We start from the raw sequence: 144,179 nt of genomic DNA on the forward strand, positions 1-144,179 counted from the left end.
AGTGAATATAAAGGACTTTCACCGTCACATGGGGGGTTACAGTGAGGATTGCCACACTGCAAAAAAAAAAAACTATTAAATTTGACTTCTTGAGCAGTCATACATGGTGAGTTGTTCCTTTTATACTTTTAATTTGAGGTGTCACAGCAGAATAAAAAAAAATGCACATTAATGCAACCATAGCTTTTCAGATATAGTGTACAGACCATGACTCTTTAGTGTACTGCTAACTAAAGATAGCTCCATGATACAGGATACTTACACATAAGTGGATGAGTTACAGTTTGACTAGACCCCCTTGCTGTAACAGATAATCTGTTCATCAGTGTACAGCTGCCGAATATGAGAGCTGTAAATCAAACACAAATGTGTTTTCATTTATGAATATGCTTAACAAAACATTTACAGATGTCATATTTATATTTACAATGTAAAGACAGTACCTCTGAATTGTACACTAAAATTGGCATTTCTATGATCCCTGAGTTAATACTTCCATTAATGCTTATAACTGTGACATATTAAATAGCTGACTTGCTTAAACTGAACATAACACAGCTGCATCTGTAAGAATCCTTCCTTTCTGAAATATCTGAGTGATTTTGTTAAGTTCCTCAAACATTTAAAAAGAAGATACCTGCAACTGCAACATGAAAGTAGTTTTATAGGGTTAAAGGCAAATTTCTGGAACAGGTGCTGAAACAATAATAAATTATCACTAATCTGATGCTTGTACTGTCTAGAGCTGCTGGAAACAGCACTTCAGATGACAAAAACACATTGCTGAAATATCCCAAGTCTGTTTGTTTGGGAATGTAGATATTAAGCAGATTCCTAAGAAATAAACACACACACACACACACACACACACACACACACACACACACACACACACACACACACACACACACACACACACACACACACATACTTTTAAAAGAAGTAAAATAAGTTTGTGTAAAAGCAGCCCTATAACAAGTAGAAAAAGATGGCATACATTTAATCCAGACCATAGTGTTATGTTTCTTGGCGATTCAGGAGATTCTTGGTTAATCTGGTTGAATCTACAAATGTAAAATGAGCTTTTAAAGTTAATACTACAGAATTATAGAAAGTAGACTACAAGAGAACAGTATGACTCATTTTATCAACAGTCTCTAATAACTGAATAAATGCATAAATAATCTTATCTACGAGTCCACACAGTCACTTTGCAACAAACGGTATGTAATATAGAGGGCTATGATCAGGTCCCAGATCATAACCACGTTATTATGTCTTTCAGATATGGATTCCAAGGAATTCACCCCGACAGCGAATCTCAAGAGGTGAAAATCGACATCCATGTTGTGAACAAATAATATTGGGTTATATTCCATGAGACTCGATCATAACTCTTTGTAATCCATGGAGTCTTATCTACTCCATGTACTACCTGTTACAAAAGAAAAAAACACGATGCAGTTTACCGGTTTTAAATGCCAGTAAAGCACTTAGTGATTGCTGTTGCATAGACAGTAAGTAAGGAAAAAGTTAGCAACAGTTTTTAAATAACGCCCTAATTTAAATAAGTTACTTACAGACTAAAGTCTGTAATCTTCTGTCGACATAGGAGCAAAGATATTCATGGACTGAAGGAACGTCACTTCCCTCATACCTGACCATCACAGCGCTTAGGGGGATGTAACAAATGTTACACACCTCTAAAAGTGATGTCATGGTCAGATTTTGCAATGCAGTAGAGCACAGCAGGTTTATCTTTTTTCCAATTTTGGAGTGTAATTTTGGTGCTCCATGCACATCAGTTACTTCCTCTGAGTCCTAGAAAATGCAGGTAGTGTCATTCAGCAAGCACCCTGCAGCCTGTTCATTTCATAAACTCAGGTACAGCTCTAAACATTGAAATTGCCAGATAAAGAATGGGCATATTAGATAATTACATCTTTAAAGCATTAAGCTTTTAAGACAAAAAACGTAAGATGACTTTCTGTAGCAAGCAGCAGATCCAAGCACAGGACCTGATCTGGATTATGTATTTCATACTAAAATCCTGTTGGAATAAAACCCTTTATTTCATAAAAAATAGCAGTGTGAGTGAAAACAAAAATGACACATATTGACAGCTTCTAGTAACTTTGTGCTGATAAACCAGTCCTGAGTAGAAAGTAATACCCAATTAAGCAACTTCAATTTCCAGGCTACTGCTTTAGTGTTTATTTTAACACATGCAAGGATTACCATTTAAGAGCCAACACTGGCCTCTAGTGTTTTTATTCCAAAGCAGCTGTGGGGTGTAGTCTAATCTGTGTTGATCTTGGTCAGGAATTTTTACAGTTTTTTCAAACCAGCCTTTTCCATTCAGCATGCCACAAGTCTTTTCTTAGCATATGTAGGCATTACCCAGTAGTTCCTGCCTGCTGCGCTCTGTTAACCCCACTTACTGGCATGAAATTAACAGCATAACAGAAGGCAAGGAACATATGTGTCCAAACATTAGCTTCCAACTGCTTGAAGAGACAGTGTCACCTGTTGTGTGTGATTTCCCTCCAGTTTTTTTTTTCTTTCCTTATCAAAAACTTCATCTAGTGTCATGGCAAGAAGCACACTTTTGAATTTGATGACTATTATTAGTTTTACTTACCTACAAAAAAATAAAAAAACAAACCATTTTGAAAAACAATGTATAAAGTATAACTTGTCACTAATTTCGCACTGCATCCCTAATGACAGAGCTGAGTACAGCAACAAAATTGTGATATATCCACCTCCATAAGCTTTTATTGTAATCCATCCTCCCCTGATTCATTAAATAAAATATGCATTATTTCTTAGTTTATATAACAAAAACAAGTGAGCTTGAAAGTAATGTCCCATCATTCAAAGTGATGTGCTCTTGATTTTTATTTAGTTTTATCTTATCCTGTGCTCTACTACCATCTGGTACAGAAATGTGAATTTTACAGTGCAGTTTGTATATTCCTGTAAATAATGCTAAATACAAGTGAAAGCATTTCAAAATAACAAAGTTTTTTCCTTTTTATCAGTTTCAAAAAAATCAAAGATCTTCTAAGAAGTTTGGCACAGCTGCATATGAATCTTTAAAATAGCTGTTAAAAGAAGTATATGAGATCTTTAGAAGCATAAACTTCATATTTAGCTGTGTTCTGTTTTACATTCCCTGGGATTCATGAACAGTCGTGTAGGCTTTGCCTGAACCATACATGAGGTTTACGTAGTAGTAAGATGAGCAGCAGAGCTAATCGCATATGCATGCTGCTCATAAATCAAACATGAATACAAGCACTTTTCAGTGGCCAGGAACAGCGCTGGCAGCCAGGAAACTGTGCTGAGTAGAATGAGCAGACACAGTAATCAAACAGGCTTGTCTATGGGTAAACCTAAGTGTGCTCGCATGGACAGCACAAAGAGCTACAGAAGGGAAATAACGCATGTTGTACACAGCAGGTAAAGTGTACTGTGCACATAACTGAAACATGTAGATACAAAAATAAGGAAGAGGGCATGTGAAATGGCAAAGGCAACTATAATACATGGGTCACCAGACAGGAAAATTGTACTGAGGACAATGCGCACAGAAATCAAAGAGCTGTATACAGAAAGATGTAAGAGGGGAAGGTAAATGTTCCAGTTCTAGTAAGATAATTGATGTGAAGGTGCTTATGTCACTAAGACACATTTGTAATAATAACATTTTGCAATGCACATATCAGAATAAATAATGGTAGTCACTATCCTGAGAAAATGTTGGTAAATAAAAGCAGAAATGATATTATAGGGTGTGACATTTACACAAAATCACATTGTAACAGAGGGGAATTACATGACATATGAATGTCATTCACATCCTGAGATGAGAGGATAGTGCACACATAATAGGATAGCTGCATAGTGTGCATTATGTCCATATAACATGTAGAAGAATAGGAATGGCTCAGAAGCCACAATCACCTTTTTCAAGAATTTAACCCATGCCGTCAGTGTCAACACTGACCTGTGTATTTACTATGTATGCCAGAGAAAGAGAGCTAACACGTGTACAAGGAGGATCACCCTGGAAGAGAATCATGCACCTCAATATATTAATAGTTATGTGTTCCATATGTAGGTGTGTGTAGTGTTACTTAACCATACTAACTACTTCTTTACTACTTTGACTTCTGACACCCTGACTAAGTTCAGCTTCTTTTTCATTTTTTTTTTCCTTAATAATCTCTCTGTACATGTTTTCATGTATACTTCATGAATGTCATGTTCTACAATACTTTGTCATTCCATTTTTTTTTGTACCCACATCATCAGTATCAAAAAAAAATATTTTTATCTTAGTATTTATTTATATTGTGTACATGACATGTTAATGGTTTTTTAACTTAGTATCATTAAAATAAAAAAGCGGAGCTTATCTCCCAGACCTCTACTGAAAATGGACATATATCCAGCTAGACTAGCCCGGTCAACAAATGTAAAATAAAATAAATAAATAAATAAATAAAATAAATAAATGTGGGAGCAGAGTGAGACATACATAATAGCATTGCATAACACATCCCTGTCTAACACAGTTATTGTGCTGATAGATGCACACCCCACACCATGAAGCAATGTATTCTCCAGAGTTGTGTATTGTCAGCATCTGCCCCAGGAGGTAGCAATGGGTATTGTAACAAACAAATGAAATTAATGTTTGAATTAAGAAAGGATACCTGATAATGAATGTCATATCAGCATGTCAGACTGATGGCAATTAAATCAGTACACTCATGTGGACACATATGTGATCAATCCTGTATCAATGTTCCATGATCAAGTACAGCTTCTCTGTGTGTCTGTACGGGTCTATATTAGAATATTGAAAGATGTAAACACCGAATGTTTAAATGTCGAACTGTATTCAGCGAAAGCTGAAAACAACGAACATACAGAACAGCAAATTTTTTCCTAGGGAAAAAATTTGCTGTTCCAAAACACATACACGCAACACAAGCACACCAAACAAACAGCAATCCACACACATACACCTAAAATCTTATACCTAACCCTACACTAAACTATACACACACCACTAACTATCCACTTACCTTAACCTAAACCCTAACTCTAAGGTCCGTCACTATCGCACACTCACCTCACCCGCACCCTAACCCTAACTCACCTACCCCGCCCTAACCCTCACGTCCATACAATTGCACACTTACCTGACCTGTGCCCTAACCCTAACTCACCTAACCCAACCTAACCCTCACATCTACACAATCGCACACATACCTAACCCGCGCCCTAACCCTAACTCACCTAATCCACTCTAACCCTCACGTCCACATAATCGCACACATACCTAACCCGCACCCTAACCCTAACTAACCTAACCCACACTCAATCGCACACTTACCTGAACCCAACCTGTAACTTTCCACCACAGTGCTGAAAATACCGAAGCAACAGAAATGGACAACCAAATTCTTTCCCTAGGAAAAAATTCGGTCTTCTGTTGCTTCGATATTTTCAGCTTTCGCTGAATACAGTTCGACATTTAAACATTCGGTGTTTACATCTTTCGATATTCTAATATAGACCCTGTCTGTACACATAGCACCCAAAACTGGAACACACACGCACATTTACACCTCAGTACTCAATGTATATGCTAATGTAGTACCCTAACCACTACATTGGCAGAACTAATGTGTAATTTCAGGAAATCCAAAGCTACATTCTCATGTGTTTGTGTAGCATTTCAAGAGATAACACAAACATGATATAATGGTGATATAATGGTTGTTGTGTGATATTCCCACAGAATAAATCCCTATGCTAGAATTGAACATCAAGCTGTACAACACCTGCAAATAAAAAGATAGCTATTAATCACATTCACCAGAGTGGAAATGTTATCACAGCAGCTGAACTCCACTTATGTGAAGTCACTCAATCAGCTGTACTTTATCTGGCCATAAATGTTGCCTGCTAAAAGTTGATGGAGGAGGCCTCTGTCCCTCTATACATAAAAAGTATAACTGGGGGAATATTTTCAATGCAGAACAGTTAAGGACACAAACACTTATAGTCACTCAATGCTGGTTTGGAACACCTGCCTTAGCATTGAGAAAAATCAGCACCATAATGGGATCAATGAATGTGCTCTGGCATAACTGCATCATCAGTTGTCATATATGTGGTTATGTGAAAGCATTACATCATGAGTATGAATCAAGGAATATGTGTCTGTAATTCCTTAGAAAGAATCTTGCTGTATGTCAGACAACATAGTTTGATGCTAGATGTACCCAAACACACCTGTAACCCTCTGCTATTGTCACTGTAATGGTAGAACAACCATTAGGTCCAGTGTGGGTATAACCCCATAGTGGAACACATGCCTTACGTAGACAGCAACATACAGTACATTGTCTCATGTCCTCAGTCCTGAGGAGGTGTTTCACTACAACTGTGATGTAATGATGGCACAGTGGTGCAGCAATAGCATTGTCACCTCACAGCAAGAGGTTCTCCAGTTTGATTATCTGTTGGGGTGTCTTCTGTGTGGAATCTGCATGTCCTCCCTGCATTCATGTGAGTTTCCTCTGGGTGCTCCATTTTCCTCTCAAGTTGTAAAGACATGCATCTGGAGCATTTCTCCCTGGGCCTCTGCTGAAAACTGGTTTTGTTCCAAGTCAGACTTTCCCAGTAAACAAATGTTAAATAAAAATAAATAATGACAATCTATTCAAATGACAGCATCAGTCTTCAATACAGTCTTTCCAAATGAAATGTAGAGTAAACTCATGTAACAAGAAACATCTACACCTGGAGATAGCACATTTAAGTGACAACACTGTTAAAATGTGCATGGACTGTAAGCAGTGATATCGGGATTGTAACTCTATATTTAACATCACAAGGCAAATAAAGTTTTGCTGAAAAACAAGGGCAACTATGGATTTATTTTATTGCTCTGGCATTGCACATTTCAATGGATGACATCACCATCATGTATTACCTTCATGTTTCTGCTAAAATGTGGTTGCACAGCACAAGCACACTGTATAGATATACATCATATATGTATTTGCAGCCTGTTCTGTACGGTAAGAGGAATAAATACACAACCACAAATGACAGCCATTCTTATATTCAGACTTCCTACCTATATATTTAAACAACCTATATAAAATTGTATTGTATGCACATGCCACAGAAGAAATATGAGTATGTCTGAGCCATACTGCATTTTTAAAAGGATAACATCAGCTGTGTCATGCAAAGGAGATGTGTGCGCAAAAATGACTTTTACATCTATGTGGAATTCTAAATGTTGTCAATACTAAGAGGTGTAATGCATGCAATGGTATCCATTTACATTCGCAATAACACAAACTCAGGGGAGTCTCAGAACTCCATACGTATTGACTGACACGATCTACACACAAGTCTATTATATGCAGGCACCACAGAAAAGGTCTGATGTTTGTGTTGTGAGGATGCATTATTGACATGATGACCTCATCAGGGTGTTGCAGACAGTATGCATTTGTGAAAAAAGGGACATAGGACTGATCTCACAATGTAAATGTTTCTCATGAGTTAGAGTCAAATGAGCACACATGCTGAATGAATCCTCCAGTAATGCAATGGACCCACCGCCACACATCCAATTTGATTGTTGTGGGATTAGAACCTCTACCTGTATAGGTTATACAACCTAGAAGGCACAGTATTTAATGCAAGCACCATCACAAAATTCTAGTGCATACAGTGTGGTAGTGCAGCTTTATAGAGGATGGCATCAGCATTGTATTGCTGAGACGATGATGTTGGGAGAAGGGTGGGGCACTAATGTGGACACACCCTGTGGTGTAAAATTAATGCCAAGCTACTATTTTAATAAGGCCATCATTTGTTAAGATCATATTTACACAACTCCATGCACACACAAAAGTTGACTCCCATAAGATTAGAACCCTCTACTTATGCAATCAAGAAGGCACAGTAAATAACGCAAGCACTACCTCAGAAGTCTGATTTAAACACTGTGAGAGTCTGACATTAGTGTGGTTTAGCAGAGAAGATGATATTGGGATAATAGTCTGAACTTGATCTGGACTTACCCTGCAGTTTAAAATTAACTCTAGGCTACTACTGTATTATAGACATCAGTATTTCAGTTCAAATTTCACAATGCTATACACACAAGTTGACTGTCATGAGATTAAAACACCCTACCTTTCTAGCCATGCAATCTAGAGGACAGAACACTTAACCAAAGCACCACTGCAGAAGTCTGATTTATAGACTGTGAGATTGCACTTTATACAGAATGACATCAGTTTAATTTAGCAGAGAAGATAATGTTGCAAGAAGGGTCTGAAACTGATGTGGACTCATGCAGCAGATTAAAATTAACTCCAGGCTACTAGTGAATTGTGGTCAGCAGTAGTTCAGGTCATATTTGCACAATGATATACACACACAAGAGTGGTGTGAGAGTAGAACTCCCTACCTATTTAGCTATGCAATCTACAGGACACAGTACTTAATGCAAGCACTACCATAGAGGTTTAGTTTATGCAGTGTGAGATTGCACTTTATACAGGATGACATCAATGTGATTTAGCAGAGAAGATGATGTTGCGAGAAGGGTCTGAAATTAATGTGGACTCACCCTGTAGTTTAAAATTAACTCCAGGTTGCTACTGTATTGTGGATAGTAGTAATTCAGGTCATTGTAGCAGAGCACCATATATACACGCACAAGTTGATCACTGTGAGATTAAAACTCCTTACCTATCTAGCTATGTAGTCTAGAGAACAGAGTACTTAACACAAGCACCACTGTAGAATTCTGTCTCTACAGTCTGACAATGCAGTCTAGATAGGATTCATATCTCATTCTGTTTTGTGCAAATCCATATTTGCTGAAATGATGGAGTAAAGTCAATATTATGCTCAGTAATCCAGACATACTGCTGACTTATGTTATCTATGATGTCATTAATGTACACTGCAAAACTGACAGTGACATGTAACTACCTGTCTTGTGTATATGAGATATTCACTTATGAAACACATAATGGACAATGAATCATTCATGGATCATCAGATTATAAGGATGGTATATAAACAAAAATGAATGTTACTGATATTAGCTATGGTATGCGCTCATGCATGGGCAATGTGGCCTGCCAATACCAAGCAATATTTAATGTTCCAATGCAGGAGGGGGAAAACATGATGATTTCTGTACATCAATGTTGCATGTGGTTGTATATCATTTGTAAGTGTTAATGCTACAGTGCAGAACCAACTGCCCAGAATAAAGTGGTCAATTAACCACACAGTTCATTGCATTTCACATAGGTACATTACACAGTTTCCATGTAATGAAGTAATATTATCCAGTAGCAATGCTTATTTTTGTTCCAAATCACTTCCAAATGTGCAATGGTGAGAAGCTGATTTGTACAAAGGTTGGCAAAATGTTAGCCCATGGCATGATGATACTTTATTGTGTTGAAATAGAACTCTGAAGTACAAAACTAACTCACGCAACCCACACACAAGGTCTCAACCTGGTCAGTGGCATTAATACAGCTTGTTGGCAGGATAGATTTGTGTCCCGTCTCCTCCATCTGTGGAATAGACTTCCTCTCCGTGTCAAGCAGAGTACCTCACTAGCCCTCTTTAAGAGGAACCTGGACGATTGGATTGAAAACAGAAAATATACCCCTGGGATCTCACCTGTGCCTCTTCTGGACAGGGAAAACAGGTGCTGGCTTTGTGGGAACATGGGTGAAATTCTTGCCTAGGCTTATAAGGGCCTCCATAGCATTCTATGAACCTATGAACTAGTGTTTAGTGATGTTCAGTAGTGTTGTGCATGTTTTATTATATCTTTCCATGTTAGTTCCAAAGCTTAATTCAAAAAGGAAATGTTCTGCTTGCCTTCCTCATTTGTGTGATGGTACAATGTAAGCAAACACAGTTCTTTGCTGCAGGAAACAGTGAAACACTATATTTGGTGTGCCTGGGTGTACAATGAGGTGTAAGGAAAACACTCACTGCATTATGCTATAACACCTGAAGTGCCATTTAGCATGATGTACTACAGTTGTACATTGCCAGACATTGCACAAATGCTGAGCACTACAACTGATAAAACAGAAGTGGCTTAGAGAGATATAGGCAACTCATTTACAGGAAAGACTCATAAAAACAAGCAGTATGAGTTTCACCTAATGATGGATATGAACCATTGTCAAGAAGAAAAGTTATGCGGAAATCACATGTTTGAAGGGGCAGTGCTACCCTGTGCAGGAATGACAGACAGACAATGCCATAACATTACATTTAAATCCATCAGCCTAATGAATAGTCAACAGTACAAAGGGATGAAGGAGAAGGGATGAAGGTAGACACAGATATAGAGAGACACATATGAAAGGGTGCTGTCATTGGTTGCTAATGTACACCTTAATGGTGTGTCCTCAGTATTAATCAGTCAGGCTCTATATCAGTGAAGGCTGTGGTGATGAAGAAGCTGTATGACAGGTAAAAACTAATGCTGACATGAGTAGAGTAAGGGTGGGTTAATATTTTGTCCCTGTGTACATGGATGTGTTTGCAAAGCTTTTTGCAATAGTATTCAAAATCTGTTCATGAAAGTTTGTTAATGGATAAAAATTAAGATGGATGCCATTAAACATATCATAGAAGTATAAATTCACAGTAAGAAATAATTTACATACATCTGGACTTGAACTATTCATGCTATGGCCAAAGAGCAAACTTCAGACAAGTGATTTATATCAACACTCCACAGATTAAGCTGCACTTTGCTACATCCAGTAGTCAAAGAAATGTTTGAATAACTGTGGCAAAGTATTGCCTTTACATTGCCTTTACTCTGTCTTCCAATAGCACATCATGTTTAAGCACCTTTGCATGAGGATAACCGGAGTACTGCAGGTGATGGCAATAACTAACCAGGTTCATTTCTGATTTGAGCTTTGGAGCTAACATTGAAAGGTATAACAAAACCTGCAGAGCATACATATGCAACGTCTGAAGATAAAACTAATCTGTTGTAAATGTAATCAGAATCACATTATTTCCTCTGTGATTATTTGTGCAAAGATTGCCAAAGAGCACCAATGAACACCACTAAACTCAGGTACTTCACAGTCTGAGTTGAATACATCAAAGTCTGCACGCACATGTGCTAACACTTTGCCAACATCCACACAAATAACAAATATAGTTTACAGCATTGCACTTTAGGAAGTAACTTGGAACAAAATTAAGTATTTCTACTGAGTGATATTACTTTATTACCTGGAAATTGTATAACATGCTCATGTGAAATGCAGTGAACTGTGTGGTTAATTGACCACTTCATTCTGGACAGTTGGGTGTGTACTGCAGCACTGACACTTGATATACCACCACATACATCCCTCACTCACAAAAAGCATCATTTTATCCCTCCTGCATTGGAATATTAAGTATTGCTTGGTATTGACAGTCCACATTGTCCATGCATGACCACATACCATTGCGAATATCAGTACCATTTATTACCATCATCATAACCTGATGCTCCATGAATGATTCATTGTCCAGCCTGTGTTTCACAAGTGTTTGTGTCTCATATACACGAGACAGGTAGGAACATGCCACACTCAGTTCTGCAGTATACACTTAAGTCAGCAGTAAGTATGTATGTATAATTGATCATAACATTGATCTTATTCCTTCATATCAACAAATATGAATTGGCGCAAATCCTTCAACATCACAATAACTTCTCTAACACAGACTAAGAAGCTAATACTATCTTCACTGCACTTTCACAGCTTAGATTTCTCTGGTGGTGTTTGTGTTAAGTACTGCATCCTCTAGATCAGTGTTTTTCAACCACCAGTCCTCGGACCGGGTCCAGTCTATCAGAAATTTCCTGCTGGTTTGTGAAACAGGAGACTTATTTTTTAATTTTTTTAAGGGCTTTCTTCTTTAAGAGGAGCATCTTTTGCATCTGGTCACACAATGCCTGTCACGTCTGTGCGACCGGCTGTTTACATCTTCATCTTCCACGTACAGAATTTGAATGCCAGAAGGCTTTTGAAATGTGGACCACGAACAGACAAGTGAAAAAGCAGGTCTGTGTGTGTGTGTGTGTGTGTGTGTGTGTGTGTGTGTGTGTGTGTGTGTGTGTGTGTGTGTGTGTGTATCTGTGTGTGTTTGTTTGTTTAAGTGGTAGGTGGATAGGTATGTGTGTATGCAAGAAGTAAGTAGGTGTGTGTGTGTGTGTGTGTGTGTGTGTGTGTGTGTGTGTGTGTGTGTGTGTGTGTGTGTGTATGTGTTTGTAAGAAGTAGGTAGGTAGGAATGTGTGTGTGTGTGTGTGTGTGTGTGTGTGTGTGTGTGTGTGTGTGTGTGTGTGTGTGTGTGTGTGTGTGTGTGTGTGTGTGTGTGTAAAAAGAGGGAAGGAGGTGTCTCTCAACTGTCCAGATTTCACAGAATGTCCACATTTTTACCTCTTATTTTTAGTCTGTTCCTCATAAAATTTGTGCTTTTTTGGGTTTATTGTGGCAAATTCGTGAGGACAGGAATTTGAGTTTCAGACTTCATATAGGTCATAAAATTCACAATAACATAATACCTTTTATTCTAACAACTTTATAAGTTTGTGACACCAATATTTAAAATTTGTCCCTATTTCAGGAGCTTTGTCCCACCATTATTTTTGGCTATGCCTGGAATGTTTGTGCTAAGAGGTTGAGAGGTATGGTGTGTGTGTGTGTGTGTGTGTGTGTGTGTGTGTGTGTGTGTGTGTGTGTGTGTGTGTGTGTGTGTGTGTGTGTGTGAGTGTATTGAGTTGTGGAAATATGACCTTAACTGCTGCTGTCCACAAAATGGTAGTAGCCTGGAGTTAATTCTACACTGCAGGGTGAGTCCACATCAATGCCAGACCCATCTTCCACCATCATCTTCTCTGCAACACCACACTGATGTCATCCTTGTGCAAAGTGCACTCTCACACTCTGAAAGCCAGATTTCTACAGTGGTGATTGTGTTAAATACTGTGCCCTCTAGATTTCACAGCTAGATATGTAGGAGGTTCTAGTCTCACAGCAATGCGTGTGTATGTATGTAGAGTTGTACAAATATGACCTTAACTACTGTCATCTACAAAACAGCAATAGCCTGGAGTTAATTTTACACTGTAGACTGAGTCCACTTCAACGTCAGACCCTTCTTCCACCATCATCATCTTTGCAACACTACACTGATGTTATCCTGTGTAAACTGACTCACACTAAAAAAGTCAGACTTCTGCACTGCTGCTTGTATTAAGGACTGTGTCCTCTAGATTGCATAGCTTGATAGGTAGGAGGTTCTATTCTCATAGCAGTCAACAGGTGTGTGTGTGTGTGTGTGTGTGTGTGTGTGTGTGTGTGTGTGTGTGTGTGTGTGTGTGTGAGATTCACTAGACAATCTCGAAATACTGAAATGTCGAATTTCAGTATTTTGAGGCTGTATAGTCGAAAATCCACATACCCGAAAACACACAACCGCGAAAACCAAAATCACGACCATACACAAGCACACACCACCACACAAACACACATACACCTACCTAACTGCACTACAAGAAACACAACACACATAAATACAACATAACATGTAAACACACCTACCCTACCTATAAAAAGGGGGGCAAGCCCTCCTGCACTCCCCATGTGGAGGGCAAGCCCCCCACACCCCCCTACTTATATATACTAACTCTAAGATCACACTAAACACACAAACACACAAAACTCACCACTGCACACACTTGCACACACAAAAATCCCTACCCAATACCCTTACATAAACACCACTTATCTGAATCCTCAGCTAAATCTTCAAATCACACCGCATATCATGAATGTGACACCACATCAGCAGATTTGACATTTCCGCATTTGATATAGTGCAGTTTTGCATAACTGCACTTTTGACTATTCAGTCTCGAAATACTGAAATTCGACATTTCAGTATTTCCAGATTGTCTAGTGAAACTCTGTGTGTATGTGTTTGTATGTGTGTGTGTGTGTGTGTGTGTGTGTGTGTGTGTGTGTGTGTGTGTGTGTGTGTGTGTGTGTGTGTATGTGTGTGTGGAGATGTGTAAATATGACCTTAATTACTTCTATCCACAATACAGTAGTAGCCTGGAGTTAATTTTACATTGCAGGGTGAGTCGAGATCAATGTCAGATTCTGCAGTGGTGCTTGCATTAAGTACTGTGTCCTCCACATTGCCTAGCCAGATAGGTAAGGTGTTCTACTCTCACACAATCAATGTGTGTGTGTATTAGAGTTGCACAAATATTGCCTCAACTACTGCTAGCTACAAAACAGTAGTAGCCTGGAGTTAATTTTACACTGTAGGGTGAGTCCACATCAATCTCAGATCCTTCTCCCACCATCATCTTCTCTGCAACACCTCATTGATGTCATCCTATATAAAGTGCACTCTCACACTATCAAAGTCAGATTTCTGTGGTGGTGCCTGCATTAAGTACTGTGTCTTCCAGATTGCATAGATAGATAGGTAGGAGGTTTTAATCTCCCAACATTCAACTGGTGTATGTGTATGGAGTTATGCAAATATGACCGTATTTACTTCTGTTCAGAATACAGTAGTAGCATGGAGTTAATTCTACAGTGTAGGGTAAGTCCACATCAATTTCTGACCCTTTTCTCACCATCATCTTCTCTGTGACACCAGTCTGATGTCATCCTGTATAAAGTGAACTCTCACACTATGAAAGTCAGACTTCTGTGGTGGTGCTTGCATAAAATGCTGTGCCCTCTAAACTGCCTAGCTATATAGGTAGGAGGTTCTCATCTCCCAGCACTCAACTTGTATGTGTGTGCATGGAATTTAGGTATGACCCTAGCTACTTCTGTCCACCATACGGTAGTAACCTGGAGTTAATTTTACAGTTTAAGTTGAGTCCACATCACTTTCATACCATTCTTCCACAGTGATCCTGTATACAGAGCACACTTTCACTATCAAAGTCAGAATTCTACGGCAGCACATGTGTTATGTACTGTGTTCTCTAGATGGCAGAAAGTTCTATTCTCAAAACAGTCAACTTGTCTCTTTGATGGTGGGTATATTGCATCACTGGAGGATTAAATCAACAGCTGTGATCGATTGACTTACACTTGTGAGAAAGATTTACATGGTTAGATCAATCCCGCATGCCCTTTTCAGTCTGTCTACAAACGCATACTGTCTGCAACACACTGGTGATGTCACCATTTCAAGAATGCAGTCTCACACTACTAAAGTTAGATCACTGTTCTGGTGCATTTGTATTGCACACTGGTTGGTAGATTATGCCAGTCAATGTGTTGGGGGGTTCAAATACTGCAGTGAGACTCTCCTGATTTTGTGTGAGTGAATGCAAGTAAATTCAGAAGTATCTTACACCTCTTAATATTGACTACATTTAGAATTGTACATAGGTGTAGAAGTAATTTTTGCACACACATCTCCTTTGCATGATACAGCTTACGTCATCCTTTCAAAGATGCAGTGTGGCTCAGATGCAATCAGATATATCCTGCGTTGTGTGTGTATGATACACTTGTTTGTAGATTGTTCCAGTACATAGGTAGGGAGTTCAAATACAGGAATGACTAGTATCTGTGAGTGTGTGCTTCTTCCTCTTACTGTGCAGAACAGGCTGCAAATACATGATGTATAGCTATACAGTGTGCTTGTACTGTACAACTCTTTAGTGGAAATATAAAGGTAATACACAAAGCTGAAGTCATATATGGAAATGTGCAGTGTTATAGTCATCAAGTAAATATGTATTTGCACTTATGTTTCAACAAACATCTATTATCCTGTGATATTAGCTATATACTTCAAATCCAAACATCATTGTTTACAGTCAGTATGCATGTTTTTGACTGTGCTGTCAACCATATGTGCTATCTTTATGTGTACATGTTGTTTCTTGTTACAAGGGTATATTCTACATTTCCTTTGGAAAGGCTGTATTGAAGACTAATGCTATCATTTGAATAGATTGTTGTTCCATCACAGTCGTAGTGAGACACTTCCTCGAGACTGAGGATATGAGATGATATAATGTATGTTGTTGCCTAAGTAAGACATGTGTTCCAATATGGAATTATATCCGCATTGGACATAATTGTTTTTTACCATTACAATGACAACAGCAGGGGGCTACAGGTGTGTTTGGGTATATCTAGCATCAGGCAATGCTATCTGGCATACTGCAAGAATCTTTCTAAGTAATTACAGGGACACATATTCCTTGATTCATATGCATGATGTAATGCTTTCTCATGACCACAAATGTTACATTTCACAATGCACGTATACCATGGCACATACACTGATTCCACTCTATTGCTAATTTTATCAACTGTTAGGCAAGTGTTACAAGCCAGTATTCAGTGACTTTATACATTTGTGTCCTTAACTGTGCTGTAGGAAAGACATCCACCCTAAAAGACTTTGCACATATAGAATGGCAGAGGCCTTCTCCATCAATGTTTAGCAGATAAAAATTATGGACAAATAAAGTGTAGCTGATTGAATGACTCCACATAAGTGGACTTCAACAGCCATGATAACAGTTCCACTGTAATGCATGTGATTAATTGCTGTCTTGTTATTTGGAGTTGTGCAGCTTGATGTTCAGTTCTAGCACAGGGAGTCATTTTGTGTAAAAACTCTCACATTACACAACAACATTATATGACATCAGTCTTATCCTTTGATGTGTTACATGAACATGTGAATGTAGCTTTAGATTTCCTGAAAGTACACATTTCTTCAGCCAGTGTAATGGTGAGAGAGTTGCCTTGCCACATGCATTGAGTACTGCAGTGTACACAAGTATGTTGCAGTTCTTGGGTGGGATGAATACAGACATACAGAGAAGCCATCCTTAAACACAGAGCATTGATATAGGACTGATCACCACTGTGTATACATGATTATTCCCATTTAATTGTCATCAGTCCAATATGCTGATATAACATTCATTCTCAGGGATCCTTTCTTAATTCACACATTAATTTAATTTGTTTGTCACAATACCCAGTACCACCTCCTGTAGCAGATGCCAACAATGCACAGCTCTAGGAAGTACATTGCATCATGGTGTGGGGTTAGCATCTGTTCTTCTGTGTCAAGCTGGAGTGCCTTACAAAAGGGTTTTACAGGGCATAAGTAACATGTCCTATGCAGACCACCTCAAGGCCCTATCCTTGTATTCTGTCTCCTACAATTTGTTGAGGGGAGATCTATGTCTGGCATACAATGCATTGTGAGACCCCACTCAGATGGACCTCCTGCATATCTGCAAAACAAACAGCACCAGGATTACCCATTATAAAGACTTAAACCTTGACTGTGATATAAATAGGACCTGCTGGAGAGACAGGTATGCATTCCAGAGACTACCCCTTCTCTGAATCAGGCTCATCATCCATGTGAAGTAGAGTTTCTCCCAACCTAATTCAAGTGTAACTTGGACAACTGAATGGGGAACAGGAAATTCATCCCTGATTTGACACCTATATCTCTAATGGACACAGGAAGCCTGTAAATGATTCATCTCCCAAGCTCCTGCTTATACTTATCAAGGTTATGAGAACTTGTCAAAGGTTTGGGATGCATAGCTCAGCTTTAAAAAGCCCTGGTAAACACCTATGAACACTCTGCTCCCACAGTTGTAACACCACACACATCACAATATGCAATGCATAACCAAGTCTAACTCCTCATCTAATTTCAGTAAGAAACAAAGTAAACAGTCTAAACAAAATGCAAGTAAACAGACCTAAATGGCATCAGGGTTCCAAAAAGATTTCTGGAAAATCCCAGAACCGTGGGCAGTCAAGTAAGTGAGAATGACTATTAAAGAAACATTGTTATCCTCCTCCCTCACCCCCCTGATACCCCCTTTTGCCTTCCAGGAAGTCTGAATATCCTCCTTTCTCTTTGGCAGCAGATAAATTCAGAAAATGGGTTGTGAAGATCATTCATCAAGGTTGCAGATAGCAATGGGAGGAAATTTCTCCTTTCCGGGATATAATTCCTCATCCTCCTGACCATACTCTTTTATTTCCATCTGTCCTTCATCACATGCTGTCCCAGGGAGTGACAGAACCAATTCTTCCTTCCATGGGTGGGAAAGTGGTTTTATTCAAGGGTGTTTTTAGTTCCAAAAAAAATAAAATGCTTGGAGACAAGTTCTAGATCTTTCTTTCCTGAATCTGTTTGTGACAGTGCCCAAATTCAGAATTATGTCACTTCACAATATGTTACCTTTCTTTCCTCATTCAAGTTTCCTAGTAACACCAGGTTTAAAATATGCTTATAATTACATCCATATTCATCCAGATTTCAGGCTTTTCTTAAGGTTTTGTGTGTCTGGATCACACTATCAGTTCTCTGCCTTACGCTTTGAACTATCCACTGCACCAAAAGTGTTCACAAGGTGTTTAGCTCCAGTTATAGCACATTGCAGGCTACAGGGTATCCACAATTGTCTATATTTAGATGACTTACCTATCTTTGCAGAGTCTTTTTCAAACTGTCAGGAATCTCTCTCTCTCTCTCTCTCTCTGTCTCTCTCTCTCTCTCTGTCCATTAGTAAGAGATTTCCTACATAAGCACAGATCCCAAGACAGCAGTTAAAAGTCTTTCTTCACTCCTTCTTACAGGATTGTGTTTCTTGGATATCAACTAGACACCACAGTTCAAAGAGTGTTTCTTCCACCGGAAAAAAATAGAAGTATATCAAGATCTATTTCTAGGGTTTTCCACTCAGAGTTCACCACTGCGAGGGAGTACCTCAGGATTTTCAGTCTCACGGCTTCTATGATTATCATGTTACCCTTGGCAAGACTCTATATGAGAAAGATGCAATGGTATCTGAAGTCTCTTTGGCCCAGAACTAATACCTTTTGTCTTTTAAAATTACAGTGTTGGGGTTTGTCAAAAGATAAATCACTTGGGGGAAACAAAAGATATCCCTAAACCCAGGTGTCCCCTTCTCCCCTTCTGTTCCAAAGCAGTCAGTCACCCCAGATGCCTCAGAAGTTGCTTAGGGAAAAGTGCATGCATGTGAACTAGCAAGAACAGATGCAAGCAGTACCAAGCATGCAAATATAAAAGAGATGCTTGCCGTGATCAAGACACTTATCTTTTGTGGTTCATCAACAAGCCAGGGGGTTGCCAGGTCTTACTCCCTTTGCTGGCTAGTCATTTTAGCTTGAGATATAGCTTCACAGCATAATCTCACCCTACAGTCATCCTACATTCCATCAGAGCAAAACTGTGTGTTAGACAAGTTGAGCAGGACAAGGGCAGAGCCTCATGAATGGAAACTAGATATGGTGGTCTTCCGAGATTTAATCCATCTGTGGAGAGTTCCTCAAGTAGACCTCTTTGCCTCACCTCTTTGCCTTCTGAATAATCAGCTGGCAAGATTCTGCTCCAGGACTCCTTGCAGGAAAGCCTGGAAGACAGATGCCTTTTCTTTTCTTTTCTTTGGTCAGGAATTTTACTGTATGCTTTTCCACCCTTTCCACTAATATCCAGTGTAATTCTGAAGATTCAGAAGGAATCCCCCAAGATCATTGCGGTGACTCCATACTGGCCCAGGCAACTGTGGTTTTTCCTTCTTTTGGAAATGGATAGGGCAATTACCACAAGATTCCTCACAGACTTGATATACTCACACAAGAACAGGAGTGTTTGATACACTTCAACACCAGTCAACATCAATTGACTGTCTAGATGTTACACTTTTAATTATTTTTAGGTAGCTCATTACTGAGGATGTGCAGCAGATACTAATGAAGGTGGGAAAACCTACTACTAGAAAATCATATATCAGCAAAGGGAAAAGGTTTTCCAGCCAGTGCCAACAACATAATCAGCAGCTATTCAGGGCTAATTGTTCTCTGGTTTGACAATATTTGTGTGAGTTAGGCATTTGGCATAAGAGGCCTCCAAAAAAAAATGGTGGTCCCTCCTTGGGATCTTAATTTTGTGTTACAGAAGCTAACACTTGCTGCATTTGAACCAACTAATCTGGCTTACTTCAGTTTCATAACATGGAAAACAGATTTACTTATTGCTCTGACCTCTGCAAAAAGAGTATATGAGTTGCAAGCTCATTTTCCACATGGACAGAGTTTCTTTGAGAACTAATCCTCCTTTTATGGTTAAAGTGGTATCCAAGATTACTTTAAGCCAAACTAGCCATCTCCCCATTTTCTTTTCTAAACCCAAAAAATGAGGGAGAAAGGATACTGCATACCTTGGATGTCCACTTACATCTCAGGTATTATCTCAACAGAAATAAATCTTTCAAAACTTTGGATCAATTGTTCATTTGTTGTGAAGGTACAATGAAGGGGCAACCAGTGTCAAAACAGACCATTTCCAAATGGTTGTCTAAGGCTGTTACCTTTTGATATACTCACCACAACAAAACTATTCCAGATAGGGTCAAGGGCCATTCTACCAGGGCCTTTTTGTCATCTAAGGATTTTTGGAAAGGGTTGGATTCTAGATATATTCTAGAAGCAACAACTTTGTCCTCTGTACATACTTTTAAAAGCACTAAAAGCTTGATTCCTTCTCTCAGTCCAGATCTGGCTTTGCAAGGACCATTCCCCAGGGGCTCTTGGACTCTTCTTCTACCTTCCAAATGTAGCCATCTAGGGTAACCTCCCCTTATAGCTAAGGCTACTGCACTAGTGACCAATATGATGAACATAATATAGTTGTATAAGTAAACTTACAGCAGTAGTAGATGGTCAAATCATCTCTGCTGCCCTTGTTTTCTGAGTATGTTGTTTATGCCAGGATCCGGTTATTTAGTTTTTTGTTCTTCCTAGTATTGTCCTTTCATGGCTCAGCCTCTGTCTTTCTGTTGGCAGGAAAGCTCTAAAGGACTGGCACCCAAACCTATTTTTTAGACAGCTCAGCTCAAGCTGCACGACAGTTTTGGCTCATGTAAGGTGCCTGAAGCTTTGGAAGATGACCAGTAATTATATTCTTGACTCCTTGGTAGGATATATTCCATATATCTAATGCTACTGCAGGTGTCATCATTTGAACATCTATTGTTAAGTAATTTTTTTCTTACACAATTGTACTTTCCTCTATGCAGCCGATGAATAGGTTAGGAAATATGAGGGAAAAAGATGTCCACATTGTTGTGCTCATCATTTACCAAGAAAAGGTAGGATTATAGTAGAAAACATTTGCTCTGCAATAATCAAAAGAAGGGTGTTAAATCCCACATCATATAATTGAGATCTGTTCAACCAATAATCTGAAGCTTCTAAACTTCTTCAAATGGTAGTCTAACTTACTTCATATCCACCATTCTTCTTCAAGCTGTACTTCTTGGATCAAATTCAAAACTTGCATTGTATGATGCAACCTTGACCTAGCCAAATGAAGTAAAAGTTTGAGATAGAAGGTTAAGAAAGAGGAGAAGTGCTCAGTTAATGAACCATTTCCCAATACAATCAGTCAACCTAGGGGTTTAGGATCATTTTTCTGATTTTGTGGATAAAAATGGTCCCCATATTGTCAATTCAAGGCTTCTTTATGATGTGGCTATGTCTCAAAGACCCACACTATCCCCTTTGTCTACCCGAGACACCACTGATTAGTTATGGATTTATTGATGTTTGATTACCAGGAAAGTCCAACTAGGTAGGTTCCCATTTTCAACAGAATCCCAGGAGAAAAGCTCCAGAATATTACAAAAACATTTTAAGAACAGTAATATTACAAGCTTCAAAAATAATACAAAAACATCTACAGTTTAAATAATTATACCAAATTAGGCATACTGTGACAACATTTGTTAAAATTAGGTAAACTTATATGACAATAATTCAATATTTTAAGAAAAATTTAGTCAGTTTAGAGAAATTAAAGGTAAGCTGGTATAATATGAACATCATTTTGTAAAGATTTTAAACCTGCTCATTCATTTTATAAAAGATTATCTCTGCCTCAAATACATAATTGAATAGTTCTTTTAAAATAATATTTTCAAAAAATGACACTGCGTTATAACATGGTGGTTGAAAACATACTTTGTTGAAAAAACAGATGTAGATGCAAAATATGTTTCTAGATTGCATTCTACAAAATCATTTAATGTCCTTTACCCATTGATAATAAGATGTTGCACTAGTCTATTATCAACTAATAGTGAGCCAAAGTTTAGCATCCCTTTTTCATATCTCCCCGATGGAGGGGACCTGGGGAAGGTATAAACAAAGGAACAGGTCAAGAAATGTCCCTTCTTTTCCAGGAGATGATGGCTCAACAGAAACAAAAGAATGATATGATACACAACATTTCTAGTAATCAATTAAGTGTGGTTGAAATAAATTTGTTAAATAATGACCTAAATGTTGTACTAACAAGTACAAAATTCTTAAATGATGCATAGCAATATATCAGTTCTTCAGCCCTGCTGCTCAGTTGTCTCCAAATCAGTCAACCATTTTCCCCTTCATTTAAGAACTGGCCCTGTTCAGTGTACTAGAATCTCACTCAACATTCTGCAAGTTTTTATTTTTTTCTCTTTTCACTTGTACAGCTTAGTGCAGAAGCTCCTCTCCCTAGCCCCAGCTGGTCAATTTGTTGCTTCTGTTGAGATCAAGATGCAAACTCATTCATTCTCCTGCCAAGGCAAGAGCCCTGTCAGCTCATTCAGATGTGTGAATCTGGTGTAAGAGAGTAAGCTAGCTTGCCTTTTCAGATGAGTCCCCCTTCCTATCCTGACCTTTCTGTTGTGACTCAAACTCTGCCTAATGCTGCTGCTTGGACTGCACTTGCATCCTGCCATGCATGATCAGTATATCCACATCCATGCTACCATACATGATCACTATGTCCACATGCATTCTACATGCATGATCACTATGTCCACATGCATGATCAGTATGTTACAGCTCTGCAGTACAGGGTCCGTGGTCCAGTAACTGATGCCATCTGCAATACCCCAGCCAACAATCCTTTTCTTGGTGTGATCACTATGTTTCTCCCTCAGGATAAACAAGATGGCATTAGTCACATAATGCCAACCCTACCTCTCCGTGGCACTTCCCATGTTGCTAAGCAAACATGGGTCGTGTAAACCTTAGCAGGGCTTTGTCCCTGTATGCCACAGAGCCAGTACAGCATCATGTAAGCCTTTACTGAGCCCAGGATTAGAATATAATAAAGCTTCTCCTATTTAATAAAGCATCTCCTCTAATTAGACACAGTCTTAAGATATTTAGCAAAACAAATTGATGGGGTTAAAGAAGTTCATTCTCACAAGAAATTAAAAATGTCTATAACAGTTTTAACTTTTATTAAGATTAGGTAGGGGAGGTGTGTTTCTTGTTTTCAGTATTGTACCTGAATCGGCCATCTTTGAAACATTTTTCTTAAATTTCAAATCCTGTCAAGTAAAAACAAGGCCAATGAAATGTTAACATTAGAAAGAAATGTAAACAAATAGAGGGAAGTATTTCTAACATGCATTTTATTGATTATGGGTTAAACTTTCCTTAAGTGTATGATAAAGCATAATTTAACTGGAAACATAAAAATGAATTGGATATATACACATGGGAAAAGTCTAAACACCTTTTCATGGATTTCCAGCTTTTCAGTTATCTACGACCTTATGCTTGAGTGCATAAAATAAATAGGGACACTGATTTATGGATAAATTCCTTTTCCGTGAGATGAAATTTCGACAATTATAGCAATGATTGCTAAGTGTAATTTGCAGTCATTATTGTTGTTCAATTACAATGATTTTATTCCATAAATATATAAGCAAACTTAAAACAGATTTTAAGTACAGAACAAACTGACATTTTAAAAAGCAATAAATATAAGTAAAAGTGCAAGTTACAGCAAATGGAAGTTCTGATCAAAAATGCCAAGTTCCATTGAAGGGTAGTACTTTCCATTACTAAGACAATCCAAATTCTAGGTCTTATGGCACTTTTCCTCAGAAAAAAAGATGCCTTTGAATATGAAGCTTTGAAGGAATGTTTTGCTTGAACATGACATTTTCAACAGAGAATAATGCAGAATGCATATGAAGAATACAGGAATATTGCAGCACATAATCTGAATTACAGCAGTGTATTCAATTGTGCAAAAGACACCAGGATAATGATCTGGAGTATAAGATGGATTTGTTTATAACTTTTTGGTACCTCACTGGCCTCAGATGAGGTGGTAAGGTAGTGAGCTTCAGCGTCGCTGTCATATTGCTGGTTCAAGGCTTCTTTCATATTAACCTCAGCCTGCTAAATCCAGTCACTCTGACAGGTGTGTAAACAAATAAACAAATAAGATGAATAGAAATTACACCCTAATCTACATTGGTATCTTTCCACATGGAATTAATTATGCATGTGTGTTTATGTAGCGCAGCCATGCTTGCATTGCGATTATGTGTTAAAACTGTGCAGTGTTCATTTCCAGAAATCATATGTATGAAACATTGTGAGGGTGGATTGCAGTATGTCACTAGGACACAAAAAACTGACACTTGTACATGCTGGCTGTGCACTGCAAGTACAGACAGTACAACAGAGTGCTGCAGCAAGAGACGAATATCAACATGAGACTGCAGACGATTTCTTACAATAACAAGTATTTGCAACAGACAGTTTTACAAATGATCATACAGCCAGTAATATACAGTCAAACAGCACATTGTTAGTGAAAGTAGTCAAATGCTGATTACAAGACATGTTCAATAACTTAGTCCACAGGTATACTTCTGTTACTAACAGATTACACATAGCATTTTACCTATAACTGTTAGCTTTTGTGCAAATCTTGCCAACACCATGGAATTATAACAATGGTATGGTACTGTTCAAAAAACAGACTGTATGCACAACATATAACATGTTGTATTTGTCAGCCCAAGTTATGCAATGCCTGATATACATTAACTACATTCAGTGATAACAGTGTGCATGAAAAGATTCACAAGACATGTATATCATGCAAGCAATATCACTAGCACTGTGCCTACAATGTATAAAACATGTACATGCTACACACGTCTATGCAGGGACTGTCAGAAGATAACAATATAGACTGTGATATCTTGCCTTATTTGTTTATTTGCTTGTTTATTTATGTATTTTAAAAATGACAGGTGTTACTGAAATGTTCAAATTCTGTTTCTGTTCCTCTTTCCTGCCAACATTCTCATGTCATTCTCATGTACATTTTCATATTCACTTTTCTATGCCTTCCTAGCACTGCCCTTTAAATCTACAATCTTGGCGCTCACCTTGCATATGCAGACAGTAATGACAAAGTGACTTTTTTTAAGTCAGATTTTCTTGCTATTCCACCTAGCATAGGTATATTGCATGTCATGCCACTTACTGAACAGGTGAGGTGAATAAGAAAAGCAAATTATACTATGTGTCTGTGGGCACATTGTCAACAAACTGTGACTTCTTTCAATATGCACAAACTTTGATATCCTTTAGAAGGCAGGATGTAAGTGTCCACAACACAGTAACAGCTACAAGTCAACATGACTTCACCTTTCATTTCAGAAGACTGTGCCACAGCTGCAAAAATGTGGTTTATGGGAAACACAGGACCACAATGATACAGATTTATATCAATAAGAGGACAGGCAGACAAATGGAGCTGGCTTCCCAATTGGGATAATACATCCATACATAGCACATCAGTTCCACTTACTTTGATGTGGATCTGTATGTGTGTGTGTGTGTGTGTGTGTGTGTGTGTGTGTGTGTGTGTGTGTGTGTGTGTGTGTGTGTATGTGCATACATTACCAGCCATTTACAGAGGAGCATCCATAGCCATAGTTATTTTCTTAAGCTATCACATTGCATCTTCTTTTACATTAACATTCAACTTTGCTGAGCCTGATTTCTTTTTCTAATGATGATATAACTGAAGTAGAAAAGTCAAAGGGTCGGATTCATAAACATACCACAATATGTACATGGCAAAGGGCTGGCTGCATGACCATGCCTAATGTTAATGAATCATTCCGGGGAGAGAAACATACACTAATTAGCCATGTGCTGTCTACCTGGAACTGCTGCCAGGAAGCTATCTACACAGCCAAGCAACTCAAGAAAGTGCTCAGCCATGTAGATCAGCTTGGCCATCTCCACCATGTTGCATTATTAAATTCTGTCAGAAAGTCATTTTCAGCTGCAAACACAAACACGGCAGGGAGGATAACTGGAGACCAGGTCTTAATGTACAAGTGACATAACAGCAGCATCATCAAAATGGGGAACTGGGGGTAGAGGAAACTATTTGAAAATATGGAGAAAAATGTTTAGAAGTGCTGGAGGGAATACAAACTCTATTGTATTGGCAGGAACTGTGCCAGGCAGTGATTGAAGGCGGATTCCACTGCCTACATGAGTAGCAGGGTACTACCATGGCTTTCAGATCAGCCATGATCTGCACATCACAGTAGTACCTGCGATTCAGAAAACATACAAATTGGCTCAACATTGCTAAAGTTCCTAAATTACATAGGTGAATGAATCACTGAAAGGTCCACACTAGGGCCATAGTGAATTCCCAGGAAAGCCATCTCATTTGAGCTTCCATAGAATACTTAGGTTTTATCTTTTCCACTAGCAACTATCTGTTTTTTGAGCAGGACATTACATAAGCAGCATCCTTTGCCAACACCATAGTACACAGGTATCAGTTTTATTCCTGACTTGTTTCTTCACTATACTCATATGACATTATTGAAAATATTATATTTAAGTCAAATCTTCATGTGCAAAGCCACACCTAAGCATTTTCAGATCTTATTTAAACCCTTCATGGACATTCTACCATGACTGATTTGTTGTTAGATTTCTTTTTTTAAAACAGTTTGATTGATTTTGCTTATAATGAAAACAATCACATAGACATATATAAGATAATTTACATTATAGAGTTACAAATTGATAACATGTATTTATAGCATTTAAAAATGAATATACGAATAACAAAGCAAACAAACTAAAGTATGTACATAGACATCCAGTATTTATACATTAACATACACTATAACCTTTCTTTTGTAACTTGTTCACATGAATGACAAGGAAAGTCATTGTTTCCATCGTATTTTGTAAGTTAACCCATAAATGATGTTCATATGTTTTTCTAGATGTTCTAGAGGTTATGGTTTTTATCTGTAAATGACTAACTTCTTTTAATAAATGTTTTTAATAAATTAATAAACTCAGAGAATGTAGGAGGATGTTTTGAAATCAAATTTTTTGTTATGATTTTTCTAGCCACTGCCAGTATAGTCCATAATAATGAGTATTTGGTTTTCCTATCACATTCTGGAACAGGTGTATTAAATATGATCAATGATTTATTCAATATGAAGTTGCCTGAAAAAAGTGCTTGTAAAAAGTCATTTACTTTATTCCAAAAGATATTTAAGGTTAGACAGTCAAAAAACATATGTGCCCAGTTAATATTTACATTAGAATTGCATCTATTACAGATGTTCAGTTTTTTTATTAATTGTGTCCATTATTTGTGGTGTATAAAAGGATCTGTTCATGAATCTCCATGTGTAAATCTTCCATTTCAGAGAAAATGATGTTTTCTCAGCTGATTGTAGCATATTAACCTTATCTTGCTCACCTGGAGAATTATGAGCAATTAAACTATAATAACTCCAGTAGTTATGTGTGCAAGAAAATGTTTCTTCTCTTAAAAGTCTATAAATAAAGGAGAGACTACCTGAATATGTATGCTGGTGTAATAATGTTGATTGAAGAAATTGTAATAATATCTTGGTGTCATGTTTGCTAGTTGGTGAAGCTAGTTTCAGCTTATTATCAATATATAGCATAAGTGTTTGCATATCTAACCATGAGGAATTATTAAGTGTATATTCCTGTATAATATGATCCATTGAACTAGTCTTGTATTCATAAGTTAGCTGGAACCAGTATTTGAGTTCATTGTTTTTCAGTTGAGAAATTTTGTTAATATCTGAAGTAACAAAAGTCTCTTGTGTATATGTTATAGTGAATAACAAAAAAGTAGTCTTTATATTTAACATGTTTATATATAAAGTTTCTAAAGTTGATTATAATATTATGTATGTAACTGGCAGTATGATTAGGATTAGTATGTGTGATAAAATATTCTTTTAAGATCCATATAAAAGGTGTGTTTATGAATTCTAGTTGATATGTTGCTGGTCTCGTTATAAGTTCCATGGCTGATACTTCCCATAAAGATTTCCATTTAGCTAAACAGGTTATATCTAAGAGCTGAGAAATTGATCTGATTATAGCAGAAATCGAACAGAGATTTAGATCTGGGAAAGCTATTTTGTGACCAAACTAATCTTAGTATTAAAGTGTTTAGTTTATTTATAAACCTTTTTGAGGGTAGAATTTGAATGGATTGTATTATGTATAAGGTTTTAGGTAGAATTTTCATTTTTATAATGGTTGGTCTTTCCTCAGTAGTAAATATTATTGTATTCCATTTTGAAAATAATTTTTGGATATTTTGTAAACATTTGTTATAGTTTAATTGAATTATTGATTTAATGTCTTTGGCAAGAATGATTCCAAGATATGTGATTTAATCTGTGTTAATGTGATATGTATTATTTCCTATCATCCTTTTTTTATTTTTTATTATTAGGATATATGGGTAGACTTTTTGTTTTATTGTCATTGAATGATAGACTGGACATCATTTGAAATGTTTTAATTGATTCATATAATGACATGAATGAGGAGTCATTTACCTTTGTGGTGATAAGAACATAATCCGCAAACAGCTGGATTTTGGCTATATTGTCTTTACCCATTTCTAAACCCTCTCTTTATTGTTTCTTATTTCATTTGCCCAGGGTTTCATGATCAAAGTAAATAGTAGAGGAGAGAGAGGACATCCTTGTTTGGTGCCTTTTGTAATATATATTTTATTGGAAATATATGACCCTATTTTGATATATGCATAGGTTTCTTCATATAAATGTTTTAGAAGATTAATAAAATTATGTGAAAAATGTAAGCATTCCAAAAGAGTAAATAGATAGATCCAGTTAATAGAATCAAAGGCCACATTAATATTAAGACTAATTAATGATAAGTTCCTTTTCTTCCTTTGTGAGAAGTCTATAATTGATAGGGTTTGTTTTATATTAGCAAAAATACTTCTGTTAGTTATAAATCCTGTCTGGTCTTCATCTATTAAGTGGGGTAAGAATTTCTTCAATCTTTCTGATAATATATTCATAAACATCTTATAATCGATATTCAGTAAAGATATTGGTCTGTATGAGGAACAGAATTTTGGGTCTTTATTTGATTTTAAAATAGGGGATATAAATATACATTTCCAGGATGGGGGTGTAATATTTTCATTTTGGGTTGAATTATATACTTTGTGTAGTAAGGAAATAGCCCTTTTAGGCATTATCTTATATATTTCAGGAATAATTCCATCATTACCTGGAGCTTTGTTTAGTTTAAGCTTCCTTACTTGACTTTGTATATCTGATAAGTAATTTGTTTATCAATAACTTCTATTTGTTGTTTGTTTAGTTTATTACATATATTCTTGTTAATATAATCTCTTATGTTATCTTGTGTTTGAATTTGTTGTGTGGATTGATTAATTTCATGAAAGTGACATATAAACTCTTCTAATATATCTTGTATACTGTGTACTTCTCTTTTCTTTTTTGCAGAATGTATTTCTTTAATATAATTATATTTATTTAATCTTTAGGTCTTATTCTTAAGTTTGATAGATGTTTAGGATTTACAGAATAAGCAAGAAACCTATATTCTTCTACTGTTATCTTTGTTTTATGATGTAGGATTGATCTATATTCCTCATTTAGTTTGTGTATCTCATCCCTTATATTTTTTGAAGACAGGTTGTCTTTATTATTTGTGTATAGTGAGCCCAGTTTATCCTGTATTATTCTTATATCTTTATCCCATATTTTTATCTTATTATGAAACCATTTGTTTATTTGTCCATATAAATATGCTTTTAGGGCATTCCAAATAAATATATCATGTGTGAATGATGCTGAGTTTTTATTAATGAAGTTTTGTGTCTCTTCTGTTATGAATAATTGAAAATCCTTAAGTTGTGTGAGATATACTGGAATCTTTTTAATTTGGGCACTATGGGTGTTATTAATATTAAGTTCAAATATGATAGTGTTATGGTCCAAGATTGGGCAAGATATAATTTTGCTATTGGTCAGGTTATTCATTATCTGTGTGGAAAGAAATATTCTATCACTTCTAGAATATGTTTTGTATCTATTAGAATAGAATGTGTATTGTAATGAGTTATGATCCACAAAATGATATATATTTAAAATGGTTGCAACTTTAAAAAGAGAGAAAGCAAGAAGTCAACTCTTAATTGTTTGTCTTAATCTTTGTTAAAAAGTATATTTTTTGTCTGTGTAACTATGCTTGTAATCCTTTTATCTTAATTTGATTTGAGGCCATTGTACATTATGTAAATAGTTCATTTACCTTTTTCTTGTTTGATTTATAAAAGTTATTAATTGTTGTTTTAAAAAACATTTGAATAAAATTATTTGAAAAAAAATGAGATATGTCTTTGAGTAGGTATAAGTCTATGAAATTTATAAGTTGTTTAGCTTGTGCTGTAATTTTTCTTTTTCCTGAAGCAGTTGTATCTTTAGTGTCTAAGATACAGTTGTAGTCACCTGCCATAATGATATGTCCCTCAGATAGTGAAACTATTTGATTCAATATGTGTCTAATAGTATTAGTACCAATACCAGATAACCAATAGTTGTTTATTAATGTATATAGTTTCTTACCCATCTCAAGTGCAGCCAAGCAAAGCAAACCTTTATTGTCTTGGTATGTTTTGATTATTATGGGTAATGGCAATGTTTTGTTCCACAATATTGCTACACCTCTTTTTTGTTTTTTGTACACTCTGAGCTTACTATATTTGTGTATTTATTTGTATCTAGAAACTTAATAGTATCTTTTGTTAAATGGGTTTCTTGTAAGAATACTATATAAGGTTTATGAAAAGCTAGATATTTAAATAAATTACTTCTTTTATACGGATTGTTCAAACCATTTATGTTAAGAGACATACCTTTCAACATAGTCATTTTATGTAATTGTACCTGAAAGATGTGTTAATAACATATCAATATAATATGTATAATGTGAAAATTTCCACAAAAAATGAATTTGTTCCTAGTAAAAATATTAAATCTCATGTCTTCAGAAAAAAATGTATTCCTTGAGCTTTATTCTCTATATTTTCTGTAAATAAGCTACTCTGGATGTCAAAAAACTCTTTTTAAAAAAAAATATTACATACACTAGATAAAAACAAACACCCCAATACTCCCCACCTGGAGTTATAACCTCCTAATCCCAATGACATCTGTCACTGAGATCAACCCCTAAACTGTAACAACAAACTCCACTAATAACATACTTTATATACTTTAAGTTAGAAACATTAAGATAACCAAATTCTTATGAAAGCATTAATTGTCCTAATATAGTATTATCTGGAAGGTTTATACGTTCATAGATATCATATCTAGTAAGAAATCTGTGTAACCTAATAGATTCAAAATATGATTGACATTCCAAAATAAGGCAAATGCCTAACAGATTATTTAAAAGGACTAAGTAATTTAGCCCACTGCCTTAATATTAACATAGATAACAGAGGTTGTTTGTATAAACAACATTTCTATTAGTTTATCAGATATAATACGTTATCCAGGACACGATGTTATTGTTCAAACCAGGATTTGTTTAAAAGTAATTCTATTTTGTATTAACATGTTTGTAACTCTCGTTATATCTCTTCCCTTTATTTAACTTATATACATTAACATGAGAGGGAAGAGAGAGAGAAAAGACAGAGAGAAAAAATAAAGTAAAACAAGGCTAACGTAGTTAGGATCCCTTGTAAATTGTTATATTTAGAATGACTGTTTAGAAGATGTAAATGTAATTATAAACATTATGCCATTTAAATAAACATTGTATAATCCCCAAATGGGATGTAGTCACTATAAACACATGTATATACAATCGCTTTCACTAGTGCCAGAATAAGATATCTATTTGCAAAGTTCTTTTTAGTATACCACTTTTGTTATTCAATTCTTTGCAATGCAAACAAACATTCTGAAATGACATGCATAACCTTACTTATGACACTTAAATATAAAGATTGCACAAATTTGTGAAGATATTAACTTTGAGTATGGTAACCATAATCATAGTATGCAGTGATATATATATATATATATATATATATATATATATATATATATATATATAAATGAATGAAGAAATAAGAGGATAAACGTTCTCCAGAGGTATGAATGCACTCCCAGTTAAAACCACAACTGTGGTTAGTTGAACAATTATCGTAAAATACTGGTAGAGCAAACCAAGGCACAAAGTCAATTAAAATATCATAAAAAACGTTTTATTTGTGTGAGCACTTTCACGGATTAAACCTGCCGCTTCATCAAACATTCTAAAAGCATTTTGACTGTTACATTTTAAATAATTCTCTTGCCAATGGCAACACATTAACAATCATTGTTTAATTAAACTATTAAAGAGACATGCCACATTTGACAAGCATACTGTTTGTGTCTTTCAGCTTTTCCCGGTTAGGGGTCGCCACAGCGGAACTCCAGTCCGCTAATGATTGGCAGTAGAGTTTTTATGTGCTGGCTTGCAGGGCCTAATGCACAACCTTCAATGAAGGAACGCCTGTTCATGCATGTCGCCACACAGAAGACGCTCTAACTGAGAATCGAATGGGCAACGTCTAACTGTGAGGTGACAATGCTACCGCAGCACCACCACAAGCATATATATATATATATATATATATATATATATATATATATATATATATATATATATATACTAAAACATAAATAAACTTATGTACATAAAAATATAGGAATATACAATAACAAAACACTTCATAAGAACCTAACATATAAACCATATATTCTTTTATTTAAGCCTACTATTTTTTAAACCTCCTGTTCTTAAAATAGGCTTGATGCATATTTTATCATTCAGCCCTCTACCTTTATTACCCCTCATTCTAATGATCCATCTTAGTTCAGTGGATTCCACCTTATTCTCTATGTCACCCCCACGAACATTGTCATAGATTACCTCCAAAACCATAAATTTAAAATTATGCGATGTATCATTTAGTACAATATGTTTAGCCAAAGCATTAGTGCATATAGAATTGTTTATACAATAAATATGTTCTCTTATTCTGTCATGAAGGCGACGATCTGTTTTACCTATATAGAAACTATTACAGGTCTGGCATATAACTAAATATACTAGATGAGTGGTGTTACAATCAGCTCGGACCTGGAAATGAAGAAGTTTTCCTGTATCAGGATGTAAAAACTCACTCGAACTATCAATGAACTTACACCAGTTGCAGTTTTTACAAGGGAGAGTACCATTTACTTGATTTAAATCAGTATGCGTAGCTTCTTTGGGGAAGCATAATAATCTTTTCCGATACTTTTTATTTTTATATGTAAACCTAGATTTTTCACCCACTATGGAGGCTACTTCTAAGTCAGTAGTTAGTATAGACCAATTATTTTTTACAACTTTCTCTATACTACGGATGTTTCCTGAATGTGTAAGAGGCATCATAAGCCGATGTTCATCTCTGTCAATCTGCGAAGAATTTCCTCTTAGTCTATCTGAAAAATACGGTTTCCCCTCATTACTACGCAACTCTACTACCTTGTTTAAAACAGTGTCAACTTGTCTTTGGCTATAACCTCTTTGATTAAATCGCATTGAAAGAGAAAGAGTTTCTTTATTAAAGTCTGCATCACTAACCTGGATGCACGAAGGCCTTGGCTTTTAATAATATTGCGATAAATATATGGTGGATGCATACTTTTTCTATGTAAAGAGAATTCTTTAAAATGTAACAGTCAAAATGGTTTTAGAATGTCTGATGAAGTGGCAGGTTTAAGCCGTGAAAGCGATCACACAAATAAAATGTTTTTATGATATTTTCATTGACTTTGTGTCTTGGTTTGCTCTACCAGTATTTTACGATAATATATAAATGAATGTTACCATCAGTATTTACACTTGTAGGGTCTAAAAATAAAGCACATAGATATTTACATTTTAATACTCCCACAGTTCTCTCATAAGCATCTCCTCTCTCACCTCTTTTCTTTTTACATTTTCTTCCTTTATCTGTTCTGTAATCCTTTCTTCAAGTCACAAAAGATGAAGATATTATGTTATTGTAATATGTAATCTTGTCATCGACCATATAAATGATCATTTTAAGTAAATAACAGTTGATGTAAAACAAAAAAGACTGCTAAACCAAGTTACAATCAAAATACAGTTCTGCACTTCCTGGAAATGTTCGTCACATGGTGATGACATCATCCAGCTGCTTCACATCGTCGAGGATGTTCAGAGAGAGAAGAGATGATTCCGCAAACTGTAGAAAGTTTTCCAAATGAATAATTAGCTCGTGAGAGCACTGCACGAGGTAAGGAGAATGTTCAAAGTTGTCTTCCTTATTTTTTCGGTGGGAAACAGCCGAATTTTAGTAAAAAAAAAAAAAAACGTTTTTATACATGTGAATCAGCATATATCTGTTTCCCATACTCAAAACTGCAAAACTGTCATCAATAAAAAAGTTTTCAAACAAAGCAGCATGAAAGTAATGTTGCAACTTTTCCTACTGCTCTATTTTGTCATTTAAAAGCACTATGTTTATTTTTAACTATATATATTCCCTAGAGTTTAGATTTATATATAATATGCACGGCTTTTCTTCAAATTAAACACAATCTGTTTAAACGTCTTGGGCTGCAGGTGCACCCCCCCACCCTCCAAACTTGAATAAGTACTATTGCTGAAGTGCAATTCCAGTGAAAATATTACAAAGGCTTCTCTACAAGCACAGCTTTTCTTCAAATTAAATGCAATCTGTTTAAACATCTTGGGCTGCAGGTGCACCTCCCCACCCTCCAAACTTGAATAAGTACTATTGCTGAAGTGCAATTCCAGTGAAAATATTACAAAGGCTTCTCTGCAAGCATGGCTTTTCTTCAAATTCAACGCAATCTGTTTAAACATCTTGGGCTGCAGGTGCACCCCCGCCCCCACCCTCCAAACTTGAATAATTACTATTGCTGAAGTGCAATTCCAGTGAAAATATTACAAAGGCTTCTCTACAAGCACGGCTTTTCTTCAAATTAAATGCAATCTGTTTAAGCATCTTGGGCTGCAGGTGCACCTCCCCACCCTCCAAACTTGAATAAGTACTATTGCTGAAGTGCAATTCTAGTGAAAATATTACAAAGGCTTCTCTGCAAGCACGGCTTTTCTTCAAATTAAATGTAATGCATGTCTTAACTTTCAACATAAAGACTTAATGGTAATGCCTTTATATACTGAGTTTTTTTTGTTTAAAGCATGCACACTTGCAGAGGCCTGTCTAGCTAGCCCAGTTTTCCTAACTCCAATCCTGTAAGACCCCATTTCAGACTCTAGTTGATGACACACTGCTGGGTTCTGTACCTCTCTCTGAGTAGCAAGGCAAAATTTTTAATTTTTATCTATGGTTTTTACATCCAACTGTGCTTTTTTTCCCCAGTTTCATCTGTGACCAGTCAATATTAGGCTATTTTTGTATGGAAATAGCTATCCATTTCCAAACTAAACTGCACTACCCCAGCATTAGTAACACCAGAAATAATTAACTTGTGCTAGTTTAATTCCCCACTTAAACTGTACTGCCATTTACTTAACTGCAGTTCATCTATTCTCTTGGTACTCTCTCCATATCACTTACCTACAATTTGAGTCAATTGATTGTTTGTTTTTGTTTGAATTGCCCATCTTCCAGAATCTAGTTGAGAGACCTGTCAATCACTCCCACAGGACTCCTCCTGCAATTAGTCCCTACCCTCCTCCCCCACTAGGAATGCATAGGACAGAAGTTATATAAAGGCCTATATTCTCTGTCATCTGATTGTTTTCCAGCCCACAACCCCTCCTAAGAGCAGCTAACAGGTCTCTGCCCGCTTCGCTCCCCACCCTGCCCCCAATTTCCACCCACCCTCGGTGGTCCTACCTTTATTAGAATAAACCTCTCTCATCATTTTTACCACCAACCACAACACTACTCCAAACTCTAAATCCACCATATTCCCACTACTACCCCTCCTCTTCTGCTAACATGAATAAGCATACCATACTTATACTCTTTGCATACCCTCTCCTTGCATATCTTACATCTTACCAAAACTCCATTATACCCCCACTCAACCACTTCCGCTGTACAACTATTCACTCCATCACTCATGACTCACCCTCATTCTGCTCCTCCCCCACCAATTCAAGAACCATCCCTATGCATCCCCTACATATTCTGTCAACTAAAATACTAAAGCTAAATGCATCCCTACAAGTTAACAAAATGACCCTCCCACCACATCTGTTACCGACTGCACCCAATCATAAAGTTTCCCTAAAATGCAAACTCTTTCACAAACTGATAAAACTAATAACCTCATGCATATCAAAACTTGCCCTCAGTGGAGACATCTACCCCAACCCTGGCCCCTCTATCTGCAACCCCACTTCTAATAATCAGACTAACAACCACATCTCCCAAATCCCATCCAGTAGAAAACCAATTGACCTCCTTCTGCTAAGCCTAAATATCAGAAGTATAGCCAACAAAGTCCACGAACTCCATGCCACCATAGACTTATACTTCCCAGATATAATCATCCCGACAGAAACCTGACTAAAACCCCACATTACCAGTGAGCAAATCCTCCCTAATGGTTACAACACGCTAAGACTAGACCGACTAAACAAGAAAGGAGGTGGTATAGCTATAATATTTAAACAGCATCTAAACATCCAGATTCTAAACTCATCAGCTTCCCAAATTGCCAATGAAGAAATAACATATACCAACCTGAAAATAAACCAAAATAAAACCATCAACATAATAGGATGCTACTTCCCACCTGGCCAAAATATCCCTCCACTAGAAAACCTCCTCAGCTGGACTACCACCATCTCCCTCAAGAGACCATAATTTTAGGTGACTTCACTATTGATTGGCAATCCTGTTGCAGCAACCATCCAACCCAGCATCTAAACCTTCAAGGCTTCACCCAACTAGTCTAGTCAGCAACCAGAATAAATAAAAACACCAACAAGCACACTACCCTGGATTGGATACTAGTCAGCAAGATTCCCCAGTCCTATATAGCAGGCTGCCTATCAGATAGCCTCAGTGATCATTCCCCAACACTCCTACTCAAAAAACACCTATACCAAGTTAAACCTGTCATCTACCATCAAATACATAAAAAAACTACACTTTAACCCGATCACATTCATCTCATCCCTCAAAGAATGTAACTGTCACCCTCTAAATGACCTCAGCCTAGATGACGCGTTCCAATTTATCAATACTACCTTCTTAAGCATCCTAAATAACCATGCCCCCATAAGACTTACCAGAACTAAAGCCCAACCCTCCCCATGGCTACAGAAAACCACTAGGTCAGAAATGAAAAACCGAGATAAAGCCTGGGAACACTGGCACAAAACCAAAACCTGCTCAGCTAGACAGAAATTCCTAGAACTACGCAATAGAGTCAAAAAGCTAATAAAGGAGGACAAAATCCAATACTACCAGTCTGCCCTCAACTCCTCCCAACACAACCCCAAACAATTCTGGACCTCCATAAACTCCATCCTCCACCCAGGTAAAATCAATACCCCTACACCTAACATTCCTCACTCCTCAGAAAATATTGCTACCTCATTCAACACACACTTCACATAAACCGTACTATCACTAGCTAGACAACACAACCCCCTCCCCTACACCCCACACCTTCACCCAGTAATCTCCCCACACTCTTCTAATTTTCTCCCATTCCAACCTCCAACATAAGAAGACTCTTAACTAAACTTAAACCCACAAAATTAGCAGAAGACAACCTCCCAAGTGAATTCCTACAAATTGCAGCTGATGCCCTAGCCTACCCAGTATCCATCTTGATTAACCGATCTCTGTCAGAATGCTACATCCCTACACTATGGAAAATATCACACATCATTCCCCTTCACAAAGGCAGCCCCTCCACAAAACTAACCAACTACCACCCCATAGTGATTCTATCTCCACTCTCCAAAATACTAGAGAGATGCATTCACTCTCAAATCTCAGACTACCTCCTTACTAACAACCTCCTTTCTAATACTCAACATGGTTTCCGACCAAACCATAGCACCACCACTGCCTTACTCTCTTTTACTAACACTATCCTTCACCATAAAAACAATGGCCATCTCTCCTCTGCTACTTTCCTAGACCTATCTAAAGCATTTGACATGGTCCAACACAAACAACTCCTCTCTGTACTCAATAACCTATCCTTTTCTCAATCAGTCACCAACTGGTTTCAAAGTTACCTGTCTGACCACCAGCAATCTGTTGTATGGCAAAATGACATATCTCCCCAACTACCTGTCTCTATTGGTGTTCCCCAAGGATCCATCCTTGGACCCCTACTCTTCTCTATTTTCACTAATAATCTAGCCTCTGCCACCAAACATGGCACACTCACACAATTTGCAGATGACTCAACCATCATCTGCTCAGTCCAGTCCCTACCCGAACTGCAAAAGGTCACACAGGATGCCTTTTCCTCTGTTGAAACTTGGCTATCCGATGGCCAGTTAATACTCAACCCAAACAAAACTAAACTTCTCATCTTCAAACCCACCAAACATACTCAAAACAACTCTCACTTTAACATCACAGCAAAAGACAACACCACTATCCACCCAACAGATCACACCAAATTGCTAGGAGTTGAAATGACAACAATCTCAAATTTGACATTCACATATCCATGACCATAAACAAAGTCCACCAAAAACTAGGAGCCTTATACAGAAATAAGCAACTCCTCACCAAAGCAGCTGGGATTTCAGTTGCAAATTTGCACCTTATCTCCACCCTACTTTATGCCTCTCCAATATATACCAACCTAAGGCAATGTGATCTAAATAAACTTGAGACCTGCTACAACAAAATTGCCAAATTCACCACCGGGGCATCCTACCGTAGTCACCACTGTCTCTCACTTACTGAACTAGGCTGGCTAGAACTCCCTCACCTCCTTCAATGGCATCAACTCGCACTCACCCACAAACTGGTTAATCATGCTCTAAAGGTCCCATTTCTCCAGTATCTACTCCAACCCTATCTCACCACCAGACCACTACGATCCAGCAACAAAAATCAATTACAGGTTACTAGAGCCAATAACACTGCTGGAGAAGCACTATTCTCCAGCGCTATAGCCAAATTATGGAACACCCTCCCCCCACAATAACCTCTCTACCATCATGCTCCCACTTCAAAGCTTTACTTAAAGCGCACCTAAAAACATGCTGGCTATGCCCTTGTAACTCTCCCCTCTAACTTCTCCCACTCCATCTACCCTCTACCTCTCTTTCACCCCACAAACTACCTTTGATTACAGCAAGCTCTGATACTTCCATGCCTATCTACTTATTATATGGCAGTAACTTCTTATTGTAACAATTGTTAATATCTGCTATGACTTCATGGATAGAACAGATGCTAGTTATCTACTGAATGTACTATGTTCTTCATCTGTAACTGTTTGTAATATTTTAATTGCTAGGATTCTTCATCTGTAACTATGTCTGTAATATTTTAATTTGTGGAGTTTTTCTCCCCAGGCCTCCACTGAAAATGGGCCTGCATCCAGTCGGACATTCCCAGTCAACAAATGTAAATAAATAAATAATAAATAATAATAAAATAATAAGTCTTGTAATACAAACACATATAACATCTCCCAGCTTCTCAGAGCTAATGTATGCGTTGGCATTTAAACTCACCGATACTACATTACCTTCCCAACATTTATCTATCCTGAACAAATGTATATCATGTACATATTTAATAATTACATTGTGGATTCTTGTTCTACTCTGAAGGTATAACACAGTTTATGCTCAGTGCTGACCAGTACTATATGATTAGAAGTGAGATGGAAACTGTTATATGAATATGTTATTCTCTATGACTTAAAGTGCAATTAGAAGAGAGAAGAAGGCTTTGAATATGTTATGCATTGTTATTACTTTGATTTAGAGAGACTTATGTATAATATGCTACCTATACAGGAAATTATATGTATATTAAAAAAAAAAAAATTTTTTTTTCTTTTTTCCCTCCCATCTCCCCTACCCTCCCTTTTTCTTTACTTTATATTTTCCAATGTATCCCTTCATTTTATCTTACATAGAATATTAAATATTTATATCTGTATATATTATAGCTGTGTGAAATTAAAGTGTAATATACAGCTAAGTAGTATCCTATACTATGAAGCAGATACCGAGGTCATGCATTTTTATATGGTATGCTTACTTATGTAAAATGAGTACTTAAAGTGTAATATGTCGATGGTAGATTAAGTATGTTGTATTATATCAAATTAAGTTATGAATGAAACACTATATATATGCAACATATGAAAAGCAGCGTAAATCTTACCTTGTATTTATAACATATCAGAACAGACTTGTTAATAAAAGCATAGTCCACAATAATAGTTTGTTTTATAAATAGTCTGTATTTCTCATTTATTCTTTAGCCTCTTTTGTTTTTCAGTAGATTTCCATGTAGTTTTAGGAGCCATTCTTTTAAGAGAGGGTTAGCCCACTCCATCTCTTCTATTTTTTCCAGTAATTTGTGTTTTTTTAACATATGTCACAGCAGAATCAAGATCCTCAAACAATGAAGGTCCATCAGGAAGAAAAATCTTCAGCCTTGCTGGAAACAAGAGGTGAGTTTTAATCTGTACCTTTTTCAGTTCTTTAATTAGAGGTAAAAAAACCTTTCTTTTGGTAATTACCATTGTTGAATAGCCATTATCGAAGTGAATGATATTTGTATTTGTATTTATGTATTGTACATTGTATTTTAAATGTGATTTTGACCAGGCTGTTTTTAGAATTAAGTCTTTATCTGAAGATGATAGGAATTTTACTATGACACATCTAGGCTGTTTCCTGTTGGTACTGTTTCCTGATGTGAGAGACCGATGTGCACTCTCTATATCAAAAGATAAAGCCTCTGGTAAATCTAGAAATTTTGGCAGCCATGAGTTAAGGAAACCTGACATATTGTTTCCTTCTATATTTTCCTGAAGACCAAAAATGCTTATATTATTCTGGCGTGATCTATTCTCTAGATCATCCAGTTTATGTTGTAATGAAGTATTTTGTTTAAGCAAAAATTCTATGTTGTTTTCATTTTCTAGAAATCTTTCATCAAAGTCTGTTAATGATTCCTCAATACTAGTAATTTGAAGTTTTTGCTGTTTTAGATCTTCATGAAGCATATCCGTCTGCTTGGTAGCTTTTTCTTTAAAGTTGTCTATTTTACAGTTGTGAGGTCTTGAATAGTTTTTATTAAAGTCTGTTGTCCTTTTTTATACTGGAGTCCTGGTTCTTTGCCTTAGTATAACTCATGTTTAAAATCTCCCAGAAGTGAAGTATTTGTTCAGATGAAGGTTTTGACTGGAAATTATAACCAATTTCGATTTATAAGTAGATATCCCTGAAGAGAATGTTGAATACTATCAAATTCTGCAAAAATAAATCCACTTTTTCTTGATATGAAGCAAATTTCCAGTGAATATATAGTTTCCTTAGTGGAGCTTGTGAAATCTGTTGCTACACCATGACCATGCTAGCCACACCCCCCCCCCGTTATCAGATTTCTCGACAGCTTGTCATTTCATTATTGATTATTGCTCCAAGGAGGCTGAAGCCTTCCGTTGTTTCTAACTCTTATTCATGAAGAATAAATGTATTAATTTTACCACTTGACAGGACCTTTGTTTTCTTCATGTTACTGTGCAAACTCATGAGATATTTCGGATTGTTTTTCACTTTCAGCCATTAACCAAAAAACAGGAAACAGAAAACCCAAACTGGTAAAAACGTTAAAACACAAACAGAGTTCCCCAACACAAATTTATTACGGTCAATTCACCGTAATAAATTTGTGTTGGGGAACTCCTTTCGTGTTTTGACATTTTTACCACTTTCAGCCATTAATATGGCATTGTCAACACAGGGCAAGTAGTTGCAAATTCTGCCTCCAGAGTTTACATCTCAATATTCTTCATGCAGTTCTGCTTCTGTATTGATTTGTTTTGCATCTAAGGTAAACAGGTATGAGGAAATTATGCAGCCTTGCCATACAACTTTACCAATTCTAGTCATTCTGGTTTCTTCTTGTTCTGCTGAAACTGTTGCTTCCTGATTGATTGATTGATTGTGCATGAGCACTGTCAGGTGTTCTGATACACCCATGCTTTACGGTGTGGTCTAGAGTTTTTTCATGATTTATGCAGTCAACGACATTGCTGTAATGGGTGAAACATAAGTAGACATCCTTCGGACACCACAATGATGTCTTCTCTTTCTTGCTGTTTCCTGAATACTGTTTATATTTCTGGTAGTTCATGTTCTATGTATGATTGTATTGCAGTCTCTACATAAGCTTAAGAAAATAATTGCTGACATTTGGGATCAGAGTTATTGTGGTGCCCTCCCTCTCTTTTTCTCTGCTTATAGTTCTCACCCTTTCTCCTCTTAAGCCCCCCTCCCCCTGGGATTTCAGTGACCGTGAGTTAATACTTATTATGGAGATTTAAAGTGACAGGGCACTTTTTAGACAGCATGTGTTGTTACTTTCGTTATTGAATTACGTGAGGGGTAAGTCAGGATTTTACATTGTCATTGTTGTAATAGTTGGCGATTTAGATTGTCAGCCTTGTAACTATTCAGTGTTATGGTTTTGACATTTCATAAGTCAGTCTACTGCCATTTCAATCTTATAAGGTAGACTCATATCATAATAATCAGCAGCAGCCTCCTTTTTTCCCATTTTTTTCTACATGGGGTCAGGGTATTGTGTTACCTGTCACCAACTCTCTTGATTCAGTGCCACACTCCTGCCTTCTTCAACATTCATGCCTTACTGTGGCAGATCTTCTTTCATGCAATCTACCCATCTCTTTGCTGTACTGCTCTCTTTGATCTTTTCTGCAATTGAAGCTACTTTGGCTTCTGCTCTTATGTCCTTATTTCTTCGTCTGTCCCACATTGTGTATCCTACCACCCTTCTCAGGCACTTCATTTCCATCACTCCTAGCTTCTTCAACTGTTCTGCCTTTACTGCCCTGGTTTCTGTACCATACAGTAGTACTGGTCACACCACTGTCACACCACTGTCTTGTACACCTTACTTTCCAGCTTTTTTGGCATTCTTCTGTCATAGACTACACCTGACACTCTATACCAGTTGTCTGCAGCCCCTCTGATTCTAGTTTCATTCAGACCTCCCTTTTCCTCAACCACCCCTCCCAGATACTTGAAGCGGTTTACCTGTTCTGCTATCTTCCCTTCTATCTCTATTCTCAGCTTCTTTTGATTTTCTCAGTTTGCTACCTTTATCACTGCCTTATCTGTATATGCCGCGGTGGTGCAGCAGTAGTGTTGTTGCCTCAATTCTCAGCTGGAAGGCGGGGAGTGCCTTCTGTCTGGAGTCTGCATGTCCTCCCCGTGGTTGGGTGGCATTTGAAAGACATGCGTAAATGGGCGCGCCTTCGTTGAAGGTTGGACATTGAGCTAGCACCTCGGCATTCATGAAAATCTACTGCCAATCATTAGCGGACCGGAGTTCTGCTGTGGCGACCCCTAACCAGGAAAAGCCAAAAGACAAACAACAACAACAACATCACTGTCTTATCTGTGCTTAGTTTCATTCTATGAGCCTTCTCTTTTGCATTCCATTCTCCTATCCTTTGCTGAAGTTCTAGTTCAGAGTCTACCTGTACTGCCACATCATCTGCATACATCAGCTTTCTTGATATGTCCCCTCTAACCTGTTTGCTAATGTAGCCCATCACCAGTATGAACAGCAGTGGGCTCAGAGATGAACCCTGGTGTACACCCACTCCCACTGGGAACTCCCTCTGTGAGGCCGAACACTGTTCATACTTGAGTCATCAGGTCCTTGTACATAGCCTGCACTAATTCACTAATGTTTCTAGGACTTCAAACCACCACAGTACTGCCCAGATCAGCTTTTTTGGGACCTTGTCATATGCTTTCTCCAAGTCTAGGAATGCCCAGTTGGACTCTCTCCTCATCTGTAGCTTCTTCTCAAGTATCTGTCTCACTGCAAACATCGGGTCAGTTGTGCTGCATCCTGATTTGAATCATAACTTCTCATCTCCCATCTTGCATTCTACTACTCTGCATATCCATTTATCAATCACCCTCTCCAGAAATTTCATGCAATGTGATAGGAGTTTGATGCCTCTGTACTGCCCACAGTTGTGGATGTCCCCTTTGTTCTTGTACACTGGCAAGAGTATGTTTACTCTCCAGTCATCTGGGATACGCCTTTCTCTCCACACTGTTATTAGTACCCTCAAGAGCCATTTCTCCCCTATTTCACCCAGCATCTTTATCATATCTGCTGTGACCTCATCTGAGCCTGCTGCTTTCCCCTGACTTCATTTTCCTTAGTACTATTCTTACTTCTTCTAGGGTGGGGCTCCTCTTCTTCTCTCATCATAGGCTGTTTCTGGGGCAGTACAGCCTCTGTGGGGTTTTCTTCATTTAGAAGCTGCTGGAAATACTCCTTCCATCTGCCTTTGGAGTCCTGTGGACTGGTCAGCAGCTTGTTGCTGGCATCCCTTATGAAAGGTGTCTGACTGTCTTCTTTATCTTTCTGTCTTTGCCTTGCAACCTGATATAGTTTCTTTGTGCCACTTACTGAGTCACTTTCCAGAAGTTGGTAGAGTGCCTCTGATGCCCTATTCTTTGCTACTGCAACTTCTTTCTTAGCTTCTTTGTTAGCCGACCAGTAGTCCTTCCTAGCCTGGTCAGTCTTACCTATCTCTCACTTCCTCCTGGACTCCTTCTTTCTTTTGATGACTTTCTGGATTTCTGCATTCCACCACCAACTTTCCTTATGTACCTTATTTCCATACCTGGCTTGGCCACATATCTTTTCTGTAGTCCTAACACATGCTGTTTTTAGGTGCCGCCATTCTTGTTCAGCTCCACCTATTTCCTCCTCTTCTTGGGGTGCTAGAGCCCTGAGTAATTCCTTGAACTGTTGTACTTTCTCTCCAGTCAACTTCCAGATCTTCAGCCTGGTCTCAACTTTCTCTGACCACTGCTTGCAGCTGATTGTGGCAACCAGTGGTTTATGCTGTGGGCCAATTGTTTCACTGGGGATGACTTTGCAATCATGGATTCTACCCCAGTGCCTTTTTCTTATTAGGAGGAAGTCTACCTGAGTTGCATGTTTGTTACTCTTGTATGTGATCTTGAGACTGTCTCTCTTTCTGAACCATGTGTTGGCTACTATCAAGCCATTTGCCAGACAGAAGTCTAGAATGGCTTCTCCTTCTTTATTCCTGTTGTCCCACCCATGTGGACCCAGGCAGTTCTCGTAGCCTGTTCTGTCTGTACCGATATGTGCATTCAAGTCACGCATTATCAACATCAATTCATGTTGTCCTTCTTTATCTAGTAGGTCCTGCAAGTGCTGTCTGAATGCACTCTTTTCTTCACTGTCACAACGCTGCTGTGGGACATAGGCTGAGATTACTGCCCTATCATTACACTGGAGTCTGATTGCCATGAGTCGGAAGTTAATTGTGATGATATCCCTCACTGCCTTCTGAAGCCTCTCTCTCTCATGACAATTCCCACACCATTTCTAGCCTGTCCCCCTCCTGAGTAGCAGAGTCTGGATCCCAAGCTAAGTGCCTTTGCTGCACTGCCATTCCATCTCATCTCTTGGACACATAGGATGTCCAGCCTCCTCCGTATCATCATGTCATCCACTTCTAAGCTGTATGCTGTCAGTGAACCTACATTAAGCATAGCAATTCTTAGTTTATGTTTGGCACATTGGTTGGTTTTACATCCAGCTTTCGCTCAACAGAGCTATCCCAGGTAATCCAGGCTGGGCAACTAGACACTGGACAGCCAATAGCTTATTGGCCCAGGGCTGCTGGGCTTTATGGTGGGCACACACTGGCCAACAGGGACACATATACCCCTCCCACCATTAGCAAGAGTCTTTGCCATAGGTCAGAGTAGGCCGGGTCCTCAACCCACTTATCACTGGCAACTACCCATGCCCATTTTGGCGACATTAGTCATCATGACCGAATCACCTAGAGCCATATATTTTTTTTATACCTAAGGTAAGAAGAAGAAGAAGAAGGTAGACCCATGTATGTATATATATATATATATATATATATATATATATATATATATATATATATATATATATATATATATAATATATATCGGTCTAGGGCACATGCACGACTAGCATATGTCCGAATCACAAAACATTGAACACACATACACGAAAGCACTTAACATTGAAAAGCGCTTCCGTGTGTGTGTAGTTCAAAATAAATCTACATTTCTGTAGGGGGGCTTTGCCTTCCTGCACCCACCACACCCCCCCTACTTTATTATTCTCACTACGAGATCACACTACAGTGGGGAAAAGGGAATTTTCCCTTACCCACACTGTAGTCCGATCTACAAAACAGGCACACATACATGGAAGCGCTTGTCGATGTTAAGTGCTTTCGTGTATGTGTGTTTGATGTTTTGTGATTCGGATATATGCTAGTCGAGCATGTTTCTGGATCCCATATATATGTGTGTGTGTGTGTGTGTGTGTGTGTGTGTGTGTGTGTGTGTGTGTGTGTGTGTGTGTGTGTGTGTGTGTGTGTGTGTGTGTGTGTGTGTGTGTGTGTGTGTGTGTGTGTGTGTGTGTGTGTATGTATGTGTGTGTATTTTGCTGCCAATGTTATCTGCCCCCCTGGTGTCTCTAAACTGCAAGGATCTGTTCCTCAGGTTGCATGACTACTTCCTCTTTTAATAGCAGTCCATTGTCTGCTGGAATTATCACTCTCGTCTTTCTTGATTACTGATATAATGCTTGGGCCATCATGCTATAAAATCTACACCCCAGGTTTTTATGCCATCTAAATTTGTGTGTTTCATGCAGCATTATTATGTTTCCTTCCTCTTTCCTTAGTACATTATTTATAATCCCTCTTTTTACTGGGTTTGTTATCCCTAAATATTCCACAAAATTATATTCAGTACATCTTTTACCACATTTTGCTCCTCTTGGTTGTCTTTTCTATGTTGGTCTTATTCCTGACTTACTTTTTCCTTTTCACTTCTTTCCACATTTTGTATTTCTATTCCCAGTCGTATAACTTCTGCTACTTGTTCTTCTTTTCTTAACTGTTTTTTTTTTTTTTTATTTCTATCTGAAGCTTGCCCATTGATGCAGTTCACATAACAGAAAAAGCAATTTGTACAACTGAACATTGACTGAAACTTTTCTGGTTTCTTTGATTTATCCATTTCACCTCTCCGCAAACTATTTACAAAAAAGTGATCTTCCAAGGGTTAGGATCACGTGCTGTTTCTGCATGCTGGCAAACATTTCACAGGACTGGTCACTGAGAGTGGGAGCAATTCCATTGCTCTAGAGACTCCCTTCTGTCCATCTCTCCCTCCCCACCTCCCTCCTTTTTCATGTTTTCCTTTCTCTTGTTTAACTCTTAATTACTGACATTACTGATGTTTTCTTCTTTCCACAGAATTCTATCCATCCTACCTTTGTTAGCTTTTACAGTTTGTTTCAAAGAAGTATTTCACTTCCTATGTTTTTCCTTGCCTTGTTATACCCTGTATTATTCTCTATGTCCTGATTTGCTGCTATCTCTCGACAAACTCCTTATTTTCTTTTGTCTCTTACTTCTTGCTCCTGTGTAGAGTGGGGCCCCCCAACCTTTATTTCAGCTTGGCCTGCATTATGTGTCCATGTTGTACTAATCCTTCCCTTTTCTGTCTTTCACCCCCTTATCTCCCTTTGTAAACATTCTTTCACTTCTCTTAACTTGTTCTTGTTTTATACATTTGCTGCATATGGGCTGTCTCTTATTGTTCCACCAAGGGTTCTTCTTATTCTAGAACCCCTCCCAATGCATGAGTGCATATGCATCCATTGATTACATTTTTAGCTTGCTCCTTTGCTTGATATATCCTCAGGTTGACTAGTGGAGCCTTTATGATGCTACTGTTTCAACATTTTATGGCATCTTCAATGTTACTTTCAAAATGTACTTTACTGCCTACAAACGTGTAAAGCAGACTGGATACACATATTTTATGATTGTTGGTGTAGATGTTTGTCTTTTGTCTTTTTCCCGGTAAGGGGTCGCCACAACGGAACTCCGGTCCGCTAATGATTGGCAGTAGATTTTTACGAAATGCCGAGGTGCCAGCTCGACGCCCAACCTTCAATGAAGGCACGCCCATTTACGCACGCATGTCTTTCGATTTTATGATTGTATTAAAATTAAAAAGTATTGGGAAGATATTGATAATTGCTTACAAGCCATATTCACAGATACATTGACATTAACTAAATCTTTAATTTTACTGAATAGTAATGAAGAAACTGAAATGATTAAAAAAGATCTATACTTATTATGAACTGAGCCCCGGTTGCTAGGAAGTACATCACTAGAAAATGGAAATCCATTTCTGAACCATCCTTTGAAGAATTTTTAAAAGTATTGAATGAAACAGCAACAATGGAAGTCAAAGTCAAGGAACTAAGGATTACTCTTAAAACACGGTCTAACAACCCATGGAAGTAGATATTATCTCTTACTGAGACATTAAAAATGAACTCAGACTCTACTTGAAGGAAGAAATTAGAGGAAGAAAAATGTTTGTTCAAACATCACACAAAATTGGTTTCATTTATAAACTAACTTCAGGCCAAATGTAAATAATGTATATAGTTTGCTATTCTGTTTGTACTAATAGATAACTATCAATTAAGTCATTTATTACATTTGAAGAAAGTACCTTCTTTGAAGGTTGTGCATCAGGGCCGGCAAATCGGCACATAAAAATCTACTGCCAATCATTAGCGGACAGGAGTTCCGCTGTGACGACTCCTAACCGGGAAAAGCCGAAAGACACAACAACATTATATTTGAAGAAAATTCAATAAAAAATTTAAAAACAAAAAAAATCTACTTTACTTCCCTCTACCTCATATGTACAGAGAAATCCTTTAAGTAGTATGTTTATTAATTTACTATGTTGCCTGTTACATTGTATCAGTTTTTTATTCAGTTACACAAGTATCACTCATCATTTCTAAACAAATTCTGAATTAATTCCCACCCAGTCTCCTTTTAACAAAGTAATTCATTAAACAGTGTAAAATTTATTTTGCTTGTGTGTGCCATCTGTTACATTATTACAGTTTTCTTTTTACCAGCTGAATAGAGTTCAGACAAGATTCAACTTCTGTGAACATGGTCTTCTGTGGTGGCTGTAGTCAATAATTTTCTACTTTGTGTCCATCCTGAAAAGGATCACTTAAACAATTTTGCTTCTCAGATACCTCAACTGTTTATTTCATTTACCTTTGCGATACTCCTTCAGTGTTTATGTTTCTCACTTCCCTTTCTCTTTCTGAAAATATTTCCTGGAGAGTTGCTCTCCTTCATGCTTTTAATCAATGGAAATAACTTTTTAAGTGTTAATTCCTCTTGTCATTTCTTTAGTTGGAGTTTGTGGCTCACACTTTCTCCTTCTCCCTTGCAATTGTCTGCCTGCCATTTCAGTTCAAGGCCTGTGTGGTCAAATCTGGATGGTCAAATATCATCAGTCCAATGGGAAAAAAGACTTTCAGTGTTGGTGGATATAGTAATTGGAATCAAAGAGCCTTCAACCTATATTTTCTTTGCACTGATATGAACGCAGCTTGTTTTCTAGTAGGGATGAGAAGTCATGGTCAGCATATATTCATATATCCACAAATGTAGGCTTGCTTCCTGGTCATAAGATTATGGGATCACAGAAAGTTGCTAGGCTATTGGCCCTGAGCCCCTTATAAGCCTATCCAAGAGTTTGGGCCATGTTTAGCCGAGTCAGCACCCAATGGCCCTGTCCAACAGGGACACAGGTGGAATGCCAGGGGTGTATTTTCTGTTTCCCATCCAGTTATCCAGGTTGCACTTAAAAGGGATAATGAAGTACTCTGCTTGATATGGAGAGGGAGTCTATTCCACACATGGGGGAGTCTCTAAGACACAGATCTGTCCCTCCAACAAGTCCTATTGATGTCACAGACCAGGTTGCGGTTGCGCATGTGGGTTACTTGAGTGGAGCTTGCTGATATGCAGTAGTCCCATCAAGGAGTGGTCTGAGGTTGCTTTGTATGCCTGACAGAGGTCACCTCTGAGAAGTCTGTATGAAACCAAGTAGAGGGACAGGGCATTTAGCCTGTCAGTGTAGGACAGATGCTTGAGACCCTGGATTCTTCTTCTGATGAACCTCTATGGTCTCTCCAGCTGCTGTACGTGCTTTGTGAGGTACATGCCAAAAGGGGCATAATAATGGGCCTTATAAGGGATAAAATACAGGGATATTATGACCTCCTTGGCCCTGGATGAGATCCCCTTACTTATAAGGTGGGCCATATAGAAAGCTTTCCATACAACGGAAGCAACATGGTAGTCAAAAGTCAGGCTGCTATCAACCTGGGTGCCTAAACCCCTCATGACTGATTGTGTGCTTAGGACTTTGTTATTAATGTGATAACTATCCCCAAAGGGGATGATGATGCATTTTTTGGTATTCAGCTTGAGGCCATGTTTCTGACATGAGTCATTTGTTTGGACAAGACTGTCTTGGAGGATGTCCACATCACTAGGGGAATTGATGATAGCACCCAGCTTGTAATCATCTGCAAACTCAGTCAGCCATAACCCATTGGTTTTGGCCTGCATGTCAGAAAAGTATATCCCAGATAACAGAGGCCCCAAGACCGATCCCTGGGGTATGCTGCTCATTACGGGTCTACTACTTGATGTTTTGAGGTGGCTTCCCCTATTTTGACTACATGGGTTCTATCACTCAGCAAGTTTGCTACCCATCTGGTAACATATGGATTGATGCTTAGATGAGAGAGTTTATCTATTATGCCCAAGTGGGGAATAGTGTCAAAGGCTTTAGCCAGGTCAGGGTAGACAGTGTGCACCATCTTCCCCTCGTCCATGGCTTTGGTGACTGTCTCAAAGAAATCGACCAAATTTAACAGACATGACCTCCCCTTGATGAAGCCAAACTGTGTGTGATCGAGGTTGCCAATGTCCTTGTTAATGAGGTCCATGGTGATCTATTCCATAGCCTTGCAGATCAAGCTAGTTCAGCTGATGGGTCTATAATTTCCAAGATCGGTGGATGCTCCACCTTTGTGCAAAGGGATGACAGTGGCTGTCCTCCACTCAGCTGGGATGAAGCCGGTACTCAGACTTTGGTTGAATAGGGCACCTAATGGTGCTGCAAGTTCCTGCTTGAGTTCATGTAGGATACAGCTTGGGATGTTATTGGGTCCCATGGAGGCTGTATTTTTTGCCTTTGAGAGGGCAGTGATGACCTGTTCTCCATAGCTGTGCAAGGAATCTGTCTTTAAGTTCATCTGTTGCAAACAAAACTAATGCTGCCCTACACACTTTTCTACCAGCTTTCTATATTTATCTCCTGCTCTGGGATATTTGTCCATTGCATCAGCTACTGTGCCATACATTGTTTATATTCCTTGCCTTCTTTACATTATGACTTGCCTGTAAACCTTCCATTTTTCCTACATGATCTGTCTTTATGCTTGATTAGGTTCACCTCGAATAACTCATCCTTTGAATTTATGGTATCTGGCTTCACTTTTAACATTTTGTTTTCATGAATCATTCTCTGATGGAAGTCAGAATGCTCATACAATACATCTTTGACCTCCATTACAGTTCCTTTTTTATATTCTTTTAATTTTTTTGTCTATTTATTTATTTATTTATTTATTTTACTTCTAGGAATATGCCCATTAATGTTACTTCTCCTTTTATCTTTTCCCTGTTGTATCACTGAGGCTGAGGTGGTCACCATTGCCACTGCTGTACCATTCAGGCTGAGGCAATCACTAGCCCCTGCTATATCAATGAGGTTGATGCAGTCACCATTGCCACTGCTGTACCACTGAGGTTGAGGTGGTCACCATTTGCCACTGCTGTACCATTGAGGCTGGGACAGTCACCATTGCCACTGCAATATCAATAAAGCTGAGTTGGTCACCAGTGCCACTGTTGTATTATTGATGCAGAGGCAGTTGCAATTGCCAGAGTTACCTCCAATTTCTGTATGTCAGGTGACTCTCCCTCCTTTTTTATTTGCCTTTTTTAGACATTCACCAGCTGCAGTTTTGATTCTCCTATCAGTTTCACATTCTTCCTCAGTTAATACATTTTATTTGTTGAATTATTCAGTTAGATTTTTTGCAGAGAGGATGAGGAAGTGATAAGAGAGACACTATTTATTCACTGCACACTATACCAGAAGTCCTTTCCACCTTTTGTGGAGATCCACAACATGTTTCAACACAGATCCTTTAGCTTTTTGTAACACTCTGGTTCAAGTTCAGAATTTTCTCTTTTGGTCTAATATGTTCTAATTTGATTTCCCTAGATGCATCACTTCCGTACTTCTTTGTCTTATCTTGCAATACACTGGAAATTTCAATAAATGTGTACAACTGCCTGTTTCTCCTCTGGCTTTAGCTTCTCTACATTACTGAGCAATACTCAAAGTGTCATTAACCATTAGACTTTTTTTCAAACTTTTTTTGTACAGACCTTTTACTTTCTTTAATTACAGCTTTCTTGATGCCTTCCCCAAAACTGTTCTGGTTCTCTATCATTAATATCTGACACACTGAATCAATTTCACAGAGAATCTCTGAACTCTTTATATTTTCAATGTCATATGTTCTTAAGTGCCTTGCTGGCATACTGTTTTTTTTTTATTATTATTATTTTGGTAGTTTGGGATATGAACAGCAGTCAGATCCAGGTTTTGTGTTAATTGGTTTTATTAAACTTATGTTGTTAAAAGAAGGTTTTTTTAATGACCATGTTGTTATTCTATGACAGACTCTCCAGCTTCATGTCTATTACTGGGTTATATGTTCCAGTTGCTGATGTCTTGCTTGCACAATCAGTCAGTTTCAGCTAGGCACTTGCTCATTGAACCAAACTGCCTGATCTTCTTGTGCCTGTTGCTGGTGCACATATCTGAATGATAGTTATGCTAATCAGAGTCTCAGCTCTGATTACTGTCTCATCTATCACCTTAAGCCATTCCCCGATCTTGCTCTCATCAGCACTAAACTGAAGCAAAACAAAATATGGAATTCATTGAACACAAGGTCCATTTCTGTATTTCTTAACTTTAACCTGAGAAGTAAAAAACCTACAACTTAACCAGACATGAAATTGTGTAGCTCTTCAGCTTTCAGCACAAAAGCAGTAACAGCATTTATTTTTGTATGGAAATGAATGTCAGTAGTTCACTAACATATGATCATATCTGCCGAGCATGCCACCTAACACCTTGCACCCAGGGAAGCTGCCCCTTCACCGCACTCCAGCTGCTATTCTAATGTTAATGAATATATATGATAGCAGAGAAGTAGCTTGGTGCCCTGAGAAGTCCCCAAGCTGTTGCCCTCTAGCAAAAAAAAAAAAAAAAAACTCTCCAAAATTAAAGAGTAAAAATGAAAGAGGCAGTCAAAAGGAGTGCTCATTACAACACCCCTGCAATAACAGGCTACAGTGCTTACCACACTTTTCGGCCACCAAACCAGGAACGAAACACTAAAGGTGGAGGAGTGTCCATATTCACCAAGGATATTCACACCACCAGGTTAGTTGCCCAACACAATGCATCTGAAATTCTCCAGGTGCAACTAAGACTAGGTAAGACTGCAATCCAAATTGCAGCTTGCTACAGATCCCCCACCATGCCCCAAGATTCTCACTACACCTTTTTAAACATACTGGAAAATATTAATATACAACCAAGCAATCTAATACTGGGTGATTTCAACTACCCTGCCATTAACTGGGAAAACTACTCGTGTACCAACATCTTTGCCCAATGGTTCTTGGAATTCATAAATTCCAATGCCCTGGATCAACTAATCCATAGTCCCACCAGGGGCACCAGTATCCTAGACCTGGTCATTACCAACATGGGAAATCGATGCTTCACACCTATGGTCGCCCCCTCATTGGTCAGGTCAGACCATAAGCTAATCACCCTTAACGTCCACATCTCACCCCCCAGTAAGGAAACCTCTATAAAAAACTTCTCCAAAGACAACTTCATTCTACTCAAGTCAGAAGTTACAAACTTCATGACATCCATGCAGACGGGAACTGAAAGTTCAACTACTGAGTCCTACACTAAGGCACTGTACGAGCACATCCACTCATGCATGAATCGTGTCATCCCAAATAGAACCAAGATGCTCTCCTCCAAAAAAAGGAAGCCAATCTGGTGGTCCTCTGCCATAAACAAACTTTACAACAAAAGGAAAAAACTGTTGCAGAAAAGAGGAAAATACCAGGATGCAAAAAAACTCCCTTACCAGCCTCAGTAAGAAGCTGAGATCCCCCATAAAATCCTCCAAAGCTAGTTACGAAAATAAAATTGCCAAAGATTCCAAAGACAACCACAAGGCATTCTATAACTATGTCAAGAATCTAAATGGCAATGCTCAAATATGTTCTGAGCTACAACAGAATGGCATTAAATATACTGATCCCAAGGATATTGCCAATATCCTGACAGATCGATTCAGTGCCAAATTCACCCCCCTCTCACCCCCTAAATGGCCCACCTCAATACCAGAAGATTGCCAAATTCCAGTAATAATGACCACACAGGTAAAAAATGCACTCTCCAAAGCTAAGAATACAGCATCCATGGGACCAGATGACATCCCGGGCTGTGTACTACATGAACTACAAAATGAATTGGCACCTCACCTAAATGTCATATTTAATCATACCCTCACTTCAGGCTTCATGCCCACTGAGTGGCACACAGCTACAGTTATCCCACTCCACAAGGAGGGATCCATCTTGGATCCCGGAAACTACTGCCCCATCAGTCTGAGGAGCCTGATCTGCAAGGCCATGGAACATATTATCATGGAACTTATAAACAAAGACATTGGCAACCTTAAAACACTGGACCCCACCCAGTTTGGGTTCGTGAAGGGCTGATCTTGTCTCCTGAACCTGATTGACTTCTTCGAATCAGTCTCCAGAGCCGTGGATGAGGGTAAGGCAGTCCACAAAGCCTATCTGGACCTTGCCAAGGCCTTTGACACCATCCCCCACTCTGGAATCATAGATAAACTTACTAAGCTGGGCATTAATCCCTATGTCACTTGATGGGTTGCCAACTGGCTTACTGACAGAACCCACACTGTAAAAGTAGCTGATTCCAAATCCAGCTCCAGACAATTTACAAGTGGAGTACCTCAGGGTTTAGTCCTGGGACCTCTCTTGTTTGGCATCTACTTCTCTGAAGTACAGGCCAACACTAAGGGACTCTGGCTAACAAAGTTCGCAGATGACTGCAAACAGGGAGCCATTATTGAATGACCAAATGATGTGGATACTCTACAAAATGGTCTTACAGAAACAGATGCTTGGTGCCAGAGCCATGGGCTCAAGCTCAATGCCAAGAAATGCATAGTTATCTCCTTTGGGAAAAAACATGTACCCATGAATTACCACATAAGTCGCAGTACACTAAACACCGAAAGTGTGATAAGAGACTTAGGGACACAGGTGGACAGTGGACTCACCTTCAATAACCACATCACCACAACAGTCAGGAAATCCTTCTATGTGGCACACCTCATCACTAAGGGCTTTTCATCCAGAAAAAAGGAGGTCATTGTCCCACTGTACTCATCCCTTATTAGACCCATTATAGAATACAATGCCCCATTTGGTATGTACCTCTCAAGACATCTGCAACAACTGGAAAGGCCACAGAAATACCTCACTAAAAGAATCACAGGCCTAAAGCAGATGCCCTATGCTGACCACCTTAAAAACCTCCAGCTATACTCTGTCGCATATCGTCTACTACAAGGCGATCTCTGTTTAACATACAAGGCCATGTCAAACCCAGAGCTGTTGGACATGCTACACTTAAAGAAATCCCAATCCCTCAGAGCCACACACTCCAGGGATCCAAACCTTGTCATCACAATAAACAAAACACGCTGGAGGGATAGGTTCCTGACCCAGAGACTCCCTAGACTCTGGAATAGACTGCCCATATATGTCAAGTAGAACGCCTCTTTGGCCCTCTTCAAAAGGAACCTTGATGATTGGATGAGAGAAAGGAAATTCACCCAGGGATCATGTCAGTCGCCCTGCTAGACAGGGGTCCAGGGAAGTAAATAGTGTGGGAAGAAATAGCCAGGGAATTGTTATGGCTAGGCTTGTATAGGCCCTAGGGCTGATAGCCTAGTACCAACCTATGAACTATAAGATTGTTTATAATTGGCAGTTTATGTTTTTGCTAATATTTTAACTCAACTTTTAGACCACATATTCTAATGATTTTTGGTTGGTGACAGCAAATATACACAATCTGTTCACGGTCATTCCACAAGAACTGGTAATATTCTGATTTAGGAATGTTTTAGTTGCCTCAGAAGTTGTATCAGTCACTGAAATTATTTTACATTGTTAGATTGAGATGGTTTTAACTAACAACTGTCTTAAGGATGAGTTTTATAAACAATCTTCTGATCTTGCAATAGGTATTGCTTCAGCCCTCATATTTGCAAACTTCATTCTTGCATATTGGGAAAATGCTTTTGTTCTGAACAGTCATTTTTAAAGAATATTTGTATATATTTATTTACATTATCAGTATGATGCATTTATGTATGGAAAGTTTTTTTTTGTTATATTGAGTTGACAACTAATTTATTTTTTCCCTAGTCTTCATTATTATCTTTTGAAAGCATCATTTTTTTCAATGTTACCATTATCAGCAACACAGAGTTGTATGAGTTTGAATGAAATATGCATTGACCATATATTTTCTAATGCATATTTACATTATTATAGCAATCATCCATCATGCTGTACTTGGGTGTGCTGTGATCAGCAAATGCCCCTGCTGCATTACTGGGCTGCACCATGACTGTTATTCTATTATCTTTATTCCCCATATGTATGCACAGTTGTTACAGTTATTCTCCACACTCCAACCCCGGCATCCCTGCATTAGTGGTATTGTACATACCTGCAATGATGTCATGCATTGCAAGGATGCACTGTAGTATTGTTCCTGGAAACCTGTATGCAGCACTGCATGACTATACAAATGTAAAGTTTGAATTAACTACTTATGCATGTAGTGTTCCCTCTTTGTGCACATCTTCCTGATATGAGCAGTCTGTAGCATACAGTTTTGTAATAATTCAGATGCAGCTGCTGTGCACAAACACTGGGTCTTCCACTGTACTGCTGGTACCTTCAGTGGTCCAGCTGTTGGACAACCAACATCCATGCAGTTACATCCCATAGTGATCTCTTCAGTATGTTCATATATGTGTAATGTATCTCCAGGTCTTCCAGTGTCTGCATATTAAACTGTATAATCAGGGTAGTGCACAGCTTTCCTCTTGTGTCTCACTGCAGTCATTACCCTCCCACAGTACTAGATAACAATACTGTGTCATTCCTAGTCTTGTGCTCTGCAGCCATGGGCTATCAACACGTTTTTGGAACACTTGCATATGTCTTGGCTTAGTACAGCTGGACACTTCAAGCATGCTTCATTCTACCTGTGTAATGTAAGCACTCCATGGTGTAATCACCTTAAAGTTTCATTCTAGTGAACAGCCTCCCATCTGTGTTTAGCAGCACTTACCTACTACCGCTGCGTGTTATGGCACTGTCGATTTCTGGTGGCTGATGTCTTCCTTCACCCACTGCATGATATTATTACTGCATGTCTGTAGGCCATACACACTCTTAGACATGTGCTAGTGCACTCATTCTTTATATCCACACATGCTGCTCATCTGCTGTCTCTGCCTCATGGTCTTGTGTCCACCTCTGTCTGCCCAGCTGAATGAATGTATTATGCCCTGCTCTGCTTTGGCCATTCATTCACTAGAGTGGCGTAACATTTCTTCATTACTACCTTCCTACACTCTTATCAAGCTTATGGTTGTCATAGACCAAAGCATCCTGTCTCTAACTTTTATCATCTCTGTGCCACATATCTTATTGTGTTTTATGTGTCAGTTGCTCACTTTCTCTTGATGCACTTTTTGTCTTGTCCAGCACTTCCTGCATTTGACAAAAATATGCATTAGTTTTTTATTAGTGCTTCTCCTGCCGCATCTTATATCTGGCATAGAACTGCATTAAGCAGTCATTTTGCAATTCATGCAGTCATGCAAACATAGCACTAAAACCTGAAAGGCAAACAGAGCTATAGCAGTACATGCTCATCAGTCTGGTAGTATTCCTATGAACAGCGGTAGGAAGACATAGTGCAACAGTTCTTACATGTTCATTAAATCCTTTTAGATTATAACAAAAAATAGAACTGTAGCATTTACACTATATAGGAATTTCTCTCATACCACCATAAACATGTCAATAAATTGATAGTATGATGCAAACAAGCACATTTTATGTATAATTTACATTTGGCATTAGTGTATGAGTCACATTAGTTTTCTCTAATCCATTTATTTCCTTCAGCTTGCCAATATACAAACAGCATTTCCAACACAGATTAAGTCCACTGCTGACCCTCCACCTGTTTAAGTTATGTGAGGCCAGACACTGCTAACTTCTCACAGTTTAGATTTGAACAACAGGTGCAGATTTCATTGCTTGTTGCTGACTGACATTGTGAGTACACTGTAAAATGTAAATCCATCTCCATTTTCAGGGCTGGCATCTGCTGACTCCAGGATGCTGAAAGACTGTCCAGTAAGCATTTGTTTATGCACACATGAAGTGAATCAGTCTGAAAAACAAACATATCCACATTGCCTGTTGCATAGATGCTAACCCCTGGCTATGTTATATAATGTATCATATCAGCATAATAGAATATGATATGTTATGTATTAACTCTAGCAAGCATTCCAATTCAAGCTGCTTATTGCACTAAATGAACATAATAACAATAAACAATGTATTTGGTTATGGATAGCATGCACATCTTTATAAATGTATTGATGGAAAGGCTTGGCTGTCACAGAAAATGATTGTTATTCTCATAGTAACCAGGCAGGCCCATGAGGTAGAACTACCTTTCTACAGGCATAACATGGGAGCGCTGTTTAGTTAAGGGGCCTATTCGGTGTCACAGAGTTTGCACACAAAGACTGACTGAATCAAGCCCAAAACTACAGGATGTATCCTATTAGCAGCTGCAAGTTTTAAACCTTAGTGCAATAATGAGAGACAGATTACATTAGGCAACTGGCTTTTTGTTGTTACAGGCAGCTCTCACAATGGTAATGGATATGTGCACAGGCTGTTATATTGTAAATCCACCTTACAAGATTATTCACATGATATCCATCCATCATTTGTTGACCAGGTTAGTTCCAGTAGGCTAGTAGCCTATTTGCAGGGGAGAACTGAGGTGGCATTTATACTGACTAGGAGACATTTGGCCAGAACCTCAAGGAAATTCCTCTTCTTTATGGATATTATAAAATAGAAAGACAGACATTGGGAATGTTGACATGATGCTGTTTTGTGTGATAAAAGAAATTTGGAGGGCTAGAACAGATGAAGTGTTGTTTAATCAAAATGGTCACTAGATGATATTCTGAGCAAAATAAGGACAGGATTATGGTGCAAGGAGTGAGGTACGTAGAATTTGTCTTTGCTTCTTTTTTTCTTCTTTCTTCTTTTGTTTGAGCAAATACAGGAATACAGAAATGTGCAAATAATATGATGTGTAAATATTACAAGACATATGAGAAACCTGATGTGTAAATATTATAAGGCTTGCATGGAAATATACAGGAAAATGATGAGATTGTATTAAAGAATCTCTGCTATGGGATCTGTTTTATCCACCTGAGACACCACCATCTCAGACAGATGATTCAAAGGATGATTATAGTAGTGATCTGAAACTCTTGGCCCTCGGGCCTCAAGCAACCCTCAAAGTAATATAATTCTGTGTGAGGGATGCTATTACATCACATCCTAACAACATTGACTACCCTTTTTTTTGGAGACTGTGATCCTTGGCTGACTGTACTAGTCCTCATACAATCCTCTTGGTTAATTAAGTTTGACACCCCTGACATGCAGTGACAATTAATGTACAGGGGATTAGTTTTTGTTAATGTTAGCATCCAGTATATTGAATGCTGCTCAAAGGCTAAATTACTGTCTACATGTGTCCTCAAGTCCCTGACTACAGCGTTGACTCTTAGAGGTATGTTGTCAATATGATAGATACCAGAGGTGGATGACTTCCTGAAGAATACTATTTTACATTTCTTGGCATTTAATTTTAGTCCATGGCTCTGACACCAGTTATCTACCTGTGTCAACCCTTATTGGAGAACATTAGCGTCAGTGGGAGATTTCATAATTGCTCTTAATTTACAGTCATCTGCAAATTTGGTCAACTAGTGGCCCCTGAAATTGGCCTTGACTTCAAAGAAGTAGATATCAAAAGCAGCAGTCCTAGAACTGATGTCTAAGGGACTCTGCTTGTGGCTGCCCTCTTTGTAGAGAAGGACTCCCCAGTTCTAACTTCCTGTGTTCTGTCTCTGAGCTGGCTAGTGTCATAAGGGAATATTCCAATAACATGAGTTTGTCAACAATGTCCAAATGGGGTATTGTGTTAAATGCTTTGTCAGCCTAAAGTATTTATAATTACTTTTTATGTATTTTAAAATGGATCCACTGTGTAGGTAGGCATCCTTCAATTCCAAAGGATCATGGGTTTGCACCTCTATTGGACTGATTCAAGTAGCGTCTTCTGTGGCTGTGCAACTCAATCTGAGAGTGACAGTCCTTCCTTTCCATATGCTGGGCAGCAGTAGGCAGATGTTGGTCTGGTATCATGGGCACTGATCTTCCTTAGGGCTCTCTTATCCTCTGTTTTCCTTGCAAAGGTGGTTTCATACATAGTGAGAGCTTCCTTCACTTCCTGTTTCCAGGCAATCTTGTCTGAGGCAAGACAATACCAGTCATTCACTCTGATGGAGAGAGCACTGAGGTCATGATTGCATATATCCTTGTAGCGCAGTTTGGGTGTCCCTTAGGGCCTCTTTAAAGACTCCAGCTCTCCAAAAAGGAGGCCTTTTGGTATTTGGCCATCCATCATGTGTGAGACATGGCCCAACCAATGCCTACATCTATGTTTCAGGAGGGTGAACATGGAGGTGGTCCCCTTCTCTCAAGCACTGTGGTGTTGGGATCTTGTCCTGCCATGAGATACCAAGTATGCGCCTAAGGCAGCACATATGGAATACACCGAGCCGCTGCTCCTGTTTTGAGTGCAGAGTCCATGTTTCACTACAATACAGTAATGTGCTCAAAACACAGGCTGTGTAAACCTGCACCTTGGTGTACACAGTGGGCTTATTATTAACCCACACTCTCTTTGTCAGCCTAGAAAAAGATTATAGCAGCTTTTCTAGTGCACTTGTTGATCTTACTATCAATCAACAAGTTGTCAGAAATTGTAGAGCCTAGGTACATGAACTCATGGACAACCTCCAGCTCATAGTCTCACATCATTATTGATGTCTCACTGCCCACCTTTTGGCCCATCACCTGGGTCTTCTTTGAACTGATGGTGAGGCCAAATTCCATACATGCATCTGAAAAGCATCATGAGTGACTGAGGTTCTTGATGTGTGTGAGCCACAATAGCTGCACCATCAGTGAACAGGAACTCCCTTAGATGCTCCCTAAGCACCCTGGTCTTTGATCTAAGTTTCAGCAGTTTGAAGAGGTTGCCATCCATTCTAGTTCAGAAAAAGATACCCTCTATAGCAGTTCCAAAAGCAAATTTCAAAGGAACTAAAAATAAGATACTAAACAATGTTGGAGCAGGTAAACATCCCTGCTTTACTGCACTGAGAGTTTCAAAAGGTCCAGATGTGGCTCCATCATACATGATGGTCCCTTTTATGCCTTCATGGAAGGCCCTGATAATGCTAAGCAGTATTGCAGGACAGACGATCTTTGCCAGAATTGCAAACAGACCTATCCTACTGATGAAGTCAAATGCCTTGGTCATATCAATAAAGACTTGTTCTGTTCCCTGCAGTTTTCTTGTAGTTGCCTCACAGAGGAAACCATGTTTAAAGTAGACCATCCAGCTCTGAGCCCACACTGAGTCTCTGGGTAAACTTTCTGTGCAAGGATGTGGAGCCTCTTCAGGACAATATGCACAAACAGCTTCCCCATGGTACAGAAAGGGGAGCTCCCATGATAATTGTTGCAATTACTTTTGCCATCCTTATTCTTCTAGATAGTAACTGTGTTAGCATCCCTCATATCTTGCAGTGTGCTACCTTCTCTCCAGCACTGGCAAAGTATTGCATGCAGCTCTGAGATTAGGGGACCACTAGGACATTTAAGGATTTCTGAGGGAATACCATCTTTCATGGGTGCTTTTCTTGAAGAGAGTGCTTTTAGTTCATCATTGAGTTCCTTCAAGGTGAGCTCAGCATTGAGTTCAGTCATAGTTGGCAGAGGCTCAGTGGCATTCAGGGCTCTTTCCGTAACTATGGCCTCTCTGGCATATAGCTGTGAGTAGTCTTCCACCCAGCATTCAGTCTGCTTGGTTCTGTCCTTATAGATCTCACATGTGGCTGACTTAAGTGGGGTGATCTTACTTTGAAATGGGCTGTTGGCTTGTTTAATCCCATCATACACTCCTCGCATGCTACCAATGTCATCAGCCTGCTGAGTCTTGAAGCAAAGCTGGATCCATTAATCATGTGCATACCACTGAGCTATCTGCTGCACTTGACACTGAGCACATTGGAGTGCCTGCAAGTTCTCCTCATTGGGTGAAGACCTGTACACAACCAGTGAATGCCTCTTCTCAATCAGAGGTGTCAGCACTTCAGTGCGGGCTTCAAACCAGTCAGCATACTTAACTGTCTTCTTCCCAAAAATAGATACTGCAGCATTATAGATAGCATCCAGTAGTTTTTTTCCATCTCTTGTTGCTGTCATTGTCATCAAGGCAGGGCAAAGCCTCTTCAAGTGCCCGAACAAACTTGCATACTTTTGAAGGGTCATCTTGCTTATGCCAATGCATGGCCTTCCTTCCTTTTTAGAGCAAAAGAACCTTTGAATGTTCACCTTACTACACATGAACAAGTGGTCAGTATCACAGGCTGTACTGTGGTAACTGCCTAAATTGCTGGGTTTGGTGAAGACAAGATCAAGTTAGTGCCAATGTTTTGATCTTGGGTGCCACCATGAAACTTTTTCTGGAGCTTGACATTGAAGAAGATCTTGGCTATGCAGAGGTCATATTGGGAACAAAGTTCAAGGAAATGCTGTCCATTTTCATTCATTTTTCCTGTTCTAAAATGTACCAGACATATCTTGCAGTGTGCCATGGCCAGCTGTGGTGGTGATTACCAACTGTGGCATTAAAATTTCCAAGAATGAATAATAGTTCATAGGAAGGGACTTCAGTGATGGCAGCATTAAGCTCATCACAGAATTTGTCCTTAACTTCCTGGGCAAAAGTTAAAGTAGGAGTGTAGACACTCAAGATGGTCACCATGGCTACTGGTTTTTGTAGCTGAATTTTCTGATTTCCCACATTTTGTGGTATGACTGAGCCAATGAAGTTGTTTCTGATTGCAAAACCAATACCATGTTTCCTGGCCTCTGCTGGAAGTTTCCCATGCCTGAAAAAAAGTAAAGTCCTTCTCCCTGAGACATTCAATGGATGACAATCTTATTTCTGGGAGATCCAGAATGTCCATCTGCAACCTGCTCAGCTTGCTCTTAAGGGCTGCTGTCTTCTCAGCATCACTGATGTTCTGTAGAGCTTCCATAAGGCCTGGAGTCATTGTCCTTACATTCCATGTGCCCAGCCTAAAGCCTGGTTTATTTTGTTGCTTTTTTGTTCTTCCAGGTGTATGGTTAATGATCCACCTGTTGGAGGTTCCCTAAGCCCCACAAACTCAGTAGAGCAAGTGGACTGTGGTGAGGCAGCACCTATTTGACCGGTGGCTGCCCAACTTAAGGCAAGCAGTAGTTGTCCAATGAGATCAAAAGATTTCTCCCACTATTGGAAGCAGCCCCTGGCACTGCACTCTATGCCAATTGAGTGCATTGGCTTATTACTGGTAATTGCTACTTTCCATGTTGTGTCACCATTCACAGAGCAAAGCCGGAGTGTCCTCTCTCTTGGTTTCAATGGTTGTCATAGTCAAAGGTGGTAGTGGGGATAAGCTTCCACTATCTATTAAATGCTCCCTTGGCATGCATCTCTAATAGCTTCTGATAACCCAAGTCCAGCTGCTGATTTTTATGTGTGGCTTAGTTTCTAAGTCCGGCCAAACCATTTGTACTGACAGAACAGGGGAAAGGTGGGTGACCGGTGCCTTAAAACCAGTTGCTTCAGGCAGGTGAGCCTTGTCTGTCTGTGGGGGCAACCCACCTGGAATTAGGCAAACTCTGATTTAAAACACACACTGTCTTTCAGCAATACCTAGTCATGGTAAACCTTTCAGGAGTAAACCTAAAGGAAAAATCCAAACATGGAGCCCCCTAAGGCAGTTTGAGGTTGTCGACCTCACTCTGGCAGCTCCTGTGACAACACTGATGCCAAGTTGTACTGGCCTTGCCTTTCCCCTTGGATTACATCAGTGGCATGGAGAGGGGGAACCTGCTGCTGGGTGTGTATATGTTCGATATCAAAATCCTCACATCACACTTGCTCAGTCACAACAGCTTGTAAATTATAACTGACATACATGTATTCTTGTAATGCATGAACTACGCAATTTATAAGTAAGTATAACCAAAAAAGAAAACATTTTGATGGGGGGGGGGGCTGGCATGAACTTGGATCCAGAGTAAGACCTGCTCCACATCATCAAGCTTTATTATTAGCTAATATTTAAAAAGTGAACTATTATAGCATCTATCAGGTAAAGTAAAATGGCAGTCATTCTGAAAATGTGATATCACAATGTTTAACATTTTTTGAGCAAATGTAATAACTGTAATAAATGTTCAATGTGCTTGAGGTAGACTGATATTTTATACATTATTTGGATAAAATCATCTTATGACTACCTAATAAATGCCAAGGAAAGAATTCTGAAACCTGTGTTTTAACATCACTGTGTGTCACAGCATACACAAATCCCTCAGGTAGGATAAGTGTTTGTAAGGTGACATGAGCAATGCATTTGTTGAAAGGTTTGTCTCAGCAAATTCAAATGATCAGAATGAAGCCAGGTCTTTGGGACTTGGGGGGGGGGGGGATTGGGGGGATGGAATGAAGGAGTAGAGGTAGCAATTATGGGACAATGCGAGAAAAGGTTAATCACAAAATGTAGAGATAAGACCACAAAAGGATGACATAAACTATGTGACACACCTGTGGATGATCAGTGAGAGAACTGGGGAAATACAGAAGATAGAGAATGGATGAAAGAGGTAAGAAGCCTAAGTGACGGGGGAAAGGTATTAAAGAGGAAATGCATAGTATTAGAGCAACATTAGTTATTACTTAAAGGAGTGGATGGGCGCTGTGACCACTGTTGAAGGGGGTAAGGTATAAGGAATTCTCTAGCTGTAGGGGAGCCAACTCTGCATATTCCAGATGGTCTCCTGAACAAGATGCCAATTTTTTTTAAGGTGGTGTGCAGTTGTCGAACAGTACACTCATGCATGATTTTAGGAAAATGAAAGAATGAGGAAAGAAGAATACATGACAGCTGGAGCTGGTGAAGAAGTAGATGTGACCAGATGATGACTAGCCTACAGGACATAGACATCATGAAAGGCCAGGCCTTTACAAGGACAAGGGGAGTGGGAATAGACATGCAGAATGTGAAGGAGATGATGTGGGATTGGATAAGCAAGATTAGGCACCCTCCTGCTTTATCTAGAATCCACCTGTAGCTGTTACACTTACAGATGAGGGCTTGCCAGTAGAGAAATGTAAACATCTGAGTATGTAAATGTGTCATGTAATGGTAATGATATTTTATTTCAAGAGGGCACCCTGTTGGGATACACAATTGTATCTTTTCTGCTTTATATAATAAAAAAACTCATATGTTAAAAATACTAATAAAATTGTAGAAATGTTCAAAAACTGGTCTAGACATTACATTACGACTGTTTTAGTAAGTACAATTTCATTAGTTTGTCATGAAAGTTTGATTTCATTAATTAACTTAACATTGATTATTATACAATATATAGATTAGAATGTCCAAATATAATAATACTCCGTTGAGTCTAATCCTAATATGAGGCACGAGCACTAAATAGCACAAAGTAAGACAAATGAGATAAAGGAGCTGTGGAGATGGTGAGTGGAGTTCTGACAAGAGTATCGAACACTGCATTAAATGAATAAATAAATCAAATCAAGTGCTGAGGCTGCCATGAAAAAAACATTAAAACCAACATTCTGGAGTCATCCCTAATGAGAGCATCTCACAAGCATATGTTTGAATATAGATTTCAAATATGAAGTGGGTCACAAAAAAACAAAACAAAAAAAAAGGCAGTTTATATTTGAAACAGTGAACCTAACTGAAGCATGCTTGTGCGGTTGGCTGGTGATGGATTATTTCTTTTTTTTATGCTTAACAAAATTTTGTATCTCTGTAGCTTCTTAACACTATACTCTAATCTTTGTTGTATTCATACTCTAATGAACATGTCTAGTAGCTGCCCCCATCCTTGTTTCCAAGTAAGGCAAAGGTATATCTGTAGGCTTATTGTAAGCTATAGGTCTCCCCTCTATGACCCAGGACACCCATCCCACATACCTAAATATACAGGAGTCATTCTGGATTGAACCCAATGCTATAATCCAGGGTAACTTTAACTACATCACTATAAACTGAGAAACATACAAAATGTTCAATGTGCAAGCCCAGATATTCCTAGACTTTGACAACACAAGTGCCCTGGACAAGCTAGAGGTGCTAACATCCTTGATCTAATCCTCACAAGCATGGAGAAACATTTCACTCACCTGAGTGTAATGTGCTCACTTGTCGGATCAGGTCATAAAGCTGTCTCCTTTGAAATGAAACTAAACCAGTCACAACATCTAACCCTAGTACATTTACAAATTATTCTAAACCAAGCCACCTACTACTGACACTCGGGAAATATTTCAAGCACCCCCAAACTGAGTGAACATCATTGCCTATGAGGAATTGTTCACACCATGTAAATAACTGCATTGAGGCAGCTGTATCCACCTAAAATAGAAATACGACTAACACAAAGAACAAACCACCCTGGTGAAATACCAGTATCAACAAGTTGTATAACAAAAGATAGAAAACCATGGTCAAAACTAGGAAGTGCAATGCCCAGCAAGATAAAAAAAATCATCAAGTTAAATAAGCAACTCCAAGTCACTCAGTCTAACATTATAACTACATCCCCTACCTCACACATGTTAATACCTGTTAGCTGCAATACGAGATGTCGGTGTAGCGCGTTGTCGGTAGAGTCAGTGTCGGTTATTTAAAGTGTCGATGCTGTGCGGTTTCGTTAAATTGGTGCTACAAGGCCGGTTGTCAATTTAGTCAGTTGTCGACGGTGTAATATGAACCCATATATATATATATATATATATATCTTATGGGTGTCATTAATTCTGTCAAATCATTGTTGACAGAGTAAACAGCTGGAGAAAGATGTCCATTGTGTTGAAAATTTCTAAAAAGGAAGATAAATTATTTGTGGGTAAAGTTAGTGTGCATTTGGGATTTCAGTACAAAAACTTTCAGATACCCCAAAGGTTTCAGCATCAGGGGATGGTAGCGTGTGCATGTGAGTGTTTGCAGGCAAGAGTTAGAATAAGAACAAGATAAGCAGATTGACTTAGTATTGCGAATGTTTGCTGCTGTATGTGGTGTGTGTCTTAGTGTCTTGTGCAGTGACAGCTATAAGGAAAGTTTTTTTTCTATGATAAGTTGTTGGTTTGGGGTTAGGGGTAGGGTTAGGGTTAATAATCACTAGTAAGGTAAGGGCAGGGGAGGCAGTTAGGGGTGATACTCCTTGCCACCAGTTTTCACTTGGAAATGATAAGGATTCTCATGCCAGAATGAATGAGCTGCAGGGTTCTCTGCTAGCCCTGAAATACCAGACTCTTATTCTGTCAGAAGTTACAGGGCAGTTGGGCCAAAGCACAGGAACCATCTGACAAGGTCATCAGTAGGAGAAAAGCAAAACAAAAGCAATATGCAGGAACCTAAGCTGAGAAGTCTGGAGAAGTCCATATGTGCCATCGTGATATCCTAGCTGTAGAAAGAATGCATATTGCAAACATATCTTCCAATAACAATTATCCAGTGCAGAAAGAATGGGTCCTGAGGGATAAATGCTACTTACAAGTGTGATGCTGTTATCCACAAGCAGAGAAAAGCTGAAAAATCTGCACATTAAAATAATTTGCTCTTGTATCTGAGAATCGTTAGGAAATGGTGCCGGAAGTATGTCATACAGCATAGCAGAAGCAGATACAGAAGGTAAGTATATTTGGGAGGAACAGATAATGTGACAATACAAACAGATTTTAGTAGGCCGATGAGGGTTTCTGAATTTGATTATATGGGCATTTTATGTTGGAACTGATAGCTAGATGTGAGAAGAAAATTATAGTTAGTCCCACACCTTACAGAGTAATCTCAGACCCAAACCTAATGAACTTGCTGCATATCTGTAAATCAAACGAGACTAGGACCACCCATTTCAGGGACCTAAGTATGACCTATGACTTAAATAGGACATGCTGGAGGGACAGATTTGTCTCACAGTGACTGCCGTGTCTTTGGAATAGGCTACCTATTCATGTGAAACAGAGCACCTCTATAACACTACTCAAAAGGAACCTGGATAAGTGAATGGGGTACCATAAATTCTTACTGGGAATAGTGCTCACAACCCTTTAGACATGGGCAGTCACTACTAAATGCAATCTTGGGTATTAACTAACATTTCTATAGTATTACATTGGGATGAAACGGCTAGGCTTGACATGACCTCCAGGTTGATAGCCTAGTAATCTCCAATGATCCTATGATCCTTTTTTTGTTTGCAATGGCTCTTGTGATGTTATAATGGTGAAGTAGAAAAGTATTGTCATTAATATGAGATTCAAGCCAAGTTTCAGTAATGGCAATTACATTAAAAATATATAGGGCTATTCATGCATGGAATTCAGGGATCTTGCTAAAGATACAATGAACGTTGATAATGAAGAATGATAGTGAAGGCTTAAAGTAGTGACAGCTTGTGGTTGGGTATAAAGAAGTGCTGTATTGCATGGAGATATTAGCGAGGCCATGACTGGTGTGTATATCCCCTGATGTCTGTTGGGAAATAGTTGAGATGAAGTGAGAGAGAAATTTAAGCATTGATGAATTTCAGAGCTTGTTATGTGGAAAGATGTATATTTTTTCTTTATATAGATAGAAGGCATTTTCCAGGCTCTTGGTTATTGTCCAGCAGGAGTAACTAAGAGAAGGAATTTTTTTCGATGATAAGTTTCTATAGTAAACAAGGATGGAGTAACAGAGGAGAAGCATCAACAGTACAATTTTTCGTTGTGTGGGCAAAGGGGGCGAGATGAAACAGGGGTATGATATGAGATTACTTGTGATAGCACTAGTAGTAGAGTAACTGTTGTGGAAAGAATACGTCTGTAAGTTAGTACATGAGATTTTCTGCATGTGTGTGATACTTATATTCTTTTTTATGTCTTTAAGAGGAGGTGCCAGAGGTGTGGATAGTGAGCAAAGACTGGAAAGAAGAAAAGTGAGGGTACAGGGAAGGGTGACTGGACAACTGGGGTGGAGGGGAGTGAAGTGAGCAGAGCTGTCCCTTTAGTGGAAGCTGATCTATCCATGCACATACACAGTAGGCTCCTCTCACACTGACAAGCAAGGTTTCCAAGACTGTCATAAAACAGTAAAACTAAGTTAAACAATATAAAAAAGGGTATATTGAGGTAGCAAAAGACAACTTAAAAAGAGATCAGTACGTTGGCACATAGCTTCAGCCCTGGAGTATCAGTGGAACATTCCATGTGCTGGGTGAAAACAATGGCAAGTTATTATAAAATGACACTGCCAAGTTAAAAAAAAAAAACAAGTGCGTCAGTCTCCAGCAGTAAATAAATACTAAACTTACAAGGGAGTGGAGAGAGAAAAATAATAATAATTATAATGGTACATAGAAAAAAACACAAAAGATTTCTAAATGAGCTTACTAAAATATCTACAAATTAAAACATTTTTATAGGCCATTTCAATTATCAATTTATTAAATGCAACACCATACCACAAAGGTTGGGTGGACCCAAAAATTCTTAGACTTTATAATTACCAACTCCCTTATATAAATAGTTAACCAGCAAACTAGGGCAAAAATCTTGTCCACCACATCTTTAATAACATGAAAATGGGTATCATTATACCGCTACATAAAGAAGACCCAACCTCAGATTCCAGGAGCTAAAGACCATTCAGCCTAACAAGCTTAATTTGCAAGCTCACAGACCATTATCAGAATCATAGCTAGGGTGGGGAAGGGGGCAAGGTGTTAGAAGGCTACAATCAGCAGGTGCTGGTGGAAACTTATTACAGTACCAGCATTTAGAAATAAATGCCTGTACTGTAATTACAGCCAGGGATGAAGTGCTGAAATGCTTAATGGATGCTATTGTAATTTTAGTAAACCGCTTGCTACACTTTACATTTGTAGCAAGCAGACTGCAGCAGTTTAAAGAACCTTTTTTTTCCCTCAACTCTTTTGCTTGTCACCTAAGAACTGAGGGGCTGTGGATCGGGGAATGGTATACTAAGTGTTAGATGAGGAAGCTGTAGCTATGCATATTATAGCTGATTTCATAAACTCCAGTATAAAAATTGTATTGCTCTAGACTTACCAAAATATGGTTTTGTCAAAGAGAGATCACATCTGCTTAATTTAGTAAACTTCAGAAAGCCACAAAAGTTAATAACAGTGGCCACGCAGTTCATACAGCATACTGATTAGGCTACATTTTTTGACACTATTCTTCATGCTGGAATTCTAAACAAGCTTAAAGGCCTAAATCTAGACTGTTGTGCTCTAAGGTGAACAGGAAATCAGCTAACAGACAAAACCCAAACAATAAAAGTAGCATATGACACCTCAAAAGGCAAAAAGGTAAGATCAGATCCTTAAGGTTCAATACTGGGACCTCTTAAGTTTGTGATCTACTTCTTAAATTTTCAAAGTACTAATCAAGACGTATGGCTAACTAAACTTGCTGATGACTGCAAACTGGATGCTGTTGTTTGCCCAATATCTGATACCATGTTACTTCAGGAAGGGTAAAGCCATGAAAATCAGTGTGTATTAGAAGCAGGCTTAAGGTAAATACAAAGAAGTATAGCATTGTTACCTTTGGTATAGAAATCTTAATTAGCACCTTACAGTTTAGACAGCACTACAATCCAGACTGATATAGTCATAGACAACTCCCTATCCTTTGACCATCATGTCGAAACATTAGAATCCTAACTAAAAGGATTATGGGACTAAAGGTCCTCAACTATCAAGACGAGCTTGAAGCTCTACCCCTATACTTTGCCTTTTATAAACATCTGCACAGTGATTTATGTCTAGCACTTTATGTTATTATGGACACAAACCTCCTTTATTTACCATTATTTATGCCACCACAAAAACAAATGGCTCTATAAACAATCAAGTTAAAGACTTCAGTCTGTATTAACAAATACAAAAGTAATACTGGAGGGACAAATAGATCACTCAATGCTTCCACATCTCTGGAATAATCTTCCATTCCATATAAAATACAGTAATCCCCTCACTTCCTTTAAAACAAAATTTGATAACTGGATGGGCACCCATAAATTCATCCTGAACCCAACTTGCTTTACCTTCCTGAAGGCAGGAGACACCCCATGATGATGGCTATTGGCAAAGTGATCATGGTCCATAGATTGACTCTGCCTTGTAAACTTTATGAATATACAAATCTATTATACGAGACTGTTCAGGCAAAGTCCTAAGGTTCATAGGTTCATAGGTAGGTACTAGGCTATTGGCCCTAGAGCCTATATAAGTCTAGCTAAACGGTTCCCTGGCTTTTGCCACCCAAGAAAATTATTTTCCTGTGCCCCTGTCAAGCAGAGCCACAGAAATGATCCTCAGGGTGAATTTCCTATTTCCCATCCAATAATCAAGATTTTTCTTGAAGAGTGCTAATGAGGAGCTTTGTTTGATATAGATAGGTAGTTTGTTCCAGAGTATGGGAAGTCTCTGGGACAGGAATCTATCCCTCCAGCATGTTCTGTTTATTGTGGTGACAAGGTTTAGGTCCCTAGAGCATATAGCTCAGAGGGACTGGGATTTCTTTAAGTGGAGCATGTCCAACAGCTCTGGGTTTGACAAGGCCTTGTATGTTAGGCAGAGATCGCCTCTGAGTAGGCGATATGCGACAGAGTAAAGCTGGAGTTTTTTTAAGATGATCTGCATAGATCATCTGTTTGAGGCCGGTAATCCTTTTTGTGAGGTATTTCTGTGGCCTTTCCGGATATTGTAGATGTCTTGTGAGGTACATACCAAAAGGGGTGTTGTACTCTATAATGGGTCTAATGAGTGATGAGTAGAGGGGAACAATGACCTCTTTTTTCCTGGATGAGAAACCTTTTGTGATAAGGTGTGCCACATAGAAGGATTTCCTGACTACTGTGGCAATGTTATTATCAAAGGAGAGACTACTGTCCACCTGTGCCCCAAGGTCTCTTATCACACTTTCAGTGTTAAGTAGGCTACTGCCTATGTGGTAGTTCATGGGTACAGAGTTTTTACCAAAAGGGATGACAATGCACTTTTTGGCATTGACCTTGAAACCATGGCTTTAACACCAGGCATCTGTCTCAGTGAGGCCCTTTTGTAGGATGTCCACATCGTTAGGAGTTTTGATTATGGCTCCTAGTTTGCAGTCATCTGCAAACTTTGTTAGCCAAAGACCTTCTGTGTTAGTCTGTACCTCAGAGAAGTAGATACCAAACAGGAGAGGACCTAGGACTGAACTCTGTGGTACTCCACTTGTCACTGGTCTGAAGTTGGATTTAGAGTCTGCTACTTTCACAGTGTGGGTTCTGTCATTGAGCCAGTTGGCAACCCATCTTGTGACATAGTGATTTATACCGAGTTTAGTGATTTTATCTATAATTCCAGAGTGGGGGGTGGTGTTGAAAGCCTTGGCGAACTCTAGATAGGCTGTGTGACCCACTTTACCTTCATCTACGGCTTTGGTCATCACTTCAAATAAGTCTATCAGGTTTAGGAGACATGATCTGCCTTTTACATACCCGAACTGGGTAGGGTCCAGAGTTTGAAGATTACCAATGTCATTGTTTATAAGTTCCATGATGATACGTTCCACAGCCTTGCAGACCAGGCTCATCAGGCTAATGGGGTGGTAGTTCTTGGGGTCCATGGTGGCTTCCCCTTTGTGGAGTGGGATAACCATTGCTGTGCCCCATTCAGTGGGCACAAAGCCAGAGGTGAGGCTATGATTGAACATGGTACTTAGGTGGGGTGCCATTTCATTCTGTAGTTCATGTAGAACACAGCCTGGGATGTTGTCAGGTTCCATGGATGCTGTGTTCCTGGCTTTGGACAGTGTGTTTTTTACCTGTGCAGCCGTGATTACAGGAACGTCGCATTCTTCCGGTATAGAGATGGGCCCTTTAGGGGATGAGAGAGGGATAAAGTTAGCAGTGAACCTATCTGCCAGGATGTTGGCGATATCAGTTGGTTCTGTATATTTAGTGCCATTGTGCTGTAACTCAGAGCAGATCTGAGTGTTACCATTGAAATTCTTGACATAGTTATAGAATGCTTTCTGGTTGTGTTTAGAATCAATGGCAGTTTTGTTTTCATAACTAGCTTTGAAGGATTTTATGATGGATCTTAGCTTCTTATTGAGGCTGACCACAGAGTTCCTCCAATCATGGGATTTTACTCTTATTTGCAACAGTTTCTTTCTTCTGTTGTAGAGTTTGTTTATGGCAGGGGACCACCAGATTGGCTTCCTATTTTTGGGGGATAGCATCTTGGTTCTGTTAGGGATTGCACGATCCATGCACTCGTGTAAGTGCTTATAAAGTGCAATTGTATAGGATTCAGCAGTCATGTCTCTATTGTCCATCAGCATGGGTGTCGTGAAGTTTGCCACTTCTGTCTTAAGAAGAGTGAAGTTGGCTTTGGAGAAATGTTTTACGGTGGTTTCCCTAATGGGGGGTGGGATGTGGATGTCTAGGGTGATTTGCTTATGTTCAGATCTAACCAATGAGGAATTGACCTCTGGCGTGGAACACCGGTTGCCCATGCTGGTAATGACCATGTCTAGGATATTGCTACCCCTGGTGGGGGTGTGGATAAGTTGATCCAAGGCAATGGAATTTATGAATTCCAGAAAACGTTGAGCACAAGAGTTGGTACATGAGTAGTTTTCCCAGTTAATGGTGGGGTAGTTGAAATCACCCATTATTAGGGTGTTAGATTGCACCCTAATATTTTGCATTGTATCAAGAAATGAGGAGTGGGAATCCTGGGGTATGGTGGGGGATCTGTAGCAAGCTACAATTTGGATTGCAGTCTTGCCCAGAGTTAGTTGCACTTGGATAAGCTTGGATGCATTATGCTGAGCAACTAGCCTGGAGGTGTGGATATCCTTAATGAATATGGACATGTCTCCACCTTTAGTGCTTCGATCCAGGTTAGGTGGCCGAAAGGAGCGGTATAAATTATAGCCTGGTAATGCAGGGGTGCTCTCTGGAGCCTTGAATCAGGTCTCTGTCACTGCACAGATTTTGATGTTCTCCATTTTAAGGAGTGCCTTGAGTGAGTGCATTTTGAGGTTTAGACTTCTAGCATTAAGTAGCATTACCCTCAGATTTTGCTTGCTTGCTTGCTTGTACCTATTATGGTGGTGAATTTGTCATTTGAATCTTGCCTAAAAAAGGCACTATAGGGGTGGCAAGAGCCTTAGCCAGTATCCAGAATCTGGCTAAGTGACTACAGGATTTCATTTACTGCTGCTGTTATAGAGTGGATGATGAGATAAAATTTCTATGGTAGTAATATCCAGAGAATGTTGAGGGTACTGCTGCCCACAGAGAGGCCCTTTTTGATGAAACATGGATACTAGAGGTGAGCAAGCAATTTATAGTGCCAGGTTTGGTTATGAGATAGTCAAATTTGGAAACAATGACAAAAAAAGTGAAAGGGTTGGATATGAGTTGTTAAGATGGCTCAGATGGGTACTAAATATATCCCCAGCCTTTCTGTAGTGGGAAGAATGAACTGGGAAGTAAAACACAGTAAATACTATTACATAGTGAGCCACTAAAAATATGAAGGTGACTGCCCAATTGTACTGTCTGGAGTTAATAAAGACAGGAGTGGATTTTAATCGAGAACTACATGTCACAACTTCAGCTGAGGTAAAGATTAGTCAGCATTTACAAATAAGGAGCGGTATAAATTATAGCCTGGTAATGCAGCGGTACTCTCTGGAGCCTTCAATCAGGTCTCTGTCACTGCACAGATTTTGATGTTCTCCATTTTAAGGAGTGCATTTTGAGGTTTAGACTTCTAGCATTAAGTAGCATTACCCTCAGATTTTGCTTGCTTGCTTGTACCTATTATGGTGGTGAATTTGTCATTTGAATCTTGCCTAAAAAGGCACTATAGGGGTGGCAAGAGCCTTAGCCAGTATCCGGAATCTGGCTATGTGACTACAGGATTTCATTTACTGCTGCTGTTATAGAGGGGATGACAAGATAAAATTTCTATGGTAGTAATATCCATAGAATGTTGAGGGTACTGCTGCCCACAGAGAGGCCCTTTTTGATGAAACATGGATACTAGAGGTGAGCAAGCAATTTATAGTGCCAGGTTTGGTTATGAGATAGTCAAATTTGGAAACAATGACAAAAAAAGTGAAAGGGTTGGATATGAGTTGTTAAGATGGCTCAGATGGGTACTAAATATATCCCCAGCCTTTCTGTAGTGGGAAGAATGAACTGGGAAGTAAAACACAGTACATACTATTACATAGTGAGCCATTAAAATATGAAGATGACTGCCCAATTGTACTGTCTGGGGTTAATAAAGACAGGAGTGGATTTTAATCGGGAACTACATGTCACAACTTCAGCTGAGGTAAATATTAGTCAGCATTTACAAATAATGAGATGGCTCCATGGCACAGATGGATAAATCCCTCACTACAGCCTGGATTACCCAGGTTCAAATAACATCTTGGGTAGCAGAGAAGTTGGGAGGGAGAGGTGATAAGGAGCAGACGGTGTTTGTTCACCAATCTTCGGGGAGGGAGATGGATTGACTTGCTACTGCTGGGGCCCCTAGTGGAGGATGGGGATGGCAGCAGCAGCATAAAGGCTGACAGTAGCAGTGAACAGAACTGTAATCAGAAGTCGGCACATGCTCAGTAGCAGGCATGCATCACAGGCTCACCCTTTGCACTGCTGCTGCCATACCCATCCTCCACTTTGGGCAGCAGCAGCAGTGTAAAGGGTGACAGCAGCAGCGTAAAGGGTGACAGTAGCAGTGAACAGAACTGTAGTTATAAGTCGGCACATGCTCAGTAGCAGGCATGCATCACAGGCTCACCCATCTTGGGGAGAGGATGAATTAACTTACTGATGATTGGGTCCCTAGTAAAGGCTGGGGATGAGTGCAGCAGTGCAAAATAGCAGTGTACAGCACTGTAGTTAGCACTTAGCACATGCTCAGTAGCAGGAATGTATCATGTGCATTACAGGGCCTATACTGCACATCCCTGCTTTAGCAACATGCCTTCTAGATGCACTAGGGGTGGAATTAATCTAATTAATGTAAAATCTCTTCATTCATTACAAAGTAGTGCCTTGGCTTTTGGGTAATTCTCCAACCTCTGGACAATTATGTTCTGTCCTTAAACTTGAACATCCTTGTTCAGACGAGGATGATGCTTCTTCCAGTTTTCAGTAAATACACAATGAATGCACACTATTACATTGTTTGCCTTCCACCAGCTCTGAGTGAAGTGTCTGAGCTGCTCAGTGGTCTACTTGGCTGTAAGCTTAATAAAAATGTATAAAACTATGAACCTAGGAACGCACAGAAGTATGATAAAAATAAGCAATACCCCACATGCTTAATAAGGGACTACTAGCCTTAAACACACACAATCTGCAAGAAGAATGAATAGGACAACATAATCAGAACCGTATACAAAGCAAAGAAAAAAGGGTGCAGGTGAAGATCAAAATGCACAAAGATAGGAGGGTTTGGCAAATAAGGAAAGGGAAATAAGGCATTGTGGGAAAGTGTGCCTTAACAGACAGAGTGGTATTATGTATGCAACAGCTTTGTATACAGGTTCATATTACAGATCCCATGCTGGAGGAAATTCTATTTGAAAATATGGAGTGAAGGAATTGGAAACACAGAATAAAGGAGATGCAAATGCTGTGACAGGATAAAACAGGCAGAAAGCCAACAGGAGAATGATCTTCATAATTATCATGCATTTTATAATTCTTTACTTTTAATCTGATAGCATGACAAGGTGGCAGTCCTGATAAACATCTTTTCTTTGTTCCTCAGTGATGGAAACTAAACAATGTGACTCCAGACAAGTTATATTTTTTGCAGAAAAAAATCTGTCAGCAGTACAGTCTGGAGAATGTGGCATAGTAGATGAAAGCAGTTATCAGCGTTTGCATTTCCCACAATGCAGTTCACATAATATCATTCTAGTTATAATTCTAAAACAAGAAGTTGTTGCTGATATTCACTGAATAAATAATCAATAAGGAAGAATGCATCTGATGTGCACATACCACCAACAGTAATTAATCACTTTTATCCATTTCCTAATGAAGCTACATCAATGGAGCAACATACAGATCAATTAAATGATTGCACTGATTCTGTCTTATTCGCACACTGCCCAATAATAACATCAGTGTATTAGTTCAAACCTCATAAGATGTAGGAAAATATGCTTAAATAAACCTGAGTACTATTAACTGACATTTGGAGGGCACCTCATGTTGTTAAATGCTGTCCTTTTAGATATTACGAGAAAATCTTAATTCATATAAAGTAGCTTTCCTACAGGCAATTATCCATGTTTCATTTCTTAGAAATATATTTTCCTGCTGTTTGGATTTTCCAAAAAAAAAAAAATCTAGTAATTGCATCTCTTCCTCTTCGCTTCTCTGTGACCCTTCTGTTGGGTTCTGGGGAAATAACTAGATGCAGAAAAGCAGAGAGAGAGAGACAGACTCCTAGCAAGGGAGAAAGCTTTCATAAATACTACATCAAAGATGAGTTGTTGAAAGGTAATAACATTTTTGACAGCTAAACTGAGTGACATTCAAGTTCTTGGGTCCCTCAGGAATTAATTTGGATAGGCTAGGGAGGTTTATAGAGAGAAATAATGTTAAAGACAGAGACGTTTGCATGAAACCTGTGAGTCAGCCCAGCTGGTATGCATGAGCAAAACCTCTCGTTATACAATACTGCACACTGATACTGGAGCACACTGCATATAGTAATAACAGAATAATAGAGTGTGAACATTATTCCTATGCTTTCAGGAGCCAACTGCCACCGAAGGCCTGTTTTGTAACTAGTAGGAGCTCTGCTACGCAAGGATAAATATAACCCCTGATTTGGTTTCAGCACACAGCTTTAACTATAAAACACAGGAAAAAATATATGAATTAGAATTCATAACACCTTCTCAATGAAAACATCATTATTTCACATGAAGAATATTATGACATAATTTCTAGATTTGCAAGGTCTGGCAGTGCAGAGGACTCAAAGTGCAGAGGAGTCGTTAATGAGTTGCTTCCTGTAACTACGGAACAGGGCTTGATTCCTTTTGCCTTCAATTGCCTGCCACGTGACTCTCTGCAGGTCACTTAACTAGACAGTGTTCCTGGGCCACCCTGAAAAGGGACAGCTTGTCTAGTGGGCTTGCCTGGTCAATAAATATGTATATAGATAGATCTAGATACATTTTCAGGAACTGCATGTATTCTTTTTAGTCAAATACATGATGGAATTGTAGATTATCTGGATGAAGAAATGCAAATAATATTGTATGTGCAATATTTTAATTTCTTCCTGGTATAATGCTCATTTTTTTTCCTGCATGTTGCACAACCATTCCTGCCAATCAGCCCACATCACTTTGAGGATACAGTTAGCAGATCTGCTTACTGATAATATTTGACTGTCATGCCCACAGCAGGGTAAACAATCATTCAATCATTCCCCATCAGGATGGTTGCCCACAGCAGGGTAAACAATCATTCAATCATTCCCCATCAGGATGGTTGCTACACAAGCACGCACACACACACACACACACACAGACACACGGTTGCTGCACACACACACACACACACACACACACACACACACACACACACACACACACACACACACGTTGTTGTTGATTCATACTTGCATTCAATCAGGAGGGCGAAGCAATCGAGGCAGATAAATATCTTCACAGGGAATTTATAGTATACAAGTTAAGTTTACATTTTCAATCTGAAGATTACAGATCTGTACTTGATTAAAGCATGCAGTTTGTGTATGTATTCTGTAATGAAACTTTGGGGCTACTGATATGCGTGACAGGAAGCAGAATACATTTAGACAGGTAATGGAGGTGAAATCTGCCTTTTATACTGTTCTGCTTGGCTGATATCGCCATCTAGTGTCCGGTGTTGAAATAGCATTTCAGTCAAGAACAAATTAGTTTCTAAGGGTCTTTGATTCTACTTCTACAAAAATATCAGGAGGAAGATTCTGGGGAAAAAAGGGATCAACTTCTTCAAATAAAGTATTGCAACAAACGAGATAAAACAATTTTAAAAAATTATGGCTTTATTGTGTTATTAGTGGCAAATTAACATTTTTAGAAGCTGTGAAAAGCAATAAAGGGCTACCTACTATGGCTTCCTCACAAACGTCAAATTTTATATCTGTTATAAGTGGATTTTTAAATGTTAATCTATCATCTATTCATTTATTCATTCTCTGTTATCTGATTTATCCAAACTAGTGTCATGAAAAAGCCAGACCCAAACCCAACACTCGGTGGATGCAACGTAGTGAAATCAACCGTGGATCAGATGCCAGTCTGTTTGCTGCAGGATGCACATGCACTTGATCACTCATATATTGAATACGCACCTATGGGCAACATGAAAGATCTCTTATTCACCTTCTATAATGGCTTTAGGATATGGGAGAAAAACTGAGAACCCAAAAAAAACAACACAGTCACAGCAACAAGATGCAGACTCTGCTGAGAACTCACTGCCAAAGCAGGATCCAGCACTAGGCAGCCTAGGCAGCTGCCTATGCCATGTGCTGGCTGGGAGGGGTCCCACAAACATTAAAAACCAAAACAAGTCTCACATTTCCGCAATTACCCCAGCTGCTGCTGTTTGTTTTGATGAGTGAATACTCCAACAATTCCTGCCTCTCAATGGCTCAAATATAGAGTCAATGATTGAAAGCTTGGAGCTAAATGACAGTAAATACAGGAGTTAACATGGGCATTATTAACAGCCAGGGAATGTGAACAGCCATTTGAAACTGCCACTAATTGGTTTGATAATGGGACAGCTCAACGGGAAGTTTGAGCATTGACTAATGACAGCCAATAAACATTTTGAACAGAACAGAACAATGCACCATCCAGGAAACATTCTGAACATTTTGTACAGGACAGTGGCTATTGAAACTGCAAACTAGGGATCATTTAAACTAATTATTGAAAATGGGCATTATCGCTCAATGGGCAGACTAATGACAGCTAATAACTGGACAATGCTAATAAGAATGATATTACATAATGTAGAAGTGAGAGAGAGTGTGTGTGTGTGTGTGTGTGTGTGTGTGTGTGTGTGTGTGTGTGTGTGTGTGTGTGTGTGTGTGTGTGCACGTGTGTTTTCATCCTGTGAAGAGTTGGTGTTCTTTTCAGTATGACATTTTATACAGATAATTAAAGAATGAATAAAGTAATTAATAAATATGAATGTGCAGTTCAAAAGAATGTCACAAGCAGATATTATTAAATGCACCACAGTTTCCAGCATTAAATTAGAACATCAGTTATCTGACATGACATCAGTTTTAAGACCATTACTAAAGCTGAAAAAAAACTGAACTATTATTCTGATTTACTTGTTGATTCATTTCTGATTATGTATATTACATACTGAAAATGTATAGCTTGGACTGAAGAACTACCATGTAGAAAGTACAAAAATGCTCATCTGGATTTATGTAATTTAATAAAAGGAAAATGTATCATTCTATTTTTAGTGTTTACTTAACCTGCTGAAATTGTAAGGCCCATAACTGCAAAAATCCACAACTGTAAAAAAAAAAAGAGCTTTACCTTCATTAAGGAGGCTTTCCCTCCATATCTTCTGCTTCTAAATAAACTAGTTATATGGGAAAGGGAACATTAGAAACATCATTTCATGGTTGTAGACGTTCACAATTAAAGGTGTCACAATGGCACCAAAAGAAACACGAGGTGGTGGTTAATGGAGAGTGGTGATGCGGTAATGCTTTGTTATTAAGATGCTTTTGTTTTTGCACCGAGCTTGGAAGCAGTGGTGTGATGGGGGATATCAGCTTCTTGTACGGGAGTGCAGTGACTACATCCATGCGATACAAGACTGCCCTCTCAGATGCATCACTAACACTGGCCTGCGGCGTGCCTTTTGAAAAGTGGCACATCACTTCTTTTGAGGAAATGAGTAAAGAAAACTAAGGCAAAATTAAAAAATGTTAAAGAGAGAACATTAAATAAAAACTATTATTTCAAAAAATATTTCCTAAAAGAAAAGTATTTGTAATTAACTATATGAGGAAAAATATCTACAATAATGGTGGGGTTACAGAAAATTAATGCCAGTCTGTTAGATTATATGCAGAAAGCAGACAAAAGGATAACAGAAATGGAAACTACCCTTACTAAATTATGACCAGCTGGCAGTAAGGGATGTAGATGTTAAAAGATGTTAAAACCCAGTTGTTTGCAGCTGAAGATACATTGGAATTGCTGTAAGGCTGACTTATTGAGGCATCAGACAAGAGAACTAGAAATAATTTATGTTTTACAGGGGTATCAATATATCCAACGAGGGAAGGTACAGAAATTGTGTGGCATCCTGAGGCAACACATCCAAGTGTAAGTAAATAGGTAATACACTCACTGGCTCAGCTATATAACTGAGTGCAGCAGTCATGGCCCCATGCAAGCTCACTGGCTTTAACCTCCTACACAAATGCAGGTAGAAGAATGGCTATATGTAAAGATATGTCTGCACAAGCAAATGTTGAATGGAATTAAATTCTGAAAGACAGCATATTGATTATGTGTGGATGTTTCATTCTCAGTTTGCTTTTAGAAAGTTACATAAATCTACAACCCATTGCTTAAAGTTATTTACGATCAGGAGTGAGAAGTGGTGTCAGCAGTTTGTGGAACACAATTTCTGTTGCAACCTTAGATCTTCTGGGATGGAAATACATGTTGAGAGAGGAGGGGTCCATCTCAATAGAATTGTTAGAGGATGGCTATTCTAAATAAATTGAATAAAATACTCACATGCTATGAAGGGACACATGTTACTAGAAAAGAAAGCAGGTAAAGAAAGCAGGTATATAGCAATCCAGAGGAAAGTAGGTGGGGTGAAAATTACACCTGGGAATGAAATAACCTGAATTTTTAAGGAGCATGGCAGAATGGTTAACCTACTGTGAAGGAATAAAAATATGGGACTGGAATTTGGTATGTGCAGTGAAGGATGTATATTTAGGATCCTGTAGTGTATACACTACCATAGCTGCTAAGTTTATGGAACAATGGACATGACAGATACACAAAGGGTGTGTCTACAGTCAGATATACTGTTTTTTTTTCTATCAGTCCATTTCAAGGATAAACTACATCATTAGAGCAAAGAGGCAAGCCCACATATGGAATATTTGGAGACCCTCCCTATTTCTATTTCAGACCTTGCACTTATGATCATGTTAATTGGATCTGCTCTTCATTTGGCATCTTTAGCTAGATGTCCAGAATGTTTCTGCTGATATCCAAGGGATACAAGGCTAAAACAAAAAAAAACATATTTTGATTCTATTGTACTTTGCAAAATATATTTTATCAAATTGCTGCCTTATTTTTGCTTTTTTATTGTTTGTGCCTGCATTATTTCTGCACTTGAATTAACTGTACTGTTGCTCTACATAGCATAGACTAGATTCAGATCTGCTGAATCTAGACTGTTATTGATAAACTTGAGCACTAAACCAGCCATCTTACATTAAGAAGGGCTCCCCTGCACCCTTGTGGCAGAACAGTGTAGATCTAGCACTGTCTGAGCCGGGGATTGCTGGATGATGGTTTACTTTGTGCTGTTCTATAGGTAGTTAAGTTTTAAAAGTGTTTAGTTCAGCTTGTACTGAAGCCTCACATTTCTACATTGCTGCACTTCATGCAGCAGGGGTTAGTGGTGCCCTGTATAGACACAAAAACCTTGAAACATAGTTTTGCCCTAGAAAAGTGTCAGTGGAACCCTACCAAGCTTCCTCTGCTATGCTAGGGGTAATTAAGTGGTGCACTGAGTAGTGTTGCCACATTTATCATCTCTAGCCTTTACAAGAATAAGCCCCTTGGTAGTCCTAGTGCAAAATCTGGTCTAACTAGCCCACTCCTTTCCCTAATAGTATGTCACAAAAAAAGAGCAACTGGAACCATGAAAAGTTAAAAACTCAATTAAGATTTATTACAAATCTAAGCTAAAATTCAAGAGATAAAACACAAGTGTAGAGAGACTTTTACCAATAGGCTTTGTCAGGTAGATAATGTAAGCATTTTCTACAACAGAATTTATACCAGTATTAAACCAATCACATCACAAGAAACAGTTAATGAACTTGGTTATGCAATTGTCTTAAATACGGTTTTAAAGTAACCATTTCATTAAGCGCTGGGGGAACATGTGCCTTAAACCTAAAGATCCACTTTAACTCTTCCTGTTTGGCATAAAGTTTTATATCACCTCCCTTTAATGCTGCCAATAAAGTTTTTAATATTAAAATTTTGAAAACACATGTAGAATTAGTTTCACTGATATGCTTGTGTAATGTATTTGTCAAAACCTGTCTTTAATGTCTGAAATGTGTTGGCTTATTCTTTCCTTTAGTTTCCTGTTTGTCTTCCCTATATAATATGCCCTACATCTACAGCAGTTTGCTAAATAAATAAGGTTATTTGTGTTGCAATTGCCATAAGCTTGCAAGGTAAAAGGTTTCCCACTTACTGGATGTTCAATGTATTTATCAGTATAAATGGAGCCACAGTAAACATGATTATTACATATAAAGGTATCCTGTTTGTTACTCATAAAATAAGATAAATTAGTAGGTTGTTCTTTGTAGTACGATATATTTTTTAAGAAAGCAGTTCTTTTATTACTATACCTAGGGGAGTCACTTATGACATTTCTAATCTCTGGAATGTCTGTGAGGATAGACCAATATTTGCTAATAATGTTTTTTATGCTGGAAGAATTCATCTAAAACAAGACCTAGAGGACCCACTTGGTGCCCTCTTTAACCACAGCCTGGGAAAGGGGGACCATCAACCAACCCTGGGAACTACAGACCCATAAGCCTAACTAGTCTCATCTGCAAAGCCATGGAAAGGTTCATTATGGACCTTATCAAAATTGACATAGGCGATATTCAAACTCTTGACTCAACTCAGTTCAGATTTGTAGATCATGCTTGTTAAACCATGTAGACTTCTTTGAGAAATTCACCAAAGCCCTAGATTAGGGAAAGACAATACATACCACCTATCTTGACCTGGCCAAGGCTTCTGACACAATTCCCCCCTCAGGTATTATAGAGAAACTCTCCCAACTGGGAATTTATTTTATTTATTATTTATTTTACATTTGTTGACCGGGCTAGTCTAATTGGATATATGTCCATTTTCAGTAGAGGCCCACGGAGAAAAGCTCCACATAAAACAGATAAAGAAACAGAACATTAAAACTACAGTTACAGAACATTAGAGTTGCAAATAGCTTGACAGACAAAACAAATAATTAAAAAAATAGGTATTACAAGGCAATTTAGCATGCAGGAATATAGAGGAACATGTAGAACAAACATGAGTTGAGATAACCCTTTTTGATTCTCAGCTGAAGGTTAAGAGAAAGTAACATGAGAACACACTAGTTAAAAATAGGATTGCAGAGTTGGGGGGGGGGTCATAAAAGAGACAGAGAGATGACAATTCTGGCCTTCCTGGGTACAATAAGTACAACTAGAAGGTAGAGGGCTTAAAGTGGCAATAAAGTGAGTAATATCATAGGAAAGACTGATAAAGATGAAAATAGACAGAGAAAGTCTTAGTCAGGGTTAGTACAGGGACATAGCCAGTGGCTGATAAGGTGTGGTTTGCGTTTCTTTTTGAAAAGTGTAGTAGAGGACAGAGATGTAAGTTCACTAGGAAGTAGATTCCAACTTTTCTCCACAGTGCTAGAAAAAAGGGAATATCCTGCTTTATTGTTGGGTTTAAGTCCGGATACAAGAAGTTTAAGCTGAGCGTAGGCTTGAAAGATTTTTATATGGGGTGATTAGACTTGTGAGAATTGGTGTTTTATCTGGGTGATAAAGGGTTTAATGGGCCATAATCAGTTGATGGAATAAGATTTGATTATGCAATTCAAGCCAACCCAGTTGATTCAGATTTTGGCAGTGGTGGGTTCTAAAAAGGGGAGCTGGTGGCAAATCTAGCAATATTATTATAGGAAATTGACAGCTTGTGGAGGTTGGTTTTGGATAAATTTGTATATAAAGGAGAAGCATAAAAGAGAGTTGAGATAAGGTGGGTGTGGGCAATAGTAGTTCTAGCTATGGGAGTAAGGAAAGGCTTAATTTTATAAAGGGAGCCTAGTTTACTGTTTACTGATTTTATTGTGGTATTGATATGAGCATCATAAGTAAGGCTGTGGTCAATAATTACTCCTAAGAGTTTGGTGGTAGTGTCAGGAGATATGACTGTACCATTTTTCGATTTGATAGTGAAGTGAAGTGGGGTGGACTTTTGTGTAGGTGTAAATAGCAATAGTTTTGTCTTTTTAGGGTTAAGGAAGAGACACCGCTGGAGAAACCATTCTTCTACAAGTTCAAAGGTGTTTTGGATGAGGGACTGCAGTTCAGAAGGCCCTGTGGCTGAGGATATTAAAGTGGAGTCATCAGCGTATTGTATTATTACAGCTTGGGGGATACTAATAGATAGATCATTTATAAAGATAGAGAATAGAAGGGGGCCCAAAATGGATCCTTGAGGTACACCAAGGGTAACAGGTAAGTTGGAGGAAAGAGTGTTTTCCCAAAGCACTGCCTATTGTCTAGATAGGACTTGGACCACTGGAGTGCTAGAGTATCAAATGAGAGGGTCTTAAGAATATTCAACAGTAGCTGATGGTTAACCATGTTGAATGCTTTCAAAAGATCAATAAAGATAGCAGAGGACAGGGTGTTATTGCTGTGATATTTGTTAATGCGGTCACAGAAGGAAAGGAGGGCAGTAGTGGTGCTATGGAAAGGTCAAAAGCCTTGTTGAGAGCTGGCTAATAGGCTATTTTGGAGAAGGTGGTCTAATAGTTGACAGTGGATGCATTTTTCCATTATTTTAGCAATAGGAGAGAGAAGGGCAATTGGGCGAAAGTTGGAAAGTTCTGTGGAGTTGCCTCCTTTATGTAGTGGGATGATATGATGGTTTTTCTTCTGTAAATATGTTGTAAGTAATTGCTATGTAAATTGTTAATCGCTATGTAATCCAATGTAACTACTGTCTGTTTATTTTAACTGTGGAGCTTTTCTCCCCGGGCCTCTGCTGAAAATGGACCTACATCCAGTCAGACACTCCCGGTCAACAAATATAAATAAAATAAAATAAAATAAATATGAGTGACTTTCCAGATGGCTGGAATCGTACCTTCATGAATGGTTCTATTTAGTAGGATAGAGACAGGGTAAGCAATAGCTTTAGCTGCTATTTGAAGATATTTCAAAGGTAAGAGGTCAGCTGAGGGAGTAGAGGGTTTGAGTTTTTGAAGGAGGGTACAGATAAAGGATGTGGGGACAGGGTGGAGTTTGAAGGTGGGTGGTGAGGTATATGAGGAGGAGGGCAGAGTAGAGGTTGAATGAGGTAGAGTTAGCAAGTGACTGAATAGCTTCAGTAAATAAGTTATTGAAGGAGTCAGCGATTTGTTTGGGAGTGTCAAGGGTAATTCCAGATGGGCTTGGTGTTTTAGAGTTGCCTGGATGCAGGAGTCTATTGATACCTTACCAGAATTTCTGTGGACTTTGATGGTTGGTTAGTTGAAGTTGGAAGAAGAAGTTTCCCCTTACATCACTAGATTGGTAGCCAATTGGCTCATCAAAAGAACACATATTGTCGAAGTTGGTGACTTTACATCTAGCAGTAGACTAGTCACCAGTGGAGTACCACAGAGATCTGTGCTAGGCCCTTTATTGTTTGGAATTTATTTCTTGCAAGTCCAGGCAAGCACAGATGGCCTATGCTGACAAACATTGCTGATGATTGCAAGTCCCCCCCAATGATGTTAACATACTGCAGAAGGGGATAACGCAGACAAATGATTGGTGCCAAAGCCATGGATTAAAGCTAATTGCAGAAAAATGCATTATTATTCCCCTTGGAAAAGCTAAATTCCCTACTAATTACACTATTGACAGCACCTCTATGAGCTCAAACCCAGTGGTATGAGATCTGGGTACACAGGTTGATAGCAATCTGAACATCAACCACCAAGTTTCCACAGTAGTGAGGAAAGCCTTCTACGTAGCACATGTCATAAGTAAAAGCATCACATCCAGGTCTAGGGATGTTGTAACTCCACTGTACTCAGCCCTCATCAGACCAATAATTGGGTACAATGCTCACTTTTGCATGTACCTCACCAGACACCTGCAACAATTGAAAAGACCCCAGAAGCTTCTCACTAAGAAAATACAGGGCTTCCAAAGCAAGACCTATGTGAAAAGGCTGCAAGCCCTGTCACTGTCCTCTGTGTCCTATAGGCTAAGAGGTGACCTGTGCCTGGCCTACAGGACAGTCTCTAAACCTGCCCTAATGGAAATGCTGCACATTCGCAAATCAAATGGCACAAGAGTCACTTATTCTAGGGATCTTAACCTAGCCTGTGATATGAACAGAACATGCTGGAAAGGCAAATACATCTCCCAGAGACTGACATTCCTCTGGAATAAACTCCCAATTTACATGAAACAGAGCTCCTCCCCGACCCTATTCAAACTCAGTCTAGATAAATGGATGGGTGACCGCAAATTCACTCTGTGTGTGGTGCCAATGTCCCTCATGGAAAGGGGTAGTTATTATTGACTATAGACACTCTCTGTGAATGTCACTTAACTAACCAAGGACAATTGGAACAACTGTGGATAAACATGGTAGGCTTATAAGGGCTCTAGGGCCATTAACCTTGTAACCGCTTATGAACCTATGAATCTATTGTACATTTAAAGCTGGATAGGATTAAATCGGAGAGTAAACCAAAACCACGACAAATGGTGTAAACAAGGCAAATAATCAAAAAAATACACTAAACCAGGAGGCAAAGCAATAATGTAGACACTTATTTAATCCCAAGAAGCATACAGCCAAGGTAAACATAAAATTAATGCCAACAAAATGGTACAAGCCGTTTTTGTCCAAAAAAATAAGACTTCATTAGACGTCTATTAGGACAGAAAACGAATTACTTAAAGACTCCTGGGACTTTTTGAGAAACATTGACTCAGGACTCATCAAAGATAACCCAACCTTTGTCACCATTGACATAAAGGACCTCTTTTCTGTTATACCCCACGAAATGGGATTGGAGTGGTTAGAGAAATCACTGAATGAGAAAGGGGTTACTCACAACCAAACACGGGTTTTATTGAGGTTGATGGAACTGGTTCTGAGGAACAATTTCTTATACTTTGCTGGAGAATTCTTTCAACAAATCACTGGGGTAGCTATGGGGGCCCATTGTGCCCCCACTTATGCTAATATAGTGCTATCCTGGTGGGAAAGAAAATATGTGCTTAACTCAGAGTTTCAGGGTTGTTGGTCCTTGTACAAGAGGTTCTTGGATGACATTTGCCTCTTTTGGACGAGTACCCAAGATAGGCGTAGGGAGTTCTTGGATTTCCTAGCTTCCACCACTACCTTTTTGACCTTTACACACAAAGTGTTTTATGACAATATGGAATATTTGGATATTTGTATCAAGAAAACTGAAAATGGGTTATCTTCCAGGGTGTTTTGTAAGGACATGTTCTCTAACTCCTATCTGCACTTTTCCAGTGCACATCCCTTACATCAGAAGTTAGGGATTGTCAAGGGGCAATTCATTTGAATTAGCCACCTGACTTCCTTGGATTCTGATTTTGAAGATGAGTGCGACATTGTGGAACAGTATTTTTTGGAGAGGGGATACCCCAATAATATTGTCCACAAGTACAGGAATTAAGTCACAGAGAAGAGGGGTGAGCTCTATTTTCCCTTATTGGGGAAGGGCTCCCTTGTTCATAACTCTGGGACAAGGCCTGAAGAGGCACTGGATGTTAAACTTATTTTTTTCTATGGAATTTGGGGTGAATGCCCCCTTTTTAAGGCAAGTGATCCAGAATGAATGGGCTCAATTTTTTGAGTTTATGGATCTCGAAGCCATTCAGCATGACCCTTTACACTTTGTGTACAGAAAAGGGAAAAATTTGAAAGACTTTTTGGAGGGTCACCGCTATAGTATTGTTCCTATTAGTTGCACCAAACAGGTGCCTACATTTGTGGGATGAGTGCACAGTGTAGTTTTATGGCTAACAGGGAGGTTGTTTATTTAAGTAGTAGAGAAAGGGAGATTAAAAACAACCTTTACATGAATTGTAACACTTTTGGTGTTGTTTATTTGGTAACTTGTAAGGCCTATCAGGGATTTTATCTGGGAAAGACAGAGAGGAGATTGAAGAGACATGTCTACAAGCACTTGTATGACATTAGGAACAAAAATGACCACAATGCATTTTATAAAAACACTTTGTTGTGTAAAGAAGCGAGTTTTACATTTTATGTGGTTGAGCAGGTTACCCAGGACATTGGGGTGGTCCTTGGGAGGCAAGGTTGAAGTTTCGTGAATTGTTTTGGCAGGTAACACTGGACTCCGGGAGGTTAGCAGGGCTGAATGACAATATTAATTTGTCATCGCTGCTTAAGCTTAGGGCAGCTAAATTGTGAAAATATGTATCTTCCTTTTATATAAAAAAAACAGTTCACATTTTACACATTTTTTATTTATTCATTATGTTTCACTAGATTCTAGTATTTGGAGTGATTAAACATTTTTATATAGTAATTTATTGAGACATTTTTTAATTCTTGTTTACAAATCAAAGTTTTTTTATTAGGGTTGTTTAATTGATTAATTAATGTACTACTCTGATTGGTTTTTACTTGTTTTCAAATTGTATTTAAATACTGTGAGTCTCGTGATGTTTTTATCTAATGAAGTCTTATTTTTTTGGACAAAAATGGCTTGTACCATTTTGTTGGCATTCATTTTACGTTTACCTTGGCTGTACGCTTCTTGGGATTAAATAAGTGTCTGCATTATTACTTCGCCTCCTGGTTTGCTGTATATTTTCGATTAAAACAGAGAGGATACATAAAGATGACAGTTTAAGAAGAATATCAAAGATAGATGTAAGGAATGGAGAGAAAGAGAATGACAAGCCCTGCGTGACTTAACAAAATGGAGGATTTAGTTAAGCCTTTGTGAATCAAGACTGTAAGGAAGGTACTGTAAATGAGAAGGAATTTTAGGAAATTACAAAAAGAGTTGTAGAAAGCTCAAGGCAAGTTAATGACAGGCATGCAAGAGGCAGCTAGAAAAAAGTTAGACAAGTGAAAGTAATATGGGAAAATGACTACAATATCCGAAGGACAAAGCTAAATGTTTCTTTAAATGTAAGGATTTTGAGTTCATATCGGTCACTGAAATATATTTGCCTCTTAGTCTGAGTCAGCAGAAAGTGGAAAGAATACTACATAAGATAATATCACTGGGGTGAAAGTGTTTAGTTCATTTGTTGAGATATTGAACTGTTTGCACAGTAATACAGAGTGCTACATCAAGAGCAGCCTAGGTGAAGGGACAGAGACTCAATAGATTGAAGCCTACTTGAGATCTTTACACCATAGGAAATGAAATCTTTGCCTGGTCATACTTTTAAAAAAGGTTCTTACATTAGAGAACAATGATTTGAAAATATAGAGGCAAAATAGAAATTGTCAGTCACCTAAACCTATAAGTAATTGAAAGAAGAGTTTGTGAGAGGTTTTAAGGAGTTAGTTAATAATTTTATGACTATCGGTCAAAACCTAGAGTTACTGAATTAAGCCACTGATATGACCATATTAAATCCTGGGAAGATTCCAAGCAAGTAAGATCCTACAGACCAATTTCTATACTGAATCATGACTATAAATTATTTACAGCATTATTAGATAAAAGGTTTGCAAGTATACTGCTTAAGTATATAGACCATCATTAGATTGGGTTTGTCTCTGGAAGAACAACTTTTGCCAATGTGATTAAAACGTGTTTGCTAATAGAGAATGCAACCAGCTTAGCTACAACAGAAAAAGCATTTGATCATGTAAAATACAAATTTCTCTTTGCAGCTTTAAGGCTTATGGCGTTACATCTGTAGTTTATGAGGTTATTGATGGCATTGTATTGGAATACTAAGGCTGGAATAAATCTGTGTACTGGGGTTTCAGGAAATGTTGGACATGAGCAGAGGTAGGAGACAAAGATGTCAATTTCCCCCTTACTGTTTGCATTATATTTAGAACCACTGGCCATCTGATTGATGGAGTGATCTTTTAAAGAGTATACGGTAGGAAATAAGCTATGAAAACTGTCATTATATACAGATAATCTCTTGATGTATCTGTTTGAACCTAATGAACATTTATGGAGGTATTCTCTGAATTAAAGAAATTTTGGGAGGCTTTTAAATACAAAATTCGCACACACAAAAAACAGAAGCTATATAAGTATGCTAATTATATAATCTACCCGAGCATAAAATGGACTAGTTCCCTATCAAAATCAGCAGAATTAGCTTATAAAGATAGTTTGGATTCCTTTAAAAGATGTAAATGGGTATGTTTGGACGTGATGTAAGGAGTACAGGCATTACATAGGTTTGTTTTACCATAGGCTCTCTACACTGCACAAGGCCTACATAGCCCTCCCACTAGATTTTCTACGTAAATTTAAAAAAACAAACTATATAAGGAATCAGTTAAAAAGATTTTAATGCTACCTCCACTTCAAAGTTAGCTGGCAGTCCATCCTTTTGAGTTATATACCATAGCAAAAATGGAAATAATGGTTTTAGCTAATAAAAACTTAATTTTAAGGCTGCCTGAAAAGACATAAAATTAAGGAAGGTAGGAAGGATAGGGGGCTGTATATGATATTGAATGGAAAATGTGAAAAACAAGGAGTCTACTATAGGCAGTAGTAGCTCGCGACATACTTGCTTGATGCCACTCACTCAAAAAAGTAACTGCTGTAACTCTCACTAACCTGATCTATAACTAATTACCCCTAATAACAGCCAACATTAAAAACTGTATAGCCCTACCAGAGCCCCAACTTTTACACTAAGACTCACACCCAGTATATATTCCAAGTCTTTACTGTCTTACTCTAAAACTCCACTTCCCCTCCCTAAGCCTAAAGCTTCCTATCATTGCTTAAGCCTAAAACTCCACCCCCCCCTAAACTTATACTCTCCTTCTATTCCCTAAACCTAAAACTCCTGTCTAGTTCCAAAACCCTAAAATTGCATTATTACTCCCTAACCCTAAAACTTCCCTCACGCACTCTAAACCTAAATCATCTTCCTGATCACTGTCTTAATCTATCCCTCCATCCTTTCCCACTCTCTCCCCAGTGCTACTGCACTTATGTCACTCGAACTTGAATAACATGTTCTTGTACGGTGCGGCAGCTGCATGCTCAGCCTCGTATTCAAGTTTGAGCATGAGGGTCAGCCTACATGATTTAATAGATACTCAAGTCCCTGGCTTCAAGACTGTGCTCTTCAAACACTTGAGACTTAAGTACTTGTAGTAGAACCAAAAAAATGTGGGAATTTTGAGTGATATTACAGATTTTAAGGGGAACTAGATAATGAAGGAGACAAAAACAGAAGAACGGTGGGAAGAAGAATCACCTTTAAGTATTAATAAGTTATGGGGACATCCCATAATGGATGTGAACAGGAAATTAAAACATTATCAAAATTTAACATATTGGGAACAGACAATGAACACAGGGAAGACTTTGAACAGAGAAGATGGCGCAGTGGTGCAGCAGTAGCATTGCCACATTATCCAGTTTGATTCTCAGCTGGGGTGCCTTCTGTGTGGAGTCTGCATGTCCTCCCTGCATTCGTGTAAGTTTCCTCCAGGTGCTCCAGTTTCCTCCTATGTTACAAAGACATGCATCTGGAGCATTTCTCCCTGGGCCTCCACTGAAAATTGGCTTTGTTCCAAGTCAGACTTTCCTGGTAAACAAATGTTAAATAAATAAAAAAATAAATAAATAAAGCTAAATATGGGGTCAGAAGTGCATTAAAGACATGTATAGGCAGCTGATTACAGTTCTTAACAAATTAAACTTTACTTCTAGAAGAAAGAAGATTGTCCCTTATGGATTAACTGACTAATGGGACTAGACATGAACCCCAAGTTAAGAAAGTGGTAGTTAGTCAAGCAGATAATGTTCTGGTGGGTATCAGGCAGGAAGAACTAGATAAATATAGACTGGAAAGGTAAAGGAGTTTGAACACAGATTATAAAAGAAAGATGAACAGGGTTAGTTTCTATGATTAGATACACTAATAGATATAGAAGGTTAAGATTATATAGGTGGCAGTGCATTATTAAGTATCTGCTACTCCTTCTAGACTAGTAAGAATGATTCCTTTTCTCTCTTTTTTGTTGCTGGAAATATAAAAAGGATGAGCTGGGGGAATGGGTACATATATTTTGGTACTGCAAATATAGGATTGTATGTGGACTAACCAGTTTAAAATTTCCCAAATGGACTATTTACCAGGTAAAGGAGGACATAACTTTTCTGAGTAGATCAGAAACTGCTTTGTTTAATCTTTTGATGACAGCAGCAAAGAAGGCTGCAGCATCTAAATGGAAGCAATCTGCAGCACCAACAAAAGATGATGTGATTAAGGCAATGGTGCAAATCTAAGATTTGAAACAGCCAGCAAGGGGTCTTAAAGTGATAGGAAAGACACTGAATAAATGGATGAAAGGACAGTGAATGTCTAAACAATAGCAGGAAACTGTATATGATGGTTTGTAGGATTACTAACTGAGAGGTGATCTGTGCTGAATAAAGACTGAAAAGTGCTGTAAAATGAACATGGAGATTTGGGTTTTGGGGTTGGAAGAAACTACATGAAGATATAAAAAGGTTAATTATGTTTGATTGATAGAGATGGCTGTTATTTGTTAAAATGTTGACTTGATATCTGGCCCAACATCCAGAGTTCAGCACCCACCCCCTAGGCTGATTGGATGTCTGCCCCTTAGGGACAGCAGGATATTCCATATATACAGCTGTCATGAACCTGCACCATTTAAAATCTTTTCCAGTGTATTTCACTATATGTACCAATTCTTGTGTAGGCTCATAGTCTGTCATTGTTCTGGCTGCTCCAGAGCTCAGCCAGATAAGTACCTCACTGTGGATTTTCTCATACCATATATTGTCTTTTGTTATTGATAATTGATTTTTTTGGTTAGTAGGTTTTGACATCTGGAAAGATAATTTAGTGTATGCTCACACCTAAGAAAGAAGGAAGGTGCTCTTGTATTACACCAGTTTCGGCTAAGATTACAACAATTTGTATGCTTTATTTTTTGGTGCAAAGCACAATAACGTGACTTTATGGGAAATAGCTCTTCAATCCCAAATGAGCCTTAGGCAGTCTACATCCCATACCATTTAAAGTCAGTGGTGAACTTACTAAACAGAGTAGCTGCACATCCCTATGAATGGATGTTGCTCGGGGAGGTTTTTATCCAGATTGTTTTCAGGTTGGGTGCCCCAGATGTAGACCTGTTTAGCTCTTTAAGTAGCATACAGCTCAGGAAGTTCTGCTGTAGATCACCATGTATGTATGCACACATATGCACACAAACACATAGACATATATGTATAGTAATAGATATACATCTTCTGTGATGCATGCATGAAAACACACACATTGTCAGTAATGACAGAGACAACCATTCAGTCATCAATGATATGTATATACACATTCACACATGCAAACACAGTCTTACAGGTGTAGTATATGTACACATATATTTGTTGACGATTATTAGGTAAGAGGCTGAGACACAGCTGTTAACATAATGAAACTTTATTTCACACTGACAGAGAAAGCTGGACAAGTTGGTATAGACCAGTGCTATTAGACATAACTCCATTAAAGATCTGCACATATTTTAACTGATATGTCACACTTACCTGTTTAAAAAGAACTGTGTGATATACAGAATGCATACATTTATTCAGTCAATATTACTGCATGACTATCAGGTGATGCACACAGACATAAATCAACAGTTAAACATGTCACTTCATTTTGAAACTTTGTATTAGTATGTTTACATTATGTGCATTCATTATGATAAACTGATTTCTTACTTGGTTGGTTAGAACTGTAACTTTTACCTGTTTGAATGTCAATGCAAAACTTATTGTTAACTGCATTAGAGTTAGCAATTAGTGTAGATTCTGGTAAAGACTAACTTTCATTTATCAGAGGACTTTCATTCTGGGAAAGTAGTGCCAACTTCTTGAGCACTGAATCAAGTAACAATTCTTTTTGTGTTTGCGACGCCCCTCCTCTGGGCCAATGATCAAGGAGCCTCAATCCCACCACTGCCACCAATATGTGATATCCCTCCTCTTGCCAGTGATCAAGGAGCCTCAATCCTCACCAATGACACCAGTTGGGAATGTTCACATTGAGAGAAAAATAGAAACACAGTATTTTCATATGCAGCTGTCTGCACCTTGCACAATTTCCCTTAAGAGCACACAGGGAATGTAACTCCAGTCCTAGGGCTGGACTTCCTTTCCAGGCCACAAATAAGACTCCACACTGACCACCTCAGAGTTGAGTCCTCAGCCGGGTGTTCCAAGCCAAGTCCTCCACCACCATCTGTGTGAAATCAGTGTTCTGTGTCCCTGTTCCAAGTAGCTGACATGAACACTGTTTGAGATTTGATTTTCACATGTGCGCACATGCACGCACACACACACACACACACACACACACACACACACACACACACACACACACACACACAAACACACATGGGAAAGGCTGCCACAGATTTACGCTCTATGCCACCTCCACCCAGATTATAAGGTAGATACTGACACCCTGACACCCCAAAGCCAGATACTCTAAGGCTCTTACAAAGGTACCCAATTATACTTAGTAAATTTAATACCTACACAAATGGTAGTGTTTCCAAGAGGCAAGGCTTTCAGGAACATGAAGCCACAGTGCCAATAAATAAATGCAAGTGCTCTCAAAGGTTAAAATATTTTCTAAATGACTGCCAAAATGAAAGGTTTAGATATATTTAATAAAAAATAAATATGACAATACTGAATATCTATTCACAATAAACACCAGAGTTACAATTCACAGGAAATATAAAAACAACACAGATGGAAAGATTCAGACAGATACAAATAAACAATATTTAACTAATCTCACTATATTTTCCTGACTATCGAATTACTGTTCCCTACTTATTTGCTAGAGCAAGGCAAAATGAAATGAATGAGTCTTTGTTGTCAGTTCCAATAACAGTGTTGAGTGCTACTGTCACATCTCTCACTAGTATCTAAATACAATTTCAGTGCTGGCTATAGGACAACATCACATCTGGTCACCTGACTCTGTGGTTCCCACACTAGCCCCTCACTAGATACTGAGCCAGGATTTGGCACAGATGTGTCACAAGACACACATAGAACTTTAGCTAAAGGCTTGATACAGTATCTGGAAGGTATAAAACAACTGCAACACTTCTACACTTCCTTCAGAAAGGCTTTTCATAGACATTGCATCTCTGACTGCATTCAGACCTGTGAGATAGAATCTTTATAGCCTAAACCAAGTCATTTGATTTCAGGCTATTTTTCTTAAGGTTAGCTGGGCTGAGCTTAACCCCTATCCTTCCAGTATCCTCTGATAAAATATATACATTTCAGCAGTTACAACAATACAGCCTGACATACATTTATATTTCTTTTCTGTGCAGCAGGACCCACTGTTGATACATTTTTAACACAAGCAGCTTTACAAATAAATTGTTAACACAAGAACCTGTACAAATCAGTTTGACATTCAAATGACATGTAATTCTTTACAATGATATTCAAATGACATATAATTCTTTACAAGGCTCCAGCTAGCTATGCTGGCATATGTTACACATGCACTACTCTACTCACTCTGGCACAGCTAGCACTATCTCACATCATCACAGTTTTGACTGACCTTGCCTTGTTTTGAATCAACCAATTAGTTCCTGGCCCTCATAATTCAGGCAAATGCTTACTGCTTCTTCTGTACATATAAGGACCTTGTGCTACAAGCAAACCAGGAAACTGTAGAACTGATTAAAGCATCCTGAAATCAACTTTTAACACCAACTGAATCTTGACTTTGGCCTAATTTCATCCTTGTTTTGTCAATGTTTGTAAAACTGAAAGATTTTTTGATGATCTCTCACTGTAACATTTTGGCTTACTTTGTCTGGCTTGCAACATCTCAACAGCAGCATGCCTACTGTCAAGTACTAGCAGAGGAAATGGGGTAGGTAGCTTAGACTTTATGTCTACCCATTACAAACTGAGCCAAAATAGATTCATGGACCACAATGGCATATTTCTGTATTAAAGAATAAGAGAATAGTTAGACAAAGATTCAGAATTTGCATATTTTCAGATGACATTTTTTATTGTTTAGGCAATTTGCTCCAGCTGACCATTGCTTTGAGGATACATATGACTCAATGAACTATGCTATAATTCCCAGTGACTCACAAACATGTGAAATTCCTGGCTAACAAAATGAGGGCTCCTTTCTGACATGACTTCATCAGGACTTTGAGGAATACAATGTCTAGCATTGATAGATGTTAACACTGATACAATACTTTTACTTGTGGTATCACCTAACCGCACAGCTTCAGGAAAATATGAGTGATAACCCATATGTAAGAGGTAACGTTCTTATTTACTAAGTTAGTCTCGCTTTTTTTCAAGATAAACATAAAATTTCATATGGTATCTTATTTTTCTGGTTTTAGATTTTTAACAAGGTATATACTTCACATTTCTGCACCATTTTTTCTGTTTGGTCAGATGTTTTAAGCCGATATGGAACATCACTATCAGGTCAGTAATACAGCACCTACAGCACTCAATTCACATAAAAACACAAGCACCAGTGTCTCACCAAATAAGCCTCTAAGGCAAAGCACATCTAAATCAAATTTTTTAGTCATAGGCAACTCCATTGTGAGAAACACATTTGTCCCATTCACCAGGTTGGACAAGGAGAAGGTTACGGTCAGCTGTCTATCGGGTGCCAGGATCCATCAAATCACACATGCACTCAAGTCTCTCAACAAGTACTGTTATGACTCCATCATAGTTCATGTTGGTGTAAATGACTTGAGACATACCTCAATGGACTATATGAAGAGAGACATGATGTCGCTCTGTGAATATGTGTCCCAGGTAGGTATGTCCCTAGCCTTCAGCAGCATTCTACCCACACCTAGGATGATACCACAGTATAAACAAAAAATGACTGACTTCAATAATTGGCTTAGTTTCTGATGTCATTCTAAGGGGATCCAGTTCCTGTCAGCCTGGGATGACATGGTTGACAGACCACACTGCTTTGCCAGAGATGTTCTTCACCTGTCACTTCTAGGCTTTCAGTTACTGGCTAAGGCACTTGCCTCCCCTATAGTGGCTTTTTCAAGCAAGGTCAAAAACAAAATTTCCAACATAAAAATATCACTCATAAATTAAATTAAAGGTTATGCTGCTAAATGCTAGGAGTTTAAATCAGAAACTGCACTTTCTGGAAGCACTCCTCTCCCTGGAGGATGTTGATGCCTGTGTAGTCACAAAAACTTAGTTCAGGACCACAGAGAGTACCCCAGCCTTATAAGGCTACAATGCCTTCCACACTTTCAGACTGAAAAATGAACATGTGAGAACCAAAGGAGGAGGAGTATCTATCTTCATCAAAGATAAATGCACATCTAGACTGGTTAGACAGGAAAAATCCATGGAGTTACTCCAAGTTCAACTAATTGTGGGTAAGACCCCCCCCCCTTCAAGTCATCATTAGCTATAGGTCTCCTTCAATGAACCAAGATACCCATGCTGTTTATTTGGACCCACTTGAGTCAAATTATAACCAAACACTCTAGTCATGGGCGATGTCAACTATCCCTCTATTAACTGGAAAACTTATATGAGTGCCAACATGCTTGCACAAAGGTTCCTAGACTTTGTTAGCACTAGTGCCCTGGAACAAATAGTATGCAACCCCACAATGGGCTCAAATATTCTTGACCTGGTCTTCACAAACATGGGTGACCATTGTACCACCACAAGTATAGGACCCTCACTGGTTAAATCTGATAACAACTCAGTCACATTTGAAGCAGCTACAACACTTGAACCCCTCTTAGGTGATAGCAAGCTAAACAAATTCAGCAATGATAATTATACCCTCCTAAGGGATAGCATAAATAATTTCCAAGCTCCTGTTTCCACAGATTACATTAACAACTTTATTAAGGTATACACAAATGCCCTGTGCAAACATTTACACAAATGTATTGACACAGCTGTATCTGATAAGATCAAGACAAGATCCTCAAGAAACAACAAGCCTCCCTGGTGGACATCTAGCATTAATAAGGTATACAATAAGAGGAAGAAGTTATTTTCTAAGAATAAAAAAGAGAGGTGCCAGCACCCTTCTCTGCTTGAAAAAACAAATAAAACAACTTGTAAAATCCTCTAAGGACAGCTTTGAAAAAAATAAATTAGCAACCATAGCTAAGGATAACCATAAGGAATTCTTCGGCTATATCCATAACTTAAAAGGTAGAACCCAGATGTATGTTGAACTAGCTGTGGATAGCATCACACACACTGATCCTAAAAAAAATAGCTAACCTATTAGCTGACAAGTTTGGCAAAAATTTCACCCCTGTCTTCTCAAAACATTCCACAAAGCATTCCCTCTACATCTCCAAAGAGAAAGTCATCAATGCTGTCTCCAAGGCCAAAAACACAGCCTATATGTGACCAGATGGCATCCCAGGTTACGATTTAAATGGTATAAAACATGAGTTAATAACTCCATTAGGTACTCTGTACAACCACAGCCTGAGTACTGGTTTTGTCCCTGCTGAATGGAAAACAGCAACCCTCATCCCCTTTTATAAAGCAGGTACAGCAACAGACCCTGGGAACTAAAGACCCATAAGCCTAACCAGCCTTATCTGTAAGGCCATGGAACAAATCATCATGGACCTTATAAATAAGGGTGTAGTTGATCTCCAAACCCTTGATTTGACACAGTTTCATTTTGTCAAAGGCAGGTCATGACTGTTAAACCTAGTGGACGTCTTCAAAAATGTTACCAGAGCCATAGATGAAGGCAAATCCATGTATACAGCCTACCTTGACTTAGCCAAGGACCTCAACACAATCCCACATTTGGGCATCATTGATAAACTCTCCCAGTTGAATATCAACCCTTATGTCATCAGGTGGGTTGCTAACTGGCTCACTGATAAATCACACTCAGTCAAAGTTGGGGACTTCACCTGAACCAGCAGACCTGTCACCAGTGGGGTTCCATAGGGTTAGTGCTGGGCCTCCTATTGTTTGGAATATACTTCTCAGAAGTTCAGGCCAAAACAGAGGGGCTGTGACTGATTAAGTTTGCTGATGACTGCAAATTAGGTGCAATCACTGAATCCCCAAACAATGTCAGTATACTTCAAGAGAGACTTACACAAACCAATGATTGGTGCCAAAGCCATGGATTCAAACTCAATACAAAAAAATGCATTATCATCCCCTTTGGCAAAAACAATATCCTTGCAGACTGTCATATAAACAATAATATCCTAAGTAACAACTCAGTAGTGAGAGACTTCGGAACGTTGACTGTAACCTAAAGTTTGATCATCATGTGTCTACTATGGTAAGGGAGGTATTCTATATCACACATCTCATTAGCAAAGGCATTTCCTCAAGAGCAAATCTACTCAACCCTCATTAGGCCAATAAGTGAGTACAATGCTCACTTTGGTATGTTCCTTACCAGGCACCTGCAGCAACTTGAGAGACCTCAGAGATTTCTAGGCGGTGCAGTGGTGCAGCGGTTAATGCTGTCGCCTCACAGCAAGAGGTTCTCTGGTTCGATTCTCGGCTGGGGTGCCTTCTGTGTGGAGTTTGCATGTTCTCCCTGCGTTCACGTGGGTTTCCTCCGGGTACTCCGGTTTCCTCCCACATTCTAAAGACATGCTTCTGGAGCATTCCTCCCCGGGCCTCCGCTGAAAACAGGATCTGTGGAACCTAGTCGGACTTTCCCGGTCAACAAATGTTAAATAAATAAAAAAATAAATAAATAAATAATCAAGAAAATTCAGGGTCTCCAGCACATATCATACTTTGACAGACTAAAGTCACTGTCACTGTACTCAGTAGTGTACAGATTACTTAGAGGAGACTCGTGCCTGGCCTACAGAACAATCTTGTATCCAAACGGAATGGAAATGCTGCACATCTGCAAGTCAGGTCACCCACTCCAGGGACCTTATCCTGGCCTGTGACATAAATGGGACCTGTTGGAGAGACATATATGCCACTCCTCTAAAAAAAGATACTAGTTCAAATCAAACAAATCCCCTCTATGACTCTGTTTAAGAGTAGCCTGGATAACTGGATGGGAAAACATAAATTCTTGCCGAGGATTTCACCTATGAGCAGTCATTACAAACTAAGATCTCGAGTTTAGGCAAGATCCTTTATATTGGGTTTATCTAGTACTATATTGGGGACACAGGGCTAGGCTTATAAAGACTTTCAGGTCAATAGCCCAGTAACCACCTATGAAACTATTACAAGCCCTTTATTTACTGTTGTTCATGCCTAGATGTGGCTCAAGAATTTGGATCTATATCACCACAGGGAATGGTGATAAGTTCGAACGCCCTTTGTTCCAACCTAAAAGTCCGAAAACCCTAAACAGCGAACTCACGGAGCAGCAATTTTTTTCCCAGGGACAAAAAATCACTGCTCCGTGAAAAAAAAATCACAACTTTAAAACAAACTAAAGTGGGGGGCTTTTCCCCAACACTCCCCAATGTGGGGGGCTGTGCCCCCCACATCCCCCTACTTAAATATACCAACTCCAAGATTGCACTACAGTGGAGGAAATAGCAAAGCCCCAAAGACGGCACACCGATTTTTGTCCCTGGGAAAAAAAATCGATGTTCCATAACTTTGCAGTTTAGGGCTTTCGGACTTTTCAGTTCAAACAAAGGGCATTCGAACTTATCACCATTCAATGTGGTGATATAGACCCCAAGAATTTTATGTAGTGTTTTCTCAAAGCTGAGTAAGAATAATATCTCTGTCTCCTTTAATTGATAAACCTTGAATAAAAACAGTCCACCTCTGTAAAGAAAATAAATATAAATGACTGGATAAAATGACTTATCATCAGGTCAATCTGTCATAATCACATAATGCAACAACTGTAACTAAAATACATCCTTTGAACATGATTTGATCTCTTTTAGGTCCTGAACAAACAAACAGTTTTGAAGCAATCAATAGCACTGCTCCATTTCTCTCAAAACCTCTTCTTTACACTCGAACTGATATCTTCCACACAGGGTATTGGTTATGTGCATCAACTTAGCTTTGAACTGAACTTGCAGACTATAATATTTTGTAAAGAAAGCAATGTCCTTGGAAGTTGTGCAGTTACTTTATATAACGATTTTTTTGAATATGCTGAGAAGAGGTTCTTATCCAGACACCATTGTACTTTTTTTACCCCAGATATAGTTGAAGAATTTTTGACTGTCAGAACTATGGATAATACCTTGCTTTGTATCATAGAGAGATAAAGCCCTGACTGCAGCTTTGATTACCTGAATTCAGTTAGCATCTCAGGAATAGGAGTAGCTGAGCAGAGGAGGGTGGTGGTGAGCAGCATTCACCAGCTTGCCCATCATGGGGGAAGGGGGGGCACATCATCTGTTGTAATACTGACACCTCCAGGAGTAAAGGATGTCTAGCACATAGTAGCATGGCCAAGAGACTAGGCACATGTGGAAGCACACGTATATTCCTTAGGAAGCATCTATTGTGAATACCACAACTGTCAGAGTGGGAGTTAGGATACTGCGGAGTGTATAAAAGCCTGCTTTCAGTACCTGTCTGATGAACTAAAGGGGAATGAATGACCCTGTGCGTGTGCCCAAATTAGAAAACAACTAAGGCAAAAAACTTTCATCCTGTCTGGGAAGTGAATGCACCTGTATTTCATGCCAAGGTAGAACGAATGAGCCTGTAGAGTGGCTGAGAGAGGGGATTGATGGTCGTGTGAACAGAGAAAAGCTATGACTAGTATGTAGCTTTCAGTTTGAGCATAACTTGTGTTAACATCAATGAAAACTCATGATTCATAAGCTGTTGTCTGCCTTCTTGCATTAACACTGTCTCTCCCTACATAGCAGTAGCTTATGACACAAAATAGAATTAAAGTGTAAGTGCTGTTGTAATCAGATAATTAAACACTCCAAGGCTTTATTCTTCTTCCATTAACAGAATCCATGCTACATCATACTCTAGTAATTTCTCCAGTAGTACTACTATAGCCAGCCAGCTAAAGATACATTTGGAAAGGAGCTACACCCTGCCTTTGAAGTTCATAAGAATATTTTATAATGAGAATCAGAGTTAAGCCCTTCTGAAGTGATAACATGCCTCCTTATACTTGGAAAAAATTAAATAGCCCAGGCAGTAGCTCTAAGTCTGTTTACCTCAGTCTAACAAATTCACCCAATGATAGGTTATGATCCCTGCCTTGGAGATTCAAAGACTAGAATATCCTCAATTATGATGATTATACCTTTTGAACCTTCAACTATTTCTCCTCTCAAACACCTTTGGAGACAAACAGATATGAAATCCTGTTCTTTGAGACCTCTACCTGCCAAGAGGTATGCTAAATGTGCATAGCTTAGACATAGCTTCATCTAGCTTAATTTATCATAACCCTTAGTGTTATAACCCTTGGTTAGCATCAAATATGGAGGAGAACTTAACTGTAGTCATTAATGGAACAATTTTCTTCAATTGTCTAATTCCTTTTGATTCACTTTAATTTCTGGGGATATGTTCATGCTTCTCTCTTCTTTTGCATCATGACAGTTATATTGCTATTAACATATTCATTCAGTTCGATTTACTTAACAATGACTCCCATCATTTTCATAAGTTTTATTATTTGTTTAGTTCTCGATCAGACTGCAGCAGAATCACTGGTACCAGTCTCAGGAGAAGTCACAATGTAATAGTCACCTTGCAGTGACCCCAAGTCTTGAAATAAGTTTTGTGAGCACTTTACAACATAGTCTCAGCACTTTGGGAATTATGTTTCTGAACCTGTACTGAAGTACTAATCAAAGAAGTTCTTTAATTCCATTTACTGTTTACATCAGTATTATTGTTATTAATAATAAGGATTTACATTTTGCTCTGACACCATGTATCTGAGTATTAGATACAGCAGCTACCTGTTTCTTCAATTAGTAACATTAATTTTTGAACTGATATTATGCATGTAAGCATTAGATACAATAGCTAACTAACTTTGTCCTGCATAAACTGAAATACTGCTCACATATTTGTGTGACCATGCTTCATAGCATTGTGTATATTTAGACTTTGTGCCACTTCAGTATTAATCGGTTTTACTGCTCTAACATCTCATTCAGCAGTTATATAGCATAGATTCTTTTAATCATACCAAGTGCTTCACAATCATTGTGACCCAGAATGTGTGATTGCTTTAATTGAGATTGGAAGGACTCTGGTTGAAACAATAATTCAAGTTTGTTGCATTTGCACATACAATTCAGTCAAATGTCACATAAAAGCTTCAAGTTTATTGCTTGAATCTAGCAAAAGCATGCAGGCTGACTTGTACACTTTATGACTTAAATTCAATGGCTTAAATATAAATTCTGAGAGTATACTACATGCAGCCTCAGTATCAAGCTTAAGCACAACAGTCATGCCTATAAGAATCAATTCTTATGACCAACGTTAGTCACCAGCACTGCTTGCAGCTTAAACTGAATTCACATTATCATAACTTACACAATTAGAAGCATTATCATGGCCTACAATGTGAATTATGTTCACTGCATGCAGATCAATTCTGCCAACAAACTTGTTCTGATCTTTATCATATATTGCATTCATATCTTCCTGCAACATTTTATTTTGCTTTCTACAGATTCTTACAAAATAGTTAGGTTCATAGGTTCATAGGTTCATAGGTTTATACTAGGCTATCTGCCCTAAGGCATTTATAAGCCTAGCCCAAATTTTTGTGGCTTACGCCACCCCTTATATGAAAAAATACTGTGCCCATTAGTTTGTTGTGCCTCTGTCCAGCAGTGACACAGATATGATTCCCGGGGTAAACCTACGATCTCCCATCCACAGGTCTAGATTTCTCTTGAACAGAGTCAGCGAGGTGCTCTGCCTCACATGGACCGGGATTTTATTCCACAGCATAGGGAGTCTCTGAGTGATAAATCTATCCCTCCAGCACGCCCTATTTATAGCCGTGCTAAGGTTTAAGTCGCTTGCTCTAGTGGTTTTGGTGGATTTGGATTTTTTGAGGTGGAGCATGTCCATTAATTCCGGGTTGGACATGGCCTTGTATGTTAGGCACATGTCACCTCTGAGCAGACGGTATGCGACTGAATAGAGCTGGAGTTTCTTCAATCTGGCAGCATATGACAGATTTTGGAGTCCCTTTATCCTTTTGGTGAGGAACTTTTGGGGTCTCTCCAATTGCTGCAGATGTCGGGTGAGATACATCCCGAATGGGGCATTGTACTCGATCATTGGTCTGATAAGTGAAGAGTACAGGGGAACAATGACCTCACTAGATCTGGATGTGAATCCCTTCATGATCAGGTGGGCAATGCAGAAGGTCTTTCTAACCACTTTAGCAATGTGAGGACTCCGATAAAACACGTAGAGTAAACTGAATGTTTTTAAATGTGTTCTCTCATGCCTGTAGCCATATTACTTGCAATGTGTGCAGTTTTGCACACTTGTTTATTAATATATGCCATCTTTGATATCATATAATTATCAGAATTTGTTTCATATTTAATAATTTTGACACTTCTTATCTTTGCACTGCCCTCCCCCACACAGACTTTTTTTTTCACACTTTCAACTCTTTAGTTATAGTTAATGTGGTATATTTAAATATCTAGTCATCTTTACACAACAGTCATTTTCTGCAGTATCACATCTGCTTTGTTTAATGGTCTGCCTCTGACCTGACAGTTTCTTATCTCTTACACCACTTTATCCTTTATTAAAGAATCATATGAATTATCAGACTCTCAATGTTCAGTCATATACTTTAGCTCAGGTACACAAACATCAATTCACCCCAAAACTCATTGTTTTGCAGTAATAAACAAATGCCATACATATGGTAGCTTCTTTTTTGGATCTATTCTTACTGTGTTGATCTATGAGACAGCCATACTTGATGGCCTCCTGGTAAGGAACATCTTATCTACCAATTAGAATTTGGCATCATTTGCTGTCCCACATTAAGAAATACGCATGCACTCGTAGGTTCATAGGTTCATAGGTGTGTACTAGCCTAAAGGCCCTGGAGCCTTTACAAGCCTAGCCCATAGACGTGCCCTGGCATTGTGACACCAGACATTAATTCCCAGTGTCTCTATCAAGCAGAGCCACTGGAGTGATCCCTGAGGTGAACTTTCTATTTCCCATCCACTCATCAAGATTTCCCTTGAAGAGGCCCAGTGAGGTACTCGGCTTGACATGTATGGGAAGTCTATTCCAGAGCATGGCCAGTCTCTGAGTTATGAACCTGTCCCTCCAGCATGTTCTGTTGATTGTGGTAATGAGGTTGGGGTCTCTGGAGCATGCGGTGCAGAGGGATTGGGATTTCTTTAGATGTAGCATTTCTAACAGAGCTGGGTCAGACATGGCTTTGCAAGTCAAGCAGAGATTGCCTCTTAGTAGACGATATGAGACAGAGAATAGCTGGAGTTTTTTGAGTCTGTCCATGTAGGACATGTGTTTAAGGCCTAGGATCCTCTTTGTGAGGCACTTCTGTGGCCTCTCCAGCTGTTGCAGGTGTCTAGTGAGGTACATGCCAAATAGGGCATTATACTCTGTGATTGGTCTACTGAAGGAAGAGTAGAGAGAAATGATGACCTCTTTCTTCCTGGATGCAAAACTCTTGGTAATGAAATGTGCCACATAGAAGAACTTTCTGACCACAGTGGCAATGTGGTGGTCAAAGGAGAGGTGGCTGTCAACCTGTGTCCCCAGATCTCTTATAATGCCTTCAGTGTTCAGTGGGCTCCCATCGATGTGAATATTAGTGGGAACTACATTTTTCCCAAAGGGGATGAAAACACATTTTTTGGTATTAAGCTTAAGGCCATGGTTTCAACACCAGTCATTGGTCTCAGTGAGGCCTTTCTGTAGGATGTCTGCACCACTTGGGGAGTTAATAATGGCTCCCAGCTTGCAGTCATCTGTGAACTTGGTCAGCCAGAGTCCCTCTGGGTTAGCCTGAACTTCTGAGAAGTAGATGCCAAACAGGAGAGCATCCAGGACCGATTACTGTAGGACTCCATTCGTAACTGGTCAGCAGTCTGACTTGGAGTCCACTACTTTAACACTGTGGGTTCTATCTGTGAGCCAATTTGCAACCCACCTAACAATATAGGGGTTGATGCCTAATTTGTTGAGTTTATCAATAATTCCTGAGTGAGAAATGGTATCAAAGACCTTGGCCAGATCGAGATAGGCTGTATTAACTGCCTTACCCTCATCCATAGCTCTGGTGACTGACTCAAAGAAGTCAACCACGTTGAGCAGGCATGAGCTACCTTTCACAAAACCAAATTACATGGGATCTAGCATTTGGAGATTCCCTATATCCTTGTTAATTAGGTCCATGATGATGCGGTCCACAGCCTTACATATCAGACTCATCGGGCTAATGGGACAATAATTTCCAGGGTCTGTAGTCATTCCTCCTTTATGGAGAGGGATGAATGTAGCAGTGCACCATTCAGTATGGACAAAGCCTGAGGTGAGGCTGTGAGTGAACAGAGCACACAAATGTGGTGCCAGTTCACTTTGTAATTCATACAGCCAGGGATATTGTTGGGTGCTATGGAAGCTGTATTCTTGGCCTTGGATAATTCAGCTTTATCCTGTGCTGCAGTAATGCTGGGTGCCTGGCATTCTTCCGGTATTGACATTAGTCCTTTGAGGGTGGGTACAGTTGGCACTGAATCTGTCGGCCAGTATGTTGGCAATATCTGTTGGCTCAGTATAGGAGGTACCATTGTGCAGTAACTCAGAGCTGATATAACTATAGAAGGCTTTGTGGTTGTTTTTAGTGTCTGCTTTGGCTTTGGAGGTTTTGATGAGGGATCTCAACTTTTTGTTGAGGCTAATAAGTGAATTTTTCCAGTCTTGGGACGTCACCTTTTTCTGCAACAGTTTCTTCCTTCTGTTGTAGAGTTTATTAATGGCAGGGGACCACCAGATTGGCTTCCTTTTTTTAGAGGAGAGCATCTTGGTTCTGTTGGGTATGGCTAGTTCCATGCATTTATGTAAGTGCTTGTACAGTGCATTGGTGTATGATTCGGCAGTCATGCATCTATTTTCCATTGGCATGGGTGCTGGAAGTTAGCCACTTCTGTTTTTAAGAGTTCAAAGTCAGCTTTGGAGAAGTCTTTCTTGGTGGATACCTTTGCGGGGGGTGTAAGTGAGATGTGGATTTCCATGGTGATTAGTTTGTGGTCAGATCTAACCAGGGAGGAATTGACTGTTGATATAGAGCAATGGTTGCCCAAGTTAGTAATAACCAGGTCAAGGATGTTGCTTCCTCTAGTGGGGGTAAGAATGAGCTGGTACAGGCCATTGGATCTGATGAATTCCAGGAAATGTTGGGCCAGTGCATTGATGCATGAGTAGTTTTTCCAGTTGATGGAGGGTAGTTGAAGTCACCTAGAATGAGAGTGTTGGGTTGGATCTTAATAGTTTCCAGGGTACGTAGGAATGTAGAATGGGAGTCTTGGGACATGGTTGGGGACTGATAGCAGGCTACTACCTGAATCGCCATCTTACCCAATGTTAGTTGTACCTGGAGTATCTCAGATGTGTTATGCTTGGCTACTAGTCTGGAGGTGTGCATATTCTTTATGAATATGGAGACACCACTGCCTTTGTAGCTTCGGTCCATGTTCTGGGTCCGAAAGGTGTGGAATAAGTTATAGCATGGTAGCACAGGGGTGCTTTCTGTTGCTTTAAACCAAGTCTCCGTTACACCACAAATGTCGATGTTCTCCATTTTGAGGAGTGCTTCGAGTGAGTGCATCTTAAGATTTAGACCTCTTCAGCTGAGCAGTATGACCCTCAGATTGCATTTATTTATAGCTGTTACAGTGGTAATTTGGTCTTTGGAACACCACCTAAAAAGGCACTATGGGGTGGCAAGAGCCTTAGCCAGTACCCGGAAACCCAGGGGTGACAGATGCAGGCCATTTCTGGCAAAGCATCGAGGTCTATCAATCATATCATACCCAACAGACAGATACTGGATCCCCTTAGAATGACACCAGAAACTTAGCCAATTGTTGAAGTCAATTCTTTTCTGTTTGTCCTGTGGTATCATTCTGGGCGATGGTAGGATGCTGCTCAGGGCTAGGGCCATACCTGCCTGGGCCACATAATCCGAGAGCGCCACCATGTCTCTTTTCATGTAGTCCAGGGAGGTGCATCTCAGGTCATTCACACCCACATGGACAATGACAGAGTCATACTTGTACTTGTTGTGTAGTGACCTGAGTGCATGTGTTATGTGTCAGATTCTGGCACCTGATAGACAGCTATCTGTTATCTTCTCCTTATTCAACCTAGTGAGTGGGACATCAGTGTGCCTCACTATTGAGTTACCTATGATTATTGTATTGGGCAAGCTGTTTTGCCTTACGGGCTTAGGTTGAGGGGCACACTGTGTAGGTGAGCTATGTATCTTGTGGTTTGTGCTGTGTTGTGGTGGTCGTGTGCATTTCTGTCTTGGAGTTCTCTGCTGTTTGGGTAGATTTCTATTGAAAGCCTCCACGAAGGTGGGTGTGTGGTTTGTGTTTTTATGTGAGGGCTGTGATGGTGGGTGTTCTGGAGGCCTATGTCTTCCATGTGGTGTGGTGCAGGTGTTGACCTTCTCCTCTTGACCAGCTATTCTGGTCTTGGCTGGAGAGTGCATGGCTTCCAGTTTAGAGATATAAGTGTATCTCTCAGAAGTCCAAGAGTTGGGAGGTAAGAGGAGAGGATTGTCTATGTACATGAGGCAGTTGCTATACTGCCTCAGAATGCCCAAGTTCACCAGGTTAATAGGAGAAAACACAGGGAGCTGACCTTTAAACATGCCAGAAGGGATGGTCATCATTACTAAGTACTGGAGCTGTTTCCTTATAGGACATCTAATGCTGATAGCACTTATGTGTGCTACAATAATTGCTACAAAAAGCCTGATGAAGTGCTAGGCAAATAAGCTAATTAAAGTGCAAGAGAGAAGAGAACTATCATTTCAGAGCCAGAAACCACTTCTCTTGTGGTAGATAGGCTACCTAGTGCTTACCACTCCCACTGATAAGCTGGAAGGCTTCCTTCTAACACAGAAAGATTTGGGGAACTCAGAAACTTACAAAACAGTCCTGGATACAGCAGATCTGTATCTGGACTATTCTAGTAGCAGGAAAGGTGGGAAACAAACTTAGAACTTTTTGTTTTGTTTTGTTTTTTTTTCAGAAAAAAATGTTAAAACAGTAATAAAAATACTTTAAATGCAGTGCAATGCAGTGCAAGCTAGCACACTTGAGTGTGTATGAATATTAAAGCAAATACAGTTAAAATAAATGCAGTTAAATGAAAAAAAGCAACTTAAATCAAATGCAGAAAGCAGTATAATCAGAAAAATCAGAATGGAAACACTTAAAGTTTCTCTTTCTCCTTGCTGTTGCTATTGTAGTCTGCAAGATGCTAAAACAGGATCCACGGAGCTTAAACAAGCACAAACCCATGCAAACATGGGCTTTTAAACCAGAAAGTTGAAAGGGATATTGTCAGATGACTAGTTAGTACAGCTTTCTTAGCTGCATAAATACTGCACAATATCAGATCTTTTTCATTCCCAGATCATCCCTCTTCTTTATGAATTTTGAGAGCCTTTGTTTTTTTTCTTTCACCACTTCCTTGATCTGTAAGAAAGTTATACTAACCAATACAGCAACTGCAGCTTCAAAGATATATGTAGTTAAAGACATCTAGGCATGGTAAATTTTACAAAGAAAAGAATAACAATACAAAAGGCCTTCTTCTTTTCCTGTTACCTGGCCGCTTCATCCTTAGCATCTTTTTCCCAATATACTCTGCATCCCTCCTCAGCACATGTCCAAACCAATGTAATCTTGCCTCTCTGGTTTTGTCTCCAAACCTTCCAACCTGGGCTGACCCTCTAATATACTTATTCCTATTCCTGTCCACCCTCGTCACACCCAGTGCAAATCTTAACATCTTTAACTCTGCCACGTCCAGCTCTGACTCCTGCCTTTTTCTCAATGCCACCGTCTCCAACCCATATAACATAGCTGGTCTCACTACCCTCTTGTAGACCTTCCCTTTCTCTCTTACTGGTACTCTTCTGTCACAAATCACTCCTGACACTCTTCTCCACCCACTCCATCCTGCCTGTACTCTCTTCTTCACCTCTCTTCCACACTCACCATTACTCTGAACTGTTGATCCCAAGTATTTAAACTCATCCACCTTCGCCACCTCTACTCCCTGCATCCTCACCATTCCTCTATCCTCCCTCTCATTCACACACATATATTCTGTCTTAGTCCTGCTGACCTTCATTCCTCTTCTCTCTAGAGCATATCTCCACCTCTCCAGGGTCTCCTCCACCTCTTCCCCACTCTCACTACAGATCACAATATCATCTGCAAACACCATAGTCCACAGAGACTCCTGTCTGATCTCATCTGTCAACCTGTCTATCACCATTGCAAATAAGAAAGGGCTTAGAGCTGATACTTGATGTAATCCCACCTCCACCTTAAACGCATCCATCACTCCCACTGCAGATCTCACCACTGTCACACTACCCTCGTACATATCCTGTACCACTCTTACATACATCTCTGACACTCCTGACTTCCTCATACAATACCACAACTCCTGTCTAGACACCCTGTCATATGCTTTCTCTAAGTCCACAAAGACACTATACAACTCCTTCTGACCTTCTCTGTACTTCTCCATCAACACTCTCAGAGCAAACATCACATCTGTAGTGCTCTTTCCTGGCATGAATCCATACTGCTGATCACTAATTATCACCTCCCTTCTTAACCTAGCTTCCACTACTCTTTCCCATAACTTCATGCTGTGACTGATCAATTTAATCCCTCTGTAGTTACTACAGCTCTGTACATCACCTTTATTCTTAAAAATCGGTACCAAAACACTTTTTCTCCATTCCTCGGGCATCCTCTCACTTTCCAAGATTTCATTAAACAATCTAGTTAAAAACTCCACTGCCATTTCACCTAAACACCTCCATGCTTCCACGGGTATGTCATCTGGACCAACATCCTTTCCATTCTTCATCCTCTTCATGGCTATCCTTACTTCCTCCTTGCTAATCCACTGTACTTCATGATTCACTATCCACACATCATCCAACCTTCTCTCCCTCTCATTCTCTTCATTCATCAACCCCTCAAAGTACTCTTTCCATCTGCTCAACACACTCTCCTCACTTGTGAGTATGTTTCCCTCATTATCCTTTATCACCCTTACCTGCTGCACATCTTTACTAGCTCGGTCCCTCTGTCTAGTCAATTGGTACAGGTCCTTTTCTCCCTCCTTAGTGTCCAACCTTTCATACAACTCTTCATACACCTTATCCTTTGCCTTCGCCACCCCTCTCTTTGCCATGCACCTCATCTCCTTATACTCCGTCTACTTTCTTCATGTCTCCTTGTTGTCCTTCCTCTGTCTAGATGTCACACCAGGCACCTTTCTAGCCGTCTCCCTTACTAGCTCTGCTGTAGTTACCCAGCTATTCGGTAACTCTTCACTGCCACCCAGTGCCTGTCTTAACTCTTCCCTGAACTCCACCTCACAATTACCCTTTTTCAATTTACACCATTTGATCCTTGGTGCTGCCCTCACACTCCTCCTCCTCTTCTTGATCACCAATGTCATCCTACAAACCACCATCCTATGCTGCCTAACTATACTTTCCCCCGCCACCACTTTACTGGCCCTTCTACATAAGATATAATCCACCTGTGTGCATCTTCCTCCACTCTTGTATGTCACCCTATACTCCTCCCTCTTGTTAAAATATGTATTCACTATAGCCATGTCCATCCTTTTCGCAAAATCTATCACCATCTGACCTTCTGCATTCCTTTGCTTAACACCATACCTACCCATCATTTCCTCATCCTCTCTGTTCCCTTCAGCAACATGCCCATTGAAATCTGCTCCAATCACCAGTCTCTCACCCTTGGGTACAGTTATCACCACTTCATCCAATTCACTCCAAAATTTTTCTTTCTTATCCATCACACACCCAACTTGTGGAGCATATGCACTAACAACATTCATCATTACACCATCAATTTTCAGCTTCATAAACATCACTCTATCTGACACTCTTTTCACCTCCAAAGCACTCTTAGCATACTGTTCCTTCAGGATAACCCCTACGCCATTTCTCCTCCCATCCACACCATGATAAAACAATTTGAATCCACCTCCAATACACCTAGCCTTGCTCCCTTTCCATCTGGTCTCTTGCACACACAATATACCAACCTTCCTTCTGTCTGTCATATCAGTTAGCTCTCTCCCTATACCAATCATACTGCCAACATTCAAAGTTCCAACCTTTACTACCACAGTCCTAGCCTTTGCCTGCCTTTGGGCATGCCTTCTCCCTCTTCTCCTCCTTCGGCCAACAGTAGCCCAATTTCCACCAGCAGCCTGTTGGCCAACAGTACTGGTGGCGGTCGTTGTTAACCTGGGCCTCGACCAATCTGGTATGTATATCTGTACTGTTGTCCGCATGTACGATTTGGCAAAATTTTATGCCGGATGCCCTTCCTGACACAACCCTCCCCATTTATCCGGGCTTGGGACTGGCACAAAGAAATGCACTGGCTTGTGCATTTCAGCACCACACGTATCTTGCATAATCAGGAGGATCCCCAATGCTCATCACTTATGCAGAAGAACAGATAATCAAAATAATGACCAGAAAATAAATATTGTCACCACTTAACCACATGTAAAGGCCAAGATCTGTGGGTGTTTCCAGTAACAATGACATTAAGGCAGAGACAAAGAGTTTGGAAGACAAGGACAGAAGAGTTAAGGTATGTTCTAAAAATAGAAAATGGTAATGCAGAATAAGATGTTATAGTATTGGTTTTGACTCTGTTTAGATGTCATAATTAACTAGACTAGAATATAAATAGAACAGTTAACAGCCAAATAAGCAAAATAAAACAGTAATGTCTGTTCCACCTTTAAATAGTCTTTTATCAGTGAAATATCTTGCAAAAATATATTTCCCAGTAATGCTTTCTAACCTTGTAAATAAGCACCCCTGCTTAAAGCCAGCTAATTCCATACTTGCTTGCTTGTTTTCCTTCTTCAGTTAATTTTATTGTAATTATTTTACAGCACTTTACTCTCTTTCATATCTATAGGCTGGATTCATTAATGCCTAAACTGAGGTACACTAAGTGTACACCACTCTGCGTGAACAGACAGCACAAGTATAATTCCCACCTTCTTCCTCCTACTTTAAGTTTTCCTACTGATTTTCTTGCAAACTTAAATATCAGGGCAGATTCATAAAGTTTAGCACAATGTGTAGACTATGGGGGAATTCAATAAAGCCTACACAGACTTATTTGCCATGTAGGCATAGTGGCACGGTTCCCTATTAGTAAGTCGAATGCTTACCTTATCGAATCCCTAAACGTCGACCTGTCCTTATCAAAACGCAAAAACATCGAACGTCCAGAAGAGTAAAACCAGAAATGTCGAATTGTCATGGCTGGCCTTCTGTGGTATAGCTCTTTAAGGTAAGTTTGTGATAGTTACGGACCTTAGGGTTAGGGTATGGGTTAAGGTAAGTGCATGGATGGTAATGTATGTTAGATTTAGTGTAGGGTTTTGTTAAGTGTATGTGTGTCGATTATTTAGTTTGTTTGGGTTTAGCTTTTTAAGTTAAGTGTGCGATAGTTACGGACCTTAGGGTTAGGGTGCGGGTTAAGTTAAGTACACACTTGGTGGTATATGTAAGATTTAGTGTAGGGTTAGAAGTAGGGTTTAGTTTAGGGTTAGATGCAGAGATTTGGTTAGTGTATGTATGTGGTTTATTTAGTTTGTTTGTGTAGGTAGTATGTAACGGGCGGTGGGGTGGGACAAGTATGAAAGTTCAATGTTTTGAATTTCACGGTTGAGGGTGTTTGGTGTTTTTGCGGTTCAATGAGGACGGGTCGACGTTTAGGGATTCGATAAGGTAAGCATTTGTATTTATAATATAAACCCTAGTGGCACGGTGCTTACATGGAAGTAAGCAGATGTACGATCCAGTAAATGGAGCTGGGGGACAAGGAAGTGTCTATGGTATGCAAATCACCTCATAAGCAGGTGAAATGCATGCAAATGAGTCAGGTAGAGTGATTCAGCAAGCAGATATGCAGTCATGCACACCCTGTGTTGCTGTCCGTAATGTACATAGAAAAAGTTTGTGTACAAGATGTAAACATGACACCAGGGGCTGTAAAAGTGTACTTACAGTGGCAGAAATAACATAGATGATACCAATATGTGCAAAACTAACCACCATGTGTCCAAAACCATGTGGAGAATAGTGTAAAATAATTTTATTTTTTAATATCCTAGCTGTGTTTTTGTGGCACGCAGCAGTGTGCAAAAATGCCATTATGGAAAAGCAAGATAAAAAGATTGTAATAACCAGAATTTGTGAGTATGTAACAGTAATACATTATAGGACCCTTTGTAGAGTATGTACAATGTTAGATGCTGTGGTTGCTAACAAGGCAGGGCCTGAAACTGTGTAGTTTCCAGGTACTGTGCACAGATATGTATGCAAATGAGCTGGGGTTACTGAATAGCACAAATGGGTATCTGTGTCCCCAGATCTCATCCGTGTAGGCACAGAACCATGTTGGTGTCCACAGAAGAGGGAGCTGACATCAAAAAGTGGTGTGTCCACAAACTTTTAAGCTCATTGGAGCTCAGCTGTGCCTGTTTGCTCAGTGCACTGCTGAGCTGAGCAGGGGGGCATGTACACTGATTGCTAAACTGTATTTAGCTCTGAAGCATGTGTTTTCTCGTGTTTGCACATGTCTGCATGATGCACCGCCATTCTGATCATAACCTTCCATGGGGGTGTGTCCACTGACTACTAAACTTAGTTTATCTTTGAAGCACGGGTTTTTAGCAGCACACCGCAGTGCTCAGCAAGGAAGGCTGTCAAAAAAAAATTGGCTGAGAAAGCCAATGATGCATTAATTACTGATGAGCCCTATTTCACTTGAACTAGGGCAATTAAACCCCTTAATTATGTACTTGGCAGGTGAAATGCATCATAGGTAGCCACCCACACAAGCTACACCTACAGCAGAGCACTATAAAGGTTGCATACACCCTACAATCTGATTATCCCCTATACTCTGCACCATTGGAGTATAGACTTGGGAATTTTAACTGAGAGAATGCTAGGGGGCTGCTGCAGGTCTACTACATATGTATGTGCTAGATGTTGAGGTCAATGCAGCTGCTGCTGATGCTAACCATAGGCCTAGACTGAGAAGGAGAAGAGTGTTCAGGCCCAGGGTAACCTTCCAGGAGCTACATGAGCTGGAGATTGTAGAGTGCTACAGGGTGGACAGGGACATACTACAAGAACTCACAGAGCTCTGCCACCCTCAACTTAGAGCCAACAGAGGGGAACCCATCCCAGTGGAAACAAAGGTATGTGTAGCCCTTAGGATAGTAGCTACAGGTACTTTCCAAAGACCAACTGGGGACATGATGGGGGTCTCATAGGCATCTGTTTCCAGGCTACTCCACCAGTTCCTGGATGCCATGCTACCAAATGCCAGTGAGCACATTTATTTTCCCTACAACCCTGAGGACAGGGCCAGCAATATGCAACTTTTCTGCTGTGTAGCACACTACTCTGAGGTACTGGGTGGCATAGATTGCACTCATGTACGTATCAAGGTACCACCTGCTGAAGAGGGTAGAATTTACATAAACCGCAAGGGGTACCACTCCATCCACTAACAGGTCGTGTGCAATGTCCAGGGCATTATCATGAATGTGTGTGGTGGCAGCCCTGGCAGTTATCATGACTCCCATATCTGGCATGCATCACAGTTTTACCAGATGTTTGCTAGGGGGGACATCCCACACAGTCACTTACTTGGGGATGCTGGCTATGCACTGGAACCCTGTATGATGACACCCATCAGAAATGCACACCCACCCACCGAAGAACACCATAATGAGGCACGTGCACAAACTAGGAACATCATAGAGCATGTGTTTGGGCTGTTGAAGTCATAGTACCAGTGCCTTGATATATCTGGAGGAGCCCTGCAGTGATCTTCAGCCACATGTGCACATATGTTCACAGTATGTGCCATGCTACATGATATGATCCTGTGGAAATAGCTGCAGCAGGATCAGCAAAGGGAAGGGATACACAGCCCCCCCACCAGTGCCTAGGTCACCACAGCTGCACCCACAGGGGGACTCAGAGGAGGTACCCCCTGAGGCTGTCCCCATAGACAGACGTAGGCATCCTGAATATGCCCTGGTCTTGGCCAAGCGACAATGCATAGTACATGCACTAACAACCTAGGGCCCTAGGGACTGACACCTTACTCTGACTCGCATACATATTAGTAAAAATCATGCCAGCTAGACCACACAACCTGTACCTCACCATGTATTGGCTGTGGACTGTGTGCATCAGACAGAGCTAGCCCCAAACTACAGGTCTGTCAACTGCTGCATTCGCAAGGTTAGTTATTCTCCTATACACCACTTGTAAGGGCTACTGCAATATGATAGCATATGTATGGACCTGCCGCATGTATGCAAGGGAATATAGTGGGCTATATATATATATATATATATGTATAGTGTGCTACTGGGCTACTTGCAGAGATCTATAGTGGGCTACTTGTACAGATCTAACAGCCACTTGGGGCAACAGTTAATCTGTTCACTAGTATATTCCCCATAATATCCACTAGGCAACATGGCTGGAAACTCCATGACATTATTCCAGGGAGATGCCAAGCAGTGGGGGTCACAGTACTGTTGCACGACTGTCTATGCCAGCAGATCATAGGCGGATCATCCCCCATCCCATACACATTAGTGTATGAAACTTCTCTGGCTGGTGTGGCTCACTGGGCCACGGACAGTAGCATGGGTTATAGTGCTGATGGTTCGAATCTGGCAGCATCCAACATGTTTTGCATGTCAGGTACTCATATGGTGGTATTCCCACAGACTGTCATAACACCCATACCTCTCAACCATATCGAATTTATTGGTTTGTAACAATTTTGAGGTCCAAATAATGGGGTGCCATGATTCCCGAGTGGCATCCCACAATTTCTGATTTTCCCAGCTCTGTTTTCAAATTTTTAAGCTTTGCACCTGATGTCATCACGTGTGTGATGATGTCAGCTCTTTGAGGCCTGCCAGCCTGTTGGAATTGAAGCTCTGAGGACGTGCAAGCATTTCCGGCTCCAGGGATGTAATTGCATAGTTGCAAGCAAGCAGGAGAATGAAGAACAATTTGCGCAGTTATGATGGAGGGAAATGCAAACTGGAAGATTTGTGAGCGAAAGAAATACTGGAAGGGAGCGTGAGAAGAATTTTTATATTGTGAGCAAATTATGAACTGGAAGAAGGGAACAGAACTCAGGTAAGTGTTCATCATTACAAGACCCCACCATTACAAAGAGTGTGTGTGTGTGTGTGTGTGTGTATGTGTGTGTGTGTGTGTGTGTGTGTGTGTGTGTGTGTGTGTGTGTGTGTGTGTGTGTGTGTGTGTGTGTGTGTGTAGTTCTGTTTGTATTTAGTTAACAGCAGATGTGTACTTGGTTCTTTTGCTCGGCACTTGCAGTCTGCATTTGTGTGTGTGTTTGTGTAGTACTTCCAGTTTGCTCGGCACTCGCCGTCTGCATTTGTATTTAAGTAGTGCTTAGCATGTGCTCCAAACAGCAGATTTGTACTTAGTCTGCATTTGTATTTATGTAGTGCTTAACGTGCTCCAAATAGCAGATTTCTACTTAATTCTTTTCAAAGTAAAGACTGTTATGTGCAAGAGAACATCAGATTTATACTTAGTTCTGTTATGTCGTTACACTCGCCGTCTGCATTTATATTTAAGTAGTGCTTACGTACATGTGCTCCAAACAGCAGGTTTGTCCTTAGGTCTGTGTTTATGCTCCAAACAGCATCCGTACTGAACATTTCAAACAGCAGATTTTTGTTTATTTAAGTAGTGTCTTTCCTTATTACATTTCAAGTGTGTGTGTACTTGCAGTCAGTTTACTCGGCACTCGCAGTCTGCATTTGGTTCTGTTAAGCCATTCATTGCATTTACTTCTGTTATGCCATTCATTTCAAACAGCAGTTTTATACTTAGTTTGCCATTCATTTCAAACAGTAGATTTAAACTTAGTTCTGTTATGCTGTTACACTTGCAGTCTGCATTTGTATTTAAGTAATGCTTCAAACAGCAGATTTATGGTTATTATAGTGTGTGTGTGTGTATTTAAGAAGTGCTTCAAACAGCATATTTATGTTTACTATAGTGTGTGTGCATTTAAGTAGTGCTTCAAACAGCAGATTTATGTTTATTATGGTGTGTGCGTATTTAAGTAGTGCTTCAAACAGCAGATTTATGTTTATTATAGTGTGTGTGAGTGTGTGTGTGTGTGTGTGTGTGTGTGTGTGTGTGTGTGTGTGTGTGTGTGTGTGTGTGTATTTAAGAAGTGCTTCAAACATTTGTTAAGTAGATGTCTATTGGTGCTTGTGCTTTAAAATGTAAAACAAAAGTAGTGAAATACAAATAATCATTGTAGAAGTAAAGCGGTATGCACATTAGATTACAGTGTTTATGGTAAATGGGGAGAAATAGCCAAGTAATGGGATAGGACATTGGAATGGCTGCAGGGGGTCTCTGGGGCCATATTTTGGTTGTCTCTTCTTCAATTTGCGTTTGAAAGTTGGTATCCCACAATTATGTTTGAGTGGGCAGGGCTAAATAATTATGTATGCAAATTTTATCTTAATCTGCATATAGATTTGTACCTATTTTTCATGGGCCTTTGCCCAGATTTTTGATGTTTCCAGGCTTGAGAGGTATGATAACCCCTCAATCTGATACTGCAAGAAAGCGGGACAAAGCCAGAGTGAATGGGTGCACAAAGGGCCATACCTACAGACATTATACATGCTCTGAGTAACCCAGCAGGTGGCTAGTATAACAGCAGGCTGTAACAGGTCAGATTAGCTGCAGGATGTAAAAGCCATCACTTAAATGTGTCAATAGTTACAACAAGTCAGTGACCGCTGTTTACAGTATAGTACCGGAAAACCACATATGTATGAGGAACACAGCAGACATATGGGGCAAAATGCTGGACATTCTGCAAAAACATGTACAGGGAGAAGTATGCAGACTGTCACCCTGTGTGTGGTGTTATATCATGCACCACAGTCACATCATATCTCTCAACCTCTTAGAGCAGGAAATCTGGCCAAAGCCATGAATAACAGTGGTACCAAGACCCCCATATAGGGACAGGTTTTAAATAGTTGCTCCTGCAAATGGGGAATGTCAATAGCATAACAGGACTTGCATTAGCATGAATCTCCTGATGTGTATAGAGTCTGAAATTTAAATGTCTGTCATTAATTACTGACTTCAGTCTTCAATGATTTGCCACTAATTTGCCAGAAAGCCACAATGTTATGTGAAACAGACCATAAATATAAGGCAAACTTCTGGAGAGTCTGTGAAGCTCTGAGCAGTTGTGAGGTATGAGTCACATATTAAGGTCAGCAAAGAGCCAGGGAATGCCTTGGACAATAGCAGGGACAGGGAACTGCAGTACTGTGGTAACAGGTGCAGCAGCCAATGGCCTGCAGCACACATAATCCCGGACTGGAGTAAGGTAGGTCTGGCCTGGAGTCACCTTGTAAGTATTGACAATCACACTGGGCATGTTGCTAACACTTAACTAACTTGAGCCCAAGTCTGTTGCCTCTACTGCAGAAAGACCTGCTATATGGAAATTTGTCTGTACATACCTACAACTACATATACATATCTGTCTCTCCCTATCCACCTCATGTTTGATTAGTGTCCTTATCAGTATGTGGCATATATATATATATATATATATATATATATATATATATATATATATATATATATATATATATAGATAGATATAATAACAAGAGGTATATATAGCTATATAAATACAATGATACATAGACTCACCACATATATCTACATAGCACATTTACATGATATACACAATAACAACAACATTTAAGGAGACATCCCTGTATATGCATTTTTATAGATGTGGGTGGGGATGTACGAATGTCCCCACATACCCCAGAATGCTGGGGTTATCTGCACTTACACATCACAACAGTTGTCTGATGGAACCAGACCAAGGCCACAACAGTACATAATCCAGTCACCCACAGACCTCTGTGCCTGCGAACTGTCACCCTGTAGGGAGACACAGGTATGCAGGTGGTATAATGTACAATGGGTGCAACACATGCCTTGGACAGGCCATATTGTCCCTGGCTACATCTCTGCCTATCAAACTGCAAACAGCCACATATGGCCAGACAGGTAAGTGTACACACATATCAGGGATATTACCAGGTATCCCACCCGTAGGACACTAGATACAATAACAGTACCAAGCAATATCACTCTGCAGGCCGCACATGCTGTCTAATGCAAGGCCACTTTGCGTACTCCACAAGTACTGTGCCTGCATCAATGTGTACAACTGACATAACCTGTGGTGCATGTGATAAGTATCTCTGCAATGATATGCATTTTATGGTCCTGTGACTAGCTGCTGCCCTCAACATTAGTCTCCTTTACAAATCCTGCTGATGTAATCTACTTTAAGAGTGCTGGATGACAATCTAACAACAGATAAACTCTGTGGTACATATGATAAGTACTGCAAGCTGTAGAGTGTAACACTAGATAGGCAGGGGTTCTATTCTCACATCATCCAATTTCTGTGTGTGTATATACATATATCCCCTTGCAGCACTACAAACATGCCCACCTGGCTTATTTCTGTGCAATGGTATGCATGTTATGGCCCTGTGACAGGCTGCTGGCCTCTAAAGTCCCTCCTCCACAAGGCCTGCTCATGTCATCCATCTTAAGAAACAAAATAAAAATAAAAAAAAAACGCCAACGCCAGCTGATATAATAGTCCAAGCTTTAATTAAACACTAAGCGCTTCCACCCATTGCCATCCTGGGCTTCCTCAGAGTGTATTACTTCCATCAGTTAGCCCATTTAAATACTAATAAATCACATGATTTCCCAGTTCAGCATGAAAAGTAAAAATACACATACAAAAATCCTTTACGTCTCAAAACATTAAAACATTTAAATAAAACACAAAGAATAAACAATGGAAAGCTGCTAACTGTATATGTTAAATAATATCTGTTGAATTATATACAATAAAAAACTTTTATAAAATTCATAGTTGCAGTGACTTTCATTTTAAAACCATCTTAAGAGCACTGGCTGGCAATCTAATAACCAATAAACTCTGTGGCATATGCGGTAAGTACTGCAAGCTGTAGTGTGTAACACTGGAAAGGTATGGGTTCTATTATCCCATCATTTAACCTGTGTTTGTATGTATAAATATATCCTCATGCAACACTTCACACAAGCCCGTATGGGCTACCTCTGTGCAATGGTTATGCATTTTGTGCTCTGTGACTAGCTGCTGGCCTCAACATTGGCCTCCTTTACATAAACTCTGTGGCACATGTGATAAGTACTGCAAGCTTTAGTGTGTATTACTAGATAGGTAGGGATTCTAATCTCACAGCATCCAACTTTTGCATGTGTGTATGTGTGTGTGTGTGTGTGTGTGTGTGTGTGTGTGTGTGTGTGTGTGTGTGTGTGTGTGTGTATGTGTGTCTAAGCACATCCCTTTGCAGCACTAGAGATATGGCCATCCAGCCTATCTCTGAGCATTGGTTATGCATTTTATGGCCCTGTGACTAGCTGCTGTCTCTAAATTGCCTTCTTCTACATGAGCATAATTGATGGCCACCACCATCTAGAGTTGTACATGCAGCATACTCAGGTGACATGTATCAGGGGAACAGACCTTGTCACAGGGTATGAAAACATGATGACACTGACTGTCTCCATTGTCCCCGACACACTGTTCTGCATATATGCACCTAAGGAGCCATGTACATATATCGGCATACCTTGCTGATGCCATATTTCTGCTGTGCTGCCTTGCAATCCCATGCCACTGTATTGCCGCCAAGTGTCCATAGTTGAACCACTCAGACTGCTGGGACACAAACATACACAGGTCCATGACACACCTGTCATTCTGTAACACTACCACCACTGTACCAACAGGCAACAAAGATACACAAAGTCTGATGTGTAGTCAAGACACATGCCAGCATACAGTACCTGTCATGGCCCACAGTAACTGCCATGGCATAACACTACTGCACTACACAAACACATGTAAAGTAATATAATCACCCTGTAAATCAGACACATTTGCAGGTCCTTGCATTGATGGTACAGATCGCAGAGATGTGGCACAGGTATCATCACATGCACAAGGTGTGGTGTGGGGGGTGCCAAAGGCCTAGGCTGTGCCAAACATTTGACAGGTGAGTTTAGTTTGAGTTGAGCTGTGTTTGGCTAAGTTTGGGCCTTTGTCCCCCCATTAATTATGGCTTTGTCCTGATTTCTTTTTGTAGGGGGTTGAGAGGTATGTTAGGCATAGCTCTCAATCAGATAGGGATGAATGTCCACAAAACTAGGACTTAGCCAAAGTACATCAGGGACATTCAGGACACTTTTACAATGTTAGACCTATTTATGTCTGACACTGACTGAGAGGAGGTGAATTACAGTACATTGTTTGATGTTACAGGAGTGTACACCCTTACTTAGTGTCACTATGTCTTATGTGTAATCCACTATCTTTACTACAACAGGGGACCATTGTAGGAGGGGTTGACAGGGACAGAGAAGATATGTAATTCAAAGCAGGTACAGTTGAGAGGCATGCCTGTAGGTGTTGGACAGCAGAGTATCACTGACATGTCAATATCATAGATCTAATACATGCCTACTATTGTAATCCCTATTCTCCACACCTCCATTCTCTCATGTGCATCCTGTTTTATGGGGAAATCTAGTACATACCTGGTAGAGTGATGTATTCCTTTTCTGAAGCTTTCTTCTGCAAATGCTTTGCATATATGCTGTCTCTGTGAGTAAAACCACATACAGACATGTTCCCCATAAGCAGTTGCTTGCCTTCAGTAGATAATGCTCATTAACGGGTAACTGCCTATGCACCAGTCTGTGGCTCAGACTTGCTAACTGTATCAAAAATAGCTGAATTGCACTATCATTAGCCAATGACATAGCACCACACTGCAATATATGAGGCCTTCATGTAGGCCTTGACCCCTTTCTTAGTGTTTGAGATGGACATTACTGAGGTGTGGAGATTACAGCATTACAGAATGTAAGCACAAATGCTGACCACTGCAGAGATGTATGAAGTATGTCCACAGTTTTACCTCATATGTTTGATCAGTATCCCATGACAGCATGGTTATCTGGCAGTTCATTGGCCAACATTGTGGGTTGACTTCACTAAAGGGAGAGAGACATGTGAGTGCCACACTTCATACCCATCAGAATAGGCATGCTAATGCAGTAGCTGCTATTCTATCAACTTACTATCTTTGTAGGGGCAAACTGTGAAACATGTCCCTGTCTCTGGGCCTTTGCCCCCCTTGTATGTATGGTTGTGTCTGGATCCCTTGTTATAGGGGGTTGAGAGGTATGGTTGGTCTGTAGCAGCTACCTTAACATACAGCTGTGTATGCTCCAGCTGCAGCCTAGGAAACATAGGGGGGAGTGTGAACATTTTGGAGGCCAGCAAGCTGTACATATAACTGTGGCAGCAGTGACAGCCCTCCCATTACAGCAGAGCCAGGGTAAGGGTACCCTTTACAGTCTAACTGAGGCATGTGCTTAAGGTACATCTGTTAAGCAACAGTGCCAATAGCAGAGTAGTAGGTGATATATAGTTAGGCTATATGAATATGTGCAGTGTGTCCCTACCTGCAGGCCTTTAACTTGCAAAACTGGGTAGCAGATAATTCAGTACCAGTAACCTATGGGGATTAAAACTGCATGACGCAGTCATTACTTGCTGTCTTTACAACAATGTAATTGAAGTACAACACACTGGATTTGAACCCAGGACTATGTGTGGCAGAATATACTGCATGCAAGGCATTTAACAGACTGAGCTACTGAGTCAGTGCTGCAAGAAGTGTATTTGCTAGATATATGTGCAGACATACAGGCTGTGACATGCATTGTCTGCATACATCAGTATGCGCATGGCTTTCAAAGGCAGTTGTTCTGCAGCTGGGTCCCAGCTGAACAGATGTACTGTGCCATTGATGCCTTAGCAGGTATGTTTAAAGATGCTGCAGGTAAAAGGGAACATTTACCTGCTATCCCAGACCTCATGTACTGCCATTATTATTTATTTGGCTGTCTACTGGTGTATTTTTGCATCAGAGTCCCAGGTACACTCCCATTTTTCCTATTAGGTTTAATTTCAGTCTGTCAGTGGCAATCAGTATGTTTTGCTGGAAACATATGTTTTACTTAAGATATGTGTGGCGTGTCTATATCATATGAGCGAATCGAACAAATTGTAAATTCTCATAATATCGAATGTACCAGACCTCAAAGTGTTTTTTCTGAGATCGCGGTACAGTGAAGAATGGGATATTTGCCCTTTCTTCATTGTAGTGCAATCTTGGAGTTGGAATATATATTTGGTGGGGGGTGTGGGGTGGTGCAGCCCCCCACAATAGTAAATTCGAGGTCCGGTATGTTTGATATTATGAGCATTCGCAATTTGTGCGATTCACTCATATGATATAGACCCATGTGTGGCATAGTGGGTTAGTGTGGTAGGCAGTAGTTGACAGAGGCCCAGATCTAAAACATACCAGAGGTGATTATTTTGTACATGTGCCTAACCCTGTGAAAAACACATATGATCATGAAGGCACATTAAAGCTCATTTAAGTGGATTTGTGTGGTGTGGCCCATCTCACCGCATTGTGGCGCTTCACTTAGCTCCGTGCAAACCTGAGTAAAAAAAATAAAAAGAAAAGAAAAAGGGGGTGATAGGACAGTGGTGAAATGGAGTTAAACATGGGGAAAAACATAGTGAAAGGCAGGTAGGTATGTGCAGGAAGGGTGTAGGAAAGAACCATAGCTTTCCATTTCTTGTACAGCAACAGCTGTGCATTTTGACAGAGTCTGTGAATGAATTTGGACTCTCAAAACCCAGAGAGAGAGGGGTGAGGACAACATAAATGTGTTATCAAGTCAATTGGACCAAATTAGTTGTGTCTAGTGGACATGTGTGTGAAATGGAGTGCTATGTATGGGATGATTTTTTTTTTTTTGGGGGGGTGCCCATTTTTTCTTTTTTTTTAAATAAGGAGAGAGTGGAATGTTGGGGAAACGATATATGTATGTGTGGGGAGGTAAACTGGGTAGGAGAGGATGCAATTGCAGACAGACAGGACAGACAAGACAGCAGACAGAGGGAGTGTGTGACACATGAGGGGGGTAAATACCTTGGATGGTGAGGGTGTTGTGGAATATGAGATGCATGCGCCTCCAGATGGCAGCAGTGTGACTGACATCCTCACCCATGGGCAGTCAACACTGTTCCTTTACTGCCCTGAAGGTGGCTGTGCTGGAGGCTGGGCACCAGGGCCAACCTGCCCCACCAGGTGTTCCAGTGTGCCTTCAATCTGGTACAGGTGACATTCATAGCTCCTATGAATGATCCTGCGCACCGTGGCCAGTAGTTGATCTTGGGTAACTACCACCAGTCCACCATTGGTCCCAGGGGGGCCAGGCCCAGTCCCCTGAAGTGGTTCCACCTGAAGGTGGTGCAGGGCCAGCAAAGGGGGCACCACCGGCCTTGGTAATTCCACACTTATTGCACAACAGCATTTATTAGAGATACATTCATGCAGTTACTGGTATAGTTCTGAGTTTTTATTGAACAACTGTTGTCATTATGCAGGTGTTGTAATACAGCTGTGATTCCACAGTTATTGCACTACAAACTTTATTGCATATAGTTTATTATGGTTAATGCTTTAGCCTTCCCTGCTTATGGCACTACAGTTGGCAGTATGCACTTATTGCAGTACAGCTGTAAATCCACATTCATTGCAATACAATCTTTAGTGTATATACCAAATGTCAGTTAATGCTTTACTCTTTCTTGCTTATTTGACTATAGATAGCAAAATACATCTGTACTCACAACACTCATGGTGCAACCTGGCCAAGCACCCAGCATGCACCTCAAGGTTGTGAGTCCTCTCCTCTGCAGCTGTTGGGAGAGAAGAACACCATTATGCATACCAGTTTAGCAGACATTCAGATTAGATATTAGCGGTACACAGGTAAAAGTACTTACATACATATGGGACATCCCCTGCCTGAAATTCTTGGACCCAGGTGTCCAAGAGATCCCAATTACGTCTTTTCAGGTCATCATAGTGGTGATGACACTGCTTACCTGTGTGGGAGATACCAGTTGCACTGGTGAGATCACTTGCCAGCTGGTCCCAGGCCTCCACCTTGCACTCTGAGCCCTGGTAACTTCCCTGCAGAATCCGGCCTTCATGGTGTTTCACAAGGATTCTGACCATGACCCTGGACTCCAGGATGCCCAAATGTTGTGCCAAAAACACGAACCCTCACCAACACCTGCCATAGTATCCTTCAGAGACAGAACTCCAATGGATTATGCTGTACTCCCACCTATTGGGTTTAATATAGCCAGTTTTCCTGCCTTACATGCCATTGGGCAGCATTTAAAAATGTAGTGTGTCATTTAGCAGCATGCAAACCAGCTCAGCTCAGACAAGCAGTGCTTAGCAGTGCTTTGTGGTATGCAGACCAGCTAAGGGGTGCCAAGCAGTGCATAAACATTATCAGCCGTTATGTTGTTTATGCAGTGCTTAGCACATCTTAGCAGGTCTTAGCAGAGCTTAGATAAGCACAGCAGGCCAGAATTTAAGAATAATTAGCATAATTTTTATCTTGAAAATAAATGCTTACTTGCCCTTACATGTACTCAAACCCTGCACCTAAGGCCGTATCTCTACCCGTTTAGCTATGTAGACATGTGGAATTTTGCTATACCTTTACATATACCTCTGAGCTACCTTTAAACAGTGCTGAGCACCATGGCATGCGCTGCACATACCTGCTCAGCTCTGCTTAAACCTGACCTTTAAATAAATTATTAAATACATCTGGTTTCTATTTTTAGATGTCTGGCAGGTATCTCGGCACCACTTAGCATTGCTGCTATCTGTTCCACACTGTGCAAACATGCTTTTTAAAAAATTAAAAAAATTAAATTACATTTATATAATACAATTGGACAGTGCAGGGAATGTGTTACTCATCTGTGGACACAGTAAGCACTACACTCCCTACACTGATTCAATAACCATGTTCCATGGCTCTCCCTCGGCAGTGCACCATGATTAATATGTATGGCTCGCTGCCAAGAGGGAACCGTGTATACGGACACAGTAACATTCTGTGTAGGGTCTACACTATGCCTGCATGGATTTTATTAAATCTAGGGGTACGTCTACACTTAGAGTAATCGTCTTGAGTTAATGGACAGCACAAAAAATGTGGTAGGGATGTTCCTGAACAGAAACCATGTACACTTATTGTATGCTTAGTGTAGGCATTCATGACTGGCCCAGGTCTTTTATATCAGGTGTTTACTGTATGTTTAATAATTGTATGCATAACCAAAACATATTCTAGGCTCACATCATTGTGGATAAACTTTTGGGTGGAATTCAAACAAAAATGTGAAAGCACCATATGAGGCTCAAACTCACAACCATGGCTTTATTGACCTCTAGATCAATTCAAAGCACCATACAATTTGTAGAAAAATGTCACAGGATTGCTTAACTCTGCACAGAGCCTTTCTGCTTAGAAGGCAGACACAATTCTCATAAAGGAATGCAAAGAAGACAGCTTTAATAAAAGAGAATGGATGCATCTTGAAGTCATAGTGCAGTTTATTGGCTAGTTTAAGAAAATTAGGCAAAACACATACAGCTGTTTTTGATTTTCCTAAGGTAAGCAAAACATGGAAAAACCTTTTGAAAATGTGTATTTTCCTGCAGCTATGCAGTACTGCTCACTATTACACAGTTCCATAATAACATAGCTATGACTGGCTCTGGCTCTGATCATATTACATTGGCTAGTTAAAATAAATATTATTTTGGAGTATTGCCAGGCAGAAAAAAAAATTAAGAAAGATTCTGCAGAAGGCCAGTATTATGAATGGTTGAACTGTGATGAAGCAAATATTTTATGTAATGAATTATTGGGTTTGCAACGCAGCTTTTTATAGGGACACTAGATTTTAAAAATAAAAATAAGATAGCTTAACTTTTTCCTTTTTCAGGCATCAAATTATACTAATTTTTTTCTGGTGAAAGTTTTCTAATTTCCCAACATGGTCAAGTGCTTGAGAAGCATATCAGTACTGCAAAAGTGGTTACATTTAATTCAACGTTTTGTTACTGCAGTTATATAATGAGTGTTATTTTTGGATACCTAGTGTGACTTGTAGATCACAATGCACATGAAAATGTCTTGTTTTGACAAACTGTTCAGTGGTTTCTTGGTCTTTATGAATGCTACATGTTCTTGGGTCTCTAAAGTACACTTTAGAGAAACTCGGTAGTTGGATGACTTCCCCAATGTGTAGGTGGGACAGTGTTTAAATAGCATGCTAATACTTTCATATTCAGAGATTCCCACACGTTTATCTTAAATGAATCACCACAAAATAAAACTCGCTTTAAAGAAACACAACCCTTATTTTCAGTCACCGTATTTAAGTACAGTCAATATACTACAGAGAAGTGCATATTGAAATACCATGGACTATAACTACAGTTGTTGAAATAGTGGAAACATGCAAATGTGATAAATCTGTATTAAGTCTAAGAGAGAAGCACCTCAGAGTGATCTTCCCACTCTGAGATGCCATAATATCAGAGTTACTCTATATAAGCAGAAGGTGTGTGGATCACCCCATGTCATGTGTATAGGGGTGAAGCCCCTTGCAGAAATACTTTAAAATATAACAGTAAGTTTTGAAATTTGCTGGTTTTTTAATTATACTTTAATGTCCTTTGGATAAGAAGTTAAACCGTGGTCCCATCAGTTTGAGTTGTGGTAGTTTACGTGGATGTAAAATTTTCCATAGGAAGTATAAACGGAGTAGGAAGAATTTTCCAAAGTCATGGACAGATTTACCCTTGTAGTACAAATACCACCTTGGGTCTCCTCTAAAAGGGCCCTATAGCTTAGTGGGACTAAAACTTGTGGAGAATAACATGACTGGGTCTTTCATTGTTGATAGTTTGCAGCTGCTAGATTAACATGATCAGCATTTCAATAAATGTAAACACAACAAAATACACCAGCTGGGATAAATATACCTTTGGTAAAGATTACAATACAAAGGATGGTAAAACAAATGGAATAAAACACGAACCAGGTGTACATCAAAACTTCTTTAATGCAAGGTAATCACTTTCACCACAGCTTCGTCAAACCATTAACAGATTAAACACCATCACCAATTACACTTATAACAACAACAATTAACATTCAACCAATAAGAAAACAGCAAAAAACACTTTTTAAATAATAATATTATAACAATGGGCAAACATACAGAATCAAAACACCAAAATAAAAATAAAAAATAAGAAATAAAAATAGAGAAATAAAAAATATGCAAGGTGTAAAATATATAAAATGTATATTTTAAATCCTAAGACCTTGCCCTTTCAGAATGGACCTTAGGGAAACCTTCTCATTCAGCCCACTGCCCTGATCACCCCATAATCTGAGGATCCACCTCACCTCTCTGTTCTCAGTAAAATTCACAACATCACATTCCCGTATACTGGGCTGTATCCTACCAATAACCAAAAACTGAAAAGTATGTTGTGGACTAGTGTTCATAATATGTTTAGATAAAGCATTATTAGCAGAACCACAGCGTATACTATATAAATGTTCCCTAAACCTGTCCTTCAGCATCCTGTCTGTTTTACCGACATAGAATGTACAACATTCTGAACAGTGAATCAGGTAAACGAGATGAGATATCATGCAGTTAGCACTGATCTAAAAGGTAAACCTCAGTCCAGTATCAAGATGTTCAAAATAGCCATTACTATCTATATGGCCACAGTAATTACAATTTCCACAGGGTAGGTTACACTCTCTTCATCATGCATAAGACCTAAAGATGTATTAGGATAGCATAGGCGCCTCTTCAGATTTTTCTTATTTTTATAAATAAAACATGATGTGTCACCACCTATCTGTCTTATCTTGGGGTTAGTAGTCAAAATATCCAATGCTTGTTAATGACTTCTACTATCCTTTTAGTATCACCAGTAAAAAACATAGATACAGATGGCCTATTACACGAATCATAGTTAGATCTCCTTTCATGAATCGAGGTTGCCTGCTCTGAGAAATAAGGTCTGGCTGCATCAGGTGGATCATCAGATTAAGGGCTAATCAGGGCAGTGGGTTGAATGAGAAGGTTCCTCTAAGGCTCATTCTAAGGCCCATTCTGAAAGGGAGAGGTATTAGGATTTAAAATATGCATTTTATATATATTACACCTTATATATTTTTATTTCTTTGCTTTTGTTTCTTATTTTTTATTTTTATATTTGGTGCTTTGTTTCTGTATGTTTTTCCATTGTTATAATATTATTATTTAGAAAGTGTTTTGTGCTGTTTTCTTATTGGTTGAATGTTAATTGCTGTTGTTATAAGTATAATTGGTGATCGGGTTTAATCTGTTAATGGTCTGACAAAGCTGTGGTGAAAGCGCTTACCTTGCATTAAAGAAGTTTTTTTTATACACCTGGTTCGTGTTTTATTCCACTGGTTTTATCATCCTTTGTATTTCAATAAATGTGCTTCATTTTAAAGAAAAGATCTAATAAGAAACAAAAATGTTGCATGTGTCTGCTTTGGAAATACTAAACATTCTAAAGTCTGGAAATTTGTATTCAGAAAATGCAGTGAGCAATCATAAATAGATTCTATGTAACAATTTTATAGCCAATGTTTAGCACTGACTTTATAACCATACATTGCAGCAAACTGCAGAGATATTCCCCGGGATTCATGAAGCTTGTGCCAGGTGCAGGTGTAGCGTCGGCGTTCTAACACCAAATATGGCCGCCGAGTGATTCAGGTACAAGCTGTTTCCATGTGCACTACCTGCGTACGCTACGCCCACACAGCTCCCGGCGCCTGTATGTTAATCACCCCATGTGCAGCAGTGTAGCATGCAAATGAAGGTATATAGCGATTCAGTAAGTGGTGCATGCGTAGTGTAAGCATGCAGAAATGTAAACCGATAAAAACAGTTTACATTTCGCAAACATAAAATCGGAGCCATGACAGCGGACCAAACACATGTATTATACTGTTAATATATGCCAATGGCTAAATATATAGCCATTGGCATAAAACAACATACACAAAATATGAAAAAGAACATTTAATATTATGCCCACACTAATGCGAAGTTAAAGCACAGGGCATCAGTGTGCAAAAGGGAGTACAATGAAAATAAAATTATATGGAATAAAACTGCAATGTAACATTTTTCATCATTTCCCCATAATAGTCAATGGCACGCATGCTACATCACACCATGGCGCAAGGGTTGCTAAGGGGCTGTGGCAGTGTTCTGCGTGGTAACTAGCAATTAGTAGGCAATGCCATCAAATGAGAGGAGTGAATCGAAAATTCCCCGCTGGTGTAAGGATGTACCTCACAGCATAGTGTTACAACACCGAGGTGTGCCCTGGAGATAAAGATGACATCAAGAGAGGGGTGTGCCACCTTTCCTGTAAGCACATTTGAGCATTGCTAACCTGGTTTACCTGTTGCTATGCAAAGCTGCAGGATAGAGGTGTGTTGAAGTAGCCATAGCTTTGCTTAGCTGAGAGCACACAAGGTAACTGAATGACCGTGTGAACGTGGATGAAAACATGCTGTAAACTTGGTAAACAGCTGTGCGCGGTGCGCACCAGAGCAGAAACAGGAATGATACGAGAAAAAGATAAGGAAATGCTGCAGCATGGAAATTGGAGTACAAATGAGTAATTAACACCCAGGAACCCACAGTGGACCATTGACAACAGCTAACAAGGCTGCTAACAGCTACCTGCAGAACAAGAAAGGGGAGGTGCCGTACTGCAAAGAAAACAGTACTGTCACAGCAGAACAAAGCAAAATTGCAGTAGATCAGCTACATAACACATTTCGCAACACATTCCTGGGTAGGGAAAGTACAAAACAAGAAAGCCAGCAGCTGGATGCATGCCTGTCAATGGGAGGGGATTTGGGTTGAAAAGTGAATTAAAGGGCAACAGATAAATCATGGCAGGCAAGCATAATTCAACACCAAAGGCCCCACAATTGCAGTACTCACTGTAAAACCCATAATTAAGATACCCTGCAGCTGAAATTGCATATACGCACCCAATGGCATCAGCAGCATTCATAGCACAATAGTATAAAATGTGAAAGCACCTCACAAACACTTGTGTATTCCCATACACTCTGCACCATCGGTGTATACAGATGGGGAACTTTTAATATGTACATGTTAGGGGCTGCCATAGCTTTGATTCACCAGCATGTGATGGAGACTGAAGGTGGTGCGGAGGATGATGCTGACAACCACCTCAGGCACTGGAGGATGAGAAGAGTGCTCAGACCCAGGGAAACCTACCAGGGGCTAAATGATCTGGAGATAGTAGAGCATTACAGGCTGGACAGGGACACCATACAGCAACTTGTTGAGCTGTGCCGGCCATGCCTCAGAGCCAGTAATAACAGAAGGGAACCAATCCCAGTGGACATGAAGGTATGTGTAAGCTTGAGAATACTAGCCACAGGTACCTTTCAAAGGCCAACTGGGGATATCCTGGGGATCTCACAGGCAACAGCATCCAGGGTACTCCACCAGTTCCTGGATGCCATCTTACCACATGCCAATGAGCACATATACTACCCCCAAATGCAGGAGGAGTTGGCCAGCAATATGCGTCTCTTCCACAGTGTGGCAGAATACCCGGAGGTACTGGGTGCAATAGACAGCACACACATACACATCAAGTCACCACCAGGTGAGCAGGGTAGGCGATACATAAACCATAAGGGATACCCATCCATCAAATGCCAAGTCATGTGCAATACCCAGGGCATTATCATGGATGTGTGTGCTGGCAGCCCTGGAAGCTATCACGACTCCCACATCTGGCATGCTTGACAGCTGTAGCAGGTATTTGCCAGGGGGGACATCCCATATGGCCACCTGGCTGGGGATGCTGGCTATGGAACCGTGGATGATGACTCCCATAAGAAATGCACACACTACCATGCAAGAAAGCCATAATGAGGCACACGCACAAACCAGAATCATCATAGAGCATGTGTTTGGGATGCTGAAATCACGGTTCCATTGCTTGGACATATCTGGTGGAGCCTTACAGTACTCTCCAGGCACGTGTGCCCACATCTTCATAGTATGGGCCATGCTACACAGTATGATCTTGCAGAAACAGCTGCAACAGGGACAGAATGGTGAAAGCCCTCACAGCCCACCACTGTTGCCAACGGCCCCACAGGCACAGAGGGACACAGACCATGAACACCCTGAGCCAGGCCCAGTAGGCAGATGGAGGCATGCCCAGTATGCCCATGCCTTGGCAAAGAGGGAACATATAGCACACACACTGACAGTGTAGGCACCTACGGACTGACACCCTTCTCCACCTGCACACACAGTAAACATGGATGGCACACACACACAAGACCACCTGTAAATTGTCATGTATAGGCAGTCTACTGTGTGCATCCTACATAGGCAGCCCTCAACTATTGCACACACAACTGCTATTGACACAAGGTAAGTCAACACCTGAACAGTAAATTAAGCTATCAGCATTGGCTGATACTGTATGTATAGGTTCATAGGTACATAAGTAGGTACTTGGCTAACTGCCCAAGGCCATTCATAAGTGTAGCCAAAGTGTGTCAGCTGTCTCCACCCCGTTGATTAACTAACTGTCCTTCTGTGGAGCAGAGCCAATTGCGGGATCCCTGGGGTGTATCCACTGTTCCCCATCCACTCTGCAAGTTTTCCCTGGAGTGTTAGTGAGGGGCTCCATATAATGTAACCAGGGATGTAGTCCCAAAGCATGGGGAGTACCTGTGACAGGAATCTGTCACTACAGCATCTTCCAGTTATGGTTGTGGCAAGGTGTAGCTCATTACAGTGTGTGGCTCACTGTAACATGGATTCCCATAGGTGGAGCATATCCATTAATCCTGACTTGGACATGGCTTTGTTGGCCAGCAAAGATCATCTCTGTTTAAACGAGATGCCACAGAGTAATGCAAGAGTTCATTCAGTCTGGCAGCATGGGACACATGCCTGAGGTCAGTAATCCTCTTGGCGAGGTCTGTTCGTGGACCCTTCAGCTGTTGGATGTGTCTTCTGAGGTACATCCTAAATGGGTTATCATACTCGATGATGGGATTGATGAATGATGAGTAAAGGGGCACTATAACCTCAGTATGTCTCGATGCGAACCCTTAAGTAATCAGATGGCCTACATAGAAGGATGTCCTAATTACCTTGGAGATATGATTGTCAAAGGAGAGATCACTATCTAATGTAGTCCCCATATACCCATTACCTCATCTGTATTAAAGTGGATGCCACTCATGTGTTAATATGTGGGTGTTTTGTTTTCCCAACATGGAATTGACCATGCAGTTTGTGGCCTTTAGCTGGAGGCCATGACTTTAACACCTTGTGTTGGTCTATGTGAGGCCCCTTAAAGGACGTCTGTGACAGCTGGACTGTCAGTTATGGCTCCCAGTTTGCAGTAATTGCCAAACACAGTCTGCTGTAGTCCACCTGTGTTTGCCTGTACCTCTGAGAAGTATATGGCAAACAGTAGGTGTCCCAGGACTGAGTCCTGTGGGACACCATTTGTGACTGGTTAAGAGTTGGACCTGGAGGCTGTTAGGCTTACCATGTGGGTTCTGTGTGTAAGCCTGTTGGCAACCCAACCTGTGGTGTATGGGTGTATTTACTGGCTGGTGAGTTTATAAATAATACCTGAATGGGGAATGGTGTCATAATCCTTGGCAAGGTCCAGGTAGTATGTGTGAACTACCACACCCCACACCTAAAGTCTAGGTAATTGGAAGAAGTCAAACAGGTTCAGTAGGCATGATCTGCACTCAGTCAAGCTGACCTGGGTTGGATCTAGTGTCTGGAGGTTCCCAATGTCTCTGTTAATGAGTTCCATGATGATGCGCTCCATAGCCTTGCAGACCAGACTAGTCAGGCTTATAGGGCAATACTTCCTGGGGTCCATTGTGGTGCCACCTTTGTGGAGTGGGATAACTGTTGCTGTGCACCACTCTGTGGGTATATAGCCTGTAGAGAGGCTGGGTTTGAACAGTGTGTTTAGGTGAGGAGTTAATTCATTTGGCGCTGTTGTAAGACACAGCCTGGGACACTGTCCAGTCCCATTGAGACTGTTTCTGGCTTTGGATAGGGCTGTTTTAACCTGTGTGTCAGTGATTGCCGGGGCTGTACATTCTTTTGATATGGTTATGGGCCATTTAGGGGTTGAGAGGGGTGTGAAGTTTGCACTGAACCTGTCTGCTAAAATGTTGGCAATATCAGTTGGTTCAGTGTATTTTGTGCTAGTCTGCACCAACTCAGAGCAGATCTGAGAGTCCCACTTAGGTTCTTGACATAGCTAAAGAATGCTTTGTGGTTATCTGTAGGGTCCTTGGGAGATTGTCTTTTGAAGCTAGCCTTGGATGATTTCATGAGGGATCATAGTTTCTTGCTGATACTGATCAGGGATGTCTGTCCTTATACGGATTTCACTCTTATCTGTACTAGTGTCGTCCTTCTATTGTAGAACCTGTTTATGGCAGGAGTCTACCAGTCCAGTTTCCTTTTCTTGGAGGAGTGAGTCTAGGTTTGATTTGGGATAGCACAATCCATGCATTCCTGTAGATGATCATAGAGTGCCTTTGTATAGGTTTCAGCATCTTGGACAGCATTGTCCATTGGCGTGGGGGCTGTGAACTTTTCCATCTCAGGCTTAAGCAATGTGAAGTCTGCTTTGGAAAAGATTTTCACTGTGGTTTCCTTGTTTGGGGTTGTGGGCGGAATGTGAATATCCAGAGTGATTAGTCTATGGACTGATCTAACCAGCGAGGGGTTGATGTCGGGTGTGGAACACCAGTCTCCCATGTTGGTGATGACCAGGTCCAATATGTTGTTCCCTCTGGTGGGGGTGTAGACCAGTTGTTCCAGGGCATTTGAGTTTAGAAATTCTAGGACGCGCTGGGCAAGGGAGTTAGTACCTGAGTAGTTCTCCCAGTTGATGTTTGGGTAGTTGACATCACCCAGTATTAGGGTGTTTGGTAGGATCTGCATATTTCCCAGTGTCTCCAGAAATGCAGAATGTGGGTCCTGGGTCATGGTTGGTGATCTGTAGCAAGCTACAATTTGGATTGCAGTTTTGCCCATTGTCAGTTGCACTTGGATGATCTCTGATGCATCGTGCTGCGCCACTAACCTGGAGGTGTGAGTATCCTTGATGAATACGGATATACCCCCGCCTTTTGTGTTCCGGTCCATGTTCTGTGGCCAAAAGGTGTGGTATGAGTTACAGCCTGGTAGTGCTGGGTAGCTCTCTGGAGCCTTAAACCAGGTGTCTGTTACTGCACAGATATCGATGTTCTCCATACTGAGGAGTGCCTCGAGTGTGTGCATTTTGAGGTTTAGACTTCTGGCGTTGAGTAGCAATACCCTCAGTTTCTGGTTACTTGTGCTATTTACGGTGGTGGGTTTGTCTTATGAGCCTTGCCTAAAAGTCCACCTTGCCTAATATCCACCCCTCTACTATTGTTTGCAAGCAATGACAGCTGTGCATGTATATATGTTCTGCAAATGTGTACTGACCCTTGTTATAGGGCTGCGCCAAATGGCTATGTGCACACCTACATAGAGTGGATATTGACAGTAGTGACACACTGGTTGAATGTTTAGATTTGTGTAGCCTAACCACTCATTGCCAGACTAACAGCTGCTTGGAAATATGTTGACAGTACTGGTAATGAAACAGGGTACATATCATCTTTAACTCCAGAGTGACATCTGCAGTAGGAGTGTAAGATGTAGGAAACTGCTGCCCATGTGTACTAGCTGCTTCATAGGTGATGGCGTACACTATCTGATTATATCCTGATCATGTTGATAGTGGCGCAGTATCTATTGGTATTTGAACCTTTAGCGCTTCAGCAACCGCCTTCAAGAAGTATAAAACATCACATAACTTACACAGTATATATATCCTAATACATCTAGCAATTAAACAATTAGCCTAAACCAAATAATCAATAAACATTAAAAAATACTTAATACTGCTTCCTCATCAGATAAGAAGCCTCCAGTTACATTCCACATTCAGACCCTGAGGAAATAAAGTGTCATATTTCAAAATGAAAATACTTTATTTATATAACAACTTCTTTTTATACAAATCATCAGAAAATACACCTTTCACAATATGTTCTAAGATAGTGGCTTGTAACCCATTTGGATTAGAATTGTGAGCCAGCATAAAATGTTTAGCAAAAGGGCTATCTTCTTTATTATTTATAATATTCCTGACATGCTCCTGCAGTCTGGTTTTAAACTTCCTTTTACTTTCTCCTATATATACAAGGTTACAAGGACATTTCAACGCATAAATAATACCTTCAGTATTTTTGTCATTATATTGTTCCAACTTTTAAGTATATAAATGGCCATGTATTTGAGGTTAAAAATATATATAGTTGTAATACTGAAGGTATTATTGAGAAAGGGATGTGCAATTTTCTAAGAAATGGTTATTGGCAGCTCATCGTTCTACTTTAGAATGGATTTCCATTCTATTAGAAAGAGATCATGTGAAACAAAACAAGCTTAAGGAAGACATTAGAGCTGCCTATAATGACTTACATCTATGCAGTTTGACAAGTTTTCTGCAGATGCTAATATTGGTTTAGATAAATATGAAAAAGAACTCATTGATCGGAAATGCACAAAACTGAAAAGAATTCTAAAAGACTATCAAAGTAATCGTGCCTTTTTATGGCAAAAACCAACACATTTTCATCGTAATAAAGGTTCTGGTCCCTTTAAGAAATCACCAGCTCCTTCTAGGAGTGTGTCTTTTGCTTCAGATGTTTCAGGCGTTTCCTCTAATGGTGGAGGTGAAGGAGAGCATTTTCCAGCAGCTCAAAATCCATCTAGATTAACCTCAGATTTTCGGAGAGGGAACCAGCAGTTTCAGGAAGAGCAGGGAGAGCAGAGTGAGTGGAAGAGAGGAAGATTTCAGTCTGGGAACTTTAACAATTGAGAAGGACACAGTTTCAATGATAACAAGAGAAGCAAATGGTATTAGTGTGACTATAAATAATGTTGTGCAAGATATTTTTGATAGTTCTTTGTCTTTTGTTCACAATGATGTGGGTGAAACAATCCATGTAACTACTGCATCTGAGTGTGAAAAAAATTCTATTCATAACATTTCTGGTGTGTCTTTTATCTGTAGATCAGATGAATTTTTGAATTATGATCTTAAATATATACCCACAGTGCTGCCTCGGTTACATTAATTAAAGTGTGATATTTTTAGACTGTGTAGGAAGATACATTTAATATACTTTTTTGCCAATAACCAGTATAACGAAGGTGATGGTAGTTGGTTTAGAATCTGATAGTTTGGAGAACAGTTTTTATTCTTGTGTATCTGACCCTGAGAAATGCTTTGACTATGCAAGTGACTATAATGCCTATAGTTTGTTAAAAACTGACAAAATAATGAGTAAAAGTGATTTTATTCCTCCATACCAACATGAATATATAAAGTGTTTTTCTCAAATGTTGAATTTTGCTGTAGAAAATGCTTTTTGTGATTTTATGCAGTATAAGCATAAGTTGGTATATAACTTGAATACAAAGGAATGGAAGGAATTACAGGCATTAGCGAATAATGAACATCTTATTATTAAACCATCTGATAAAGGTGGTAAGATAGTGGTGATGAATGTTGTTCAATATTATAAAATGTGTATGACACATCTGGATGATACCAATACCTATGTTAAGAGTAATATAAATGAATATATTAAGGCTATGAAGGATTTTGACACCCTTATGTCTAAGGGAGTGAGGTTAAAATATTTTTCACAAAATGACAAAGAAAAAAAGTTTAATACTGATGATAGTGAGTTGGCTTTATTCTACTGTCTTCCAAAAATTCATAAAAGTGGGGTTGACCCACCTGGTAGGCCTATTGTATCTGCTCAAAAATATTTTTTATCTAATATTGCATGAATATTTATTCTCTTATGTAATAAAGTTACCTAGTTATATTAGGGATAGTTTTGATTTTTTAGAAAAATTATCAAAAATACAATGGAGTGAGATAAGTGTTGATGTTGTTAGTTTGTATACTAACATTCAGTGTCAATTTGGACCTGAAGCAGTAAAATATTTTTTGGGTGATAGTCCAGTAATGTATTATATTATTGAAATATTGGAATTTTGTTTGAATAACAATTTTTTTATATTTAATGAACAAATATACAGACAAATCAAGGGCACTGCCATGGGGGCATCCTTTGCCCCCGTGTATGCCAACCTGATGATGGGTTTGTATGAGTTAGAATGGTTATATCATATAGATTTTTTTTTAAAATCATGTAGTTAGTTATTTTCATTTTATAGAGGATCTTGTTTTTATTTGTAAAGATGGGATATATTATATTGGTCAGTTTATAGAAGTTATGCAACATAATAGATTTGGACTTTCCTTTGATGGCATACAGGTGGGCAAAGATATAAGTTTTTTAGATATACATCTGATTTTGGAGGACAGTAATACTTTACGTAGTCTGTGCATAGAAAATTTGCTGATAGTAATCAGTATTTAGTGGGGACTAGCTGTCATCCAGTTCATACTTTGGTCTCCTTGCCCTATGGGGAATGTATGAGACTTAAGACGGCTATGTAATACTGACATGGACCTCTTAAAATAAATTAGTGTGACTAGTGAGATGTTTAGATTGAGGGGTTATAGTGAAGCTAGTATTCAAACAGCTATAGATAAGGTTATTAATGAACAACATAAAGTTGGTACTAATTATGGAAGTAAGGAGTATAAGTTAGATGTCAGAAATCAAGAGAAAAGATTAGTTTATTTTGTCTCTACATGTAGTGTTTTCAGTGATGTTTTAATAGACATTGTTAAACACTACTGGAATTTTTTGTTTAGATCAATGGACATAAAAAAATTATTGTCTAGGTCTTTAGGCATTTCATTTCGTAGAGGTAGGAATTTAAAAGATATCTTGGTACATAATAAATTTAAATATCCCATTGAGACATTACAATATAGGACCATGCAGAGACTAGAAACTTCACCCTGTGGTCACTGCAATGTATGTTATTATATTGTTCCAACTTTTAAGTATATAAATGGCCATGTATTTGAGGTTAAAAATATATATAGCTGTAATACTGAAGGTATTATTTATGCGTTAAAATGTCCTTGTAACCTTGTATATATAGGAGAAAGTAAAAGGAAGTTTAAAACCAGACTGCAGGAGCATGTCAGGAATATTATAAATAATAAAGAAGATAGCCCTGTTGCTAAACATTTTATGCTGGCTCACAATTCTAATCCAAATGGGTTACAAGCCACTATCTTAGAACATATTGTGAAAGGTGTATTTTCTGACGATTTGTATAAAAAGTTGTTATATAAAATATTTTCATTTTGAAATATGACACTTTATTTCCTCAGGGTCTGAATATGGAATGTAACTGGAGGCTTCTTATCTGATGAGGAAGCAGTATTAAGTATTTTTTAATGTTTATTGATTAATTGGTTTAGGCTAATTGTTTAATTGTTAGATGTATTAGGGTATATATATATATATATATATATATATATATATATATATATATACTGTGTAAGTTATGTGATGTTTTATACTCCTTGAAGGCGGTTGCCGAAGCACTAGAGGTGCAATAAACTGATGTTTTAAGTGGATTCTTCGTCTGTGGTATTCAGTTTTATCCTTTCTTTTTGGTTTGTACAGTGTCTTTTGGTATTTGAC

Source organism: Protopterus annectens, chromosome 12.part0 (assembly GCF_019279795.1).
Source record: "Protopterus annectens isolate FY-2018-M chromosome 12.part0, PAN1.0, whole genome shotgun sequence".
Lineage (NCBI taxonomy): Eukaryota > Metazoa > Chordata > Ceratodontiformes > Protopteridae > Protopterus > Protopterus annectens.